This window comes from Heteronotia binoei, chromosome 5 (assembly GCF_032191835.1).
Source record: "Heteronotia binoei isolate CCM8104 ecotype False Entrance Well chromosome 5, APGP_CSIRO_Hbin_v1, whole genome shotgun sequence".
NCBI classification, from domain to species: domain Eukaryota; kingdom Metazoa; phylum Chordata; class Lepidosauria; order Squamata; family Gekkonidae; genus Heteronotia; species Heteronotia binoei.
In genome coordinates this window covers 145056975-145201153 of record NC_083227.1, presented here as the reverse complement: position 1 = coordinate 145201153, position 144179 = coordinate 145056975, and the positions used below count along the sequence as shown (strand labels likewise).

The 144179-nt window shown below is 42.2% G+C and overlaps 2 protein-coding genes across 6 annotated transcripts; one reads left to right on the top strand and one right to left on the bottom strand.

Moving 5' to 3' along the window:
• Positions 1–29675: 29675 nt before the first annotated feature.
• GPR151 (G protein-coupled receptor 151) lies at positions 29676–31103 on the top strand. Its single transcript, XM_060238336.1, has one exon. It carries the CDS (start codon positions 29678–29680, stop codon positions 30911–30913), a length of 1236 nt encoding a protein of 411 aa, XP_060094319.1. The 5' UTR covers positions 29676–29677; the 3' UTR covers positions 30914–31103.
• Positions 31104–35338: 4235 nt separating this feature from the next.
• TCERG1 (transcription elongation regulator 1) lies at positions 35339–102371 on the bottom strand. 5 transcript variants are annotated; one of them, XM_060240554.1, is made up of 22 exons: positions 102182–102319; positions 98871–98962; positions 98175–98400; positions 95361–95513; positions 94953–95202; positions 91397–91639; positions 87291–87353; positions 85630–85830; positions 83515–83654; positions 76151–76239; positions 70832–70992; positions 59959–60025; positions 58481–58616; positions 57348–57437; positions 54114–54232; positions 52261–52411; positions 47521–47685; positions 42258–42440; positions 39668–39847; positions 38059–38142; positions 37790–37890; positions 35339–36518 (listed from the first exon to the last, which is right to left on the bottom strand). In XM_060240554.1, the coding sequence occupies exons 3-22, from the start codon at positions 98397–98399 to the stop codon at positions 36317–36319; spliced, it is 3003 nt and encodes a 1000-aa protein (XP_060096537.1). In that variant the 5' UTR covers position 98400; positions 98871–98962; positions 102182–102319; the 3' UTR covers positions 35339–36316. The 5 variants fall into 5 exon arrangements, with proteins under 5 accessions (XP_060096537.1, XP_060096533.1, XP_060096534.1 ...); XM_060240550.1 differs by lacking the exon at positions 98871–98962 and having other exon boundaries at positions 102182–102371; XM_060240551.1 differs by lacking the exon at positions 98871–98962 and having other exon boundaries at positions 83539–83654; positions 102182–102337.
• Between the last annotated feature and the right edge of the window lie 41808 nt (positions 102372–144179).

The window sequence follows — 144179 nt, the reverse complement described above, 5'->3', positions numbered from 1 at the left end:
GCCAGGAGACTTTGGGGGTGGAGCCAGGAGGCATTAGGGGTGGAGCCAAGATCAAGGCTGTGACAAGCATAAATGAACTCCAAAGGGAGTTCTGGCCATCACATTTAAAGGGACGGCACACCTTTTCAATTCCTTCCTTCCATAGGAAATAATGAAGGATAAGGGCACCTTCTTTTGGGGCTCATAGAATTGGACACCCTGGTCCAATCTTTTTGAAACTTGGGGGGTATTTTGGGGAGAGGCACTAGATGCTGTGCTGAAAATTTGGTGCCTCTACCTGAAAAAACAGGGGCCCCCCCCAGATCCCCAGATACCTGCAGATCAATTCTCCATCATTTTCTATGGGAATAAATCTCCATAGGGAATAACAGAGTTCCCAGCAGACATTTCCCTCCCCTCCCCCCGCTTTCTGACAACCCTGAAGCAGGGGGAGGGCCTCCAAACCGGGGATCCCCTGCCCCCACCTGGGGATTGGCAACCCTACTGGTATGCATGAACACTCCCTTCCCTTCACCTGCTGATTATGTGAACCAAAGCTGAAAAATAGGAATGTTGTCCTGTTCATATAAAATGGTGACCAAACTTACTGAGATAATCATACATAGTGCCATCTCCCTTTATGTACAGTCAGATCACCAAAATCATAACATCTAAGTAAGGTTTATACTAGTGTCACCACAGTGGTACCCGCAGACACTCACTGACCACTTTTATTGCACCCACCAAATATTTTTAGAAAGTGGGCACAACCAGGGGGGTCAGGCAAGGCTTCTGACAGGCCACTGGAGATCTGAGGGGCTGTGCATAGGGTTGCCAATCCCCAGGTGGGACAGGGGATCCCCCGGTTTTGAGGCCCTCCCCCCGCTGCAGGGTCGTCAGAAAGCGGGGGGAGGGGAGGGAAATGTCTGCTGAGAACTCTGTTGTTCCCTATAGAGATTTATTCTCATAGAAAATCATGGAGAATTGATCCGTGGGTATCTGGGGCCCTGGGGAGGCTGTTTTTTGGGGTAGAGGCACCAAATTTTCAGTACAGCATCTAGTGCCTCTCCCCAAAATATTCCCCAAGTTTCAAAAAGATTGGACCAGGGGGTCCAATTCTGTGAGCCCCAAAAGAAGGTGCCCCTATCCCTTATTTCCTATGGAAGGAATTGAAAAGGTGTGCCGTCCCTTTAAATGTGATGGCCAGAACTCCCTTTGGAGTTCAGTTATACTTGTCACAGCCTTGATCTTGGCTCCACCCCAATGTCTCCTGGCTCCACCCCTAAAGTCCCCAGATATTTCTTAAATTGGACTTGGCAACCCTAGCTGTGCAGGTTTTTTTTTAAAAAAAACCCCAACAACATTGCTTTTGGCAGCAGCTGCCACCTCTGCACAAGGATCTTCACTGTGTGACAAGGTAAGCTGCGACAACCATCATGTGACTTGCTCTGCCTCCTGTGACAGCAGCCATTTTGTTTCTGTGGTTGCTATTTTGTTTCAGAATTTCAAAGAGGTTCAAAAAGTTTGGGGACCCCTGGTTAGGCTTTCTTTTCTAAAGGAAAGCATAGTAAGCAAGCGCTGCTAAAAGGAATTCAATTGGTGCTCCAGTTAGGATTGGCAGGTCCCTCCTGGCAACCAGTGGGAGAGAAAGAAAAAGGCCCAGGCCACATTGCAGACGTTGCACAGGAAGTGATGTCACCACACCAGAAATTTTTGGGTGATGTTCTGGTATTTGGGCAAAAAATCTATGGTAAAATTGGCTTCTACCAGAGTTCTACAACTCTGGTGATGTAATTTCTTGTGGGACACTAGTGATGTGGTCTGGGCCTCTCTCTACTGATAAGTCCCCTCTGCCAGCCGGTTGATTGGTGGCTTGGGGGCAGGGCCTGACAGAGAGGGAATCCCTGCCTCTACAAGGGAGTCTGGCAGCCCTAGATCCAGTTTATAGCAGTTTGGCACTAATAGAGTCAAGAAGAGCAGCTGCATTCTCCTCCTCTGTAGGAAGCCATTTAATTTTCCTCAACACAAAATCGGGGTTAGCTTGTGACATAATAGAGCTATTCAGGCCCAGATTTGATCTGCATATTAAGGAAAATTCCAAGTGCATGTTGCAATGTATCTTTTAATACTGGTTTGCCATTAAAGGTATTTTGATTTGATTTGATACCAGTTTGGCTGTTTCATTGGGGGTTTTTTTTCATTTTTTTTAACTTTGCCTCTCTCTGTCCCCCTACCAGGCAGATGATAAACTGATAATGTTATCTTTATGTTATGGAAGCTAAGCATGGTCAGCCCTGGTCAGTATTTGGATGGGAATCCACCAAGGAATACCAGGGTTGCGAGGCAGAAGCAGGCAAATGGCGAACCACCTCTGAACCACTCTTGCCTTGAAAATGCCATTAGATAAGTCAGATGCGGCTTGATAACAAAAAATAAAATGCTGTGAAAAACTTCACCTATTGATAATGGTTGCTGCTAAAGTTGCATAAGCTAGTCAACGTGGTTGGAGAAGGGGTGTCATTTGATAACTTCACTTGTCAAATGGAAGAAGCACACTAAGATGGCGAAAATTAAGGGAGCAACACGCTTCCGGACATATTCCTGCCAGTGTCATCTTTGTTGCACTATGGGCTCTTTTTCACAGCAACAAATGTAGCATCCGCCTCTAGATCTAGTCACTTTTTGTGTATATTACTATGCAATTCTCTTACATTAACTGGTTAATCCACAATAGTATTAGTAATGGTAGGCTTGACCATGTGACCAGAGACATAAAGTGATTCTCTCCCTTGTAGCTAACCATTATTTCCTATGCAGTTTACAGCAGCAACTTGAAACACAAAGGGGCTGTTCAGATGCGCAGTATAATCAGTTGTTGCTGCTGTTTCATACTGGATTAAAAGTGGCTGATCAGACAGCAACATCTGCTTCCTGGTATTACCGTAACTTGTAGTAGCCACCCCCAATCCTTCTCAGAACCGGAGTATTTTGTTACCTGTTCTTTTGCAAAGTTTTTTGAGTCCTCTGGTTTCACCTCGTAGTTTCCCTGTCTGGATAGTTCTCAACCAACTTCTGGATGTCTGAAGGCTGTCCCGGAGCAAAAGGAACCTCAGACATCCGGTTTACAGTCGCCATTTTTTTTTTTTTACTACTTAGCGATATGCACAAAACTGCATAACCAAAAATGTTTTAACCTATGCGCATAAAATTGGAGAAAAAAAGAACTGCATGGTGTTTAGAATTTTAATTCGAATTCGAATTTTAATTAATTGTTACCTACTGTTTAAATTATTGTATAATCTGTTATATTGATTGATGCTGTTAGCCGCCCTGAGCCTGCCTCGGCGGGGAGGGCGGGATATAAATAAAATGTATTATTATTATATTATTATTGTCATGTGGATGGCAGAAGACGGTTTCACTATGGAGTGATTTGAATTGCAGTATGTCAGTCTGATCGATAATATCTGGAACAAAGATATTCGGAACAGAACCAGGTCAGTTTAACATGGACTCAACACGCTGTGTGAACAGGGTCAAAGAGAGTAAATCCCACTGGGACTCAATAGGACTTACTTTTGAGTAGACATTGCAATAGTGGATTGTATGTGCATTATCCAGCATGTGTGAAAGCAGCTGAAGTGGCTGTTGGTTTGAATCCACCCAAACAAAACCTTGAAAGCTTATGTGTGCTCGGTGATAATAATTTCTAGGGGTTAACTAAAATTTTGCTTTAAACTGGAACTTTGCCAACTTCTGATAGGGTGGAGACCCATAGTGAAATTTCCATTTCAGACCCTTGACTAGCTTCAGGGGCAGCTCTGATTTTTTTTTTTAGAGGGGCTGGGGGGGTATTTAACATCATTTGAACAGTCACTGGGGAATGGGAAAAGAGAACACACTTTGATTTTTTGAATTAGGAGATGGATGTTTTCACATAATTTATGCAACACTGGTTTCCAACATTAAGTCGGTGGATTTCACCCCAGGGCATGGGAAATTGAAAGGCACTGATCTATTTGTCTAGCTGTATATCACTGCCTGAGAAGACTGCAGCTACCTAAGTCCCTGATCAGCAATAGAACTCTATGGGTTTTTTAATGAACTAATTGATTTGCCCTTCAACTAGTGCATTTTAAATTGGCACTAGTCCTGGTTAACCAATAGTAATTCTAGGTCACCCCAGGAGAACTGCAGGAGCTGACAGAGCCTGGGATTATTTTATCATAATCAGATTTATGTAGTAAAAAAGGGTGTGGGAACCCCAAACAAACTTAACAATGACGATAAATTACCAGAGAGCATTGTGATTCTTTAAGTCAATGGAGTTTTGGCTGATATTTTTCAGGCCAAAAAAAAAAAAATATATATCTGCTTCAAACCTAAGTAAGAAAATCCTCCTGTAGCTAGTTTTGGCCTTATGTCATTCACATTAAATTAAAATTGGCATTCCAGTGTAGCAAGGATTTATGGGTTATACATAATACAACTTAATAGTTATGAAAAGATAGGTATGAAAAGATAGTGATGAAAAGCCCCATGGAATGACAATATACTGTTAAATGCTTATCAAGCCAAGCCTATGTGTATATACTTAGAAGAAAATTCCACGGAGTCCTTTCCAAGTCTGCCTATGTAGTGCCCAATGAAAACAACAAAGCATCGTACACAAAATACAGAGAAACATTACAACCATGGCCTAAAGATCCTCTGCCTTTTTCTTGCTTTTCAACATCTATTCTGATGAAGAGTTCTGAGAAATTCAAAGGCTTCTACAATGTGTTGTGTTATTTTGGTTGATCTTGATAAACGACAATACATGGCCTCTGTTTTTGGATTTTGCTGTAGACCAGGGGTGGCCAACGATAGCTCTCCAGATGTTTTTTTGCCTACAACTCCCATCAGCCCCAGCCAGCATGGCCAATGGCTGGGGCAGATGGGAGTTGTAGGCAAAAAACATCTGGAGAGCTATCGTTGGCCACCCCTGCTGTAGACCAACATGGTTATCCTTTTTTTTTTTTTTGTCTGCTTTGGAATAACAGAATTTAGTTGATGAAGGGAGGGACACTTCAACTAGAGGACGGAGGATATGTACCAGCTTTTATTTCATTTAAAACATTTCATGCTACCTTTCCACCCAATTTAGATCCCCTAAGGCAGCAAACAATCAAAAACATTAAAACCGGATTTTAAAATGCATACACAGGAAAGTCTTCACCCACTGCTGGAAGCAATAATAGATGGGGGGGATGAATCTCCCTGGGGAGAGAATTCCATGCTTTGGTGCTATTATTACTGGGAAAGCCCTAGCCTCAGATGATGGGTCATCCAAAGCAAGGTATGTGAAGATGACCTGAGTGGTTGGGTAGGTTCATATGGTAGTAGATGGTCCTTGAGGTGTGCTGATACCCTGCCATGTCAATACCAGCACCTTGAATTTCCTTCAAACTATCTCAGGGAAAAAATGGCACGTCAGACTTCTTCCTTCCAACTTTATAGATTTGGCTCTGTGGATACTACTTACACCAAATCTACATTCTGTTTAAATAAACAAATAAACAAAGGAAACCACTTTTCCAAAAGCAAATGATCAGCTGGCTCATCTTTTTTTTTTTGTGATTCAGTGAACTTCATATGTAGGATTGTTTTCATGGGATGGGAAGTTTCTATAAAAGAACCAGCACCTGCATGGTCCATACTGACCTTATCTAGTTGCAGAATATAAATAAACCAAGGTCTGAAAAATGCCGGTCACCTTTTATCATGGGCACTTGGCTCAGATGCCTCTGTACCATGCCTGACAGCAAGGGATACTACCATCTCATCACACTGCTATCTCACCAGTGATTGCAGTTGCATATGTGATACATTTTAAAATGGAAAGGAGATATTTTCTTCCCTTGTTTATAGAGCCCAGCTAAGTCTCTCCTTCTCCTCGCTCCTCTCCTTCAGGCCAGATTAATGAGAATCATCATGGTAGGTCAAACCTGAGACAAAGTGCATGATGGTTTCTTTTAAGTGCAGCAATTTGATTACAGTTATTGCCCTTTGCCTGCCTTCCACTTTCTCTGCCTTTGTAGAAGCTAACAATATTGCATCACTGAAGAGGGAGACTTTTGATCACAGAGCATTGTGTTATTTTGAATAGGTTGAATTTAAGTGGTTTAGCTGCCACAAAAGAATACACAATATCAACCTAGTTATCTCCAAACGCCGTCTGGGCAGAACACCTAGAGGACACTTGATTGGGGTAGCCACAATATGGATTATGCTGTCCCAAGTAAGAGGAAAGTAATTAACACCCAATAAGAACCTAGAGAGTACTATAATTACAAATTTACACCAGAAATTTCTGCTACAAGGGTAAACACCAGTTAATGTCTCCTGGAAAATGGTCATCAATAACTTTCTAAGGAAAGAGACAATCCGTGGGTCAGATGCTAATTAAGGCCAAAGCTTAAATGATCCAAACTCTCTCACTCCTCACATATGAAGTGAAAAATCAGCCAATCTAACAAGAAGCTAGAGTCAAATTTCCCTGTGGAAATCCAAACGCTGGTTTTTATGTCCAATTTCCTTTGTAATTTCAATGACCTCTTAGTACCAGCCTTCTCAGTTTATCATCAAATGGCAAACATTTTACTCGTGGAGTACCAGTATGTCCAATAATGGGAGAAAGGGTGCTCTTGGTGTTCATTCTCTGGTTTTATTTAGCCTTTGACTAAACTTAAGGGTGTGACCACATTTCATGACTTTAGTTCAGTTAGGAAATTTTTCATACTTAAGATGTAAGATCAGTTGTCCTTCCTAACCATCACAACAAGAATTCTGTAGAAATGGTGGCATTAAAAGTGGTGTTGTTTTGTATAATTTGCACACAAATGGAATGTAACATAAACATTGAAAGAAGGAATTTCCTGAAGAAAATAGACAAATCATCTTCCTGACCATGCATAAAAATTAAAAGAAATGGAAAAAACACATATTTGCACACCCCTGAAAAAACTCTGTCTCTGTGAATGCCATCAAAAATGATCATTTCTTTTACTGGGAAGCTCAAAATTTATCTGAGGTGACTTTTTTTTTGCCGTCAAATCACAGCCAACGTATGGTGACTGTGTAGGGTTTTCAAGGCAAGACATTTAGAAGTGCTTTGCCATTGCCTTTATCTGTGTTGCAAGCTTTGACTTTCTTGGTGGTCTTCCATGCCAATATTGACCAGGGCCCACCCTGCTTAGTTTTGGAGATTTTATGATATTGTGTTAGCCTGGGCCATCCAGATCATGGCATATATAAGTGTAGAGGGTTGCAATTATTTAGATGTAAAAGACACATCTAAGAACAGAACAACGCTTCACTAGTCATTCACAAAGTATTGAGAATGTGATCTCCTGCTGTAGTAACCAGATTGCAAACATCATTTGCCCACCAAGGTCGGAATAACGAGTCGGACACAATGTATTGGATTAAAATTGGGCCACTTTATTAACTTACAACATGAACAGCAAGGGAACCCCACCAGCGGCCTGGCCAGGGCTAGGGGTCACCGCGACCGCTCCCCTGCCATTAACGGGCGAGGACCCAGCCCCCCTTCCGGAGCTGAGCTGCTCAGCTCCCTCCAGGCAGGCCCAGCAGGGAGGCCCGCACCAGAGGGCCCAAACCCAGACGCACGTCTCGGCGGAAAGGCACCCTCTAGCCGAGCCTCCTGGACAGTCTGCATTCTCCAACCCGGGTCTCCAAACCCCAAGGCCGATCATGCCAGACCCCAAAATTTCCCCCAAAGTGGGGGTCGCTTCACAGTCCTCCCCTAGCCGCATAGTGTCCTAAACCCCTAAAACCTGCCACTAATAAGGCCAAGTCTCTACTTAGGGCTTAGCACCCACCGGGAGGCCCAAAGCCACCCGCAACCCTTGCTGCAAATCTCTCAGAAAAAGTACGTTACCCTTTTCCGAGAGATGCACCCCATCCCCTCTGTAGAGGTCAGGACATCTCGCTGAAATATCCGGATGGGGTAAATAGTGGCCCAAACCCTTTTCAAGTAATTTTCTAATTTCTTTATTGGCTTTATACCTAGCTCTTTCTAAAGCTGCAGGGTCCACAGCATGACGCCACACTTGGCGGGGCAGCATGGCTGACCAAACTATCGTGGTCTCCGGCCATCGCTCCCTGATGCGCTGGAAGTCATCCCGGGCTTGCCACACCAAGGCCTTACCCTTCAATAACCCCAGATCATTACCTCCCAGGTGAACCATTAATACCTGTGGAGGAGGACCCGCTCTACCCTTGAATAACAACGGCAGCAAGCCTGGCCACTGGAGGCCCCTGCGCCCCTGCCATTCGATAACCGCATGCTGGCTGAGTCCCAGCTGAGAGCCGACCGCAGTTCTCCGTGCTTGAAGAGCAGCCCAAAACACGTGGCTATGGCCGCAGATGAGAACTCGGCACCGGCTCCTCTGGCCAGGAACAGCAGCATCTAAAAAGAGAAAAACCATTAAACACAAACAGAACCAACTCATGCACACCATCCCATGTGCACAATGCCCGCAATGTGCTCAATGCCCGCAAAAGGGGCGTATGTATGCCTTATAGGCTGAAGAACGCCAACGCCCCAACCTCTGAATAGAGGTGGAAGGCAACCCCATAGCAGCCGCTGTCGAGGCCGCCCCAATTCTAAAGGAGTGGGTACCAAACCGCACCCCTGACAACCCTAACTCACCCAACGCCTTGGACATAACCGCCCAAAACTGGTGCTTAGTTAATGGCTTCCCATTCATGTGTATAAACAAAAATCCGTCCTTGGGCCCGCGCACTGCCAAATAAGCAGCCAACGCATTAACTGGACACAACTCGAGCTCTGAACAACTGCCCAGCTCGAGCACGGCACCCCGCTGCAGCTGATCCGTCTTCGAGCGACGGACAGTAATGACTGCCCTAGGCCCCAACAACCTCAGGTCCCTCAGCTGCAAAGCCCTACCAGAAACATCGTTTCTAGATTGAGCTACCAGCTCACTCACTCTAAGCGCCCCAAAAAAGGCTAACAAGGACGCGGCATGAAATAAACATGCCTCGAAAGGCGAGGCACACACCACGCCCCATACCCTCTTTAACCCCCGCAGAATCGACGGAGACACCGGATTCCGCATGTCAACCCTGGGTCCGGCCTCTCTGGCCCACCCCTCCAGCATCTTTCGAATACGAAAGTCTGCAGTATCCTCCTTATAACCCAGTGCCTTACTTGCAAAAGCCAATGCAGACAGGCACCCCCTAATAGATCGCACAGCCAACCCCTTACCTCGTAACGCCACACAGTAATGGAGCAATTCCTCCACCGGAAGGGGCCAAACCCTGCGATACCCTACCTCAGCCCGAAAGTCTTCAAACTGCCGCACGGCCCGCTCGTAAGACTTCCGAGTGCTAGGCGCAATGGCTAGACCTATCGCTCTGCAGGCTTCGGCTCTCCAATCTGCCATAGCTCCTGGGGCATTGGCACCGGCTCTCCGTCTGCCTCCGGGGCCAGCTGACGAAACCTCTCCATCTGTTTACGAGATAGAGCATCAGCCACCCCGTTGTTCACCCCAGGAACATGCCTGGCTAAAAACAATATATTCAGCCGCAAGCAGCGCAGAGTGAAGGCCCTCACCAACCTCATTACCCTCTGCGATTTGGATGAAAGGGAATTAATGACGTGGACTACCGCCATGTTATCACACCAAAAATGGACAGTGTGATTGGCCATATCCTTCCCCCACAGCCAAACCGCAACTAAGATGGGAAAGAACTCGAGGAACGTAAGATCTCGGTTCACTCCTACCTGCGTCCAGGAATCAGGCCACACCTCCGCGCACCAATGTCCGCGGAAATAAACTCCAAAACCTAAAGATCCTGCAGCATCAGACATGACCTGGAGCTCGGCCTCAAGCCTCAAGTCCTCCCTCCAAAAGGAGACTCCGTTAAATGACTCCAAAAATTCCTGCCAAACCCTCAGATCATCCCTCATGCTGCAGGTAACCCTAGTTCTATGCTGGGGCAAGCGCAACCCTGCCATAGCATCACACAGTCTCCTAAGAAAAGCCCTACCAGGAGCAACCACTTTGCAGGCAAAGTTGAGGTGCCCCACCAATTGCTGCAATTCCAGCAAAGTGACCTTCTTCCTAAGAAGAAATGCACTAATCCTAGCCCTCAGCTCCTCCACTTTCTGCAAAGGCACCCTAGACAATTGATTGATCGTGTCAATCTCAATCCCCAGGAAGGTCAACCTCTGAGTTGGTCCTTCCGTCTTCTCCGGCGCTAAGGGAACCCCAAGCTCGGCCGCTAGCTCCGCAAAGCCAGCCAGCAGCTGGCCACACTGCCCTGTCCCTACTGGCCCCACAAACAGCTAGTCGTCCAAATAATGCACGACGGCCTGCAACCCCACTTTCTCCCGCACAGCCCATTCCAAGAACGTGCTGAAACGCTCGAAAGCAGAACATGACACAGAGCAGCCCATCGGCAATGCCCTATACATGTAAAATTGGCTCTCGAATGAAAACCCTAAGAGATCAAAATCATCGGGGTGGACGGGCAAAAGGCGAAACGCCGACTTAATATCGCACTTCGCCAACTCAGCCCCCACCCCGCAGCGCCTCACCACAGCGATGGCCTGGTCGAAGCTGGTATACCTGACAGAGCATAACTGCTCTGGGATCATTCACTGACTGGCCCCTAGGAAAAGACAAATGGTGAATCAAACGAAATTCACCAGGCGCCTTTTTGGGCACCACACCTAAAGGCGAAACCCTCAAGGTAGTCACTGGAGGCTGTAAAAAGGGACCAAGGATCCTTCCCTCAGCCAACTCCTTAGCAATCTTGTCTCTAACAACCTGTTCCAAACCTTGAACAGACTTAAGATTCTTAGACATGAACGGAACTCTAGGCCCCTGAAAAGGGATCCTAAACCCAAACTGGAAACCTTTCAACAGATACAAAGCGTCCGCCCTCCTAGGATACCTAGCCAGCCAACGCTCAAGCTGACCCACCCTTATCGGGCTGGGCCCCTTTCTTGGCTGGAAAAGCTCCTCCTCCCCCGCCAGGCTTCTTTGGATTCCTGCGCCCCCGGGCTTTTGGGCAGCTGTCAAAGGCATGGGATCCACCACACAAGGGGCAGGCGTGTTTAAACTGGCACGCCTTTCTATTACACACCCCCAGGGATCCAAAGTCCCAGCAGAGCAAGCGGGGTTGAACCGCCTGCCCCGCTGTACCGCGGGGGGAGCTTGACGAAGTAGATGAAGATGCCCTACTCACTAAATGACCACTATCTGATCGGTCACCCAGGTTAGGCCTCGCCGGAGACATAACCTGCAGCCACAGCTGCTGGTGAATCCGATCCCACTGGAGGGCCGGATATAGGGCGGCCCTCATTCTGAATTCCTGGTCGTACTGTAACCAGGCTGATCCACTAAATTATGTCCAGATATTGGAACAATGATGCAGCCCGCCACGGCTGCGCCCGGGCAATTACCCCGGCGTAAATGCAGAACCCAGGCAACCAATTAGCCCATGTTCTGTCAACCTTTCGCTTCCGCAGCTTTTCTTTCTCCTTTTCATCTAACTCTTCTTTATCTTTCTTCTCCATTTCGCGGTACAGAAGGGAAAATATATCCACATACTCTCCCTTCAAAATTTTCTCCCTTGTGGAGGGCAGCAAATGGTCCCCGAGAGGCAGAGCAACCTCGCCAAAAGGCAAGGCTGTAAAAGGCACCATCCCGTACTGCGATGGTGTTCCCAACATGGGACCCGACAGGCCCATCTGCCCTGAACCCGGATGCATACAAGGTATGCCCTGGCCCCCTGGCCAAGCCCAGTTCTGTACCAGCCCAGACCCAGAAGGAGTAGGCACACCTAAGCCTGACCCTGCAGTGCCCAGCCCGGCTGCTGAAGCAGGTCCCCATGCCCCCCATGGCCAAACCTGCCCAGGCCCCAGTTGCGAACCATCGCCGGACCTACCTCCAAATCCAGCTGGCACCACCGGCAAACCGATGCCCGACGTCCGCGCCTCCTCCACCGCGCCTGCATCGGGGCCACCGGAACTGGCATCCCTGCCCTGCACGAGTCCACCAGACCTGCCCTCAAGAATGGACAATCTGGTGAGAATGTTGGCCTGCCTTGCTTTCTTAGAATGCCTAACATCGCCCCCCACACTTAAAGAAGGAACACCCGCCGCCTGCTCCAAAGCCTGCAGCCTTCCCAAGATATTAAAATCCACCGCCCCCTCACCCTCCTCATCCGAAGATGATGACGGAGGCGGTGGCCTCCTAGCGAGAGCTTTAGCTGGTCTGGGTGCAGGCTTCTTGCCCTTAGGCTTGCCGGAGCCTTTTCCCCCAGACATCTTGCCCACCTTCTTTAAAAATTGGGACCTAAAATGGCCGCCTTTTCCAAGAACCTGAAATGGCCGCCTAGTCTGCCCGGCAACAGCCCCCAGTTACCAGCACCTCAAAATGGCCGCCCAACTGCCTTTCTTCCCCTCACTCAAGCTACTCCCAAATGGCCGCCCAAACTGCCTGACAACAACCAAAGGCAAAGCAACCCAACGCTGCTCCACCGTAACCTAAGGGTTGCTCCGCTATAGCCAAGGTGCTCTACAGCCACCCAGGGAGATACAGGGGTTGCAGCAAAAGGCCGCCTCGCTGGAAGACCAAAACCACCTTAAGCCCCTCACCTGGCCCACGCTTCCCCCAGGATCAACTCAAGGCCTATTTATTTATTTATTTATTTATTTTATTTCTATATTTTGAGTACCCAAGCTGTAATACTGCAGCTTCGACCCCCTGGGCAACCAAGCTCCTATAGAAAATAGAAGCCTTCCAAAGCCCTAACAGGGGACCCAATCTCACCAGGGGAGGGAAACCACCCCAATCCCCAAGGCTAGGCTACCACCCCAGCAAGACCAGGCTAATCTGGCCAGCTACGCTAGCCCACAGCCCCAGAAGCAACTCAGCCTGATAAGGTCGCCGCCGCCGCGCTTCCCGATGAGCGCCTGCCAAACGCCGAAAACACTCCCGAAAAGGCTCCCGATGAGCCCCGCGCCCCGAAATGGCTCCCGATGAGCCCCGCGCCTCCCCGAACACCTCCAGGAAGGCCGCAGATGCACGCCGACGACGAGAGCCCTCCGATCGCCGAGGGACTGAAGACGGGACTGAAGAAGGGACGGGGAGCCAGCCGTTGACGCGGCTAAACCCCGCCCCCAGCAAAGCGCGCCTAAACGCGGCGCAGTCCCACTCTCCCGCCCTGGAGGGCAAACAGGTCCGAGCAGCCTAGCAGCTACGCTGCAGGCTGCAAGACCACGATTGGCTGTATCACTGACCAACACTAGATCTCCAATATTATTGTGAGACAAATTGTAACTGATGGTTTGAGCTTGTGGCAAACAGGTTTGTGATATAAGTCAGGAGGAACCTGAGTGCTTGCTTACTTGTAAGGATTGTGTGTCATTATTGAAACATATTAAATTATTTTTCAAACACACACAAATGTAAGCCAACCCCTGAACTTTTTATAGGCTCAGGGATGGAACCAGGACAAATTTTCCATCAGTGGAACAGAGACCTTCTGCTTTTCCTCTCTCAGTGTTGTCCCCTGATTTCCACAAAAAATGCTGTTCTTGGGAGATAGGGAACTCTGGGGGCGGTAACATGAGGAATCCATGCAGCAGGGTATAATGCAATCAAGTCCATCATCCAAAGAATCATTTCCTCCAGGGAACTGGTATCTACGGCCTGAAGATTACTTGTAATTCTGGGAGATCTCCAGGCCCTGTCCGGTTAAAGTTCGGGTGTTGGAACACCAGTCAAGAGTGTGCAATAAAATTCAAGAAGTGCCTCTCATCCCACATTATTTAGAGACCAAACATTCTATTGAGAACATGAGGTATATAATTATATGTAGACATCTGAAATATCCAGGAGTAGGCATGGATGTACGGAGGGCTCTTTTACATGAAGAGTCATTCTGGATACATAGATTTAATACATTAGCCCCCAGGCATTTTAACAGTATAGGCTTTTCCTGTTTTCTATAACTGATCCTCAGTTATGTTTTAGGTGTAGTAAAATTAATTCTGAATGGTTTCAAATGGTTTCTACATTGTATCACTTTGTACTGCTGGTTTTGTCTCTTTAACTACTACAACAGGTGCATAAAATTAATGAGGTATCTTGTTACTTAATGTTCCTGTATGGAGTCTGATACTGAGAGTTTTCCTCCACAGAAGATTATCTGTGCTTGATATGACTGTTGAATATATATAAATGGTGAGTGTTTGATACACTACTTATATTGTAAAAAAAATATTGAGTATTATTAGAACATTAAGTGTTAATATATTATATATGTAGGTTTGGAACTTGTAGAATTTTGGACATCTACTAGGGATGCGCATTAAGTTCGACCAAACCAAATAAATCCCCGAATACCCCCTGATTCAGAAGTATTTGGCGCCAAATACTTCCGAATCCAATTCCCTGCCATTATACGGGAGCCATACAGGGCTCCCCCAAATACCTCCGAATCAGTATTCAGAAGTATTTGGAAGTCAATGAAAAAGACAGGAAAGGAGCTTTTGCAGCATCAGGGAAGCTGCTTGCCTCCTTTCCCGCCTTTGGAAGCCTTTTCCTGCCTCTCCCATAGCCTCCCAGGATCAGGGATGGGGAGAGGAGTCCCAGCAGCCAATCCAAAGCATGCATTTGCAAAATGCATTGCAAATGCATGCTTTGCAGAGCTGTTGTATTGCTGATGGCTGGGCTAATCCCAGCCATCAGCAACATTGTTGTTCTTTTGTTTACTTGGGTATCCAAGAAAACACTGTTCTCTGGTCAATCACAGAGCAGTGGTATTTTTTGAAACTGCTCTGTGTAGGGCCAGAGAACCTTTTTAAGGAGTCTGCCTGGCTGGATTCCATTGCTGCTGCTGGACTGCTGTGACTGAGAGAGAGAGACTGTGCTGCGCTGACCCTTGGCTTCAGCTGCTGCTGCTCTGTCTCAGCCTTGCCTGGCCTGCCTGGAGAAGACATCTAAAGGTAAGACTTGGGGTTCTTGTTTTGATTTTAGTTAGGATAACAGTAAAAGGACTTTTAAAAACTCAGAGTCCCTTTACTTATCCAGATTTGGGTGGGTGGTTTATTTGGGGTTAGTGTGCATTCTGTGGAAGGGAAGCTGGCATCCGGGTTAGAGACCCAGAATCAGCATGCTTGGTGTGCTTGGCCAGCTCTCCCCGTGTTGTTTGGGGCAGGGCTGGAGAGCTGGCATCTGGGTTTGCTGCAGCCAGGTCTGCAGAGCAGATCATGAGCAGATTGTGTTTTGTGGGTTTATAGAGTAGATAGATGGATTGAGTGCATTGGGGTCCTATAGAGATCCTCTGATTTGAAGTTAGGTTTGGCTTTGGGAGCCCCAGGAATTGGACCTCCTGGTCCAATTTTCTTTGGCCTTGTGGGTTTTGTGTGGGATAGTGCCCTGAAGCTGCACAGCAGTTTGGGGGGCTCTCCCCAAAACTCCCTGCACCCCAGAGCCACTTTTCCCACGATAATTACAGTGGGAGAAGTGGCTAATTGATTTTTTCTCACAATTGGGAACAGTGTTCCTTTTGCGGTGCTCACAAATAGATGCAGTCTTTTTGAGCCATGTGAGGAAGTCCCCTGAAACTGCCCTGCAGTTTTGGGGGCTCTCCCTCAAACCTCCTTCAGGCCAGAGCCACTTTTCTCACAGTAATTATAGTGGAGGAAGTGGCTAATTGGGCTTTCCCCGGCATTTTGGGAAGTCTACAGACAGGGACCCCCTGGCCCAATCATTTTGGGACTTTGGGATTTTGTAGGGAAGAGTTCCTTGCAGGTTCCCTGCAACTTTGGGGTCTCTCCCTCAACCCCCCTGTCCCCCAGCAGCCTTTGAGTGTACCCGATGTTGCCATTGAGTTCTGTGGCCCATAGGGTATAATGGTGACATAGGGGTACCCTCTTTAGGTTCCCCTGGAATGGGACTCCCTGGCCCAATCTTTTTGGAACTTGGGGGTTTTGTAGAGGACAGTCCCCTGCAGGTTCCCTGCAAATTTGGGGGCTCTCCCTCAAACCCCTTCTCCTCCAGGCAGCTTCCGATATACCCTATGTTGCCATTGAGTTCAATGGCCCATAGGGTATAATGGGGCCCTATATTTGGAAACAGCTGTATAACTCCAGTATCTTTGGCTATTTCCAAATACTTGGAAATATACAGTATTCCGAATATTTTGCCCCCGTATATTTCCGAATCCAAATATTTCCGAATTTATTTTTTTTTGCACATCCCTACTATCTACCCCTCCAAGAGGAAGGTAACTGAAATTAGCTAACCAGCTACCGAGCTACATTGGAGGTGGTTTTGGGATGTCCGGCACAAGATTCTGGATTTGGCACCATTTATTAAAAACTCAAGAGACAGTGCACAAGCACTTTATTGAACCGGATTAGTATTGTATATCATAATTGATTGTATTTATAATCACTTGGACTTAACTTTGAATGGACTGATGTGAATAATATTTAATATTTAACAATTATTGAAATAGAATAAGTATTGTTCTTTAGTAATTTGATCATCGCCTCTAATTGTGTGTTTTGACATTGTGTATTTGGACACTGGCAACTTCAGCAAGAACAGAGATGGCTGCTACCAGAGGCTTCTCTATAGAAGTATGTAGTTAAGTATCAGCACATGGATGATTCAAGCAGGGCTGAACTGACCTAAAGGCCACTGGGAAAAGTTAAGGAAGGGGCTGATAGCTTAGGAAGATATCCCCCCCAGACCACCCTGCCCAAGTGACAGGCAGCCCTTGCCCTGTGTGGGGATGGCAGCTGTCATAGCCACTGTTACAAGTTGGTGTATGGGATGGCAGACAAGGCACCTAGCCCAGCCCTGTGCTAGATGGGAAATGAGGAGAGTGGCCTAGCCTAGCCCCATGACAGACAGGTAATGAGATGCACAGCCCAGCCTTTCTTCGTGTAGAGAAGAAGATGCCCAACTAAGCTGTGTGGTGCTGGTGGACTGGCTCTTTCTCCCTGAGGCTGCAGGTTAGCATGGGGGGGGGGAATCATCTTCCTGGGCTGTTTTTTAATCCTGGTCTGTCCCTGGATTGAATTCCAATTCCAAAGCTATGGATGATTTCATTTAAAGGCCTGCCATTATGGTAAAAACAGCGGTGACAAGTAAGGTTTACTATTTGCTATGGAACCTCAGTCTAGAATTAGATGGCTCCAGGTTTTAGGGCAAACCTAAAGATCTGCAGTGGAAAGAGAAGCCACATTGTACTGCAGGACTCCACTTCTGGTTTTCTGGATCCCAGAGGTCCACCTGGGAGGGCTGGGTCTAAGGAAGCCAATGGTGCAGGGCTTCAGGTGTCTATGTACCAATGCCCAAAGCTTGGGCAATAAGAAGGAAGAGCTTAAGCTTCTAATGCAGATAGATGGATATGATTTAGTAGGCATTACAGAGGGTGGGATGGTTCCCATGACTGGAATGTAGTAGTGGACAGAAATGAATTGTTCAAGAAAAACCAAAAAGGTCAAAGAGAAGGCAGAGTGGTGCTGTATGTGAGGAGAGGGTTTGTTTGTCAGGAAATACTGGAGGAGGAGGGCTACAGCCCAGTGGAAGGTGTCTGGGTGAAGATAAAAGAAGGAAGGACAAACAGTGTTGTGGTTGGAGTCTGCTACAGACCTCTTGACCAGAAAGAGGAGGTGAATACTGCCCTCCTTGAACAGCTTGACAGGGTAGTCACTCTAGGAGGAGAGAATGTACCAACAGCGGCTCTTGATTATTGTTCTATTGCTGGCCGTTGTTTGTTTGTTAAATTGTTGTTTGCCATTAAAGGTTACTTTGACTTGACAGGATATCCAGACAACATGACTTGCTAGTTATGGGTGACTTCAACTTCCCTGATGTGTGCTGCAAAGCATCCACAGTCACATATGTTCCACCTGTCTGATCAACAACTTCCTTCATCAAATGGAGGAAGCTACGAGGGGCTTGGCCATACTCAATTTAATATTGACCAAAGATGTGAGCGAGAGATCCCTAATTTCACTTATATGGATATCGTGATCACCCGTTTGGTTGCCAAGGTGCCTCACATCTGCACACACATCTGCTCCGAAACATGGGTTTTACCTGCCTTTTCTAAGGGACATATGTGGATACTAACAGCCTCAGCTTTACAGTAGCACACTCTATCTCTGGAAGGGTGCTAGCCAGAAGTACAGATGGGCTCCATGCTGCTCTGTGCGTGCACAATCTTGGCCGTTGCAGTGGAAGAAGTCGCAACACTATGAGCTGTTCAGTCAAGTGGTTTCCAGCCTTGTCCATGAAAGATGTGTTGTTAGGCTAACATCATCAACGACCTTTTTCCTGCACTGCCAGGCTCCGTGACAGAGAAGCGAGAGGCTCACGTATCCAACAGCTGTTGCAAACATTTGCATAAGGCAATCACGCTTATCTTAGGCATGGATCCTGCCGGACTGCCCAAGCTTTTGTCAAATGGAACTCTAGACAAAGGATGGTGCCAGCCAGAGAAGTAAGAAGAGGAAGACCAGCTTTACCCAGAGCCAGGGTTATTGTGTAGATCGTGTGTCACCTTAGATATCAAATTTGGTTCTCTGTTGTCACTTTTAGATAAGTTTGTATGACTTGTTTTAATCCCCTCAACCCACACCTCCACCCATGCCTTGCCCAAACTGTCACTCTGGAGCCTCCCCTTTTCCTGAGGTAACACACCACGTTATGCCACATCATGTTCCATCTGACCCCGTGTCATAATCTTCTGCCCTCCTACCCTCTAAGGGCTCAAGGTAGACCTTATAACTTCTGACCCTACATCCCACAAGTGTGCATCTGACAGTACCCCTGCTTTTCTGTTTAGATACACCCCCGATACCTGATCAGGTGAGGGTCCATCCCCCATCTCCCTTTTTCGTCGCCATTGGAGTCTTCCTTGAAGACTATGATAGGTAATTATTACCCTGTTTGTCCATCCCTGTGTTTACCCCTGTGCATTTGCATGCTGTTTTCTTAGGCCTGTATGTACGTTGTATGATTTTGTACCCTTGTATGCTTGCCTTTATTCCATAATAAAACCCCTTATTATTAGACAAATATCTCCTAGTTATTGGGTGACTTCCAAAGGAGACACTTTCTGTATACACAGATTCTGATCTCACTAAAGCCTAACTGCCCACCCTATAATTCCCCAAGCCTACTTTTTGGGCAATTCAGGTAACAAAGAGGCAAGAAATGGTAGATGGGGTGAAGCTGGTGGAGACCTTAGGGGAATTGACCATGTCCTGCTAGAATTTCTTTTGCTGTGGGGACCAAGGAAGTTCATATGTGTATGTTAGATTTCAGTAGGCCACATGTGTATGTTAGATTTCAGTAGGGCAGACTTTAATAAACTCAGAGGCATGATGAGAATCATTCCATGGGCAAGACTATTGGAAGGGAAAGGAACAAGTGAGGGATGGGCTCTCCTAAAATAAAAACTGAAGAAGAGGAGAAGGAGGAAACTGGGTTTTTATCCTGTCTTCCTTGGAATCTCAGAGCAGTTTACAAATTCCTTTGCCTTCCCCTCCCCACAACAGACATCCTGTGAGGTAGATGGGACTGAGAGAGCTCCTGAGAGAACTGCTCTTGAGAGAACAGCTCCGAGAGAACTTGTGACTGACTCAAGGTCACGTCAACAGGTGCATGTGGAGGAGTGGTGAATCAAACCCAATTCTCCCAGATTACAGTCTGCGCTCCTAACCACTACACCAAACTGGTTCTCAGGGGGTTGGACTAAATGGCCTGTATGGCTGCTTCAAACTCTGTGATTCTATAATTCTATGAAACAGCTTACAGAATTTCAGGTTTTTAGTAGCATCGTTTCTTTTCCTTTGTAATTCCGAGGGTTTTGTTTTTTATATGCAATTCCATTTTACATTGTTATGTGAATGTCTGATATTTACAGATTGCAGCCATTCACACAATGAATGTTGATCCTATCTCCACTTTTCTGCATTCACAATAGCATACACATTATTACATTAAACCTTTGAGAATTAAATCACACCTAAAATGGAAATGCATCCCCCCCTTCTTCTTTTCTAATATGCCAGTTATCTAATTACTGAAAACCATCTCTGTTGGCAGGACAAGCATGCCCTCCGTTCGTCAAAGAATCTGTGAAGAAACCCTGCCACCTAGTGGATTTATTTTCTACATAATATGAACATATGAAGCTGCCTTATACTGAATCAGACCTTTGGTCCATCAAAGTCAGTATTGTCTTCTCAGACTGGCAGCGGCTCTCCGGGGTCTCAAGCTGAGGTTTTTCACACCTAATTGCCTGGACCCTTTTTTGGAGAAGCCGGGGATTGAACCTGGGACCTTCTGCTTACCAAGCAGATGCTCTACCACTGAGCCACCGTCCCTAGTAATCAAAGAAGAGCAGCTCTCAGATTTTGCTGCAGCATACTTTTCGTTCATAGTTTCTAAACATGACAAGGATAGTGAATAGCAAAATTCACATGTGTGGAAGTGGAGATGTGAAGACTGCTCCATCAGCTTGCAGCTTTGTCCTTGTATACTAGCAGGGTCATAGCCTGCCCCTCTAGTTCAAAAGAGAACTATCTGGACCACCAGTTCAGCTTTGCCCTGCCTGTGCTTTTTTTTTTTTTTAAACAAAAACAAAAGTCTTGAAAAAGAAGAGTTGGTTTTTATACCCAGCTTTTCTCTACCCTAAAGAGTCTCAAAGGGGCTTACAGTCTCCATCTCTTCCTCTTCCTACAACAGTCACCTTGTGAGGTAGGTGGGGCGGAGATAGGGTTGCCAAGTCCAATTCAAGAAATATCTGGGGACTTTGGGGGTGGAGCCAGGAGACTTTGGAGGTGGAGCCAGGAGACATTAGGGGTGGAGCCAAGATCAAGGCTGTGACAAGCATAATTGAACTCCAAAGGGAGTTTTGGCCATCACATTTAAAGGGACGGCCCACCTTTTCAATTCCTTCCTTCCATAGGAAATAATGAAGGATAGGGGCACCTACTTTTGGGGCTCATAGAATTGGACACCCTGGTCCAATCTTTTTGGAGCTTGGGGGGTATTTTGGGGAGAGGCACTAGATGCTATACTGAAAATTTGGTGCCTCTACCCCAAAAAACAGCCCCCCCAGAGCCCCAGATACCCACAGATCAGTTCTCCATGATTTTCTATGGGAATAAATCTCCATAGGGAATAATGGGGTTCCCAGTAGACATTTCCCTCCCCTCCCCCCCGCTTTCTGACGACCTTGAAGCGGGGGGAGGGTCTCCAAACCGGGGGATCCCCTGCCCTCGCCTGGGGATTGGCAACCCTAGGCGGAGAGAGTTCTGAGAGAACTGTGGTCGGTCCAAGGTCGCCCAGCAGGGTTCATGTGGAGGAGTGGGAATCAAATCCAGTTCTCCAGGTTAGAACTGTTGCTCTTAGCCACTATGCCTCAAGAGAAGTGATGAGTGAACCCTTGACCCATTTCCACTGGTCGAGTCCAATCTGAACAGCCTCACCAAGCCCTGCGCTAAAAAGCTGCCTGAAGTGAAAGTGGTAGTTTCCAAAATGAAAAGGAAACACCATCCTTTCTACATATCTCTTCAACGTAACTCTAGTTCAGCAAATTGGTTGTGTGAATTGTTCCATGCAGCTGGGATCATTTTTTATAGTTAAGTAAAAATACACATTGCCCTGTGGCTACCATCTCTTTTTATCAAAAGCATTAGGTTGTTCTAAGCTTGTAGCAAGCCCAAAACATCCTCATGTCAGTGAGCATCAACACCATAAATGCGAAGATCCCACAAAACAAAAGTACTTGGGCCTGCTCATAATAATTTGGTGGATGAACTTCTCATATGATTTATACCATTATTTGGGCCACATAATGTAGAGTTATGGGTAAATTTAAAAACACCATTGACAACACACTCCTAATAGTTTGAAATTCCAAGAGAAATTTCTCTGTTCATCTAAAGTGCTCAACTATCCCAAATGCTTGCAAGTCCCATAGACCAACATACAAGTCCCTTAGGCCAACGCAAATTAACTTACAAGAGTCTGGATATTCATTCTGCCACAAGACCAAGGCAAGAACTCAAAGGAAAATAAGTTAATAATACGTATGAGAGCTGTAATTTACTTGTTCAAGTATATTTATAACAGACATACATGCAGCATACTATTAAAGAATTAAGCATTTAGTATTAAATGCTTAGAACACATTCCAGAGAACTATGCATCCATGTTACACATGGGAAGCACCAGAGTCTCTAGTTCAAAAGATAATCAGTGAATATATAACATAGAAGACAAAGGAAGGGGGGGCCCCCCTAAAAATTCATGCAGACTAGATCTCCCAAGAAAGTGAGCCATGCCACAGCACAATCATTTAATTGGTAGCTGAGTATACAAAAGCCAGGAAAAACAGTGATCTACTCAAGTAAGTCAGCCAAACTACAGAACAAGTGAACCCACAGCACAGAGAACTCAAAACTTGTGCACCTGTACTCACACAGCCTGTCTCCCTTCTCCTTGATCATCTGACTGCCCCTTCTGTTCTGAAACTTGGCATGTGGTATCGACAAGGTGGGGAGCAGGCTTTGTAATGGGTCAGACCTATGAATCTGTATCCATTGGAGCAATTACCCCCCCTTCCCCAAAGTCCAGTGTGAAGCATTGTGGTTGAGCAGCAGCGCGGTTGTCTGGATCAGGGATCCACAAGCTGTTGCTGGGCTTGGTAGTCAACCATGTTATTTAGGTGCTTTTAAACCTGGTTTTCTCCACCCTCTTCATACACAGAGTAGCTTACAAGGTAAAAGAAAAGAACAATGTACAACAATAACAGCAAAAGACTACCATTACCTAACAACAAAGGTACCTGCCAGCAACAGAATAATCAACAGGGTGCAGACGGAAGCAGAACAGGTGATAACAGTTTTGTCCTCGATGGAGACAGTCTCTCTGCAGGCAGGCAGTCAGCTATCCCACAACAGTATTTCCTGTAACAGTAAGATAATTCCTAGATGAATTGTACTTTGCATTAACTAAATCAGTTATTTAAACTGAAATTTGCTATCTTCAGGTCATGCTATCTTTAGTCCTATTGAAATTAATAAGGATCGGAAATTATTGCACTTTTAAACTCTGCTTAAATTGTTTTGCCTTTTCATTTTTTAAATTTGTTGACAACTATATGAAGTTCAGAAATAGCTGGTGAACAGATTTATTTCACAATTGGGGAAGAAGTTTGGGTCAATTTATGGTTTTGTTACAGGTGGGGTTTTGTCTGTATGGCAAGTGCCATATAGTAGTTGTGTTAGTTTTAAATACAATATATTTCCTGCTGAAAGAGATGGTGCAATGTTAAGTTTAAATCTACTTCCCAAAAAATTTATTTCAAAAGTGAAAAGGGCTGACAAATTTTCCAAGAAAGAGGAATTTTCTGAAATGTGCTACCAGTCAGAGTAGATAGTGCTGGGCTTAGGGTTGCTATTGCCACCTTCAGTGGTGGTACCAGAGGAGGCTAAAGGTTTGGGAAGAGGAGGAAACAAAGCAGGGCTGGGATGCCACATAATCCACCCTCTGAATCTGCCGTTTCCTCCATGGGAACCAGTTTCTCTAGTATGGAGATCAGTCATATTTCCTGGAAAACTCCAAGCCCAACCCTGAGGTTTACACCCTGGATGGACTAGATCAGGGGTCCCTAATGTGGTGCCCACTGACACATTTCTTGGTGTTCATCAAGTGTTTTTAGAAAGTGGGCAGAGTCAGGTGAGGCTTTTGCCTGACAGGGCTTCTAAAATAGGCTGTGGAGATTTTTTAACAAGTTTGCTTCAGCGACAGCTGTCACCACAGCACAAGGATCTTCACTGCATTACTGTGTGTGCTCATTATCGAGAAGGCATCCTGTTAAACAGAACTTTTCCTGAAATGCTGAAGAATTATTATTAGAGTTATGTATAATTTTAGTCCCTGATGTTGTATGGTTGGTTCTGCCTTCTGTGGCAGCCATTTTGTGGTTGCACCCCCCACTCTGTGTCAGAATTACAAAAGTGTCCACAGGCTTGCAAAGGCTGGAGACCCCCGGGGCTAGATACAGTTTGACTGAAATGCAGCTGCATATGTTCAAGGCTCTAATCTTATGCCTAGTGATATGGGATTTAGCCTCCTTAATGCATATGATCAGACTGAACATTGCTGAAACTTACTGACTACCAAATTCAGAAAAGTTTTTTAGCAGGATTTGGTAGCAAATCTGATTACAGTAAAAAAAAAAATAGCTTTGTTCTTGCTAAGTAGAATGAAAGCAGGGACAAATGCAGGGCTTTTAAAAGGGCTAATGCTAGGTATTCTATTACAAAATCAGCAATGTTAAACATAGCAGTTTTTGAGGCACAGAAAAGCCGCTGCTGAAAATGAAAGTAAACAGTTGAGCATAAACTGGGCTTTTTTGAGCAGGAATGCAGTTCCGGGTGGCTTGATACCGGGGTGTGTGGCCTAATATGCAAATGAGGTCCTTCTGAGCTCTTCCTACAAAAAGCCCTATGTGAAACAATGGTGGTCAAGGGTGTGCCCTAATATGCAAATGAGTTCCTGCTGGACTTTTTCTGCAAAGAAAGCCCTGGGCATAAAACAAGTTCTGCAAGAGCCTTATAAACATAATATAGTCCTTTCCTTTAGAAGCTATTAAGCTGTAAGAAACCCTCTTATTCCCTTATGTGGGTAAACATTTAAGAAATATTTGATATATTACTATTATAACTAAAATGTTGATATTCTTGTTTTCCCCTGCAGAATGGGTCCTGGTTTAGAAAGGTATCGAGGAGGGTGATTTCTGGAGAAGCTTTGTGAGGGATGCTTGGCAACCGAATGGAAAGGATTGGTTAATTCTAGGGGAGGAGGGGAGAGAGCTGAAGCATTCTCTGAGGAGGTGATGGACTTCTACTGAAGAAGGCAGTTGTTTCAGAGGGTAAGACAACCTGTGCAGTGGTTGAGATACTGTTTGAAAGACTGGCAGCCAATCTGTTTATGAGACTTTTCTTGCCACTACTGATGCCAACTGTGTTGGAGAAAATGTCCTGTCCCTTAAATAGAGGTGATGAAACTGGTGGTGAAGTAAATCACTGACATTAGTTAAAGCTGCACATGACACTCAAAAAACTTTCACACAGGTTGAGGACTTGCTGACTATGGCAAGTCACCCAATTCCTTCCAAAATAGCTGCATTCTCTATTAGTATTACTTTCATTTTGGCTGAACTCAATTTCAACTTATTCTTCCTCATCCGCTTCAGGGCACTGGGTTCAAGACTCCCAGTTGCTTAGTTAGAGTCATAGAATAATTTATGACATCAGCATGTAAAGCGATCTCACTTGGTGGTTTCTTATAGATGATAAATAACACTGATGGAAATACTGATGTCTGAAGTATCCCGTATGCCCGTTCTCAGGGAAATGACTCAGCATCCCCAGTGGTAATTCCTTGGCAGATGCCAGTTCAAAAAAAACCCCTGAAACCAAAGGAGATTACAATCAAACAGCCCAAGGGATCCAACCCATCAAATCCTGCTCAGAGATTCAACAAAATCAATGTGGAAGTATTATCATTGTGTATTTCTACTCATGAACTATATCACTATTTTTGCAGTCACAATATGATTATGGCACAATTTTTGAGGAAAACTACCTATAGAAAAAGATTAAGTTCCTGAATCGCCACTGGATACCAAACCCAAGAATATGATCTATGTACTCACAAGCTACCTGACACTCATCTCAACGCCAGGATCAATCAACCTTCAATTTTGGCCAAAACATTACGCACAAAAGTGAGCAGTAGCAAGTGCTGCTCAAGTGTTCAAATAAGACATGGATTATACAGTATATGCACAAATGTGTTGCAGTGAGAATAATGTCCCTTACTTTGAAAGTGACTAATTTGCTATACCAGCTGGGTAGCACAGAGTGAATAATAATAACAATCACTTTATTACTTGGGTAGAAAGTGAAAAGTACCCTTCCTTCCTACAGTTATGAGCAAAAGTGCGAACAGCAGACAATGCAGCACTGACAGCCTCATTAAAACAATGGCTCAGATATGTCCATTTCACAGGCATGATCAAAGTAATGTTTTCTACTCATTCCCTCATACCCTCATATTAGTTCTTCACAGAATCAAAACAATGGAGAATGCTAACTACATTAAACATAACAGTAAGAGCAATATAGACCGCCTCCATCTCCATAATTTGTCATCTCTCTAGCAAACCCCACAATGTCAAACTGATAACATAAAAATAACTCCTGCTTACCAAGATGAATTAATCCACATTAGTTATTACTGGTTAGGGGTGGCCCATACACTATGTGGCTCTAGGTGATTGGTAAGAGTGCCAGTGATGGAGCAGCACCAACCACCCTGTCACACATATCCCAGCTGCCTGCCCATGGCATCAGAATCTACCCAGTAGGTAGCCTTCATGCCAGTGGGCTGCCAGTGGGGAGCCTCCTTCCCTCAGCTGAGGGGAGAGGGTGGAGCAGACCCGGTTTTCTTGCTCTTCTCTTACCTGAGGGTGGGGGGAGAAGAGGACTGGCAGCGGCTTCTTGTTGCAGTGGTGATGGAGGGGGTGAGAACATGGCATCATCTAAGCTGCAGTAGTCAAGGACAGGGGGAAGAAGCTGTCCAGCTGCTGAGGGGTCAAGGAGGGAGCTTGCCATCTTACCACCTCCCTGTGGCTTGGTGAGAAGGATGGGAAGACACCACACCCCACTTTGCTCAGCCACCAGGGGACAAGGAGGGTAGGTGCAATTTTCCCACCTCCCCAGCCCTGTTAAAGAGTGATATCCTTCTATGTTGTTAGCATTAGGGATGCTGCAAATTTCATATTAAACATGCTTGACAGTCAGACTTCCCTTGTTCAGCTGTGATTATGAGACCTGAGCTGATCACAAGGTCTGTTTGATTTGGCACTGAATGACTGGAATGGCTGCTGAATAGGTTTGCATAATATTTTTTTAACTATGTACATGTGCAAAAACACTGCCAATCCCAACGGATCAGTAACTATTAAGATTATCATGGCACACATACACAAACACTGAATGGTAAGATGCTTCTTAAGCATAGCAGTTGCTTATAAGTAATTTATATGTATTGTGCGACTCAGTCAACTATTTAAACAATTGCCTACTGAGTGGAAGAAGAAGAAGACGACATTGGATTTATATTCCGACCTCCACTCAAGAGTCTCAGAGCGGCTCACAATCTCCTTTATCTCCCTCCCCCACAACAAACACCCCGTGAGGTGGGTGGGGCTGGAGAGGGCTCTCACAGCAGCAGCTGCCCTTTCAGGGACAACCTCTGCCAGAGCTATGGCTGACCCAAGGCCATGCCAGCAGATGCAAGTGGAGGAGTGGGGAATCAAACCCAGATCTCCCAGATAAGAGTCCGCACAAGAAGGTATTGGATTTATATCCCACCCTCCACTCCAAAGAGTCTCAGAGCGGCTCACAATCTCCTTTATCTTCCTCCCCCACAACAGACACCCTGTGAGGTGAGTGGGGCTGAGAGGGTTCTCACAGCAGCTGCCCTTTCAAAGACAACCTCTGCCAGAGCTATGGCTGACCCAAGGCCATGCCAGCAGGTGCAAGTGGAGGAGTGGGGAATCAAACCCGGTTCTCCCAGGTAAGAGTCCGCACACTTAACCACTACACCAAATAATGCAGCAGTGAACAGAACTGAACTGGGCAGTGTGATAACACACAAGGTGTGAAAAGTCAATTGCACTGTGCTGCACTGTTAGGAAGCAATATGGTGAAGTAATCTGCTGAGCAGTCATGAACCAGTTGACAAATAATCCACTGAAAAAATTGGCTTTCTGGTCACAGCAGTTAAAAATGTGTGCAGAACCAGGGTTGACCATTTAAGCATCCCATCCCTGGTTTGCAGCCTACATCTTCAAGTAATTTAATCATAATATTTAGCATCTGTATTAAGTGTTTTCAGGTGTTCATATATACATTACAATCTAGTAAGGTAGATCAGTATTATGATTCCCATGTGGCAAATGGGAGACTGAAGTTAAGAGATTGCCTAAACCCACCTGAAGCATCTATGGCAGAGGCAAGATTCGAATTAAAGACTTCCTGATTCACAGCTTAAGCTGCTTACCACAATGGCATAGCAGCAGCTTAGCAAGCCATATAATCATTCTCCCACTCAGTGATCATGACCCTCAGGCAAAGCCCCATAAACCTTTCACAATGTTTTTTTGAAATATTATATAATTGCAAACAATGCCCAAACAGTTCCTTTGGAAATCATAGCCATTATCCTTTCCATGCCTGCTCCACCAGTTAAAGAACAGAGTGAATACTATGTTAAATGTATATGCTGAGAGGTAACAAGGCCCAGGGCTCAAACATCTCCAAGAATCCAAAGTGCACATAGTTGGCTTCTAGGTGGCTTAGTTGCACCACACAACTGTGTGGACCAGCGGACCAAAACATATGAGCTGTGGACCAAGAAATCCCCAGTTCAAATCTGATTTCAGTCCTGAATACATTCAGTGCACTGAGGCCAATCATTCTCATACTTCCTTCCCTCTTTTGTGAAATGGAGATAATACTGGTCTACCTTAGTGTACTGCTTCAATGATTGCATATATGTTTATGCAATTCTTTAAACACTAAATATATAAATTCAAAAGAATATTATTGCAAATCACTGGCATAACAATGGTACAATTACACATCACACTATGGTTAACGTTTGGGGCTGCCCAGTCATTAACACCCCTTCCTAAAGAAGACAGTCAGCCTGCTCTAACTCTTGCAAAGATTTTTATTTAAAGCAAAATGGCAACGCACGATGATATCTTGTTAATTGATCCCCCCCAAAAATCTAAGCACCCGTCAGTTGCCCCTCTCGTGTTCCCCATGCTCAAATATTTGACAACCAGCAACAACAAAATAAAATTGAAAACTGAGCAAGATAGATTTAAGTACGGTAGTCCTTGGAGTCAAATGTTGATATAATGCCTTGATCAGGTAGTTCGAACAAAGAAACAATTCTGTCATTCCATTTGCTGGTTGAAAGAGCAATTTTCTGCAAGGCAGAAATACAGCTTGCACCTGTAAGACCTGAGAGTTGCCATTGCAACGTATTTCTGACATGGCTACAGAGTGCTTTGTTCAAATTGAGACTAAAATTAGAGAATGATTCAATCTCCTAGTAAATGTCCACAGCTGACTTCCAAATTACTGTATTTTTTTTAAAACAAACAAACAAACAAACAACCACCCTAGGATCCCGTCACGGTAGTTCTGAGTTTTACATCATTTATGAAAGAATAGTTTTAATTACTTCATGGGGCTGCTACCCTGGTTATTAGACTTGCTAATAAGCAGCAGGCTACATGCTCTCACTAGGGGACTGTCAATCAAAGCAGTAGCAAGTATATAGCAGCGAGAGTCAGGCAGAAGGCACATGTACCGTAGTGAAGCTTTTTGAAGAGGTTTTGTATTGCCTACGGAATGACAGATTCGTCTCAACCACAGAGGAATTAGAAGGGACAGCACAGATAAAAACCGATTAAGTCCCATTGACCGCATCAAGCATAAAAGGCGTAGTGAAGAAAACCTACCTTCAGCATCATGAACAGCTCCATGGCTCAACCAGTCCACTACGCCGGAGGCTACGAACCCCAAGATTCGAAGGAGTGGAAAGTGGTGATTCCAGCCTTTTTAGGAGTGATCTGCCTAGCGGGCTTTGCAGGGAATGCGTGCGTAATTGGGATCCTGCTGTACAACACAAAGAAAGGCAAACCATCCATGATCCACTCCTTGATCCTTAATCTCAGTTTGGCAGATTTGCTCCTTGTCCTTTTTGTTGTGCCCTTCAGGGCAGCTGCTTACTCAAAAGGAGCCTGGTACCTGGGTTGGTTCCTTTGCAAAACCTCCGACTGGTTCCAACATGTTTGTATGACATCTAAGAGCTTGACCATTGCAGTAGTAGCCAAGACATGCTTCATGTATGCCAATAACCCAGCTAAACAGGTAAACATTAAGTGGCACACCATCTGTGCTGTCCTGTTGGCTATTTGGGTGGTGGCCTTGGGAACTCCACTGCCCTTGTGGTTCTTCAGCAACTTCTTAGAGCCGGAGGCAGGCTCTGCTTTATGCATTATGAAGATTCCATCCTATGCTCATGTGTTTATGTCAATCTTTGTCAAGCTCTATCCCCTGCTGGTATTTTGTGCTCCCCTCACCTTTGCTTTCTTTTTTTTCTGGAGAGCTTATGGCAGATGCCAGCGAAGGGGGACCAAGACTCAAAACCTAAGGAATCAGATCCGATCCAGGTGCCTCACTATGATGCTTCTGAGTGTTACTATCACCTCTGCAATGATGTGGCTGCCTGACTGGATATCTTGGCTGTGGCTTTGGCACCTTAATAAGGATGGGCCTGCTCCCCCACAAGGATTCATGGCCACTACCCAAGTCCTGATGTTTGCCATCTCTTCGGCCAACCCTCTAATCTTTGTACTTATGTCAGAAGAATTCAGAGAGGGTTTCAAAGGCTTGTGGAAAAGGCTTACGCTGAAAAAGCCTCTGCCTACCCCAGAATGTCAAGAGGAAAAAGCAGCTGATAATTTGGAGGATCTCCCCAATTCTGCTCCGTCACCAGAATCTGTGGCTTCTAATCAAGAGACAGAACCCCCATCTGTACCTCATACCTCAGACAGCATGGAAATCAAGAAAGAGATGCCTGTTTTACCAGATGTTGAACAATTTTGGCACGACAGAGAAGCAGTCCCCGATGCTCAAGACAATGACCCTATTCCTTGGGAACATGAAGAACAAGAGACAGAAGGTAGTGAACAAAAAAACTGAAGCAGTTAGTTGAAAAGACAAAACAAAAAGTTGTTATAATTTTGTTGCTTATTTGGGCTAATGCTGAACTGGTATCTTGAGGTATGTAAAACATTGTTACATGGACTATATTAGTTTTATCCTTGCATGTGTTCAGTAGGGTTTGGGACTTCAAAATTCATGTTACTGTACAGAGACAGCAGAATTAGTAATTGAACCATTTTGCTCCAAGGTTCTGTAACGTAGCGTACTTAAAATTCATGTTCAGTACTTTCAGGAGGGTGGTTTAAACTAGGAATTTCAGAAAGAAAAAAAAACTAAATTGGCTAAATTAACAAAACAGTTCTGCTTCAGTAAGAGAGCCGAGAGAGAAAACTGCACAATCTAATTACAAAGCAAAAGGGCTTTGAGCTTATTTATGGTTCAAGCAACAGGTTTCGTATGTGTTTGCTTCAAGTGAAAAGTTACTTGTTCTGATCAGACTTTGTTCAATGCAAAAAGGTGCAGAGCAAAATGTAATTTGGTTTTTATTAATGAAAGAGTACATTTTCTTGTTATTATGACAACAGTATTTATTAAATGTACTCAAGGGGACACATTTTCCTGGTAAATGTTCTTGCTGTGCTGTCTTACTGTTGTACATAAATGATAGAAGTCACGTTCATATTTTAGGCATAGAGCTCCAAGCTATGCAAGTAGGTATTTTTTCTGTCCTCGTTTTAAATGCATTATACTCATTTGGACAATTACAGAATAGTCGCAGTAAGATTAGATTGATGCCATTCAGTAGCATAACAACAGTCATTTATATTGTACTCACACAAGGATTTTGCTTAAATACACAACTGTGAAGAGTTTTGTAAAAACGACATCATTTAGACAGTAGGATACCTTGATTTAAGATAGTGTTGTATTTTAATGTGAAGATTGTGAATATGTTTGGCTCCAACAAAGTGCGGGTAGAAGTTCTGCTTGCACAAGGCTTTCTTGCCAAGTTTTTCTCACTGCAAACTAAGCCCTCCCCTGCAAGCCACTAAGCGTTGGGGATACTTCAGAAATGCCAGGAAGCAAAGTGACCCGGGGAAGAGGGAAACTGGCAAAAATCAGGGACTCCTTTGGATCCAAGATAGATCTTCAAAGCTGCCCATTAGGCATACATGAAGTCTATACATCAAGTATAGCCCAGCATCTATAAATTTTCTGGTTTTGTTTCTACATTACAATTCTGGAAAAAGAACAAAATGTTCCTTTTCCAGTGTCAAACAACATACATTGTCCAACAGTTACTAAAACAGCTATTTATATACGGTAAAATTGACTCCAGCACACCAGCTTTTTGAAAGGAGCAGAACTTTTAGCCTTATTCACTTATGTAAATTTAGTAAACTGATTCAGGGTGCAACTATTCATACTGCAAAGACTCCAAATACATACAGCAATCAATTCCTGTTTGGACCATATCATTATTTGCTCCATTATGCTTCTGTTATTGATAGAACTTAACTGACGGAAGCCTCTTTAAGAGCTCTTCTTGGAGATGCTCCCAATACATTATGCCTCATCAGATAACACAGTTGGTTGGCAACATTTTATCAATCTAAGCAGCTGCACTATGTGGTCCAAAAGTGTGTGTGTATAGATAGTAGACAGATGCAAGAAACCACCACAAATACTTGTAGGGCACCTAATTTCCCCTCCCCCACTATTTCCTCTTTACCTGTCTAATAGCCTCTCTTTTCCCACTAGCCAACCTCTTTATCTCCTATCTAGCAGAGTTGCACTGTGCCACTTGCTGGGCCAGGCCTAGTTGCATAGTACTCATTGTGTCATGCTGGGCAGGCTGGGCCCAGCTGCATTGTGGGTAACCTTCAGGGTCTTGCAGGGGCATCTCACTTCCCCTCATATCCTGTTCCCCACACTATTTCCTCTTTCCCTCTTCTTAGCAGCCCCAATATCCTCCAGTGGAGGTTAGGCTGAAAGTTGCCCAGTTACCTGGTGAACTTCCATGGCAAAGTGGGCATATGGTCCTGGGTCTTACAGATCCTAATCTGAAACTCTAACCACTACATGACACAAATTGTGAGGTTGCTGCTGTTGAACAGTAGCAAGCAGCTAGGCCTGGGAAAGTCATACATGTTGTATGGTAGCAAGTCACTTAGTATTTGCTGCTGGCCATGGTGAGTCCTCCCTTAACAGGCCAGAATAGGCCCTGCCCCCTCCCTTTTATTGACACAAACCAAGACTTGAACATTGGCAATACTACAGTAGTTGCCTAGCAACAGCTACTAAGGGCACTTGCGTTTTTTTTAAAACTACAGATGCTGCTTCTGTCAAAATAAGGGTTTTAATTACCCAGTTTACTAAAAAAAGATTTCAGATTTGTTTGCAAACCTAGGGCTTTTCTCAGGTTTGTAGAAAGAACAGTCTTGTCTGGCCATATCCCCAATCTCCAGATTTAAGTTTCCACGGAAGGGGCCACCTTGAGAATTAAGATTTATTGATATGGAGATTGCATACAAATATGGCTAAAGAATGCAGGGGACTAAAACTGTGAATGTATGCTCCAGTACCTTGTTATCATTCCAAGAGATCCTGTGATGTGGCTCTCTGATGGCATGCTTTATTTATGAGCACAAAAATTCCAGGTGGAACTTTTGGATTGCATATTTGTAGTAAAACATGCTAGTTTAAAAACTTTATAAAGGCTTAGGTTTCAGTAAATGCACACATTTGCTTGTGCAAAACACTGAGCCTTTCACCTTGGCTTCTGATTTCATTGTAAATGTATTGGTTTATTATTTGTGATACTCTATGGTTTAGTTTCAACCATTTCCTTTCATTAACGGAGGACTCTAGCACTGGAGAAAGAAGTCCATTCAGCTATATATTATGAGGGCAAGTGCTCTGTTTGATACAACCAGAGTAACAATTGTTAACTCACTTTTCCCTTTTAGAAACAAAGTTGGTAAAATTAAGCCTTTAGGAAAGGTAAGATTCAAGCCGTGAACCTAATGAGTGTTTCAAATTAAAATGCTGATGACCAATGGCAAGAATCTCTGACCCCTGTGGTGATTCATGGGAAACATGCAAACATCCTTTGAGCAACACAGTTCAAAAGAGTTATCTATAAATAGATTTTAAAAGGACAAAATGTTTGTAAACATATTACATGGATACTAAATAGTGAAAATGGTCCTGAATTTTTAAAGAAAATCCCAATTGGATTCATTTATTTTAGCTGATATATATATATGTATGCTTATCATACACTTAAAAATAAGCATCTAAGGCTGAAGTGCGGTTGTTGTGCTTAGACTTTAAAAATGTTTTTATTTGCAACCTGAAACTTCTCAAGAAATATAGAATACCTCCCCACAGGAACTAGCATATCATTCTGTTTGGCCAGATTTGTCCTCCATGTTGCTCTCTTGTTAAGATGAAAGGAGAAAAAAGGAGACACAAATCTACTGTAAAGACTAAAACAACTATTCATGGTGAAGACCTCTGACCAAGTTTTATGTGCTATCTAGGAGAGGTAGCATTATCATTTGGAAAAAGCTAAGCCTCCTCCTCCCCTTCAAATTCAACTTACACCCTCCATTAGCAGCCAACAATCCAGCCCAGCAAATAAAGAGATTAATCACACATATGGAAATACACAAACATTTTAGGATACAACTAATAAAGAAGGAACTGTAACTAGGGGAGTGTACTCAGTATAAACTGAACCAACAACCCACCGTCCCCCCGGAAAAATATCTTATCAGTACTTACTGGGTATTTTTTCAGCTGACCACTGAGAGGGCTGATGATTCAGCTATCTGACAATTGGGGGGGGGGGGGCTGCTGGATAGCCACAGTTACAGGGCATTTAAAGATCTCTTGGTCCATTTAAATGCCTTCAGAGTGTACTCTCAGGTGGTCCCTTTGAACGTCTCCCCCTCCACTGGAAACATTGGAGGATGGAGGCATCTTCTGGGACCCAAAGCATTGGACCTCTTGGTCCAATCTTTTTGAAACTTGGGGAATGGAGTTGAGGAGAGGTACCAGCAGCTGTGCTGCAAACTGTAGTTGTGCCCCTCACACAAAGCCACAGATACCCCCCAAATGATTCTCCATTATAGCCTCTGGGGATTTAGGAATATCAGGAAATATCAATATTTTCCAGGTTCAATATACCCAAACCCAAAAAATATTGGGGGTTTTGTGCGCACCCCTAGCTGTAAGGCAGAACTTGATTGACACTGTGGTCCTGTTGTATAATTAAACTTATATTACATTTTGGCTCAGCTATAATGCTCTAATATCTACAGTACTTCAGACCTGTCACCAATTTACCTCAAACTATTCTAGAACAATATGAATGACTGCATACTGCCAGATATTCAAATAAATATAAACAATATAAACATTCAATTAGAATGTAACAAACCATCACTAAGCATATACAATCCATATATAAAAGGGTTGGTTTATTGGCGTTCAAATACATAAACTGAACAATACCAACATTTCAAAATTAAACTTTAGAAACACAAGTTTAACATTCAAAACAGGGGAATATAGTTTACAAGAAATATCCAGAAGGGAAATCCATAGTCTAATTCCAAGGTGGTAGAGATCACTTTATGGGAAATAAAAGTTTTTTTGTACAACCGTGCTATCTTAGGAAGAAACACACTGGGCTTTTTGTGTGCGTATATTTCCAATTTACAGCAAAAACATTACCAGACTACTGGGCAAAGCAACTTGATTGTGCCTATAAGGGGGGGGATGGGGGATCAAAGCAGGCCTGTGAACAAGATCAAAAGGTGTTTATTCAATTTGGTCTCTGCGAGGTTCATTCTCCTCTCATGCTGGATCTGACGTTAATGCAGTTATTTCTGATTTATATAGGAAAGGCCACATGAGTAAAAAATTAGGCCCTGTATTTTCAGGTTTGCGGAGGGACATAATCTTACTGGGGGCCTTCAGCTGTTAACGGTTTAATCATCAGAGTGCCTGACCTTGGATCTCCCAATAGGACATTTGTAGTACTCTTGTAGTTTTTTTTAACTCCAGACCACAAATATCAATCGTCTCAAGGCTTTCACACATAACACTGCTGAGAAGAATAACTCCAAATGCTACCAACATTCACGTCTTGTACACAGATATCGCATTGTTCTAGGACCTAAAAAAAATCACTGGAAATAGCTGCATGGTTAGAATATTTGTCAGTCATGCGACAAAGAGAAAAAAGCACCAATAATGCAAATCTTCTCTCTGTACAAGAGACTGCTTTATGTTCACAAACGCTGCTTTTCCTCTTCTCCTTGGATGGTTCTGCAGTTAAGTTCATGGTAATGTATATATTAAACCTGACAGATGGCTCATGCAAGCTTCTTGACTTAACAGATACTCTTGCTAAAGTGTACATTATAACTATTTTGTTGTTCGTCTTGTAGGCTCTGAAGCTGTGGGTGGCGGAGGGGGACCTCTGCGATCTAAGTCATCTACATAAGACACAATAAGTTTGCGTCTCTCTTCCGGCACACAGTCAAGTACCAAGTAACGTTTGTCATTCTGTAATATCTTTTCGATATCCTTCAGATGCTGGTCAGATTCTTGAATCAACTTTTTGGATCTGAAATTAAGTGTAGGGGTTACCATCATGCAAACAGTTAGACACTAGATACATTTCAAAGATACAAGTAGGCAATCTGTAGAATTTCACCCACCACCACCACACCATCCTATAGCAGTTCTACCCACCAGGACTAATAAATGGAAGATTAATCCTGACAAGACAGATACGCTATTGACAAATGGAAAGTCTGTCCCAGCATTTAAGGGATCACTCATTCTGGATTGGGCTACATTCCCACTGAAGTAACCAATCTGTAGTTGAGGGTGCTCTTGGATCCAGGCCTACTGCTAGATAATAAGGAGGCAGCTGCGGCCAAGAGTAGCTTTTACCAGAAAAGATCTGGTCACTGTAGTGCATGCCCTGGTTTCATCTAGATTAGATTACTGCAGGGCATGGTATGTGGGGCTACCCTTGAAAAATATTTGGAAACTTCAGTTGATGCAGAATGCTAAAGGCAAGTTGCTGCCCGGAGTGAGTGATAGAGACCATATTGCTCCAGTCCATCTACACTGGCTCCCAATCTGTTTCCAGGCACAATTCAAAGTGCTAGTGTTGACCTTTAAAGCCCTATATTACCTGGACTGCCTTACAAACCTATTTATGGTCATCTTCCAAGGCCCTGCTTTGGATGCCCCTTACCTTCTGATATCAGGCAGGTGACAACCCAGGAGACGGCCTGTATGATCATGGCACCAAAAAACCAAAAACCCAGGGAGACTTGCCATCCCCTTTTGTTTCCATCTTCTGCTTGGCACTGTTTCTCTTGGCATCCCTTCAGCGATCCCTCCTTCCTGCCCTATGTTTTAACTGTTCTAATGTTTTTGAGAGGTGTTTTTAATATATATATTTTTAGACTATTAGCTGCCTTATTTGCCCTGATGAGGGTGGAAAGGCATGGCACAAATTTTGTAAATAAATTGATAACATTCTCTCAACACTAATCAAATTGGCCTGATGAAGAAGTACACAGATATTACTGCAGATATACAGCTTCAGGTTAGGGTAAGCCACAATGGCAGGAATGAGCAAGTGTGAAGGGAGGAAAAAACTTGTGCTACCACTGCCTGTACTGTATTTGTTCTGTATGGAAACTGAAAGCTTCGGTCTCAAAGGCTGCCAGTCTATGTTTACTTGGAAGCAAGTCCTAGCGAAGAAAGCAGCTCCCGATGAATTAAGAGACTCTCTCACACAAGTAAATGTACATAGGACATTAATATAAAAGAGCAGAAAATAGAATTCAAAAGGGTGTACTGCATCTAGATGCATACCTGTATGTTATAAATTTGGTCTCTTTCAAAAGTGTCCGGAAATCTGCTTTGGCTGTAATATATTTGTCTCTTATATATTCTTCAAACTCCCTTTGTTTTTTCTGTATGAAATAAAATGGGAAGTAATCATCAATACAACTGAATGAGATAGATTATTAGATGTGAAACACATACTTCCATAACCTTATAAAGATCAAAGCGAAGAGGATAATATGCCTGGTTTTAAAAACAAATGAAAAACCTAAAATTGCCATCATGGGAATTCTTACCCTGTCACTGGAAGAGAATTTAATGCATCTGGGATCTTCTTTAATAATTTTCTTTACTTCCTTCCATGTTGATGTTAAGGTAATCTTTTAAAACAGACAAACAGAAACATTGCAACTGTGGGTAAGAAACAAGGGAACAGTGCTATCCTGACAAATGTCCAGTTCCTGACAGAGCAAGTTCAAGAGATGGGCCCCAAGAAACAAGGGACAATCTACTACAGCCAAGAGACAAGTAACCACAGCCAACATGAGAGGCTGTTTCAGCAAGGCAAAATTTCCTCTACAGATGTACAGAAGTCTCAATCCAGGAATTGACATGCAAAAGCAGATGACCTACTGCTGCTGAACACATCCAGCCAATACTTTCTGGTTCCACACATTACAGTTGGGTTAGGGCACAACACATGCAACCCCATCATGCTTTTTGTACATTAACTTAGAGAAATGGAGGAGATACTCTCAGTGCTACCTAAGCTCACATATCAGGGCAACAATTATTCATTATTCCATTTGTTTGCATTATTGCCTACATGTTGCTTCACTGTGCAATTCTTTTCAAATTACTTAAGTTGAGAAACTAAGGCATTTTAAAGCAATTATTTATCGTTTTAAAAATATGAAGTATTTAATTCAGCAGAATGTAAACCAGTACACGCCACTGCGGATAAGTAAGCAGTTAACTGTGATCCTGTATGGATAAAGTCAAGTTGACAGAAACTGATTATTTCATTCTTCTTTACTGGCTTGTCTTTTAGCTGTTAGAACTGACACCTAATATATTTTATTTATTTATTTATTACTTCCAATTTATATCCCGCCCTCTCCGCAAAAAGGAAAATGGAACGGAAGCACATATTTACTACTGAAAATAAATGGGACTTGTTTCCAGACCCACGATCTCAATGGCACTCGGTAACTTACAGTTGAGCTGTGCTCCAGGTTTTTAGATATATGTCAAACAAACACCTATTATCTCACAGATCAATTAAAATATTTTGGCCGCTACCATAATCAAAAAGCCAGCTAAATTTTTGTATAGAATTTTGTCTGCAGCTTTTTATTCGTAAAGCTTATTAGTAGTGGCCTGGATCTTACATCGGGGCATAGTGGAAATAGTCCTCTGCTGTGCAGCTTACTTCCCCTTGTGCTAGGCTCACTGAAATCAACACAGGAATTGTGCAAATGGAAGCGCCTAGGCACCAGAGAAACCAAGCTGTGCAGTGAAAGCCTAACTCCACAGCACCTGGAGAGATGTGCATGCTGACCGAAGATACAGGACCCAAACTATTATGCTTAAAAAAGAAAACATAAAGTATCATGTCCCAGTTGCGCAGCTCAGTGGTCCTACCCCATCCCACCTCCATTCCCACAATCCTGGCTTCCCTTGGTTGTAGGGAGGTCTGAAAATAAACAACTCAGGCACGCCAGTATTTCCAGAAACAACTTTCACCATCCAGCGTATGGTCATACGGGGAAAGGGGTCTGGTGATGTCTCAGGATAGGTGAAAAATGAGTGTTGCTCCTAGATCCAAAGAAGTCTTGAAGAACAAATACATGTAATTGAAAACCAGCCGCATATTTAAAGCCTAGGGAAAGACATCCTCCTTACTGACGAAGTTTCATCCAGCAGTTGGCGAAAATGCTCTTTCTTCTTTTTTGTAAGTGCCTCAATATGTTCATTAAATAGTTTTTCCTTCTCTTCTCTTTCCAGAAGGGAGCCAGATTCCCATCGATGATCTTTACGCAGCGTCCTTCTAGTGTCGGACCATGACACATCTGATGATCGCACCTAATACAAAAAAAGGTCTTAAGTCACTTCAAATGTTTGGCTAACTGTTGAAACTCTTACTTCTGAATGTTTTCAAAAACAGGGAGATTCATGAAAACATTACTCTGACATCAGCGGGAGCCTTATAGGATTGCAGTCGATTATATTTTTTTAGAAACTCACTAGATTTTTATGAGAATGTAAGAAGGGCAACAGTCTTCCCCTTTGCTTCTTCACCACTCCCCCATCCCTTTGCATCATATTCTATCCTTTTCTGCTTCCTTTTTTATCTGATTGCTTGTTCTACTAGACTGCTGTGGCTTATCTTCTTATTGAAAAGAGGTGGGTTGTTGTTTTTTTTTTGACAAATCAGGGGAAAGTCATTGGTCTGCAGAAAAATACAAAAAGTTAAAAAAAGGAGGCAGCGGCAGCAGCATTTAACATCCCTAAAACAGTCGAAAAATGAGATCTTATAACCCCAGTAAACCATTGCACCATGAGTGTGGCGAAAGCAGCATTAAGGAAAGAAGTGGCAGCAGGACAGCTGGGGAGAGAGTAAGATGCAGAAATGACGGGAAGGGAAGATGGCTGCTGCTGCTGCTACCAGAGAAGGGAGAAGGAGGGCAAAGGGGGGGGAGGGGTGGCAGCAGTAGGAGCAACAGAGAAGAGAACAAAGAAGTAGGAAGGTAAGGAGAAGAAGGAAGGAGGGTAGCTAGAGGGTAACACATTTTAAATCTGTTTATCACTATTCTCTTGTTACAAAAATCAACAGTACTTAAGTGTATACAGCAGTTTGAATGCTGCAAAATGCTTCATATGTCTCAGTAATCCTAACAAACAACAAAAATAGAGTGTGGTGGATTATTATCCCAATCTCCATATTTAGTGCTGTGGTGGTACCTGAAGTATAGAGAACTCTTGCTGGGTTTAAGAATCTGATTCTGGATTAGTCACTCTACTATACTACCCTACATATACTAGATAGGTATTCATATATATGCTATACAGCCATACTATACAACGATTCAGCATACATCATACAATAATCCATGAAAAGTCGTCAGCATTGGGGATGCTCTTCAGATTCAGTATTTCTGTGGAACTTGAGATCTGAATACGAACTTAGCAAATTTCCCACAATTCCATTTTTTTAAAGCAACAACAACAACAAGCTTCCAAGTATGCTAAACCAGCTTAAAGCATACAGAAAGTGTGTACTGACAGGACAGAAATAAAATAGATTAATGGGAATTGCCTGTATTCTTAAGACAAAGGGGTTCAGCAATCAGTGGAAAGCACTGGCGCTTGCAAATTTTTTCTGCATTCTTCCTCATCTCAGCAGTCCCATCTAACACCAAGAAAGTTCATTTCCGGAGCTGTGAAGCTGCTGTGTGGAAGGGAAGAGACACGAAACTGCTCTTCCTGCTTTTTATGTTAGCAGAGGTGTGGTAATGGAAGAGTGGCTATTAGTCTGTACAAGTCCTGCATCACAAAATCAATTTTCCTAGGGTTGGCAAACGACAATAGGAGGAGAGGAATATACAAAAAATCTGCAGTCTTTGCATCCAGGGATCTCTAGATCCTACCCAGAGGTTTTTGGTTTCCTCATCCTTCTCTTCTAATCTTCCATTTATTGCCCTATTTTTACAAAAATTATGCAATTGTGCAAAAATTATCACAATCAGAATTATGAAGTCATCTATGTTACACAGGTGTGCACTGTTTATATGTAAGATTTCTATGTCATTCCCTCAGCCAAATCTCTGGGAGCAGCAAGCAACAAATAAATTATTATCCAAAAGAAAAGAGTGGAAGAGTTGAAATAGAATCAGACCCACCAAACCAACACAGTTAGTCAGATGCTGGATAAATTATTAGATTTTACTGGACACATGAAAATAAGATGCCAGGAAAATGGCTAAGACATGCCAAAGATGAGGAGACACTAAAGAAAAGACTCTCTCTCTCTGCTAACCACCCTCTGAAAAATAAAGTCACATACCAAAAGGCCTCAAAAGATGTCATCAGCTGTTGGGTGGGCTCACATTGGAGCAGGTAGTCTTTTCTACTGAATGTATTTATTCATTCAGAACATTTATTTCATTCCATAAAAACTCCTCTAGATATGGACAACTACAGTATCTCTACTGTTACTCAATGTTAGCTCTAATCAACAATAAAAATACAACCTCTCTCTGTTTTTGGTGCTTATAGGTACAGATTCCTTGATAAAACAGATATGCAAGAAAACTATTGGGGGGGGGGGGGATTATAGTCTAGTTGCTCCAAGCTTGTTATCATTCACAATTAGATCTTACCTTCCAGCTCTCCAAAATGTCACAAATCACAAGCAATAAGTAATAACTTTATATCTTCCTTAAACATGAAAAGCATGCTTGGCCTTGTTAATCTTAAATCAAAGAATCCTCACCATGTCAGACAGAAGAGCTTTGAAATTCTGGATGGCCTCTTCCCGTTTGTGCTGCTCTCGTTCTCTGTCAATTTCCTTTGTCTGCTCAGAACGAGCTTTCTGAACTTCTCTCTCACGTTCACGCAAGCTTGCTTCAATGCGAGCCTGTCTTTCTAATTCCTTTTCTTTTTCAGAGTCCACATTCTGAAACAGATGCAGAATCACACATTGTATTCTGCTTTATCTGAAACTACACGTTAACAACTTAAATCTGATTAAGCAATTAATGCTACATGTTTAAAATGAAACCCTGTTTGAAAGACTACTGTTACCAACAAAAGAATTTAAGAACTTTTGGCATTGCCTTTGTACACGGCAGGCACAGGAGCTATAAAAATTAACTCTCACCAACTAAAATGATCCTTTGCAGACAGGAGAAGAAATACCTAGAAACCTATAACACCTGAGCTTTGCTTATTTTAAGAGTGGAGTACAAACCACAGCCAGCATCTGAAGAACCATATGACTCCATGACTGTTCATGAGACAGAGAAGCAATCGGGCCCTAGGATGACCAAAGGGTAAAAGGATTATTAAACTATAGGGAAACGGCAGAAAAGCTGAATGGATATTTCTTGCCTCTGTCTTCACTGTGGAAAATGGAAGATGCTTATGCGTTCCAGAACCACTGATTTTGAGAGGGGTGTTGAAAGACTTAAGACAGAATGAGGTAATAAGAGAGGAGGTTTTCTGACTAGTGAACAAATTTAAAACTTACAAATCACCAAACCCAAATGGCATACATCCAAGCGTTCTGAAAGAATTCAAATGTGAACTTGTTGATCTCCTCACAAAAATATGCAATCTAACATTAAAATGTCTCTCCATTCCTGAGGACTCGAAGGTAGCTAAGGTAAGCATCCATCTTTAAAAAAAGGTTTCAGAGGAGATCTAGAAAATTACAAGCTAGTCAGTCTAACATCTGAATACTCTCCAGGCCCCCAAGTAAGGGTCAGTCACCCTAGGTCGACATGACTTCCAAGTGTAGAAACACCAAAATATACAAAAACCCCAAATTAACAGGAAACAGAGTATAAATGGGCGGTTTTCACGGCAGAGGGTGGTACTGGGTCTGATGCTTTTTAACTTGTTCATTAATAATTTGGAGCTGGGAGTAAGCAGTTAAGTGGCTAAGTTTGTGGATAACACTAAGTTGTTCAGGGTGGTGAGAACCAGGGAGGACTGTGAGGTGCTCCAGAGGGATCTGTTGAGGCTTGGTGAATGGGTGTCAATGTAGCAAATGAAGTTCAATGTGGGCAAAAGGGAAGTAATGCACATTTGAGCCAAAACTCCTAACTACAAATACATGTTGATGGGGTCTGAACTGACAGAGACTGACCAAGAGAGAGATCTTGGAGTTGTGGTAGGTAACTCACTGAAAACGTCAACCCAGTGTGCAATGGCAATAAAAAAGACAAATGCTATGCTAGGGATTAGGAAGGGGACTGAAAACAAACCAACCAGTATTATAATGCCCCTGTATAAACTGATGATGTGACTTAATTTGGAATACTGTGTACAGTTTTGGTCACTGCACCTCAAAAAAAAAGATATAGCAGAAAACTGCAGAAAAAGGCAACTGAAATGATTAAGGGGATGGAACATTTTCCCTATGAAGAAAGGTAAAGAGGCTAGGTCTCTTTAGCATGGAGAGGGCTGGCATGATAAGGGGTTTACAAAATCATTCATAGAATAGAGAACGTAGATAAAGAAGTATTTTTCTTTTCTCACAATACAAGAACTGGTGGGTACGCAATTGAAATGAATGAGCAGTAGGTTTAGAACAGATAGGAGAAAGTACTTGCAAGAGGCAAGGAGAAGTGATTTTTTTTTCTTTGCCTCCCTCCACCTCATAGCCTCTCTCAACCTATATGACTCCCTGTTGATCCCATGGCCTAGGAGAATGACATGTGGAATTCACTGCCACAGGAAGTGGTGGCAGCTACAGATTGCTTTAAGAGGGGATTAGACAAACGTATAGAGGAGAGGTCCATCAGTGGCTATTAGCCATAAGGTATTGATGGAACACTATGTCTGGAGCAGTGATGAGTATTCTTGGTGCAGGGGGGGCAACAGTGGGTTTCTGAAGTCTGGCACCCCAGGTGGACCTCCTGATGGCACCTGGGTTTTGGCTACTGCGTTACACTGAGTGTTGGACTGTATAGGCCACTGGCCTGATCCAACGTAGCTTCTTTTATGCTCTTATGACTTGTTCTGCATGCTCAAGCTTGCTTTGGGTTTGAGTTTCTCAAACAGCAGCTTTTCATGTCATATGGCAACCTGACTTTCAAAAGCAGTTGGAAATATGTCTTTGGGAAGGAATGCTGCTTAACGATTTTTTAAAAAAGAAATCACAATGGATATATTCTAGTCCTGGGATGCTCTTTGCACTCTGGGCTTAGGAACTGCATTAATCTTTTCCATCACTGAACAGAAAACATGAAATCTTGTAGTTTATGCAGCCTTTAGGATTAGTAAACTCTGCAATGTTCTAGAAATTCATCTGCTTCTAATAAAAAAAGATCCTCAAAGAAGATATACGCAAGTAGAGTCTCCTTCCACCTCCCTCTCCCCCACTTTGCAACCAGCAGCTCCATCTGTCCCCCCCTCCCCAGCCCATTCCACAAAGCTTCCTCCACTTCCTGCTACTCTGCCTCTCTGTCTGCTGCTTTTGCTGCTGCAGTGCACTGTGTCCTGCTCAGCTCTCAAAGCTATGGCTGCCACTGATGGTGCTTCAGCAGCTCAGCCATGGCAAAAGAGAGAGAGGGAAAGCAGGCTACCCCCCAGAAAGCCTCCTGGAAGTCAGGGAGCCCTGCCTGGAAGTCAGGGGGCAGTGCCCCTACAGGCTACAAGCCTGGGCTTCAGAAACATTTGGTAAGGAACCCTGTCACTAACATTTTGGAACTCTAAGTATATAGTTGGTTGCATTCAGCACAAGATCTTCCAAGCTTCCCCCAGCTTTTGCAGCTGTTTGAAAACTAGCACATAAAGGCGGACAGCAGTAGTCTGAGATAAAGCAGATTGAAATTTCGGTGAAAATTCTTTGGGTTTGATTCTGTGCAAAGATCCCTGATCCTCCTAGCTTTCCCTTCTCCCCAAACCCAGCAGCCATTTCTAACTCCAGGAAAGTTTACTCCCAGGGTCACAGAACCAACACTGAGGAACGGCTACATGGATCAGGAGACTGCAGTGGAAGAGGGGACATGAAATCACTGTCTTCTACAAGCAGAACGACACTCATGCAAGAGGCAAGAAGAGATTTTTTTTTTTTGCCTCCCTCCACCTCATAGCCTCTCTCAACCTATATGACTTCCTGTTGATCCCATGACCTAGGAGAATGAACTTTCCCAGAAACTGAAATGACTGCCTGGGTGAGGGGAAATCAGTGCCTTCTCCTGACAGGTTACAGGATTCAACCAAATGTCTAAGGGATCATCCTTGGCCACATGGTTGTTAATGTTCTCAGATAACTGAAAAACATTGGAGGGCCATGATCTCCTTTTGTAGAAGTCATGCTGATTCTTCCTGAAGGTCTTGGAACCTGGTAACTTCTTCGTTTATTTCTCACTTAACTCTTAAAACTTCATCCCTTGTCAGCACAATTTGATTGAACTCCTCAGACATTATCAATGTAGATTTGCCTGGGTCTGTGTTGTGCTTCTCACATGGATTAAACTTCCTTTGACTAACCCATTCTTTTTTTCTGAACGATTCTTTTCAAATTAGTGTGTCCATGCTTGGCTTTTGGGGTTACTTTCCATCCATTTAATATATGATTAACTATCACTATGGATACTATTCCCAACTTGTTTAATAATGCCTACATTTTGTAGCAAGCCTTAAGCACCTGCAGACAAATTCAGGGTTACATCTCCCTTAGTTAGTTAAATCACTGACTGTTCCGATGCATAGTTATTAATAGTATTTGGAAATTTTGTCCATCACACCCTGACAAAACAGTCATCTAGTTCATGAGGCAGTTGAAATCACCCATTATAACACCACCTGCTCCTCTGGTTTTCTCCCTAATTTTTTCTCCATCTCAAGATCACCCATAGACTTTTGATTAGGTGGGCAACAGTATATTCACAGTATTAACTTACTTTTCACAACTGGTAGTGCTAAACAGTAATTCTGTGGGAAAGTGTATTGCTCTTCAGCGTTCTCCCTTTCTGAACTCTATGCTCTCTATTCTGACATACACAGAAGCACCACTGCTGCTCTGTTCCACCAGGTTTTGATAATGACCCTGCTGTTATTTAAGAAAAAGCACCTCCTTGTCTTGGTATGGAGACCTATGACAGTTGCAGCATCCTTCCCTTCCAAGTATCCTTGGCACACACATTTCCCTCATGACCCTCCAGTCTTCTTTAAGCAACAGCTGTTTTCTTCCATATACACATTATCAAGACCTAGCCTTTCCTGTTTAAATGGACTGAGATATTTACTTAAGAGATGAGCTACTCCAAACTAGATTGGATGTAAAAACCCTACTTGCACAGATTTATCTAGTGCCCCATAAGCCTTAACGTTTACATTTGGACTGTTACAGTGAACTCAGTATAGAGCTACCCTTGAAGACTATTTACATGTCCATATTAGAATAACTTTTCTGACTGTCCATTGTTTTCTAGAAGCCATTCAAAAGTGCCTTTTTCTTCGAAGGCCCAAACAGTATGGGATCTGGCCTGTGAGCTGTCCTGTATGCTTAGATCACCTAATGAGCCCATTCTAAATACCATGTCATTAGAAATGAGGGTTTGTTTTTTTTTAGCAGAAACACCTAGCCCTTAGAACTCCCTCTGGGCTGGGTAATTTGCTACCTTTTCTTGTCCCTAAATTTATCTGTTCTAAGACATTTGAAGGATGAAGATTTTTATCTGCTGGACTGCTATGATTAACGTTTTAACTTGTTTTAACATTGGCAGAACTATTCATTGCTTCCATTCTCGGAGTGTAAGTGAGGTTTACTGCACAGATATTCCCTTTGCTTTCAGAACCCAAAGCAGCCCATACCTCTCTCTTAATAAAATACCAACACAACAAGGATGCCAACTTGGGAATATATACAATATGAAAGTAAAAAAACCACATAATTAATAAAGAAACATAATAAACATTCCTTTTCTAGGAAGTTCTTCTAAGTCTGGTGTTACTTGTTCCAACGGTGAAATATGCAAAAACCCAAAGCAATTACAATACACATACAATTGCAATACACATACTTTGGCTATTTTTTCAATATACTGCTTAAAAAGATCCTCCCTTTGTGAAGAGCTATCCACAGCTTTGTAGCGTGGGTCAGTCTCCACTTTGTCCTTCACTTTGCTCCAGCGAGACTGACTGTCCAAGTGGTGATTAGACAACAGTTCAAAGAAGTCCATCTTGATCTATATTTTAAAGAGAAGACAAAGGGGGGAAAAGGGAACAAATGAAGAGAGACCAATTGCTTTAAAATTTATTTTAAAACGCAGAAGCAGACTTACCGTGATGGTAAAAACAGTTTTTGCTATACTCAAAATTAAGTTTTTCCAGAAAACTACTAGATTTTAGAATCTCTATCCCATGTAATTTTGGATGAAACTTTTATGAAAATATTATGATAGAACATATTATGCAAAAGTTATTTAAAATGCACACTGACTAGTTCTTTAAATCACTGTGCAGTCTTAACTAAGTGAGCATCACAGTTTTAGGCCTTCATCCAAAGAGGATTTTTACACATCCATACGAGAATTTCTCAACAGGTAGGGTTTCTTTGAACAACTGTACTATTCTATTCTGTACTTTTAAAATCTAGTTAAAAAGTGATACATCTAGTTCACACTTGAAATGGGTCTCACAAATGCCATACAGAACACCTGGACTGCACTCACAGGGCCAGTCCACCCACCCGTTTGTCAGAATGGGCTCTTTGTATACATGCAAGATTTGTGCAAGCCTCCCTCTTTTGAAGAACTGCATCTGTGTATTTGGGGTGGGGGGGGGAGAGACAGCATTGCTCACATTCTTCCACTGCTTGTACTGAAAGCCTGTGTGAATCAGTGTACAAACTGGCCCACAGCTCTATCAGACATGTGTAAACTGAATTCATGGATTCCACTTATTATACAAACCACTCTTTCAAAGGAGCGGGGCTTGGTGAATTGTCCCCTTAGAGTGGACTTGAAACACCAATTTACAGAACTTCTGAATTAAGGTATATATATTATCAACATTTATGAACATTCCAAGAGCACCATGGGTAGCGGCTACTACCGGACATCAGCAAGAATGCCACATTTAATTTAATATTGAGAAGCTGTACAAATGTGTTTACCCAACTGAACTTAAAACTAAAATAAGGTATAAGAAATAATGTTTTGCATTTTTTTTTCAAAAGGCAGAAAACGTATGAATTCTACACTGAAATGTTTTATACAACCCTTTTCCCTCTCCTCCCATATGAATATGTGCAAAATACAGGCTTCTTTCCCTCAGCACCTGCAAATATTTTTTCTACTATGCATATGCTGGAAGCTGAAGTATAAAGCTATTTGCGAAAATCAATTCCTCATGTGTTTTCAGCCACACAACTGCAAAAGCATTTTTTAAAAGGCTGTGATGGTGAGGCTAAAATTTCTGCAATCGCATGTAGAATTGCTTCACATGAACGGCTTACCACACAACACTGTGATCATGCACACGCTAGGCCTTTGACTTATGGAAACAAGTCTCTCACTAAGCCTAGTCAACATCTTGATAAATGGCCAAGGCTTTGCCCACAGAGCTATGCTTTTAGCCTTCAAACTCTTCAAGAAGAGACGAGCACTGGTTACAGCTAATTTAACTTCAGTAATTATTATTCACTTGCAAGCTTGTTAAAACACACCCTACAAAATCAGGCAGAGTAGTGTCACTGGAAACTCTGATATGTAATACAATATTGGAAAGCAATTTCTAGTGACTTAAGTGAGCTGCTTGACAGAGATGTGCTGCCTTAGCTGCAATACCATGATCCATGATAGTAGTTAGGTACAGTATGCTAATAATCTGTAATTTCCCTCAATCATGTTTTTGGCTCTTGACAAAGTATTCAGATAGGCAAGAGTGACTTTAACTTTGATAATCTGAAGGCAATAAAAATTAGGTAACAGCCTCTCACTGTTACATACAGCAATTCTGTTAATCAATAATGGTGGCACGATTTACCACACTAGTGTTTAGGAATATGCATAGCAGCCTTGAACTTATTTTTAAAGAATATGTTATTTCAAAGTTATATTTAACATAACATGCAAGTAGTATCAAAATATGAAGCTTTCTAAGCCATACATTTGAAATTATGTTTAAACAGGAGAAGCCATGATCTCAGGTGTTTCCACAACAACCTTTAAAGTAAGGGTAAAAGACACACCAAATGGATTAAATGCTTTTCTACTTTAATTTCAGACTGTTTACTAAGCTTATTAATCAGTCTTCCACTCAAGATACTGCTGAAGTTCATTTGGAACACTACAGCCATGAAGCAGATCTACTAACAATGGTACCTGATATCCACACAGCATGTCATCCTGTCTCTATAGAAACTAGCAGTTGTCATTCTCATTCTAGCTTGAAAGCCAGCATGAACTCACTACCCAGTGTTGCTGCCAAAAGATTTAGCTAAAGACAACCCTTCCACTGTCCTGTTCAGGAAATGAAGAAAATCTAGGCAGCTAACTAATATTGTATTACTATTCTAATAATGAATGTTTAGAATTTCTAGCAGCAATAAGCAATGAATGGCAAGCATGACCTTTCAAAGCAAAGAACAAAGACAGTTTAAAAAAACTGTGAACTTTAAATGACTTAAGTAGTTCCTTATAACTACAGTCTTTAGAAAAGAGCAAAAATACTCACTCCACAACACTCGGGGGAAAACAAAAATTGAAGTACTGAAAATTGTGTGGAGACCTTATCGCCCTGGCCTGACCATCACTCAACTACCAATGGCTCACAACAGACACTGGGTAATGTCTGAAAATGCCATCTGAAAACACCTTCCTGCCTTCCCCTAAGTGTGTGGCTGTGTGACAGAAGACTAGTATTAATGGTGCAACCTTACATCTTTCTCTTCAGCTCCAAAGTGTGATTATATTTCTAGTCCTAAAAGATCTTAACTTCTGTAATTTTGTGAAATGAATGCACCATAGAGATGGAAAATACCAACATAACAGTGCCAAGTTTCAAGCCCTTACTTTAAAGGTTTGTGGGAATAAGACATAATTCTTAATTCAAACTTCTTTTCTGGAAAACCAGCTGAGAAAGCTTTGCTTAACTTGGTAACCACTTTTTAAACTTTTAGATTTTCACATAGAAACACAGCAAAAGCAAATATGGCTGAAAATACTTCGTGTAATTAGGAGGATTCCCCCCCTAGGGTTTTTTTGGGGTTTTTTTTTTTTTTTGCAGTTTACACATTCTGGGCACAACTCTCATCACTTCACAAGGAAAAAAACTGAAAAAATGTAAAGTACCGGAACTGCGGGAGGCTAAAGTCACCACACAGAGATACCAATTCTTTCCTCACTAGGGAATCCCATAATAGTTTGCGTGTCAGTGATTGACAGCTGTCAGACTGAACTGATTGACAGGCCGCACAGCACAAAACTGTAAAATCTATCCACTTGTTACAAAACAGAATACATAAAATGGTTACAAGAGGCTTTGGGAAAAAAGAAATAATTAGTTTGAAATACAAAGAAATACAATTTTTAATACAATTTTTTAATATAACTCATGCAAACTTAAAAATAATTTACTTCTTAATTATTCTCTTTGATTATAGTTTAGATGCAACACCAGCACCTGAAACATGACAACAGATCGAAAATGCAGTTTACGTACATGTTCCCGGTTACAAGAAAGTCATATTCTTTAAGGCTGAGTACCTCATCTACAATAAGGGAATAGTAGTACTGACATAACTAACAGGGCTGTTACAGGGTTATAACAGGAGAATGAAAGCAAAACCCTCTGATCACTCAAAGAATGTTATATAAATGCTAAGCAATATTAAAAAACCCCATGAACTGTGAAGAATCAAGAAAAGATATTTAAACAGTATAAGCAAAATATTTGAGAATATTTTATTTTTGTAAATACTAACAGGCTCACATTTAGGTTGTGAAGATTTCCTGTTCCTATATGGCAGAGGAATTTCACACAAAATAATAACACATGCCTCTATCTACATCCTGCACTTACTGAGAGGAACTTACATTAGTTCTACTTCAAAATCTATGAAAGGCAACAAAAATACCAAAAATGATTAGGTTTCAGATAGAAAATGTCTTTCATTGACACAGCATAGTAGGACACTGAAGCAGCTCTATATTCTGATGCTAACACTGCTGAAGACTCTTCACAGCACCACCTTCCCCAGTACTGAGCACTTGGTCTCTTGTACTGATAATGCAGACAAATGACATTTGGGATTCATTAATCTTTAATAGTCGACCTTTAATTCTGATCAGCAATCATACTAAAATACATTTATTGGTAAGATTAAAACACACACATTCACATCCACACACACACATCCTACTGAGGTGTTAGCATTTAGAGGCAAAGCAACTGTTTGAAATTTGCTCAGAAAGACTTCTAATATCTTACTGGCACCACTGAGAGAGCAGGAATATAATGATCTGACTGGAGTTTTCCAGCCAGACAAGGCACTTCCTTTTAAACTCAAACCTAGAGGTTAATTTAGCAAAAAAAGGATATTATGTGAAAAACAATATACATAATACTTCCTAGTATAATATACACACTCCAAGTTTCAATTTTCTTTCTACTAGCATAAAAAGTGGGGAACGCTTCAGGAAAAATTGAGGGTTGGTAAAAATAACTAGGAGGGGAACCTGGGAAGACTAGCAACAACCTTCTCCCACCCCTCTCATACATACTACTTTCACACACACGGAATAAAAAATAAATCTTACCTTCTCTCCTCGGGTCTTCGAATCTTCTTTTTCCTTCTTTCTTGCTGCTGTGATAAATTCATTAAACAACGCCTCTCGATCTTTCATTTTTTCAATTGCTTTGAACCTCGAGTCTTTAGCATGCTTGGCTGCAAATTCACTAAAAGTAGCTCTGTAACAAAATTGCAAGTTTACTGATTTGGCAGAGCTTTCTTAGCTGAAACATCATTCAGCAGCACAATGGCACAATGTTTTTCTTCTGTTGAAGCATATGTCCTAAATATCAACACACCTGTATTCTTATAACAAAGTCCGGTGTTCCAGAAGCAAAGTCTTATACTTTTTATTTTTAAAAAAAATCTTATATAACTTCTTTCACTTTAAAAACTTTTTATTTTAAAAAAAAGTATATGCGTCTAGTGAAATTCTTCCACCAGAGTACAATCTTTCAGTACTTCAGGCCTGCCCCGTTCCTTCATTGTTATGCAATGCAAAGTTATCACTCAGCATTCAGCTATGCCTGAAATGAAACTAACAACAGAAAAAATCCAGATTCTTTCAATACTGTATGCAGCACTTTCCACCCTTTCTTCCTGTAGCATTTATCGTTACAGTATTCTCACCTCCAGGGCCAGATTCCAAATCTCAGATGTGCAGTAGATATCGTACTGCCACTTACCTCGGGGGGGAAAAAAACACTACTGTGCTTTTTCCAAAATCTGATGCTAATCTGGCCCCAAGATTACGTGAGACATTATAATCCTATGAATGTTTTCATCACAGCATGGAAATAATTAGACTTGGAAAATCCCGCCTACTGTTGCTGTAGGGTAAATTAAAACAAAAGAAGAATTTGGTAGCTTATTCAATTGACTGGAAGTGAATATAAACCTATACTAAAGAAAGTGAGCTGCAAAAGCAAGAGGCCGGACACAAATTCTTGAGCATATAAAATACAAGGAGCGCAAACAGCCTCAGGGCATCAGTTCCTCGGATAAAACCAGTAAAATTAGAAGATGAAGAACAACAACAAAACATTCAGGTCCCTTCAAATCATCATTTCCTCTTACTTGCTGCTCACATCAACAAAAAAATAAATACAATAGAAATAATTATTTCTGTGTCCTTTGGGGTACAAAGGACAGCCAGAAATTATTTTAACACTAAACCAGTAAAAGAGTTTGATGAAAAACTATTTTTAAGATCACTATTGTATCTACTCCAAAGTTTATTCTACCCCCACTGACCAAGTTACCCAGTTGGATAGCTATTTGCAGGTACAGGTAAATTCAAGTATAATAGCAGAGCACTACTCTTCTCATACATTTCACTTTATTTTGCTGGAACAATTACACTTAGTTAAAACAAATGAACTATTAATATAAAACAACTCCTATCTGGTTTAGCATCATGTTAATTACATAGTAGGAACCTGTTGTATATCATATGGTTAACCTGTGAAAACTCAGCTGGTAATTACCATACAAGGATGCAAATCTGTAACTAAATAGGGATAATCCAGATGGGGCTTTCCCCATTGCTGGCTGTAGAATGGCTTGCACTTCTGGACTCCTGAGTTTTATAGCTGGGGCCTGTATAGACAGGTACTTAGCAAAAATGGAACCATTTAATATACTCAGTACTGGCTATAAAATATCACAAAAACTCTGGAATTCCAGCCATCCTGAAGCAGCTACTCTTAGAATTTGATCTAACAGCAGTAAACTTGCAGAGTTGTGGACTTCAAGCAAATGAAACCTTTAAAAGCAACAGAACCAAGGAACACCAGAATGCAGCTGAGGAAAACACACACTAAAACTGTATCATCTGGAAAAGGTGCTTCACCACAAAAAGGGGGAGAGGGGAATCCTTACCTGGGATTAATCTTTGCTTCTTCCATCATTTTCTTGAAATCTTCCTTAGCCTGCATTATTTTGTTTTTCTTTTCTTTACGTTCTTCTTCTGCTCTAGTTTTCACATACTGATCAAATACCTAAAGAAGTACCAAAGAGCATGTTGAATGAAATACCTACATGGAATGCCATCATCAGAAGACACAAAGAGGGCAAAGCAAAACTTTCCCCCCCCCCCTGCAGTGCTGTTTTTTAACCCATATGGACACAAAGGCATTACTTCACTACAGATTGTAAAATATTCCTATTTCATATTTTACATATACTCTTAACGGGATGATACTACAAAATAGAAGTTTTACAACACATTTAGGATTATTTGCTATTTATTTTTGCAATATAATACATCTTTATACATATCTCAAGGGAGATATGCAGCTCATTCCAACAGGAGTCAAGAGCAGAAGTCACTGTTCATATGCAGTTGTTTGTACAAGAGGAGTCTTCACCTATATAGGGTTAAGAACACTTTATACAACATGGCAGATATGCAAATGATCCTTGCATTCAACTATAGACGGTACTATTAAAAGATTTTCTAAACTTGGAAACAACTATTATGAAGGTCCAAGATATATAAACAGAGTGTACTTCTAAAGATCATTTCAAATGCTGATTATTCCCTTCCACAAACTCACTGATTTTCATCTTTGTGAGGAAAAGACTGCACAGAATAAGAATGATATAAACTTACTCCGTATGTATCACTTACATTTAGTTCTAATATGAAAACCATTGTAAAGGTTATTTATGAATACAGTTCCCCAAGTATACAGAAATGCATGATTTTTCCTTGTTGTTGCCTCCCTTCCAAAGGGATTAATCTGTCTACATTTGCAGACTCTAAGGCAGGGGTGAAAAATGTCCGACCCGTGAGCCAATACTGGCCCATGGAGGCTCTCAATCTGGCCCGCAAGAGACCCCTTGCACTCCCCCCATCAGAGAGAGGGAACAGGTGGCAGAGCCTTATGCTGCTCTGCACAGCAGTGAGGACTGGAAGGACTGACGTCCAGAAAGCAACTGCCCAGCCATAGTCCTGCCTTGCTCTTTGAGCAGCCGGCAGAAAAACTTTTCACTCTGCTTCCTCTCCCTGCCCCACGTCTCTCTCTCTCTCTGAGAAGCTAAGCTTTGAGTCCACTGGCACCTAAATTAGATGGCACTGCTTCCTCTTCCCGTCTCCTCCCCCGCCACCCCAGTATCTTTCTTCAAGATAAGAGCCGGCTCTGCTTCCTCCTCCCCTCTCCCCCCTCCGCCTCTTTCCTTTCCCAGCATCTCTGTCTGTGTGTGAAGCTGTTTTGAGTCCACTGGCACACCTAAATACAGCACTTTCTTCAAGAAAAGAGCCGGTTCTGGTTCCTCCTCCCCACCTCCCCTCCACAGCGTCTCTGTGTGTGTAAAGCTGATTTTCAAGTCCACCAGCATGGCACCTAAAGACCAACAACGTTTCTTTCAAGGTAAGGGTTTTCCTGTGCCTTGTTCTTCTCTTTTGTTATGCTGCAGTTCTGGGTACAACCTGGGTCCACCTCCCCCTCCCCCTATTCAGTGTCTCTCTGTGTGTGAAACAAGCCATAGAAGTGGGTTAGGCTGAGAGTAGGAGTCAAGTTGCACCTTTAAGACTGAGAGTGTCTGTCCAGACCAACTTCACCCAGCACATTTCCTTTTATATACTGGGTATTTTGAACCTAAGCTTCCCAAATAATAGGCTGACCACTATACATTGCTGTCTCTCTGTTACTGCACTGCCTTGTAGGAGTTGTAGTTATTTTTCTGGGAAAGACTCTAGTTTTGTAGACAAACACTCCAGTTTAGTTTTTTAGATTCCCCACTCTAGGCAGCATGGGGACATAAGCAATGAAATATTGCAAGAGTGTTAAGTGTTTTCAGCAAGTTTGTATTTAAAATAATAAAGCACAGTTTGAGGGGGGGGGGAGATATTTGTGAATTTCCTGCATTGTGCAGGGCATTGGACTAGACAACCCTGGAGGTCCCTTCCAACTCTATCATTCTGTAATTCTATAATATATTTAATTCTGTTTGTGTCTTTTATAAATTTTATATCTTTGCTACTTGGCATTACATTGTATGACACCCATGGTCCGTCCCAACAAGGTCTCATTTATGTCAGATCCGGCCTTCATAACAAATGAGTTTGACACCCTTGCTCTAAGGAAACTAACCTTTCAACCATGTGCATATGTTTGCAGATTCCTGCATCTTATCCATAGGTCACTGGATAAAAAGAGCAAGAAACTGACTTCTCCATTGAGACCCTTTGGGAACTTGAGCTGCACAGCTTGCCATCTGCTAAGATTGCTAAAACAGCCAAAATGGCACCAAAACTCTCATGGGATTGGGGAGATAAATTATACAAAGGTGTTGGGAAAGATGTGAGGAGAATAAGAAGATTCATCTAATATGGTGAATGAGGGCGAAAGAAGGACTAGAATTAAAGGAAGGGGAAAGGCAGAGCAAAAGAGGAAGAAAAGGGTAAAAGAAATGAAACATTTAAAGAGGGAGCTGAAGGGAAGCAGAAATCTAATGCAAATGGGAAAGGATTATTTTTAAATGTGCTTCTCAACAACTCCGTATTCACACCCTGTACAGCAGTTTTCATATAGAGCTAAAATTAAGGGGTATATGGGGAGTAAGTTTATTTCATTTAGAATCAAAATCTTATTTTCTTAAACTAATTCCTTTGGAATGGAAGTATCAACAAAGAAAAATCATGCATTTCTGTACACCTGTGTAAGTACTATTCTCTCTGGCCTTCACAATTGCCCCTGCTGCACTAATATTGCTATCTGCGGAGGGACCACAGCAGCATTATTAACTGCAGTTATGTTAATTTTCACAGTATTTGGATTACTGCAAAATATTCACGGTATCACTATTTTGGGATAAGGACAGTTGTTTCTGCCAACATATAAATCTGTACCTACTTCTACATGTGAGTGTGAAACTTTCAATTCTCCCTAAAAACAAGTGATCTTCTCTCTTGAGCACTTCAGGGAATCCTCCCCATCCTTTCTTATTGTAAGCCTTTAATTGCTGAAATTTCCAGGTATCAGAATTCACATTTTCCCAAGAATTCCTTAAAATGTAACTTTCATCAAACCACTTTGTCTAATGTAAATATTAAGTTTTACTTATAAGGATTATAAATACAAATATAATTACCACCCGGTGGAAAAATACCTGTTTTCTTTCTTTAGGATTAAGAAGCAAGTACCGGGGATCGAAAACTATCTTGTGTAGCTCCTTCTCCCAAGTGGAAAAAGCAGAAACCTTAAAAAAAAAAAAAGGAACAAAAAAGTGTTGCTTTTCCTGGCAATTAAACTCACCCAAAGCCATGCAAGTTGTGCAGTTTTGCTTAAAATCTACAGGACATCTGTTAAAAAGGACCCATAACCGAAACCCTTACAGCAGTTTCATCACTAATAGATGATGAGCTGCAGGAGGTCAGCATGGTAAATTTCCACACTAATTGGTTCAGAAAACGTCTACATAATTACACAGAACTAACACACACCTAATTACTCATTAAAATAACCACTACTGTGTGACATTTAAAAACTGCTACATCAAAAGACAGCTTTGAAGTTCTGCATTATGATTCCCTATGGCTAGTTTTCTGAACTTTTTTTTTTCTCACTCGTGAACTAGAGAGTTCCACACACATATAGAGTTCTGGGTACTACTCAATAGAACGTCACAAGAGATTATGGTAGAGAACTGCAATGTTTTTTCATCATTAGTCAAGAAGTCTACCATCCCCTACATGGGCAAGAGATTTCTGAACTCAAATTTGAACTCACTTGCAGTTCTTAATTACTCTCCCCACACTTTCAAGAATGGACCTAGCAGCTGCCTAGGAAATGCATTGTCCTGATATACATCAGGTAAAGTGAAGAGAAGACTAGGGTTAAGCATGAACCACATTATTGTGACAAACAAAACGAACTGGTTCGTGACATTTAAACCCATGCTTTCTGCTCCCAACCATTTTGGCAGCAAGCTGAAAACAGTGGGTAAAATGGCTCAGAGGAGCTCTTCAGTTCGTGAATGTCACTTTGCCAACCCCAAACTGGCAAAAATTCATAATGACCTTTAGTTTATGAGCTGGTTCACGCTCATCCCTAGAGAAGACCATTATTAACTTTATTTTACATTTAAAAGCACATAATTTAGCAAATACGCTTTCTATTATTCGGTTGTAAGAGTTCAGTGTCTCTGTAAATAAAACACGACTTTTGTTCCAGCCCTATTTAACAGTCACCACCAAAGGAAAAAAAACAATGTTCAATGTTCTTATAGGAATATTTCCTGACCCCTCTCTCTAGGAGCATGTCCTTGAACTGTTTCATTCGAGCCTCCAGAGGAACTATGGCCCTTTCTCGAGCAGCCTTAATTTCTGCTTCCATGGCAGCCTCCTTCTCTGAATCAATATCTTTGTTATCTTCTTTCCTATAAAAATAAATACATACAGCATTCCATAATCAACACTACAATTAAGAAATCACATTTGCCTCATTCAAGGGATACACATTCCGGTTGGATTCAGATCATCAGTTTTTCTGTTCACTGTGCAAACAGCAGTAGAACCAGACCATCTAGGCCCAAACATCCAGCAAGACAAACATTTCTATGTTTTTGTAGGCTGCAAATGAATGACCCAGCTCCAAAGAAATGTAATTTATCTTGTGATTACAAAAGTCATTACACTGTGGGGAAAAAATTCTTCATACTCACCTGGACATTTCTAAGGCCCACTTCAAACTTAAAAATTTAACTTTGCTTTAGGATTTGGGGATAAACCACAGAATCACGCACATCCTCTATTCCCATAAGCAAATTCACCTCAATTCCACCACTATTATAATCTAAGAGAGACACACTATCAAACCCCATTCCTGATCAGGATTAAGAGGGTCATCTTTTCATCCCAAAAGATGAAGATCTGCAATAGCCCAGCTTTCAGCCTCCCTACTCAGCAAGATCTACTATTATTGTGATGATACCAGTAGTGGGAAACTCTTAGCTACTCTACCTACCACAGTTCATTATTCTGTAGTGAATGATGCTTTCCACCTCTCTCTCATGAACACCTAACATTCCAGACAAATTATGGAGCCCAAGAATGCCCCCCATCTGCATGGACAACAGTTGACAAGCTGCAGGCCAAAGAAACTTAGTTCTGTTCCATGGTACCTGCAGAATGTCTACTGAGAAGATCTTCTGCTATAATAACATAGTTATTGTGTTGGTGCTGTGTTTGTGTTATGGACAGAATTTGGCTTGGATCGTACTTTGATTCCATTCCTAGAATGCAATCTTTTGCCTGTGCTCATGTTCACATATTGAGGTCAGATAGGGACCTCACTGTCTTACCTCAAACTTTGTGTCTCTACATCTTTTTTCTATTCTACTACCCAAAAGGAGCAGCATCACATTCAATGTCATTTTAAGATGACCTGCCTTTGTTAGCTGCTACTAGAATGTATTTTGCTCACAGAAATAGGTTGAAAGGCTTACTATTAACTTGACACAAGAATTATGGAATTAAGCTAACACGATTCTATTTAAAAGCTATTGTATATGGACTTCTTCTCCGTAATTTTTTAAAAATAATTTTAAAAATAATCTTTCTATTTTTTTTGTTTGAACAAAAGATGGATTCTTCTCCTTGAGTTTCACTCTGCTTTGACATTTACATTTCCCCAAAACATCAGTAACAGGTAACTATCAGTTACACTAGAACATGGAATCTCATATAAACGAATGTCATCTACTAATTTTGGGTACTTACTTTCGTTTCTTTGCTTTAATAGGTTCATCATCATTGGTTTCTTCTAGCATTTCATGTTCTTCTTTTACTGAAAGAGAGATTTATATTAATGAACTTGTAAGATCATTCAATCAAACTTCATCATTTATTCCTGCTTGTTGCCCACATAGTTCTGAAGAACATACCTCATGTTATTTTTGAAGGCAGAGAGGTATCCTATGGAGATACATCAGCATCTCAAGATCAAAGGAAGCATAGTATTTAATCAATCAATAATACATGTCTGCAATTAATATTTAGATAAAAGAAAACATCAAATCTAGAACAGTTTCCAGAACCTATGAAACACAATTATTTCTATTGTATGATGGATCCTAACACAAAGAGAGGATTCTACCCACACCAACCTTCCCAAGAGTCAGACTAAAAGTCACAAGGTCTGCTCACTGCCAAGACTAACAGGATACTCTAGACTAACAGGATATTCTATTCTCTCTGAGAAGTAAAACTAAACCACTCTGCCACACTACCAAGCAGAGCTACCCTTCACTCCATCTGCTCTTTTTCTGAGCGAGACCTGAGCTCTCCCTGTTCTCTCCCTGTGGCAGAACTCAATGGAACTCCTGCTGCGTTTCTCTCCAACATTCCATCCTGCTTCTCAAAGATGACTGGATACTGGAGCAAAACTCCCATAGGCTCAAATTAGTGGCTCTTTTCCCCTTCAGGGTCAGGGAAGCCTTTTGTCCATTACACAGATCTTGAGGGCTGAGTCAGTCAATCTTCAGGCTATAGATACTTTGATGGTGCTGGGTTCAAAGAAAGGAGAGGTGACCTGCCCAATGGAGAAGTTGAGCTGCCTCTCATTGTAGGGACTATGAGAAGAAGTATATGGGCCCTGGACATTCAGTGCTGGAAGCTGAGATCACTTTCAGCTCTATCCAACTAATGATACGGCCAGATTCTGAGTTCCTCCACTTCCCCTGAATGGCTTGTTGATGGCAGTGGACTCCCCATCTAGGGAGACTGGCATCTGTGGTGATCTTCACTCTGGATGGCTCTGGAAAGGATATGCCTGTTAATAAGGGGGCCTCTCTGACCCACCAACAGAACCACATACAGAAGAAGGGACTGCGATGCAGTCCTGATGAGGAAGTGGGAACCACTGCAGTGGAGATAGGCCCATGGCACTGTGTCTAGGCAGGACATCATGAGGCCTAGTACTTGGTCCAGGAACATCAGATCCATTGTTGTTACCTGCATATACAGGACAATAATTTCCTGAAGGCTGAGGTGGCATTCTGGCAAGAAGGAAATGAGGGAGAGGAGTGGTGCTGATGGCTGTACCCAGATACAATATGGATTGTGGTGAAGATATGCCACTCCTGGAGAGCCTGTAGTGTCGTCTGTATGTCCCTGAGGCTCTGAAGTCTGGAAAATGATCTGATTAGGGGTAGACATGTACTCTCTGAGTCCTAAAATGAACATCCAAGATAATCCTCAGCTTTGTGAAGACCTGAGGGAGCCAAATGGGGAGGGCTCTGTATGGAAAGTTCTGGAAAGTGGTGAAAGCAGTATGCAAGCCTCAGGAACCTCCTCAGTGATGGATGGATGGTGACATAAAGGTAAGCCTCCTTGAAATGTATGGAAATCAGTAAGTCCTCCACATTAGAGAGCCTCCACAATAGAATGGAGGGTCTACAAGCAGAAATGGTTCTTCTGCATGTGCATGTTGAGGTGTTGTGAATACAGAATTGCTCTCCGGTTACCCTTTTTTATTGGGTTGACAAGTAAGATAGTGGTCTGGACAAAAATATTTTGAATGAATTAATGAACTATATTTTGTAAGATTCATAAAAAGCAACAAGGTTCATGGCTGTGGACAGCTAGCTATCCATCCTCAAAAGGAGAGATGGTCCAACCCATTGTCTTCTGGATGGCCATATGATCTCTCTTAAGAATCACAGGATTGGTTAAGTAACTATTAGCCCTTCTCTAAAGACATGTAATAATTGAGAATGATGGCTTGGCTGTCCTCAAGGCATAAATGTCTAGAAGTGGGTTCTGGATTGATGGAAGGTGAGGAAAGAATGAATCAATTCCTAATGAGGGATAGTGGAAATCTACTAAATATCCTTGATAGTCTGATAAACCCATTTGTCCTAGGTGGGGCTGAACCAGGTTCATTAAAAACCTGGATCCACCCTCTAACTATGGCATCAGGCACTGAATGGCTTCTTCCTGGGTTTGCTGGTAGATGAGTCCAAAGAGGGGATGTTGGATTTGGAGCAGAACTAGAATCTATTCCAGGATGGTTTCTGGAATCTGGAGTCCATGGAATCTCTGATGGAAGGAGCCTCTGGAAAACTGAAAGGAAAGGCATCTATTGGGCTTATTGTGCCCCTTAGAGGAAGAACACATAGCCGCCTTCTCTTTCTTCTGAGGAAGGGAGCTCAAACACTGAAAATATTGTTGCCCTTCAAGGTACTACTGTGCTCAAATCTATTTTTTCCTTTCTCTCCACTAGGATCTCATCTAATCACCACCATCAAAGAGCTTTTCTCCTTGACAGGTACAACAGAGGTTAGTTTTGGATAGGTGATTCACCTTCCAGTTAGAGACAGCAGCAGATCACAACATTGGCAGCTAGCAAATCCCTAAAAAACCATATAGTATCCAGAAGCTGTCTTGATCTTTAGTAGATTCTGCTTGAGCCTGCAAGGGTCAGGAATGGGATTCAGTAAAAGCTCCTATGCCTGGAGAAGAGATGCTCTGGAGAAAACCAAAGAGGCAGAGTTAGCCTCTTTAGTTGAAGTACAGCAGCTTCATAGGACTTTTTGAGTGAGAACTCATTCTTCCTAGCACTAACATCCTTAAGGGTGTTGTCTCCATCCTCAGAAAGGATAGCACCAGAGATAAGATCAGCCACTTATGTGTCTACTAGGAGTGCCTTAACAGTAGCCATTTGCAGCAGTGCATTGTTCCTTGATGCTCACCTGACATGTTCATCAAAAGGGTTTTGATCATTTACTAGCCTTCTGTAGCCCGAGTTCAATCCACAAAATATTGGCAGATACCTCCAGCATAAGTTAACTTGTACCTTTGAATTTTCTTTCCATCTATTTGTTGAGCAGTGCTTCAGTGATCTAGCAGAGATCCTTCAGATACTAAACCTGACTGGACTAGCTACTGGAGATCGGTACAAGCCAAAATCTTGGCCTCGTTCAAAGCCCTCAAACATTTACCAAATTTTTGTCCACTTTGGCTGTTTGAGCCATTTAAACCTAACAGCTGAGCAGTGCAGGACTGGATTAGGTTTAAATGGCTGTGAGCCATTTCACTGGTTAGTTTTGCTTGCCCCAGCTTCAAAGTGGGGGAAAGCAAAACAGACAGGTTGTGGCTTGGCAGCAGGGAGAAGCAAAACCGACCAGAGAAATGGCTCGCAGCTGTTAAACCCAGTCATGGTGCCCCCCATCACTTCAAAGTGGGGGAAAGCAAAGTGGATGTGTTAAATAGCTACTAGCCATTTAATTCTTCCTGGATGATCCCCCCTTTCTCTAGGATACAGCAAGCTGTGGCCAGCAGAAAGGAGGATCCAAACTGGCCAGATCAGTTGAGGGCAGTTTGGGCCTGGTTCAAGGGCCGCCTTGTACCCCAAGCTAGAATTTTTAGGTTCGTACCCATCCCTACTGGCTATATTTAATCTGGATACAGTTTAAAAAAAAAAACTGGTGGCACTTAGTATATGTTCATGCAACTTAAGTATTTACAGGGCAACTATTAATTTGGCTGCTTTGTTTTAAGTGGAGCTGGAAACTATTTTTTTCCAACATACTTCATCAATTATCAACAGATGGCAGTTTCATGATCTTGCAAGCATATTGCACACTGAAAATGGTGTATCTTGATACCTTTGGGTTTCTCAAAACAAGACCCATATATAGTTGCTGAAGGAGTTTAGTATAACTATTTATTCTCTTTATACTCTTTACATTTTACTATAAAAATGTATGTACTTTTAAAGAAACAATACCACATTTTAGAGACCACCAAAGAAGACTAATCCATTGACACGTTTCGTCTACAAAATTTTTATCTGTATATTTTCTTACTTTGGCCTATATAATATTTTATGTTTTCCACATATACATATTCCGCGTATTTATTAAAGCTGAACTGTTCTCCTAGGATCATATAATTTTTGTAGTATATTTTATCTGTTCTTCAAACTTGATTTACAACAGTATTTAACCCCAGATAGATTAACAGCATTAAAAATCAAAATGAAGTTGCTAATAGGATGGGCCTAAGTCTAAGACAAAGATGACAAAAGACGACTCCCCATTATCCCCTTCTCCTGCCAGCTGCTTGTTCTGAAAATCCTCTCTGAGGACTGGAAGAACCTTGCAAATTAATACACAATGGTATAAAGAACTGCAGCAACAAAGGGGAAATCAGGTACATACGTTTCTTTTCCCCTCTTCCATTGGCAGTCTGTGACAATGAAGGAACAAGGAAACAATTTCACTGGCTTTCCCACTCAACGTTGCACCACCCCCAAATATGATACATTTTGTTTGAAAAGCTCTTCAGATCCTCAAGAGAAGATTTGGGGGACAACAGCAGGTATTCAGGAAAGATGGAGAAAAGATCCACTCGACCTACTCCTTCGAGTCTTTCTGCTGGATCCAGGCATGCAGACTGCAACTCAGCATTAGTTTTCTGTCTGGACTTTGGGTATACCAATCAAGCAACACATAAAGGAACCAGATTTTCCAGGAGAAAAGGCACAGTATTTAGCTGAACTCAATGACATCCTGAAATGGCTATTTACACACAAGGGTTAGCTAACAGTTACCTATCTGAACCATTAAAATCATGCATTGCTGTGTTCCAACTTATTTGGTAAGAATGTATATTTGGAAAGGGAGAAGGAAGTGATAAATGGTATTGACTCTCAAAAAAAAATGACGACCTTGAATCTCAAAGGGAATATCTGAAAAGGTCTTACATAAAAAGGAAAAGAAAATACGCTTCTTGAGGTGAAAGGACTTCAGAAGCTCCCACCCAGAAGTATTCAGAAACCATCCACATATGCCTTCCAATATGGAACCCAAGATTCCAAATGGAACCAGAAAGATTTGGGACAAGGTGGTTATATTTACATCAGCCAAAGACCTTGCCAGACCTTGTTCAACACTGCGACTGACTCAGGCAAGTTAGTCTGGAAGCTGGGGAACAGCCTTGCAACGATTGCCTGGGCCGCAGCTAAGGTAACGAAAACGTAGCAAATTGAGAGACACTTGGAGAGAAGTAAAACACCAGAGAGTTGAGCTTTAGGACTGGAACAGTACAGTTCAGTATGATCTGGCCTCCTCTCCCCCCCTCTCTAAATGCTATTGATGGTCACTCCCCTAAACTTGGGCCATCCATTATCCCTTTATTGCTCTACGCCGACGATGCAGCTGTACTGTCACGTTCGCAGAAGGGCCTCAAGTGCCTGTTACTCGCTTTTACTTCATACAACGAGACAAATTTCCTGTCTATAAACTATGTAGAATCCAAAATTTTAGTATTTTCAAAGTCCTGGAAACCACAAAGCTGGTGCCTCAAGGGAAATAATATTGAACAGGTGAAATCTTTCAAATACTTGGGAGTCTTTTTTCCAATATAATCATAACTGGACAGTGCAACGCAAGCAAGCAGTCATCTCAGCAAGGTGTAGTTTGTCTGCAGTGGTTAGCTTTTTTTACAACAGCAGCAACCAATTTGTCCCAGCTGCCATTCATGTTTTTAATGCTAAAACAGTTTCTCAGTTGTTATACGGGATCCTCTTTTGGGTTTGTGCTCTCAATTTCCAACTTGAGCAAATTCAGGCAGCATTTTTACGCCATATTTTAGGGGTCCCCAACTGTGTCAGCTATGCTGCAATGTGCCTAGAGACTGGAATCCATCTGATTGAGACCAGGGCATGGCTACTAACTATAAAGTTTTGGCTACACCTACACTTTAGGGCAGACCCTGCTAGTTATATCCATATGATGCTAGCGGATTCCTTCGTTTCCACTTGGTATAGTCAGATCCAGAAGAAAATACATTCCATAGGTGTACCCCTGGACAACCTCTGTATGCTAAGTGAAATGCAGGCATTCAGAATCCTGAAACAGAGGATCTTAGATATTGAGAAACAGTCCCTTTGTTCTTCTGGACATAAAACTTGGGCTGCCTGCTGCGTACTTCACCACAGTTACGCCACTCTTTTATGTTAGCAAGATTCAATGTTCTACCCTCAGCGGTATTGTCTGAGAGGTTTGCCAATATCCCTTATCAGGATAGAGTCTGCCCATGTAATGGAAGGCACATTGAAACAGTTGCCCATGTCTTACTTTATTGTGATTTTTATGGGGAAGCGAGGGACTACAAAATCAAACCTATTCTGTCTAATATTTATGGATTACCTGAAGCAAAGTTAGTTTTTTTTCTACTATCTGCCCTATGTTCCCATATCACAAGCTTGGTTGCAAAGTACCTTTTGGCTGCCATAACAATCAGGAAGCAAAAGACTAGCTCCCCTTCTTGATGCTTGACTGGTTTTTATAGCTGAAACTCCATGTAAATTTGCTATGCTGTACTTTTTATTTTTATGCCAATAAAGGTATTTGGATTTGGAGTTCAGTATGGGAACTGTGGAGATCAGTCTGAGAACTGAGAAGTTCAGCCAGAGAACTGAAGCTTATCAGTTGTGGAAGCAACTGGACAAGGAGATGAGAATAACCAGTGGGGCTGAGTTCCTTGTGGAGACAGAGCTGGGCTGAGCTTCTGTCTGAAGGAGAGATTGAAGTCAGAAGGGGGCAAAACCAGGGACCTTCAGTGAGGGAAACTCTCTGTGGGAGTTCTGCCAGCACATCTAGGCAGACTCCTTGTATAAACTGAGATCACTCAACCACTCTGGAGGGAGGACTAAATTCTGGTGGCAAGAAGGGAATCCCAGGACTCAGACAAGGAATCTAGCTGGGGCTAAGACACACAGGAGTGAGGGGCTGGTATTAGCTCTCAGAGGTGTGAGTCCTGGAAGCTAGTGTGTATGTCTGTGTGGTAGAATTAATCTGGCACCAGTCAGGAGTTCTCAGTGTGTGTGAAAAAGAGTGACTGTCAGTTTATTATTTTTATGATTTATGAAGTCCAAGCTTGAGGCTATTCCATCTGCTAGTGTTCCTAATGCCAAGAAGGCACTGCCTGCCTGTCCAAAGTTTTGAACAATTTTAAAGCCTGCCCATTTGGGAATTTAGAAATCTTCTGCCTGTTTATATTTGTTCAATCTACCAATCTCTGTGTTTAGAGATTATTTTGGCCAACCCTCTGCCTGCCAACTGAATTGTTTTTATTAATCAACCTAATTAGTATTATTTAATCCCTCTACCTTGCCTTGTGATCCAATAAATATTTGTTTTGTGGTTTTGACTTTTAAGCTGTCTGTTGCCTATTTTTCTTTAGTTCTGACAGGATTTCTGCGAGTGTGTCTGAGGTACTGAGGGAAGATGACTTGAAAAAAATTTATAGTGGTCACCCTCCCAAGTTGACCCTGACCGGCCCCTCACAAATGTTTAACCAAGATACGGCAAAACTGATCTTCAGGCAATCTTCTATTCCTGCAGAGCTATCAAAGGTACTGAGGGTCACCAGATATATGAAATGCTTCATACCAAACTTGTAAAGGAGAACAGTGTGCCCTTCCAAAAACCACCTGTTCTTTCATTTAGACTGAAGTCAGGGCCAAAGTGATAGTAGTCCTACTCAAGAAGTGTAAGACAAAAAAGCATGGTTCATCTTTTCCAGAAACTTGCTTTCCATCAGTGGCCAAATACTTTGAAAAAGTCCAAGGAGGACCATGAAGGCTATGGCCCTATGCTTGTTGTCTGTCCCCTAAAACTCAGCATTGTCAACACTGTTGACAAGTGTTGAAAAACCATGAATTTGCCTAATCTTCTCTTTAAAAAAAATCAAATCTAGTAACCAACATCCCTTACAGAAATAATTTTTATACTGTAAATATCCTTCCACAGTGGCATAGCTAACTTAGTTTATTATTTCTTTATTCTGTCAGAGAGGGATCAAGTTTAGAGTCAGGCCCTCCAGATTGTATTGCTTCTGGCAGTAGCCTCCCGTATGTGCTATGAAAATGCTAAATATCAACAGTCAAATATCAATAGTTCATTGTCTTTTAACCATCTGAACCCAAAACTCTCGCTTGGTACTGTATCATGAATGCTAATGAATTTCTGATCTTGCACTTTCAGTAATGAGTATCCTAAAAAGTAGTCCTAGCAATGCTATAGCAATTTAGGGTAGTAGAGCAGATCATGGAATTGTCCTTTTTCCCACTTTACTAACCTTTACAGTTCACAATCTTGTAAGAGTCAAAATCAAGACTAAAGAAACATGATGGATTTGTAGAATTCAAACACTTAATATTTAAAAAGTTCTCCAGAGTGTTCCAAGTGCTAACATAGGACAACCCAGTAAGCCTCACCAATATCTTGCCTGACAGATCCATCTTGTTATTCTTATTACATACCTAATGCAAATGAAAGCATGAGCTGAAAGATAATGATTTATCTTCGACTGTTGAATGAATTAACGGCAGTGATTTGGATTGGGACTATTAGTATCTGTTTCCAGGCAAAATTCAGAATTCTTACCTATAAAGCCCTAATTTGCTTGGGGTCAGTGTAGTTGTGGGACCACCACTTTCAATACTGTCTGGCCTAACAGTTAAAATATTCTTCAAAAACTGCTCTTTGCATCCTTACCTGGAGAGGGGTAAGGCAGATAAGACAAGGTTTTTAGGTGGTGGTACCTCCCCTGAGGGCTGACATTGACTGGCTCTCTAAAAGAAAGCGAAGTATTTATTTTTAACCACACTTTTAACTAAGTAGTCTATTAAAGGCCTGGTCTACTAACAGCATTTTAGAATGCTGTATTTGCTTTATCTCTGGCTCTTGTTAATCCCAGCACATAAACAGTAAAACTGAGTGGGGCTGGTCATTCTCTGTAATTTTCTAAGCAATTTCTACCTACAAGATATCAACACTTAGAAACTACAAAACTATGACACCAGACACCAGATGTGGGCCGAGACAAGACCCCATGGTGCTTTCTTCTGCTGTGCCAAATAGGTTGTGTACTCAAACTTATTTCCCAGGCTACTATGATAAGATATAAAACCTGAAACTATGCACATAAAAAATAAATGAGCATTAGGGGTGTGAAGGGAATAAAATCATTTTCCCTCCCCCCGATTGGGTTTATTGGACCTAGAAAACATGGGCATTTGCTGATATTCCTGACTCCCAAAATTGGTATGGTGTTGAGATTTGGGTAAATATTTGGGAAATCATAATTTATTCAGCTGCATTATACCATATGGCAGGAGTCCCCAACCCCCGGGCCACAGAGTGGTACTGATCCATGGCCTGTTTGCAACTGGGCTGCAAGGCAGAGCCGCCGCACCACCCCTTTTGCCTACCTGGGACTCAGGATGAAAGAGGTAGCATAGCCTCATTCCAAGGCTGCCTCCCTTTGCAGGAGGTCACACTGCCTCTTTCATCCGCCTGGGTTCCGGGTAGCAGGAAGGGCCAGCGCTGCTGTAACCTTCACCTGCCCTTCATTTATAGACCCCCCACCAATCAGCCTGTGGTGGCCAAAACCACAGAGCCCCCCCCCCCCCCCACACACACACTTGTCTGTAGAAAAACTGTCTTCCACAAAACCGGCCCCTGGTGCCAAAAAGGTTGGGAGCCACTGGTGTAATGGAGAATCAATTTACGGGTATTCAGAGCTCTTTGGGGAGGCTGTTTTCTGAGACAGAGGCACCAGATTTGCAGCATTACAGATTTACAGCCTCACTCTTACACAGTTAATACATAACTGTGAGAGGTGCACTACCGGCTACACTCTGGAGTAACTTAACCCAGAAGCCGTAACACAGACATGCCCCAGCCATCACACTGCAGACCTCTGGTGCAAGCTTCCTTCTCTCGTGTGTGTGTCTGGGAGGGAACAGAGCTTTGTCACCCACTCTCAAGCTCTAAACCAATTTTAACATGAATCTTCCATAGGAAAAAGTTAAGCTAGCTATCAGATATTTTATTTGGTGCTCTTAGTGGCTGCACAAAACAACATATGGAGCCTTGGCTGCTACTGAAATAACTACAAGGCTATCTGAACACACTCCAATAGTTTACATATAAACTAAAGAGTAGTTAAACCAATGCCCTCCTGTGGGGAGGTCATCTGCTCATATGCCCTAGTCACAAAAGATGCTGAACAAAGATCTAGAAGCCTAGTGCTGAGGACATCCCAGTGTGTGGTTGCCAATGTAGTGTAATAGTTAAGAATGTAGAACTGGGGAGATCAAGGTTCAAATCTCTGCTCATTAGGAACTCCAGGTGTTCCACTCCAGTCAACATGCGCCCATAAAGCAAGAAGACCTCTAATACCTAGGTTTACCCACCACCTTCAATTCCACAAAAACATAATCAAGAATCCAACATAATCAGCTCCTATGACTACAAAGAGGAGACTGGCCTAGTCCACAAAAGTCCAAGTTCAATTCTGTTATCCAGTCTTCACCGTCTATCTTCAAGGAGTCTGCCTCCTAGTGGACAGGGAAGAGAACACCAATGGGAAAAAAAAACATGTCTGGCCTACCATGAAGAGCAAAACCATGTAGTTAAATTCAGTAGAATCTGAGCTGCTACAACTATAACATCTGTTATCACTAACACTATGCCCCTTGCTTCAAAATGAACATCAAATTGGAACCTATGAGAAAACACACTAAACTGACACATTACAATACTGAAGGGGAAATCAATATAACAGATTTTGTTCTTACTTGTTTTTTTCCCGTCATCCATTCCTTTTTTATGAGGAGGCTCTTGAATAATTTTGTCCACATCTGCTCTTCCTATTAGGTCATCTGGTCGGTCCCACATAGATAGACGAGTGGTAGGGTTATAAAAGAAAACCCGCTCATCACCAGTCCATACCACACACCTATGGAAAAACCATAAATCTGTTTACCTATGTTCTATCAGTGTTTGCTTAAAAGACAAAGTCATGAGGAGACAATTTTATACATACCTATAGTCATAAGTCAAGAGTATTTTCCTGTTAATCTCCTATATCAGGGTTTCCCAAACTTCCCCCCCTCCCGTGGCCTGGTTATTTTTACACTTCTCTTTCGTGGCCCACTAAAATTTGGGGTGGAGCCAGGAGACTTTAGGGGTGGAGCCGGGAGACAGAAAATGATGTACAAACAAGCCTAAAACTCTTGCAATGTATTTTTTAGGAAAAGTAGGACATGGTGAAATTTTGCAATGCAATTTTAAAAATAAAAAATCAAGAAGAAGCACAAGGATCACACAGCAGAAAACTAAAAATATAAAATGTTCTCATCCTGGGAAAACATGAAATAGCAGGGCATTTCAAGCTTCCCCCCCCCCCCCGGTCTACTCAGATTAGCAATGGCAAGGAAGGAAGGAAGGAAGGAAGGAAGGAAGGAAGGAAGGAAGGAAGGAAGGAAGGAAGGAAGGAAGGAAGGAAGGAAGGAAGGAAGGAAGGAAGGAAGGAAGGAAGGAAGGAAGGAAATGCCAGCGGCATGCCTCAGCGCTGAATTATCTCAGCTCCATTTTCCTCACCGAGGAGGTGGTCAGCGGGGGGGGGGGGGATTTGGGGGCTTTACAAAGCCGGAAATTTACCAGCAGTGGGGAAGAGAGGGAGGAGGAGGCAGGGCACTACGGCGCAGTGGGGAGGTGCGGGGGACGATCGCTCGATCCGTGGGAAATCAACGCTGAGCTCATTCCCCACTGGTCCAAGCCAGCCGCATGTCAAACAAACCGCGGCCGAAAAGGGCGCATGGCTCCTCCCTCCTCGGCACTTCCTGGATGGGAAGGAAGTGCCGAGGAGGGAAGAGCCATGCGCCTTTTTCGGCCATGGTCTGTTCAACCTGCGGTCGGCTTGGCCCAGCGCGAAATGAGCTCAGCGCTGATTTCCCATGGATCGGGCGATTAGTCGGGGGGGAGGGCTTTGGACAGCATGAAACTGACCAGCCTGGGGTGGGAGAAGGAGGAGCGCGACCCGGGGGAGGGAGGTGTGATGCGGGGGAAGGCGGGGGAGGGGCGGCCAGGGGACTGGAGGCCCCATGGCCCAGCATTGAGGGCTCCGCAGCCCAGTGCCAGGTCGCGACCCTGCCTTTGGGAAACGCCATCCTATATCATGTGCACTTAAACTCCATTTAAATAAGTAGTATCATCCAACTCTGTGTTGGACTGATGCCCCTATGTTTTAGGAACAGAAAGCAGTCCTTTGGATTGTGGCCACTGCCTTTAGGTCCATCACTGCAGGTACACAAGCTAAGCAGAACAACTTCATTTAGGGAATAATTTTAGTCTATAAACCTATAAAAGAATTATCAAGCTGGGTCAAAATCAAGTCCAATGCAGGTGAAAGTACAAGGAAAAAAGAACATAAATTCGAAGGAGGAACTAGGAAAAGCTTCCTTTTGCAGGCATGTTTCTGAAAACATGGGCTCGCTGCAGTATAGATGATCATAAAAAGGTGCATACTGTTCATGATGAAAGTCCTAGTCCTGTTCCTTTAGATCACCTGATTAATTCCTTTGAAGTCTGCTGTAGTCTTGCTAAATTAATCTCTCTGCCATTATTTCATACCTTACTCTTTAATAGGTCTGTGGGAAATCAGCAATATGACTGCACAAGTCAATTCATTACATATATTAGTTCAGGATTGGGAGAAATGAACTTTCCAGTAGGCAACTCACCTGCCTACCATTTCCTAGTGAAATTAGTGGACCAGACTCAAGAGAGCTCACAATTCATCCTTTTTGAATCAGTGAATAGAATGGGAACAGATCTCAATAGAGGCTGCCTCTGAATTCCTCTACTGGCTTTTCCAGCACAATTTTTTCAATACTTAAAAAAAAACATTTAAGACTTCTGAACTGAAACTGACCTTCTGATAAAGAAGGGCAATTCCTTTGTAGGTGCTAGTGAGATATTTGCCACAGCTAATTCCTCAATTCTTACTATTAGTTTCCTGAGAAATTTCCTGCTCAAAAATAAGTAGGAGAGACAGCTTAGCTAACAATTAAACTAGATAAAGTTACTGTCTTTGTGGCCAACTCTCATCCTGACTAAAGGCAATGTTGCAAAAACTATGCAGAGTAGACAGAACTGTGGTATCAACTTACATGATGCAACTTGTTGCTCAGTCACTGAAATGAAGATACTAAATTCAGATCAGAATCCAGTTACACTTTTTGGCACACTAAGTTAATATGCCAGCAAGTGTTCCCTCTAATTTTCTCCCCGTACTGAGCAGAGGAGTTCACATCCTGAGCAGAATATAACTGCTGAAATCTTAAAATGGGCAATGGGAAATCTTAAAATGGGCATGACCCTGTGCTGCTCCGGACTGCTGTGTAGGGCTTCCTGTATCAATGATCAGCCTCTCACCCACATAGCTTAGAGGGAACTCTGATGCCAGCTACAGACACACCTTGAAAACTGTGATTTTGGCCAGTGACCCATGATCTCATTGCAGTATTTTAACTTGAATGCAATGTGCTTTATGTGGGACTACTTACAAAAACTGTTTTTAACTGATCATGGGGGGGGGGGGGGGCTGCAGAAACCGAACATATGCCTGGAGGCAGTTTTGGAGCGAATACAGGCTAATAAACGGAAGCTCAATTCTGTCAAAACATAAGTCAGTAAGAAAAAGGTATACTCTGGATTTAAAAGGTCAGCTGTTCCGGATGGGGTTGCACTCCCTTTGAAAGAAACGTGTGGGGGTATCCTTGGACCCACACCTACTGCTGGATAAGTAGGTGACAGCCTACTATGACTGCCAGTGGCCAGAGGTGCCTGTGGCCAGGAGTGCCTTTCACCAGCTTCAACTGGTTAGCCAGCTGTGGCCTTTCCTGGACAGAAAAGATCCGACTGCCATGGTGAGTGCCCTGTTTACATCTAGATTAGATTACTGTAATATACTCTACATAGGGCTGCTCTTGAGAAATGTTTGGAAATTTCACCTGGAGCAGAACAGTGCCACTAGAATGCTGACTAGTATGGGTCGTAGGGACCACATCCATTCAGCCTTGGCTCATCTACACAGGCTCACCATTTGTTTCCAAGCAAAGACCAAAGCGCTGGTGTTTACATTTGAAGCCCTATATTGGTTTGGGACTCCATTATAAATTTACTTGACCACTACAGTCATCTTTTGAGATCCTGCTTCAGGGTACCTTCACCTCCTGAGATTAGGTGGGTGACAACCTGGAAAAGCGCGGTGGGGAGGTGCGGGGGAGCGCGGTGGGGAGGTGCGGGGGAGCCTTTATGGTTATTCACCCTAGGGAGAATCATCAGTCCTCTTCTGCTGCCATCTTTCATCAGCAGGTGAGAAAAGTTTGTTTTGTTTGGCATTCCCTCAGTGATTCCTCATTTCTGACCAGTGTTTAAATTGTGGTATTTTATGTAAGTATTTTAAACTCTGGCTTTAATAGTTTTAAAAGGTGTTTACTTTATGTTTTGATCTATTCGATGTCTTGGTAGCCCTTGCAAATGCGGAAAGGTGGGATATAACTTTTGCAAAACAAATAAACAGCTGTTTACCCATCTCTTAACTGGTGCCTTTATTATCTTGCACTGTAACCTGCCTTCTTCACATTCATGCCTTGCGCTGTTGAGGCTTTGGTGATATTATTGGCTGTTGACTGTAAACTGAAAAGGTTTCATTGATATTTAGGGTAGTGTTAGCAAAATATCTGATTGATATATTATTTTAAATTTGTATTTCGAATGTTACTTTTTATTGCGAGTAGCTCTGTAGAGAAATGGCATATAAGTAACCTAAATAAACCGGGGTCTTCTAAGAGGAGGCATTAATTAAAATAAGAGATAACGCAACGCAAGTTTCGTGAACCAGCCAAGGCAACTCTGGCAGTTGCTTCAAGTGGCAGGCAGGCTTAGCTCCTCTGACCCTTTCAAGTGATAGGAACACAACTGAAAATGAAGTGAGATGACAAGCTGCTTTGCCTCTATGAGTGCTTACTTATGACAGTTCAGGATTTGGGGGAGAGGAGAGTTCTAGATCATCTCACTTGGTCACTCTGAAGACCACTAACTCCCGTCAGTGGGAGAAGACCTCTACTACTGGTCCTCAGTGAAGAGGAGTATGAAGTGGCAGGTGTCGTTAGCAATATTTAGTACGGCAAGCACTTTTTCCCACAATGGCATGATGGCTCCAATTTTCATCTTTATATTCTTTTTATTATATCAGTATATCTAATTTTGAATCTGGCTCCCAATTGAGGATTCAAAAATCTTTATGACAGGACCAAGGACAGATAAAGAAAATGTTTCTGCAAACCTGGAGAAACCCCTAAGTTTGCAGAGTATCCCCAATTTTTTTTTTAAATTTGGGAATACAAAATCCAGCCCCCTCAAAAAATGGATAATGCCATCTGAGTTCACACTAAATCTCAGGATAATCATGGTTGGTACTGAGGGGGTTGTCTAGCAACTCCAGCAAGATTGGAGGCTTTTGGCCTTGAAAGACACCAAAAGCAGTTAGTGGGAAGGCAGAAGAAAGCAAAATCTACAAGCAGGGACAGGTAAAATTCAAAGGGGAAGAAAACCCTTTCTCTCACCTGCTACCCCTCCTCTATGGCTTTCTGTTCCCTCTCCCTGCAGTTCTTGGCTCCTCTTTCCTGCCCCCACTACTTTTGCTTCACCTACTCTTGCTTGTTTTTACTCTCTCTCACCCACCACTTTCACTTTCTCAGTATTCTACAGCTATGAATACAGTAGGCAAAGGATGTAATGTTCATTAATTAACTAAACTTTTCTACTTAACTCCCCGAGACAACATATTCCCAAGAATAACCAAAAGGTTGCTTTCCCTTTATTGTTATGATACATGCTACACTAACTTGCTGCCACAAATATTATTAACATACCTATTTGTAGGAGTATTAAATCAAAACTTACTGTTAAAATAGTGGTATGCAGTAAGAAAACGTTTAAGATATTATGCATACGAGATACAATTTCACCGATCCCATTGGTAACATTAATTGAAAGTATTATTTCTAATGCACTATTTTATCAGTTTGAAAAAGATGGCTACATACCAAGGAGTACCAGGAATAGGAGTTGTAGCTACTGGTTTTGCTTTCTGAGCTGCCTTTTCTTCTTCTGTCATTTCTTCCTCTTTCGGCTCCTGGAAGGAAGCATAATGCTGTACAAATCAGTTCTGCTCTATAACCAGATCCTGCACTTATTGAAAAGTAGCACAATAACAGAATAAAATAAGATTTTTGCAACATAAAAAAAAATTAAAAGAATGACCTTTTAGAAGTCAAATTCAGAAAACCACTTATATACACCACAGTATGACACTGGGAGAAGGTACCGATATGGAAGGAGATGGGGATATGGTTATGCTTGGTCTCCTTCCAATCTTCATCCCATCTCAAGACACATTGGTTCAATGGCTACGAATATTGACCCCTCTTCAACACTGATGCTGTGCAATGCCAGGTCCGTTCATTAACAAGACTATAACACTGCAAAACTATAGTGCAGTGCAAAATGTGGGCCTAGCTTGTGTGACCAAGACCTGGGAGAGGGAGGGCTCAGTCTTGAACAAAGGGGCAAGGGTGGCGATACTTATTTGGGAGGGTTTCTCCTTCAGGCCACTCCCCATCCCAAAGATTGCGGGACTGATTAACTTGGCCTGGTATGGGATACTGAGGAGAACTTGGCTACATATTTACTATATTAAAAACTCAATTAAGTAACATCTATAGTCAATTCAGAATTTCTAATGACCCCTTTTTTCTTTTAGAGTACTTTAAGGTAAAAAAAAAAACAGCTACAGGAGAGCATACAAGGGAAAAATTAGAGTATTTTCACAACCAATGGAATCAACTATATCAAGCCACTATATTAAACAATTCTAAGAAGTTCTGGGCTATAATCTCAGGGTCTATACATGAGGGGTCTCTCCTTATGTCTGCGATTTCATCGTGTGCATTGCTTCAATATTTCTCTGTTTTGTTCCAGCTAAACCAAAATTGCATCATTAAGCCATTTGATCTTTCTGATAAGGACTTACCAGCCTGGCCACCTGTGACCCCAGATGAAGTAATAGAATTAATTAAGCAACTGAAAACTGGGAAAACTCCCAGTCCTGATTTGATTCCTCCAGGGCTTCTGAAGTTAGATCCAGAATGGTGATCTGTCCCCCTCGCCTCCCTTTTTACCATGATCAATCAAACAGGCCTTATTCCCGATGCTTGGTGGAATGCAATTGTCCCGATTCGTAAGAAAGGTGACTATACAATTCCCTCCAACTACAGGCCAATCAGCCTTCTTTTCATCATAGGCAAACTATATGCCAAGCATCTATTAATCAAATTAACTTCTTGGATGTCTCAGCAAAGAGTCTTAAGGCTCTGCACAAATAAGCAAGGGTAAATCTACAGAAGATCACTGCATCACTCCAGCGCACCTGGCTAATAAATATACTACTCCTAGGAATGCCAAACTCTACGCAGCTTTCTTGGACCTCAAGGGGGCATTCAATTCAGTAAACAGAGCGACTATGGATTAAACTGCATCAACTGGGCAATGATAAGAGACTTCTCAAATTAATCATAATGCTACATTCCTCCACCGCTTGTCAAATCAAAATCTCGGCTTCCAGGGAATTTACACCTAAAATTCCCTTCAATACAGGAGTTAAACAAGGATGCATACTTGCTCCTTTTCTATTTAATTTATTCCTCAATGATTTGGCTCCCATACTAACAGAGGTAGACTGTCATTCCCCCAAACTGGGCTCCCTGCGTGTACCCATTTTGCTATATGAGGATGACACAATACTCCTTTCTTGTATGAGGGTTGGGCTCAGATGACTGTTGAACAGATGCCTCAGCTTTTTTTCAAGAAAACAAACTGCATCTGAACTATGAAAAATCTAAAATGCTATTTTTTTACTAAATCTTGTAAAACCCACAAATGGCTATTCAATGGGAAAAAAATAGAACAGGTTAGGCATTTTAATTACCTAGGTCTCCACTTTAGCTACAACATGGCTTGGTCATATCACTGCAAATCTAAGATTAACTTAGCAGCCATTAGCGCATCAGTCATTTCTCGGTTTTCCTTTAATAGAGGCAACCAGTTTGTCCCAGCGGCTTTAAAAATCTATAAAGCCAAAGTAATCCTGCAGTTATTGTATGGTATTCCAGCATGGATTACTGCCTTTGAGTCCAATATTGAAAGAGTTCAGTCCAAATTTGTTAGGAAAATCATGGGTTAACCACGCTGTGTCCCAAATGCCACTCTTTTTCTAGAAACAGGCCTCAAAATGTTAGAAACAAGAGCATGGCTTATATCTATCAAATACTGGCTACGTGTACACTATTCCACTGACTGTGGGAGCTATTTACACTAAACGCTGTCTGAATCCTCCTTGTCTAAATGGATTGCTTGCATAGAGAAGAAAATATCCAACTTGGGTTTATCTATGGATTCTCTCTACATGCTCCCTCTTACAAACGCATATTATCTAATTAAATGTAGAATTTTAGATATAAAATTGCAAAAACTAATCAGTGCTGTGAATACACCTTGCTCCCCTTTGAATTTTGGAATTTCCTCAATTATTGGTCATCTGCCTTCTTATCTATCAACTCTCCATATTCCACAATTGCGTAGACTAGGGCATCTACTTTTGCCAGATGTAATACAATCCCATCAGCAGTTACCTATGGTAGATATAACAAAATTCCACTCTCATTAAGACTTTGTACATGCAACTTAAAACAAGTTGACTCGTCTCATATTCTTCTTTACTGCTCCCAATATGATACTATACGCCTTAGGTTTCTAGACCCAATTCTGCTCAATATGACAAATCGCTCAGATGCTGCAAAGGTATGCCAACTTCTGAATGACTTGTCATCTGAAGTAACTGAAAAGGTTGCTTGCATCTGGTAATCAAGGATCGATTGTCCAATCTATAGCTGTATATGACTGGTTTATTTTGTTACTTCTGTATCTCTTTTTTACCTTATTTATAATCTGATATATGCCAATAAAGGCTTTTGTTTGTTTGTTATTTAGTGTACTGACCGCCGAGCACACCAACAGACAGAAGACAGTGCCTGCTGCAGGAAGTAGCTAGCTGGATCTTGGGAGTTCTCAAGACTGGTAGTTCTTAGGGACTTCAATGTCCACGCTGATGCCTCCTTGCAGGCATCGGACCTGGTGTCCTCCATAGCAACACTAGGGCTCTCCCAGATCATGTCAGGTCCTACACATTAAGCAGGCCACATCCTGGATCTGATCTTTGGCATGGGGATGGAGATGGATCTGATTACCAAGGAGGAAGTCCCATGGTCAGATCACATGGTTCTGAAGGCCTGGTTGACTGCCCCTACCCCCCGCCCCCATCGAGGCAGTGAGCTAATTTATGCTCACTCACCCAAATGGGTTCCAGAATACTCTGTTGGACCCAATGCCCTCTGGTAACTCCTTAGATGCACTAATAGAGGACTGGAATCCCACATCTCTGAAGCTATCAATTAAGTTGCTCCCCTGTGTCCTCTTCGCCCCCATTCAAAGTCATTCCCCTGGTATTCTGTGGAACTTAAGGTAATGAAGTGGAAGCATAGACAACTAGAGCAAGTTTGGTGGCATGCTTGTGAAGTTGCAAGAGCATCTTATAGGACATTTATTAAATCCTACGAAGTGGTGGTGGGCTGTGAAAACAGAATTCTACCCAGCCTCCGGTGCATCTGCTAGCTCTCGCTCAGCACAACTGATTAGGGTGATTCAATCTTTAACATCTCTCACTGAGAGAACACAAAACATTAGTAATTCAACTATTAGTGGTGAGGCATGATCCTGGAATCTGTTAGGCCTGCCAAATGCCTCTTAGATCTGTGTCCCTCATGGCTGGTGATAGCCAGTGATGAGGGAATGCAGGGTCCCCTGGTAGACATTATCTACTCATCCCTGGATTCAGGGACCTACCCAGAGGGTCTGAAACAGGCTGTAGTAATACCACTCTTGAAAAAACCATCTCTGGATACTTTAGATCCTTCCAATTACTGCACAGTTTCAAATTTGTTGTTTCTGGGTAAGGTAACAGAGCTGTACTCGAGCAGCTCTGGAGTTTCATGGATGATACAATGACACTTGACCTGTTCCAGTCATTTCCACCCTAGCTATGAGATGCTATTGGTCACCCTCATGGACAATTTCCACAGTCAACTGGTCAGTGCTGCTGTTGCATCTTATAGCAGCATTCAACATGAACAGTCATGATCTTTTGATCCACTGCCTTGCTGACATAGGAGTTTGTGGGGTAGTCTTGCAGCGGCTTACCTCATTTCTCCATGGTTGGGGACAGAGGGTAGCACTAGAGGGGAGGGTGTCAACTAGGCATCCCTTAATATGCAGGGACCCCCAGAAGACAATCCTCCTTCCGATGCTGTTTAACATCTATATGTGCCCCCTTATCCAGTTTTGGGCTGGGGTGTTACCAATACACTGATGGCACTCAGCTGTATCTGTTGATGGGTGGCCACCCAGATATTGCCCCACAAAATCTGGCTAAGGGGCTGGGGTGGGATGGTTCAAGAAGAATCAGCTGAAACTGAATCCAACCAAAATGGAGGTTCTGTGGCTGGGTTGGTGGATGGTTTCAGGACTTGGGTGCCAACTTCCCACTCTTGACTTCAATATCAGATCAAGCCTTCAGGAGTTTGGGCATGGTCTTGGATACCTCCTTATCCATGGAGGCCCAAATCATGAACACTGCCAAGCTGGCATTTTACCAGTTGCACCAGGTGAGGCAATTGGCCCCCTTCCTGTCTCTCCCTGACCTGGCCACAGTAATCCTTGCAATGGTCACCTCCAGACTGGATTACTATAACTCACTTTATGCTGGCCTATGCTTGAGACTGATCAAGAAACCCCAACTGGTCCAGAATCTGGCAGTGCAGGTCCTGAGGGCAATGCCATGGACAGCACATATTCAACCTGTGCTGTGCCAGCTGCACTGGCTTCCTATGGAGTACCAAGTCAGGTTCAAAGTTTGGAACTGACATTTATGGCCTTAATCAGCCTGGGACCCATGTATCTTTGGGACTGCCTCCTCTGGTGTGTCCCTTGAAGAGTCTTACACTTTGCTGAGAACAACCTACTGAGGATCCCGGCAGGCCAAACTGCCACTCAAGAGCCACATGTGGCTCTTTCGCACATATTGTGTGGCTCTTGAAGCCCCCCCACTTCCCTTGGCCAGCTTGCAGAAGGTGTCTCTTTAAATCACTTCTCCAAGCCAAGCCAGTCAGTGGCTTGGAGAATGCATTTAATGTTGCTTTCTTTCCACCTCTCCTTCCCCCCACCTGCCTGCCTTCCATCTCTCAAACACCTGACATCTAGTCTATGTGGCTCTTATGTTAAGCAAGTTTGGCCACCCCTGCCCTTGCCCAAAAGATGTCTGGCTGTCCTTGACCACCTTTTAAGCCCTGACTCCCACCCAGTGGAACTCTGACAAATAACATCCATGCCCTGCAGGACCTGGTGCAGTTCTGCAGGGTTTGCAAGGCAGAGATGTTCTGCCAGGCGTCTGGTTTAGGGCACCAATGGGTATCATCCTATCTGGTACTCTCTTCCCCTCCCCCATCCTGTCCCCCCTCCATCTATTTGTGAGACAGTAATGCAACTGTAAACTGATTTCAGCACCATCTGAAAAAAATGAAACTATTTTATTTGGATTTTAAATTGTATAGATTTTCTGTTGTTAACTGCCCCGAGCTCTGCAAACTCAGAGAAGAGCAGTTTATAAATCAAAATATTAGACAGATAGATGATAAATATGAGAGGGGGGGGGAGAGGAGAGAGAGAGATTAGGTTTGCATTTCCAACACACTTCTGCACTTCTGTTTCTCTGAAAGAGGGAACCAATATGTTCCAGCTGTGCTAAAAGTCTTTAATTTGAAAATTGGCCTTCAATTACTCTATGGAGCCTCTATCTGGATTGATCCAATAAATAAAGCAGTCAAACAAGTACACTCAGGCTTTCCATGGAAGATTTTGGATGTTCCATATTGTGTACTGTATGCGACCTTATATGCCTGGAATGTGGCCAAAATTTTATGACCAGAAGGCAGTGATATATGACCTTTAAATTTTGGCTTCGATTGCACTATAGATCTGAGCTCTTTAGCTACTGTGCCCAATTCTTGAAAGAATTTAATATTTTCCTGTGGCTGGTCAATACTGAAAACAAACTAAGAACACTGGGAACACAACTGATGCTGTGGCAAAGTTTTTGCAAGCTGCTCTTCTAATACGCAGTAATGTATTGTAATTTAAATTTATATTAGATTGACTTTTGACTTATTTTTGTACAGATTTTAGACCCTTTTAGAATGTCCTTTTGTCCTGATTCATGTTTCCATGTTTTATCTATTTGAATGCATGTGTGTACATCTATTTTTTCTCTTATTTCTCCTTTAATGCCAATAAAGGTTACTGAACTAATAGATGATAAACAATTTCATTAACCAAGGTGTTTACTTCAACTAATATTTAATAAATGAACATTAATATCCAAGAAAAAATAAGGTTTGTGTTAAAACCTCGGTAACATTAAATTTGTCAAATTAGACACCATACTATTTTCTATACTGTCACTTTATGGCAGAAACAGTACTCTTATCAGTTTTGTGCTACTGGCTCATATCTAGCTCTGCTATCACTTTGACTTTTTATGTAAAAGTACTGAACCTTATCTGACAAGTTTTCAGCAATAAAGACATAGAATACATGGTAAAGACATTAATCTCTCCCCACCACACACAAATTAGACTGCTTCCAACCAGCCCCAAAACAGGAGAATAGATTTAATATTAGTTTATTTGCCTTGTTAATCAGTTACCAAGCAATATTCTACTACTTGCTGTCCAGAGAGCACAAAGAAATTGCCCACATTCCTCTCCATCACTGCAGCTTCCTTCAAACCCCACCCCTCCTCCTTCCATTACTCCTAGGATTGCAGGATCAATATAGAGAATCAGCAAGCTAAAGTAAGAGGAGGCAAACAAGGGGGTGAAGCTGCCCCTTCTCCTCAACAAGCTGTGTGTGCAGGACAGGAGGGAGTGATTCCAGTTCCTTCTCCCCCCTTCACTCTAGCTGTACCCACACAGCTTCTCCTCCTTGCAGATCCTGTGACCCCTCCGCTTCCTAGGAATGATCCATTCATAAAAAACTGCAGCTTTGGAGAGGAATGTAGGAGAGCTACTCTTTATGCATAATACAGCAAACTGCCTAATATACTTTGGGCCCCAGTCTGACAACCGCTTTGCATATATGACAGAAGATAAACAACATGCATACAAGTTCTGTTTTATTTCAAGATGTTTTAAGTTTAAACTTTTCTTGATAACTATTTCCATCCATTCAACACTAACTTTACCTGCAGTAGTATTATGTCTTTTACCTCCTTTATAAGTTCTTTGATAGGTTCTACTTTAGGTTCTTCTTCTTCTGTCTCCATAGGCAAAGGATCTTCAGCAGGTTCCTTAATGCTTTCTTTCATCTTCTCTTCTACTTTTTCTACAAAAAGATATATATTTTATTTTACCATCTGGTTTTTTGTACACAAAATAGTAATTTATCAACAGAATTTTTTAAAAATATAAAGTACATTTTAATTCTACTGTTTCCATTTTTGTCAGTGTCAACTCTAGCCATATATTTATAAGAATCTTCAAGTAAGCAATATCAGTGAGTTTCCTGGCAGGTAATGACCTAAGCTCGCATATATGGCATACCACTGAATTCTACCTAAACCTAGTCAAGGAACTGAAGTAGTAGTTTGTAAGAGAGAGTTACAGATACACAGATGTAAAGGTTTCACAAGTCAGTATAAATGAAAACCAACTTGAGATGAACCATTTCATGAGGAACTCCTCTCTGCCATTTTGAAAAGCATAAGCTCATGGTAAACCTAACCTACCTCAGAAGATTATCAGAAAGATAAACAAGCAGTAGGCGGAAACAGGAAAGAGCAGGTTACCTTAAAAAGGTAACAAAGTAGTAAGATGGCAATACTTTGGATGTGAGAAGAGAAGTCAAACCCAAATTACGCAGTAGTTGCTTGCCTGAGAAAGAAGATAAAAATAACAGAAGTGTTGGAAGGGGAGATGGCTGGGTGGAAAGGAGTTCCAGCTTTATATTTTGTTTGAAATGTTGGCAGAATAGTCAAAAAGAAATGCTGGTCAGTGGGAAATATGAGATTGAACAATGACTGAAAAGTCAGAAAAGAAAAACAGTAACAAGTGTGATAGCATACAAATGGAAGTTTAGGCCAGGAGCAAACAAACAGGAGGCAATGCCAGAGCTAAGAATCTCAAACAGGAATTTATAAAGAAAGGGTACCAAAGTGGATGAAATGATCAGTGATGACCCAGGCAGAGGAAAGATTAAGAAGAATAAGTACAGAGAAGAGTATCTTTACTTTTCACCACAGAAAGTATAGTTCCATTTAAAAAAACAGCACCACACTAGGGCAGATTATTATTTGTCTTCCTCTAAATACACTTAAAGTTCCATACATAAGAATTCAGTTCCACTTCGTGAAAAGTAATAACTCTATGGTTAGCCATATTAGTCTGCTAAAACAAAATAAAACAGGATTCAACTAAAGCCTTCAAGCCTAAAAAATTTATTCCAGCACAAGCTTTTATAAACCATTCTTTAAATGCATAGAGTAAACTAAGGAGCTTCAGTTAGAATAAATTTTGATTAGATTTTAGTGTGCTGCTTGACCTCTGATGGAAAAATGTATCTGTTTTACATTGGGCTTTTGTTACACAATGTGTGACTCTTGCTATCAATCCATACCTGTAGGGATGAAACGGCCAAGTAAGTAATTAAACCAGTAGAAGTTGCCAGTAATTTTATATGGAAACACATAAGCAAGATCATTCTCATACTACATATAGTAAAAAAATCAAATTAGTATCAATAAACTTTAATAACTGCAGACAAGAACATCACTTCTTTAGGAATAAAACAGCTGCTAAATATTTATACAACATATGAACATATGAACATATGAACATATGAAGCTGCCTTATACTGAATCAGACCTTTGGTCCATCAAAGTCAGTATTGCCTTCTCAGACTGGCAGCGGCTCTCCAGGGTCTCAAGCTGAGGTTTTCACACCTATTTGCCTGGACCCTTTTTTTTTGGAGATGCCAGGGATTGAACCTGGGACCTTCTGCTTCCCAAGCAGATGCTCTACCACTGAACCACCGTCCCGACAGGAAATGCTGTCTACAGCTGTAGTCCTTTGCCACTGATAGTATGCAGGCCTTAGTATCAGTTCCTTGATCAGTATACATTTCACACATAAGCTACCTAGTGCATTGAAAAAAGTATATCATATTGTGAAACCTGGAAGATACAATGTTGAAAATATGTCTTGCCTATACTTTCAATAGAATTTTTCACTTCAATGAATTTTACAAGTTTGAAAACCTCATCATAATTAGTTTTATCCAAGCTCCCAAACCGAAACCATACCTTTTTCCTTCAGCTCTTGAGGCTTCTCCCACGTTGATTCTAGTGTCCTATTGTTATAATAATAAGTCTTCCCATCTGCTGTTTTGTACTCTGTCCATTCAGAGACTGCTGTTGCTCCAGCCAATGTAGCAGGTGAAGCGGCAATAGCAACCTGAGGATGGATCATAGGTACAATAGGAGGAGCCATTCCTGGCAAGACACCTACATAAAAGGAGTAATAAAAAGGCAAAAACCGATAAAGTATCATTTTGTGTCAGAAGAAACAAACTGAAATCAGCATATATAATGATTTATAAATAAAAATGAAGGTGTTAATACCAAAGACTAATGTGTTGTTTCTAACCTAAACACCGCCCCCACCCCCATGTTAATCAACCATATTTCTTCCATGTTATCTAAATCACTAGTGCTCATGATCAACTGCACATCCAACTTAGGAACAGCACAAATAATGTGCATTCAAAATGTATAAAAGTGATATTCCTTATTTCCAATCACATATACTGTATGTAATAATGACCACTAAAGATGGGATGAATTTTTTTAGAAAACCAGCAAAACTAGCTTGAGTTCTACAGAATCATCACCCCATTCAAAAAATTTCTCCAGTATAACCAGAATGTTACTATTTATCAACATTAACTGGACCAACAGGGCAGCCCCCATACATATAAGCACGGCTTCCCCAGTGCCATGAAAAGAGAATCCAGTGCACTTACTGAGATCAATCTACCATTTTCAGCAGGGAAAACCAAACCACAAGTGGGAATTTGGATTCTAGTCTTAATTAGAACTGGAAAATGAGCATTATTTTTAAGGCGCCCTGTGACTTCGGGACTTTTCTAAACTTGGTTTTAAAGTCTTGTAAAGTCTCGTTGATTTTCAATGAACTCCTCACTACTAAGGATAAAATATATTTTATTTCTTTAACCTAAACTTCAGTATGCTGGGCATGTGGCTTATATATATATAAAAGTCATCTTATATTAGTGGCTAAGGCTGGAACCAATGATTCTGACAAATCCATCAGAGGAAAACTCCTCAAAGGGAATTATCAGATCCAACCCAGAATAATTCCTTAAGATAAAGTGCAAGGAATAAACTTATTTCTCCTGAACTAGATTGTTCACTGAAATACTTTTATCTAAACATTGTTATATCAAATTTGGTCTTTGGATTCAGGTTAACTAAGTCAGACATATTTAGCACAGCCCAACTCTACACTTGCACTCCGCTGAAAAGCTAAGGTGTTGACAACAGTTTATGAAGATATATGGATTTTAAAACAACCTTACTATGTATGCTTAAACATAGACACACATATACACATACTACAAGCACACTAACATGCAAACAGTCTGATCGCTGTACAGGTGTCAGGAGAGAAAAACCAAACACTGTGCCTTAAACACACAAATATATATATATATGGAGATGGAAGAGATTCACATGGATAAAATCTGAACTTGGCAAAGGTTTTGTATTAGGCTAACACTTTCAATTGATTGGGGGTTGCTTGCTGGCTACATGGAAAGCTGTATTATAGTGTATTTTGAAAACAGAGATCCAGTTATTGGGAAAGCAAATAAAAGGTAAACAACAACATTCACTACCATGCCAACTTACAGACAAAACAAACTAAGATGGTTTTAAAAAATTACCGGTCTTGGTGGTAGCGACTGTCTTTACATACGGGCAGCTGACTATTTGCATCATTGCTACACCTGTAAAATGGATAAGCAAGCATGTTGGAAAGCTGCCACTGCATGTCAGCTACCACTGGGAATCTGAGCAATGAGCAATATCAATTTTCTGCTACAAATTTAGCTTGCCATTTTTCAATGGCAAAGAGAAAGTAAGCAGGAAAGCCTAAAGTCATTTTTGCTCTAACTTTTTAACAAAATGATGTCAGATAAATTATAAACTCCTGCAATAATCTCTGCAAGGACAACACAGTCCTTTTTCCTTTTTTAAAAAACCCCCTATAAACCAGGGATTTAATTTCAACAAAGATCAATTTTCTAGACTCCAAAGTTACAAAATGATCACACTTATTTTTGCACTCTCAAAGTTGGAACCTCTACACTCCTTTCCACTATCACTTGTGCGCCTGGCATATTACCCCAATGCAAGAGACTCTTCTGCTGATTGCATCAGTGGAATGTATCCTGCAAGACAGGAATATACTGACCACTAGCAATAAAGAACGTATAGGATCCAACACAATTTTCAGCCCTGAGTCAAGCATTTCTGAAAAACAGCAACAGCCCAATCCTATACATCTTTAATTAGAAATAAGACTCACTGTGTTCAATGTGGCTTATTCTCCAGTATGTGTGTACAGGAATGCAACTTCAAAAATGTATTAATTTGGACAAAGAAAGAATGGCAGAGTTAACACTACAAATTATTCTAGGAGGCACAGGAGAATTGGTTTGGAGGATGAGGGGAGAGACAAAGCTGAGAGATAAGAATTAAAGTGGGACAAGTTTAAGGCATGGAAAAGAAACAAAAAAGCTGAACAGATGGCTCATTAGCAGCCTGAATTTGCTCTTCCTTATATCTCTTTTCTCACGTCTCCCATTCCTACTTCTATCCAAGGGCCAAATTTTACGTCCTATGAGACTATCAGGACCCTGTAAATGTTACAAAATTATGGCAGAGCTGCTCACAAGAAAGTTTGTCCAATGCAGCTAAGGCAATGTTAAAATAGAAAATATCTTTTTTTTACGGATTTGGAAGATATCAGAATGGATTCTGACGGAATTCCATGGGTCACATATAGTAAGATCATTTAAACATTATTCCACCTCCCATAAGGCTAAGAGTAACAATTAAGGGGAACCAGTAAATTTATTTCTGAGAAGAATGGCATTCTAATTTAAATATATATATATATATGTGCACTGAAAAGTATAATGAAGCAACCCACAAGACCAAAATGGGATTGGTGGGAAGAGAGATTCTGTACAAGAACTTATTGTATAAGAAGCAATTTCACAAGAGACACAAAGCTTCAAAGCACCTTCAAATACTGGGCAGGAGGGAAAATGAGTAAAGCCTAACAGACTGTTTTTTAGAACATTTTCAGTCCCATAACTTGGGATAGGGAAAACAAAAATAAATCAAGTTAATAAAGCAAAATTATTATTTAAAAGTGTCCAATACAAAAACATTTAAAATCTACTAAGATGTTTTTGTATTGTATCGGTTGTCTTAAAAGTGTCTCTTCTAAACTGATTCTCAAGTTTTATTCATGCCTGAAGCAAAATGCACAGCTGCTGTTGCACCGGTAAGTTTTTATGCTGCAAACTTGTAATGAATACAGACGTTACCGGTGCCAACTATGCTTTGAATATGGCTGAAAGTTAAGGTCAAACTATTACTTTAAAAAGATCCATGATGAAGAGGATTAAACTTGGGCAAGATTTCAACACAGCAGGTCTTCAAAATAAAACAGTAATTTTCTTTGCCAGACCTCATTTTGAAATGCACAGCTAGCCTTTAACATATGAACTAAGGAAGCAGCCTGTTTTCAAGGCCTGAATTTAACAAGTATCTAAAAGTTCTTCTCCAATAACCTGCAACACAGTAGCCTTGTTTAACCATTGGAATGTAGAGATCTGCATGGTTTCAGCTGTGCATCAGATGTATCTGCTGAAAATTTGTGTTTTAGTCAATGGAGTTACAAAATTCCCCCACATCCAACAACCAGAGAAATGTGGAGTGCTTCTGAAACAACTGAGCTACAGAGTCTGTGAGCAGGGCTTCCTGTTCATGAATATTTCACATCTCATTAGCAGCATTCCATTAACTACAGTTTTAAACAAATATTTCTGTCAATCTAATTTTTCTCAATAAACTGATGCTGTGACTTAGGGGCTCAAACATATTGCACTCTTGTATTAAGATTTTTTTTTCCCTGTTAGGGTAACAGGGTTAAAAAAGACATATAGCCAGGGCTCTACTATGATGGCCTGCACAGCTCAAAGATCACATGATTTAAAGGTTAAGAAAGAAGAAATTCTGAGGCTTTGTCCCCATCGTTTAGGCATGAATGCTGTCTTTAAATGCTACAGTATTTTCCAGTGCTAGATTGCTTAAACAGTATGAGCAGTCATTCATGTTGCACTGACTGGAACCAACAAAAGTCATTCTATAGATTCCAGAGATTCCACCACAAAGTAAGGCAACTTATTCAGGAGCATTAATAGCATAATGGGAAATATCTTATGAGCTGGAAGAACAACTACTATAAATTTCTTTGCATGAGTTCCTGAGAATGAGACAGCAATTGGATATAACTTGCCTAAAAAGGTTTTTTTTTAGACCACTAAAATGACTAAAACCCTGGCAATGGCAGTCCCAAGTGCTCAAACGGTATTGTTCTTCCTCTTGAACTTATGAGAAGGGCTTGAAAACAATGACATCTGTAAGCAGATCACAAGTTTTACCTTCTTATAATTTCCAGAAACTCCCCTCCATCAAGCTCATTTCTGCAACTGTGTCAGCTTGACATTTACGCAGTTTTTAAGAATGAAATATGCTTACTGCAAGAATTTAACTGATGATATTTCACATAGCATCATTTGTGTTGCCTAAGGTTTTAAACAAATATTCCTGTCAATCTAAATTTTGCTGTTACTTAGTGGTTTAAACATACTTCACTGTTGTATTAAGATTTTTTTCCCCTGTTAGGGTAATAGGGTTAAAAAGACATATAGCCAGGGCTCCACTATGACGGCCTACAGTGCTCAAAGATTACATGATGTAAAGGATATTTGTAATCCATGTTTTCTGAATTTGTGCTACATTAATACAGAAGCACCTGCCTTTTAAAAAAGATGTGTTTCCTGCAACTGCAGATTAACAGTCTCTTTGCAATGGCCTTTACACTGAACCTGTGAGGCTGCAATTCAGAGTCCCATGCACAAATGGAAAACATGCATAAGGATGTAAATGCATGTCACCAATCTTCATACCGCACAATATCGCATCTGATCTGAAGAGTCCCCAGTTTTCATTTATAGCCTTTCAAGGAGTGCAAGAGTCTACAACAGAAAGGAATACTAGAAGGGAACCGCAAGTGTGGACTACCACATGCAGCCTTTGCTTTTGTATAATAGCTGTATTTACTTCAGCCCTAACTTTAAACTTCCTTATTGCTGCCTAGTGGAAAAAGAACACTTAGCAACACCACTACTAAGCGGTCCTGTCCTCTACATTCCATCAGTTTAATGTCAAGAACACAGACCTATATAAAATCTAAATTTGAAGAATGGTGTTAGTGGCTACATTAGAACTTTTAGCTAAACAACCAATGCTATTAATAATTAGCTAACTTGAAAGTTAATTCACCCCAGAAGCTGTTCACTGCTTTTGTTTACTACAAAACAAGAGTCTCGTTTGATGAAAAACAACCACTGCTTTTCATATAAAAAAAAGAATATCATACTGCCAGAGACAAGGGGAATTTCTTCCAACTATTCACTGCAAAGTTAATAAAGTACGATGCCTAAAATATAAATTATATTCTGTTCATACTGAGAATAATGTTTTACACGATCAGTGTGGCTTGGCTTCTCCAATATTTACTTTCTTGGAAACTTTTACTTTAAAGAGCCTGTCTTTTGATTTCAAATTATCTGAAGAATATACTTTGAATGAAAAGGATTCAGGAAAATTTCATACACAATGGACACGTGAGTGCAAACAAATTGACAACATGGACATGTGGCTGACAAAACAGTTATAGTTGTCAATTTACCTGGAAGCGGAATAGGCATGCCAGGAAGGGGAACTCGAAATGGAGGTACCATTACTGGTGGAAAAGCAGGAATTGCTGCTGTTGGCTGAGGTACTGCATGAGGAACTGCAGGAGGTAATGTCTGTGGGACTGGCTGTGGTACAGTTTGCACAGGTGTAGCAGAAGGAGCAGAAGTTGAAACACTGACAGAAGGTGTAGCGATTGAAACAGCTGAGCTGGGGGTCTGGTCTTGTGCTGTAGGTGCTGATGGAGAAAACAAACATCCAAAACCATGTATTATACAGTTTGACTTGTTTACTTAAGAGCTCTTACCAACATTTCATCACTTCTGAAGAAGTGAGCAGTGATTCACAACAGCTCATACCCTGCCACAAATTTTCTAAGTCTTTAAGGTGGTACGTGACTCTTACTCTTTTCTACTGCTACAGAAAAAACAACATAGCTATCCATCTTGATCTATCAACATTTTATTGTAAATTCATGCAAAAGGATTTATGAATATCTATAGTTTTCAAAGAGGGTATTCTGGAACTTGCACATTATTAAATTGCAGCAGAAATAGCATCATGTTTTATAAGGATTCTCAAGGTGCTCAGGAAACACAGCCTCCTTCAAAGTACTTCTACTATACAGGCCAGACTACTAAAGTAATCTCTGCAGTTGTGAACATCTACTCTATACAAAACACATAATACATTTTTAAAAACAGATGAGACTACGATTTTCTTTAAAGGATAATTATAATTTTTTTCCTTCGGCTCCATCTCCTGCACACAAAAAAACCCTTTAGAAACATCCAGATTAGAGCTTTCAATCAATTCACCGAACATCAAATTTATATAGTTGATCTTCTCAAAAAGAAAAAGCACCAAAAAACTATGCTATCCCTCAATTTATGGAGGGCACATGCCATGTGTATCACAAACAAAAGAAAAAACAGAATACACCACAAAAGCTGCTCAGGATTTGTCCAGCAACAAGATACAGTAGGCATATTCTAGAGTCCTATAGCACCTCCCAGTGGTGCCAAAGATTAATATTAAAACTAGGCAACGTTAGTGAAGACGGCCTTTAAGATGCTGCAGTAATCCTTATGAAAGTGAGACAAGTTATTAAAATTTTGACTGCAATTTTGTAGTCACTCCGAAAAAGCTTATTTGGCAAAAGAATAACCTACAGTAATTGTTTAAGGAACATTACTTAGGTCACTAAAACACTCAGGAAGTACTTACTTATTATGCAGATTTTTACTCTTGAAAATCAATGTTATAATTTTATAAAATGCCATATGCAAGGTTCTCATGAGTTATAACTAAAAGCAATATTACACAAGGGTAACAAAACCTGCTTAATTTCTATAATTTTCTACTATAGAAAAACACAAACATTTTGAAGAGGGGTGGATCTTATTCTGATTTTAGGAAAAGTGAAGCACAGTGATACTGTGCACTGCTAAAGATAGTATATTTTAAAGCTATTGTCCTCTTGAGACTAACCATGTCCTCCTAGGATAATTTTTAATTGTAAAAATGCAAAACATGAAACTTTTTGAAAAAAATCTAGCCTCAAAAAAGTCAAATTCACTAGTGTAATCAATAATTTAGGTCAACAAATTTTACTTTGGGCCACAATTAAAACAAACCACATGATAAAGTAAAGACAAGATATCTTTATACAGAACATGAATGTTTCAAAAAGGAGATGTTATAAATTTATTTCCTCATATGATCTGAATCCTAAAGTTTTGTCTAATCTTGTTGGGATTTAAAAACAGATTATGCTACACAAAAAGAACTATACTTCAGATGAAAAATAAGCCTGTATAAATACATGACTGCAGCTGCAACACAATTCAGCCTTTTATGTTGTACTAAAAGGTAAAGGTAGTCTCCTGTGCAAACACCAGTTGTTTCCGACTCTGAAGTGACGTCGCAACAGAAGTAAATGACAACTTGTAAGCCTTAACATTTTAAGACCTCATTCACTCATCTGCCCGTATGCTGTTTAATTATTGCAAATTGCCATGCTCAACACAACACAAATATTAGGAATACATAATCATATGGTAGCTAATGTATTCCTTAACATCCAAGACTTTTACTTTCAAAAAATTAGAATGCTGCAAAACCATCAAGTTCAAAACGACAAGGAAAAGTGGAAATATATTCCAAAAGGATCAAAACATTTTTTAAATGTATGCAAAAAGAAGGGGATTTAAGAACCATCCTCCATTTATTTTGCAAACCCAACTTAGGGAATTTATTTTGAAAACCCTAAGCTTAGGGCTTAGGGAATAAAACCATTCACTTGCTCTGGCTGCCCTGATCATGGCACCAATCAACCAATAAAAATAACCACTTAAGAATCCTCCTCCACAAATAAGAAACTCTGCCAATCAAAATACAGCAACACAGAATTCACAAAACTCTCTTTACAGGTTTCCTTCATTATAAATGTATAGAGAAGGCAAGCCCTTTTCATCAACAGAAAGGCCTTTCCCTTCCATCATAAAAGGAATAAAGGAAAGCCTTCTCTTGAACTTCTGAAACCATTCAATAAATGTAACAAGCAATCCTTTCCTTCTTCTCTATAAAAGTAAGATTAGATTATATAGGGCCGTTGACAAAACTGCAAACAAGCCTGCATCTTGATGTCTTACTGTTGGCATTAGCAGTCGTAACGCTACCACCTTATACAGTGAATTTTCAGGAAAATTTGAATGCACACAGTTGTCACCACAGATCTATAGGGTCCCCATTCCCCTGTATTATTAGAAAATCATTATGTATTAAATGTGCAAGTGTGAAGTATTCCTCTTCCTTTCATATAAGCATTTTATCTGCAAAAACAGTTTCATCTGCCAAAACAGGTTAATATTTATAGCCAGGGTATGTTTATGATCTCACGTGACAGCACTCATATAAGCACTCTTGGAATGAATAGAGACGTTACCATGCTCATGTGAAAGAACCAAATGTGTAAACTGCTCTCTCTTCATGGGTGGCCTTCACAAAAACTGGGGTGTGTGTTCCTGAGATATTTCCAATGGATATAGCTATGGGGTAACAACAGCACAGATCTGTGAAACTAAGAGCCAATTTACATATGTTAAACAGTCCCTTTTCCTTTCCGACTGATCTTAGCCAAAGAAGGATATGTCTGAAGAAGGAAAAAAACTGTCAGCTGGAACAGAGAAAGGCAGCAACATGGTACACTGCAGACCTTCTTCTATGCAGGGCTGGCGCGTAGGAGTAGGCCAGGTAGGGGGCCATCTAGGGCACCACCTGGCCTACAGGGGCGCCACCTTCCCCCGTTTTTGGCTTCCTGGGTCTGCACAGACCTGGGAAGCAGAGAGTGGGGCAATGGTGTATTGGTGTGTGCTCTTATCCAAGCCCATTTTAAAACTTGCATGGAGAAGAGCATGCCTTGCCTCGTCTCTCTCACCTTTCCAGGTCTGCAGGAGCGGGCCTAGGGCACCAGGAACTCTGGCATTGGCACTGCTTCTATGAATAAACAAAAATTTACACCCCCCCCCCAACCCTACCAGTTTACTCACTGGAAACTGTTTGTGAAACAGATGTTGCAGTAGTAGTAGATGACGTTGTTGAAGGCTGACTACTTGATGATATGGAAGGAGATACTGCTGATGCAGGACTACTAGTAGTTGGTGTGGAGGCACCCACAGCTTGGGCCTGAGCTTGGGCCTGAGCAGCCAGCATCGGTGTCAGCTCTGACTGCTGAATAACTTTTACTCCATCTGGTTTGGTCCATGCTGATTCACGTGTTCTTGCATTGTAGTAATAAACCTGAAGAAAAACAGTCAATTTTGGGGGGTAAATAACCTGTTTCTCCCATTCATCTTTGAAATTCAAAGTTTAAAAATTTCTTTAGAATATACTGATTTGGTTTTTGAATATTATGGAAAGCAACTTCATGGTACCATCTTAACTGATAAAATTACTACCTTTCCATCTGGAGTTTTGTTTTCTACCCATATCTCTTCAGTAGGGGGCATTGTTGGTGTTCCAGGAGCAGTAACTGGTGGCATCCCTGGAGGAAACATCATACCAGGAGGTGGTGGCATATTACCCATAGGAGGAGGCATGAAAGGTGGTCTCTATAAATAAACACAAGGGGAAAAAAATTACAGGATATGTTCCAAGGTTGGATTCAACAATTCCATGTAGAGGCCATAAGTAACAACATGGGATGCTAGGTGAAAGCGCGGGGGTGGGGGTGGAACAGCCATAAGTGGAAATACACTCAAGGAAAAAAATAAACACACATAAATGAAAAAATTGCAGGATATGTTCCAAAGTTGAATTCAGTGATTCCACATACAGACCCCTCAGTAACAACATGGGATGCTAGATAAAGTGGGGAGGGGGGGACTGCAGCCATGAAAGGAAATTGACTAAAATCTCCCTTCTGCACCCCACAGAAGTGCAGAATGTTCTATTAATAAAGCAAATGCTCTTACAATACTACAGGGGATGAGGATGGGGAGATTTCAGCCAATTTTCTCCTTCTGATTGCAACTTCCACCCCCAATCTTGCACTGTTCCAACACCCTCAATGTCTGTTTGCATTTAACAAGTAATTGAATGAAGTCTGCAACACATCTTATGCTCCACTGGAGACTTTAAAAACTGCTATTCCACCATGTTCATTCTTCTCTTCCTTGTATTTTTGCACTGAGTATAAAGGCACATGATCTGGGAAATTTGAATACTGTATTATATTTTGCTTGCATCTAATCAAAGTTATTATATGACCTGTACTTAGAAATGTGGAAGCCCAAAAACCCAGTGCCCTTCCACTCAAGGATCCCCCCCCGCCCGCCAATATTTCTGGTGGAAAAACTGGAAAATTTTGGAAAGCATTGAAAAAGCTTCCTGTGAAGCATTTTCTCTGAGTGAGGAAAACTGTCGCGTCTTCCCAAATGACATCATGAAGAAATCTGAGGACTTCCTCAACTTTTCCAAAGAAAAATTGGGGGAGCACAGAACCCCCTCTAATGCTATCATCTTTTTAATGCCAAATAAAGTCTGTCCTATTTGCCTAAGCTTCTTTTAGCTATTATTTTATTGCTTCAGACACAAATGCCTTGGTAACATCTACACTGCATTATTGCTTTTACTGAAGGTCAATAAATGTCAGCTAGTAAAAAATGTGGCTGCAAGCAGTCTAAATTAATATACATGTGAAATCATTCTACTTGGAAACTGCAATTATGAAATTTCTTTCATAAAAGGGAAGATATCTGAGACAATTCATAAATTCTTTACCATTCTTTTTAGACTCAGGTTTGACTCATCAATCTGCTGTTAGCCCACTGAGTGACCTTGAATCAGCTACAGTTCTCAGCCTAGCCTATCTCATAGGGTCAAGTGTTAAATAGATGTCCAAGGCAAACTGCAGGTAATTGGTTAGACTGACTAAAATTTGCTATGTGATCTTGGGCCAATAACTCACTCTCAGCCTAATCTAACTCACATTGTTGTCAGGATAAAACAGAGGAGGAGAATGGAGTAAGCTGCTTTTCCATTAAGAAGAAAGGTGGGGCATAAAATGAAGTAAATAAATAATGTTGAAGACTGGGGATGGCAGATTAAAAATGACTGGTGGTTGGGTAGGAAGGAGGGAGAAAGGAGGGGAGATACCAGAAGAGAAAGAGTTTCTTATAATACCATGCATAGTGCCTAAAATCTGGCAATAATTATTGAATATACCATGCTATCTTCACAAGAAAACTAGAACTCCTGTACTAACCAATTGCTCTCTAGCTAGTGGCTGATTTTCAGTGAAAGCACATAATTTGGATAATTATGCTGCTTTTTACTAAACAGTATGTTACAAAATAGCATGGCCTCAGATAGGAAGTGAAAAATTAGTCTGTCTGAAAAACAGCCTCATATAGGCCCTACAGCAGGGAAATTTCATTACAATTCAAACATGGAAAAACAGCAGTGGAATTCACAACCTGGTTGTACATCTGAAGAGGGAAATGCTCTGCACGATAATATTGCTGAGCTGGATTCACAGACGACTGATATTCCTTAGTCACACTCAGTATACTTCCCATCCCTAACACAGTGACAGGTGCAGCTGTGTGGAAAGAAAAGCTAATAGGTATGTGAAATGAAAGACAAAGAAAAAATCTATAAAGGTAGTGGAAGAAAGGGGGCAAATAAGGCTATAACCATTAAGACAGCGCTGAAGGAAAGGAAAGCACAAGAGGCCACAGCTGAAGGGCTGGGAATAGAGGAAAGATGGTGACAATAAAGAAAGCTTCACCCAGGATCTACACAGGAAAGTAGTTCTTGTGAAAAGGAAACCCAAAGAGCTGGACTGCTAGAGAAACTACAATTTGGGAAGCTGAATGGAAAGGCAACTCAAGCCTAGATGAAGAAAGCAGGACAGAGGAACCAGATATAGAGGAGGAAACAGAGATGAGCAAATGAATAGTCAAATGGAAAGAAGACTTGAGAGAAGATACACATTGTTGTCTGAAACAGAGCAAAACGGCACATGTGCTATGTAAACTGGCAGGCCAAAACAGTTAGGCAGAGTGTGTCAGTCAAGAATTAGGATAGTTCAAGGTCATTTGATAGAACAGGCAGCAGGCAAAAAAGCCAGAGACTTAATATTACCAGACTACTACAAACCTTTGCACAGAAAAGATCTGCATTGCTAACAGCAAACCAGAGACCATACTTCACATACAACAACAAAATCTTTCACCCTTATGAAATATGCATCACAAAAACAATTTTACCTGTAAATGCGGCGGTCCCATAGGTGGAGGAATTCCTCCAGGGGGTGGCATTGGAGGCATATTTGGATCAAATGGAGGTCGCCCAAACGGAGGCCGAGGAGGTGGTGGTGGACCTCGCATCATACCAAAAGGTGGAGGCGGGCGCATAAGAGGTGGTGGGCCTCTCATGACAGTATTTGGTGGGGGAGCTGGACCACGAAATCTCAATGCTTGCTGCTGAGCCATTCTGTGGACAATATCAAAACAAAGCAGTTCTGTCTTCAAGCCTGATCACTCAAAAGGTGATGTTATAAGTGAACCAAAACATTGTACCAAACATTCTCATAAACAATCTTGGGGCTCCAAACTTTATCCTCACAATTTAAATGCGTTAGAAAACATTATCTAGACTGGGGCAACTTAGAACGGAAAGGAACTGCGAAAGTTTCCCTCCCACAGGCCTAGTTATCAAAGCACCTCAGACATGAGGTACAAAACCCATACCTCTTCTATATATACCCTAGGCTTCTTGTACTGGTTGCTAGTGATTAATTCCATGGCACCCAATGGTTACATTGCATAATGTGAATGGGCATCCACCACACACTTGGATGGAAACATCTACATCCTTTTCACTTGTAACCTACAGCAGCCCCACGGTACCACCCAGCCCCCTATGATGAAGCTTAGTAAATGTATATATAGAAAAAAGTTCACCTTTGTAACCAACAAACGCTCTTCTGATGCTCTCAGGAAAACAATTTTGCCCACCATTTAGTGCCAGTGCAATACCAATGTTGGCATGATGACTCAAAATTGAAAAAAACAAAGGTTATAAGGTGGTGAACAACAGACACATAATTCAACACTCATTATTCAGACACCTTCCAATTTAAGTTGCATAGTATCAAGATGTTTAGAAATTCTCTTGCTGTATATAAACCATAAATTTGTGATGTGATGCCTTAAATGACCACTGCTATCACCTGAGTAATACTTTTACCAGTGCGTTACTACTTTTGATGAAGTTATTTGCATATATAAAATGCAAGTGTATTTTATCAATTATGTAAGATATACAATTTAGCCTTTTCTAGCTGCAGCTAGTATATAGCCTTTCTTTAAAATGATTTTTTGTAACTGACATAATAAGCATGCATTTTGTTCTTAGGCATTAGTATTCAAGAACCAAACTAGAGAATAACTAGTGATTCTCTATATTAACCTACTTTACAAAAAATATTCCTCTGCCAGTTCTGGAAATGCTCGCTATGAAACTGGTAGTAATAATATATAACTTTTGATTTTTTTAAACATAAAAGAGCCATAAAAATATCTATGTATGCTATCTGTGGATTCACTACAAAACATTTTCATGTCGTAGTGTTAAAAAAAACCCCTATAAAATTAGTAGCCTATTTACAAGTACAAACATTGTAATAAACGGTTAGCTAGTCTATTGCAACCGATATCTATTTTTGTAGTTGCTAAGTCATGGAAATTTAACAGAACTACACTTTCTGGAGGAGTCAACAAGCAATCAATTCCTCCATACCTGTAAGGAACTATATTATTTGCAGCCTGGCTAGTAAGTATTAGCTGTAGAATCCAATTCTCATTTGCTACATTCAAATACATATTAAGTTTATGAAATTAACATCACCAATAATAAACTCTGGGATAACCTGATCATCTGAATCCATCCCAATGAAGACAAAAGACAGATCTAAAAGAACGTATTTCTACTTATATTAACTAGGCATTCAAAAAGCTTCCTTCCTAGCTGAGGAGGGGGGAAAAGATCTGTACCCTGACAGAATTTTCATATTTCAGCCTTCTTTCTCCACATTCACCACTCATTGTGGAAGTTAGGTATGATTACCACCAGTCCACCTCTGCAGCAGGCTTGGTCAAGAGGAAATCTGGCACTATTTTATGTTGAGAACGCAAGTCATCTTTCTCTAGACTTCCAAAATCCTAGCTTCTAGCATCACTGCAGCAATTAAATTCTCAGAGACGCCTGTTCAGTCTGCCACGGTTTCTTGATCATGTTGGGAGTTTCAAAGAAACACTGCCTTTTACATACAATAATGAGCAAGTGTTCAGAGTCTGCTATAACACCTAGTGATCATTAACACCTACATGGAATAAGCTCCTCGTGCCACTTCAATTACCTACAGGCTGTTACGGTATGTCTTAAACAACATGGTGATCTAGAAGAATTACTTCAGACTAAGACCACTGAAATCAACAGGCTTAGAAAGCAGTAAATCTGCATAAGATTACACTGCCAGAATGTAAGATAAGATGCAAAACATCTTGTTTTTCATTCATCTGTTATGACCTAGCACATACTATATATATTGCATTCCAACCAGCATGAACATGTATAAAGTTATTTTAATAACTAACTCTCATTCCTCTTACAATCGCATTATACTTCCATATAGGAAAAGTGTAAAATGTGCATGTAAGATGATCACAAACAACTATTCAGCTTTGTAGTCAATATATATAATCCGTCTGTACAAAGAGAAAAAATCAAGCATCTTCGAATATGTGGTCTTCTCTACATGGATGTGTCTATTTATGTTGGGAAAATTTAACCAGAGAAGTATTCCACAGAACTATCCGGCAAAAAAATATGTTGCACAGGCAAGGTAAACTTACTGGCTGATCATCTCTCAACTTTTTGATGGATTTGGGAATACTCTGATTTTTTTTAATTAAATAAACAACAAATGCGTCACTGCTTACATTCATGTGAAAACGCCTCAGGCCTTTTGGCCCAGTGTTTTTTTGCTTCGACTAGCAACCTTTTCCAAAGATCTCAGCTGAGTTTCCCATCACCTTTTGGGTGGAGAGAGATGACTTTGAACCTGCCCCCTTACACATGCACTGTATATGTTTTATCATTGAGTCAGCGCTTCATGATGGCAGACGAACAGAGAACTATTACTCCAACTATAGCTCAGAACTGGCGCCACTGCACCCAACTGATAAATCTGGTTTAAGAGAGGAAACGTATGTTACTCAGAAGTATCCCCCCCCCCCCCCACTATTCAATAGGGCTTAGCTTCAGCTAAACGCGACTAAATAAATAGCAAGCCTTTATTGGCATAAAACAGATTTAGCAGTAAAATAGTAATATAAATAATATAAAATCCTAGATTATAAAGTACATAGGGAGCTAAAATAAGTAAAATATATATGAGTCGAGTTTAGCCAAATTAAATAATTAAAACAAATAAAATGTGGTCATTGCAGGACCATTCTCTGTCGTATTTCCATGGCCTGTTGGAGAAATCTAGCCACCCTTAAAGTTACCTCAGCGCAAGTGTCATTTAAAAGTTTGTGGACTTTGCCTGAATCAGCACAGCCCAACATATCTGCTAAGATAGCTTTCAAGTATATACAACGAATATCTTCATAAAGAGGACAGTTCAGTAGCACATGGGAAATAGTTTCAATACACTTGGAATTACAAGGCGCGACTAGAACTGCAGCCTCAGCCCCGCCGCAAACAGGGAGCGTTAAAGAGTGAAAACGGGCAACTGAAGTTGACACGGAGCAAAGGACATTTTTTTTATCCAGACCCGATAGCAAAATGTTAGCAGAGCGAAAGTAGATCAGAACCTTCAGTTTCAGTAGCTCCGGACCTAAAAGTTTTGTGGAAGAACTATTCAAAAGAAGGGAGAAGGGAGGGGGGGGGGTGGACTACCCCTCCAGTGCGTTGCCCAATTCCACGTGAGAAACCTAAATGGGAATTAAACGGTGGGGACAAGTAACGGAGAATCTCACCCAGGCAACAACAAAAAAATGACGCCTGAAGCGAATGTGCGTGGGGGAGGGGAGGAGCGGAGCGGAGCCCGAACGGTCGCTTCCGCCTCGAGGCTGGCCTCAAGGTAAATGCGGCCGTGCTCCCCGCGCGCGCTCTCTCTCTCTCGCTCTCACAAAGGCCTCGTGCTCGAGCGATCGACGCATGAGCGCCGCCAGCCGCGAGCGCGGAGAGGAATATTTCGTCTTACCTGATCTCATTATTGTAACGCTCCGCTGCACCCGCGTCCCCTTCGCCGCCACCAACTCCGGCGCCGCCACTAGCGCCACTGCCACCTCCTCCTCGTTCCGCCATCACCAGCCGACTCTGCCGCCTCGCACACCCACCCTCGCCAAGCCTCGCTGCGTTTCACTGGCTGATGGCCACGTCAATCAGGCCGCGGCGCAGATTGAGACGAACCCTTATTGGCAGCCTTCGCCGCCGATTTTGAATGAGGGATAGAAAGCGAGCGCTGATTGGGTGGTTTTGCTCATGAGCCGTGACGTAGCCCTTTCGCATGCGCCCTTAGAGGCGAACAACGGGAGCACGGCACGTGACCAGTAACCCGGAACTGACATAATTTCTTTTTTTTTTTTTTAAGGCTGTTCCGTTTCCTTTCCCAACCAGTAGGAATCGAGAACGTACTTGAATGGGGGTGGTGATTTAATATTTCATTCCCCCCCCCCCCGCGTGGTCTCATTTTATAGACTAATCAACCCAGAAAAATTTCCAAAATGAAGGGCGGTTAACCGAATCTGGGCTGCTAAGGCAGCACTTTCTGAGTCGCGTTGATACCAGGCTACGAAGCGTGTTGGAAAATACGGCTGAGCTACGCTAGTCAAAGAAGCAGAATTGGAGAAACTGCACTAATAGAGTTTGGATTGCGGAAATTTGAAAGCAAGCAAAAAGCTTGATACAGAGCTGAAACTAAGAATAAGCATGACACGTTAAACAGTGCAGGCATCACCTAGTAGGGGCATACTTACAGCAACCGAACAGGGCTATAGTCGGGTCATTTTGTAGAAAAAGAGATGCCGGAGCGCATTAGCACAACTCATTTGAATAACTCATTTGCATATGCACACATCCCTGACACCACCTGAAGGTGTACAAAAGTATATCAGCTCAGCATCTACTTTAAAAAGCTTGAATTATAATTGTTATAATAAAACTTTACTCCTATAATACTTTTTAAATTAATTTTTCCTATGTGGCCACAGTGCCATGAGGAAGAGTTCCATCTGTCTGCTTTGTACGTTTTGGTTATTTTCCCATTTTTTTTTGTGGGCGAAAATATTAGAAACTGTCAAATCTCAAGAGTTCAGCAAAATTCTCACAGGGGGTTTGAACAATGCATCCCAAAAGTAAGTATTTGGGTGGGGTATAAGAAAGAAAGCGCAATAAAATCTAGAGGTTCCAGAGCTCTGCTCCTGTGAGCTCCTGCTCAAAATTAGGCCTGACTGTAGTACAGTTTACAGTCATTACCCCTTTACCAAACCATCTTTCAGAACAACTCTCCTAAAGTACAGCCCTCTTACCTGTGTAAAAAAGCCCTCCTGAACCAGTCAGTTTTTATTAGTTTGCACATAGCCAAGGGAATGGGAGCCTTTCTGACCTCATCAGGCAGCCCATTTCATAAGATGGGGCCACAATCAAGAATGCTAGGGTTCCCAACCTCCCACTGGGGGCGGGGTTTTCACTGATCTCAGGGCCTACAACCTGCCAGCACAGGATTGGCTGGCAGGGGAGCCCCACCCCTGAAGAACTCCAACAGCACCCAACATGCCTGGTGCGATTATGTCACCCAGAAGTGATGTCATTTCCCTGCCAGCAACCAGGTAGGACCTGGCAACCAAGGTTGCCAATCCCCAGTTGGGGGCAGGGGGTCCCCCAGTTTGGAGGCCCTCCCCTTGCTTCAGGGCCATCAGAAAGCGGGGGGGGGGGAGGAAATGTCTTCTGGCCACACTATTAATCCCTATGGAGACTGATTCCCATTGGGTATAATGGAGAATTCATCTGCGGGTCTCTGGGGGGCTGTTTTATGAGGTAGAGGCAACAAATTTGCAGGATACCATCCAGTGCCTCTCCTCAAAACACAGTCCCAAGTTTCAAAAAGACTGGACCACAGGGTCCAATTCTATGAGCCCCAAAAGAAGGTGCCTCTATCCTTCATTATTTCCAATGTAGGGGAGGCATTTAAAAGGTGTGCAGTCCCATTAAATGTGATGGCCACAACTCCCTTTGGAGTTCAATTATGCTTGTCACAACCTTGCTTCTGGTTCCACCCCCAATGTCTCCTGGCTCCATCCGCAAAGTATCCAGATATTCCTTACATTGGACTTGGCAACCCTAAAGAATACATATGTATGGCCAGTTGTTAATTTTGCCCATCTGCACGGTGGCACCTGCAGAAGGCCCTGCTCAGATGAGTTAAGTTGCTATGGTGGAGTTTCGGCATACATCAAGAGTTTTGTATCATCACTTCTGTCTTGTCTGGATTCAGTTTAGACTGATTTGTGAAAGGGAATTTCCCCCTATAGTTCATAAACACTTTTCCTAACCGCAGTTTCCCGAAATAATATGGTGTCCCCAGGACCCAATGAATGAGACCCAGTACTTTTTCATAAACAGATAAGCTTTATTGTACTCCAGTTTTTCTCCCAGGACAGCGTACTTATGCTATTCATAGGAAAGCAAAAACAGATAGCAGATTCACATTATTCTCATCAGTTAGAGCCCTGATACATCATGATATGGCTAGATAAATTCTTATACAGTTATGCTGTTAGAATCTAGTTACTACAATTAAAATACTTTCCAGTTTCAGTAGCTAGACTTCTGTTTCTCAATTAATAAACCTCTTCTTACATTCTTGTACCTCTTAATGTCTAAGTTTGCTAAGAATCTAAATTCCCAATTTTCCTCTTCTCTCTCTATGTTCCATCAGCCTATATCCTTGGTAGAGATCTCTAACCAATCTCTCAGCTCACCTCCCCAGAATAACCATTGGCATTCTAGGGGGGCAGCAGCTCTATGGGAACTATGGGAAGCTTTTATAGCTTTCTAGCCTGAGAATCTATTTCTTATCTCTAATAAAAACTCTTTCCCAGGTCCATCTAGCACCAGCTCGACTTGCAGATGGTCCTGGCTTATGTCCATCTATCTTCAGATCTGCAGATCTCAGGCTAAACTCAGATAAGTTCCTGTGAGAACCTCTCCTGCTAACAAACTTCTTCACAGCAAAATTCATATCTCTCTCTCTAAAATTATCCTAAAGTGAACTCTTTCTAGTTGACCTAAATTCTCTCTACCAGCACTTAAATCTAGAAGTTTCTAGGCCTAAGTAAATTCAAATGCTTTAAACAGTGTAAAAAGACATAGGTTGATGATATAAGGGAACCAATTTTTAATTTTTTCCGCAACAGTTCGCTTTCAGCCATTTGACCACAGCAGTCAGCCAACTCAAGACCTCTACCGCATCGCCAGGGGATTTTGAAAGACACAGAGCTGAGTATCATCCATGTACTGATGACATCCAGTTCCAAAGATATTATACCCTTTTCCTAAAGGCTTTACACAGAGGTAGAATAACATGGAATTCCCACCCCTACTCTCTACACATGCACAGGATTGCAGTTTTAGTTTAAAGAAAGAAGATATTGGATTTATATCCCGCCCTTCACTCTGAAGCTCAGGGTCTCAGAGCAGCTCACAATCTCCTTTATCTTCCTCCCCCACAACAGACACCCTGTGAGGTAGATGGGGCTGAGAGAAGCTCTCCCAGAAGCTGCCTTTTCAAAGACAGCTCTGTGATAGCTATGGCTGACCCAAGGCCATTCCAGCAGCTGAAAGTGGAGGAGTGGGGAATCAAACCCAGTTCTCCCAGATAAGAATCCACGCACTTAACCTCTACACCAAACTGGCCCTCCTTTCTCACATCAGACTTTCTAGTTAATACAATTCAGACTATCCCTGAAGTTTCCAAGAACAGCTGTGCTGGTTCATAGTAGAACAACTAGATTCAAGCCCAGGAGTACCTTAGAGACCAACATGATTTGGGGGATGGGGTGCAAGCTTTCCAGCATTAGAGCTCCCTCGATTAAATAAAAGGAACTTTGCCTCTCAAAAATCTTGTTCTCTAAGGTGCTGCTGGACTCAGATTTAGTCATATAAATCAGTGGACTCCTTTAATCAAAATTTATTAACTAACATCATGTAGTTATGATGTTCATAACTACAGCCTTCATCCCCCAGAAGGACACTGAAGTGGTTTGACACACTCTCCCCTTCTCTTTTATCCTCACAACGAACCTATGAGGCGGGTTAACTCAGAGTATATTACTGGTCCAAGGTTTCCCAGCAAGCTGCCAGGGCAGAGTGGGCATATGAATCAGGATCTCCCAGATCTGTTTTGGACACCCTAACCATCAGCTCCTACTAAACACACTATATTTTAATGTATTCTTTTTTCCTAATGGCAAACTAGAATGATGTTTATAATGTATGTTACATATTCAAAAGCAAATTAGGTGGACAGGAACACCTCTGGGAAAGGCATGTTCTCAGTTTAACCCAGACCTGCAAGCAACAGAGCAATGAACAGCCTCCATTTATTGCCTTATGACACTCTCACCATCATTCTCCCATTCTGACATGTTACTGTTTTCTTGGTTTCCTAAGCAAATGCTATCCAGACCAAATGTTCTTTCAGTTTGTTAATTTCACTATGAGTTGTGTTTTTTCTAAACTAAAACCTCAGTATTCAGGTTAAATTGCCGTGTTGGCACTTTGTGATAAATAAGTGGGTTTTGCGTTGCCGTTTGGGCACTCAGTCTCTAAAAGCTTCACCATCACTGTCCTAGGAGTTCAGGGTGGTATCTTCAGTCTTTATTAAAAACTGTCTTTGACCAGCACCCCAGATTCTCTACAATGTGCTGGTTATTACCTTTAAAGCCCTACATGGTCAAGGACCTGTCTACCTTAGGGACCATCTCTCCCCACATGTTCCCCAGAGGGTACTTAGATCAGGAACTCAAAATTTGCTATCGATTCCCAGGCTGAGGGAGGCAAGACTCAAAACAACATGAGAAGGAATCTTCTCAAGCACTGCCTCTTATTGGTGGAACCAACTCTTCTGGATGTTAGAGCCTTGTGGAACCTTGCCCAGTTCTGCAAGGCCTGCAAGACTATGCTATTTCAGCTAGCATTCATCTGGAATGCTGGACCTGAACTAATGTTTTAAGACCACTGAATGCCATCTTTAAATTGTATGGAAATTAACACTTGAATTGTTTTTAACATAATTTTTTTTGTTGTTTCATTATGAATTGTGAGCTGCCCTGAGCCTGCTTTGGTGGGGAGGGCGGGATATAAATTGAATAAATCTAAACCTAAAGGGCAGGGTATAAATCCAATCATCATCATCATCTTCTCCTCCTCCTCCTTGAAAGTCCCATGTATACTGCCCAGTGATTGGTTGAGGAGATCAGACAGTTACGGCCTGCACTTTTTTATATATGTGGTTAATGAGAAGAGCTGAAAAGTTTAGGGTTTTCTCCTTTTTCTGTCGTGGAGCTTGGGTACGAACAGGCAAAAACTATGAAGCAAAAGGTGACTGGCAGACAGATCTAGAGTTCAACCCTTCTAAGTCGATTAAAGTAGAGAGTGTAACTACACTTAGGACTGCATCACTGAACACCTCTGTGTAACTCTTATTTTCAGTCTTTTATTTAGCCACTAGGAGATCCCCTTTAACAACTTTCCTGTATCAGCATTTTGTATGACTATAGCAGTGCAAATCTAGAAATACATGATCTTAGTACATCTGCCTGTAGCTTGAACGGTGGAATGTTTTGAAGATGGAACTGAAAGAACATTAAGCAAAACATCACTTGTTCTTCACAATTAGGTTTTTCCAGAGGATATCTCATAGAATTCTGGGCTGATTTAATAACCTCTGATTAGTTCAGCCTCATAATCTGCCATTCAGGTGCTGCTTGGGAACAGTAGCAGTCACACCCAGTTGATAATGTTCTTGTATAGTAAATAATATACTGAGTTGTATTTTTTAATCTACTGTTAAATCCTTTAAATGAAGGACAAAGCTGGATGTGCAGCACACGTGGCTCAGTTTCTGCCTTCTTTTCATAGAGGAAGAACCAAATCTGCAATCACATTTGGAATAAACACAGGGCAGCACTAAGATATGGGCCTGAATAGCTTCAGGTTTTTTCTCTATCTGAGTCTTATATTCAGTTCCTCTGGTCATAGGCAGAGCATACAAGGACTAATGTCTGCCGATACTCTGAACCCAAGAGGTTTTTGTGGACCTATACTGGAACCCAGTTACCTTTTTCCATCCCACAGAAACTTGTGCCACATTCTTCTTTGAAAAACAATTGTCTGTAGATCTTCAGTGAGGTGCCCATTGATGTAGTAATGCCTACAGTTTCCTGGTTCCTGCTACAGTCTTGGGAATAAAATCCAAAGGATCTTGAATGGATCAGGAAAAATAGTATTGGATGACACCTTACTAGAGCTGATTGACTAGCAAAGCATTGAACTCACTGCCTGCAGGTAACAACTGTGGCTTGGGCAAAACATAGACTTAGATTTCTGTACTTGGAAATGTCTCCCTGTGGCCTTTGTTTGAAAACTGAAACCAAATAGCATTTCTTCCTCAGGCAAAGAGCAGTTCCCAGCTTGCCTATGCCTCCTTGGTACAGGAAATACTTTTAAAAAGTTGACGAGGCATTTTCAGGAGGTGCCCATTTTGAAACAGTTGTCTCTGTCATAGGAGGATGCTTGTAGCTGTCATGGAACCTGCCAACATGTGAGAGAATTTCCCAGTAGTGACTGGTTCTGTCCTGTGGGGGTGCCATTTTATGGTGGTGTCCCACTGCACTACCTCAAAATTTCAGAAATGCCTGCAGGCTCAACAAAAACAGAAACCTTTGATTTAACACAAGGCTAGCTGGTTAGTTAATGGATTTAAGAGGAAGATTTACTAATCAGTATATCAGGAAGTTCTGTCTCAGAACAATATGTCCTCTCAAGTTTGATATACTTTGAAAGGTTTTTTATGGTTAAAGCTGCTGAAGGCACAGTCTTGGAAGCAAATCTAGTCACTTTGCATTTACAGTGTTGGACTCCTCCAACAAATAAATTCCCTCAGTTCCTTCAGTGCTCTATGTTCTGAGATCCACTTACTTTACTGTATAGATGCCAAACTTCTGCATTATTCTTGTAAATTCCTTCTTGTCTTCAGGGCTATAAATGCAGGCATGACAGAGATGGAAGCTTTGACCTTTTTTATAGGCACAGACAGTCATATGAACATTGTAACCTTTTAACCCCCCATTTCCATTCTTGAGACAATCCCTCTGAACTTGAAAAAAAGATGTGTCCATTAATAGGAACAATACAATAAAATTGGTCAGAATGTCCAAAATCTCTGCATTACATCCCCCCAAACTATGTTCAAATCCTCTAACAAAAGAGAGGCAGCAAAGGGTTATTACTGAAATGCTGGTTATTACTGTTGGAGGATATTCAGCAGAGTTCACAAAGTGCAGTGGAAATAATGTATCACAGACATTGTGTGTGTTACTTCTAATAAAAAGTTTACTAAAAGAATTAGGGAAGGGTTACATGAGAAGAGAAACAATAACAGTGTAACTCGTCTTTCTACTTCTAGCCCCATCTTGTTTCTTCTTCGTCTCTGACCCTAAGAATAAAGGAAAAGAAGCGATCCCCCCAAAACTTCACCACTCATGTATGTGCAGAAGAGCATGTACTTTCTACCAACATACTGATTAGCCAATAGTCAATCTTAAGGTCACCTCATTAAGAATAATACATCCCCCTTCTTGGCAGAAAGATTCTTCTCTGCACCTAATTGGTTCTAAGCTAACTAGTTAACATTAGCATACATGTAATTCAGCTTAACTCTTTCATGACTGAAGGCATGACACTTGCAAAACCCAACAGACCTCCAAGGAAGTCCAGGGCTTCTGCACAGAGGCAGGCAATGGCAAATCAGCTGTGAATGTGTCTTGAAAAACCCTACAGGGTTGCCATAAGTCAGCTGTGACTTGACAGTGGTTTCTACCACCATTGGTAGGCATAGAAGACTGCAGATTTATACCCCGCCCTTCTCTTTGAATCAGAGACTCAGAACAGTTTACAATCTCATATATCTTCTCCCCCCACAACAGACACCCTGTGAGGTGGATGGGGCTGAGAGGGCTCTCACAGCAGCTGCCCTTTCAAGGACAACTCCTGCGATAGCTATGGCTAACCCATAGGCCATTCCAGCAGGTGCAGGTAGAGGAGTGGGGACTCAAACCTGGTTCTCCCAGATAATAGTCATTAGGTCTGCAATTATGGCTGAGAACAGACAGGCAATCTGGGGTGGCAGGAAAGTGGCCCAAGTCGGGACGGCTCAAAAAGAGCATCCCGGAGCCTCCCCACGCTCACCCGCATGCTGCTTGCATCCTGTCCAGGAGGCAGCTGGGTGCCGCCGCACAGGAAGGTGACGCGGAAGCCGAATTCCTTTGTTTTCCCTGGGGAGGGGGGGCAAGCACGGGTGTTCATGAGTGCACTAGCGCTCTGATTGGTCTCAATAAAAAAAAATGGCAGAGCTTGGGGCGGCTTGACAGCTCCAGACTGCCAAGTCGCCTTGCGTGCGCCCTTGCCCGTTCAGACGGCAATCCGGAGACTGACGGCTGGCTCAAACATTTGCTACCACTTTGAAAGTGGTAGCTTTTTGAGCTAGGTGGAGCAGCTGGAAGGACAGGGTAGGTGCAGGATGGGGACGCCCGGCAGATGTTTGCGTGTTGAGGGATTTTGGGGGCCGACTTCAGAGGCGTCTCTGAGTCAGCCCAAAGTGCCGGTCTGTAATCAGCCAAAAAGTAGTTTTTTAAATTTACTGGCTCTATTGTTCATCATTCATGGCTGCTAAAAAAATTATTAATGACAACAGTGTCTGATGGTGCTGGGGGGTGGGGGCAGCATGTCCAGATGTTCTGTATACTTTTCAGCTTATTCAGTCTGAGGCTGTGGACAGGATGTTGACCCTTGTATGACCCTTGCTTCTAACTTCAAAGACCAACTGGTCCATAGTGATACTTCTGTACAGGGCTTTTTTTGAGCAGGAACTCACAGGAACACAGTTCTGGCTGGCTTGGTGTTAGGGGGTGTGGCCTAATATGTAAATGAATTCCTGCTGGGCTTTTGTACAAAAAAGCCCCATGTGGAACAATGGTGACATCAGAGGGTGTGGCCTAATATACAAATGAGTTCCTGCTGGGCTTTTTCTCCCCCCCCCTGCTTCTTTAATAAACAATAAGCAACAACATTTACAGGGACAAATTCACCCTTGGGTCATTTTAAATGTGGAAATTGTTCATCCTGTAAATTTAGGCTCCCTATGGGCTGAATGAGAGACTGGACTATCTATACGTATCTGGTCAAGTTGGCTAAGCATTTTTGAGAGCATCAGTCCCCAGAGGGTTACAGGGTTTCCAGGTACAATTCAAGATGCTAGTGTTGATCTTCAAAGCCCTGTATTGCTTGGGACTCCGATGCAAATCTACCCAACCACTATGGCCATCTTCTGAGGCCCTCCTGCTGGTACCCTGCTTCATGTGCCCCTGGCTTCTGAGATTAGGCAAGCGGCAACACAGGAGAGGGCCTTCATGGTTGTATCCCCAAACTGTGGAACTTTGTCCCCAGGGACACTTGCTTAACCACTTTTATCGTTCTATCCCCTTTTTCTTTTCTGTCAGCAGGTGAATTTTTTTTTTGTCTGGCATTACCTCAGTGGTCCCACCTTCCTATGTTAATGGGTTTTTTTTCATGTTTCATGTGTTCAACACGAAGTATTAAACATGTCTTTGTATGTGTATTTTAGCTTTGGTTTTAACTGTTTTAACGATGTGTTTATTTGCTTTTAATGGTTTTTAAGATATGTTTTATAATGCTTACTTGACATGTTAAGCTGCCTTGGTGGCTGTTATGGGGGCCGAAAAGCAGGTATAAATTTTATAAATTATAAAATAAATAATAAAATTCGGTATAATCATTCAATATAAAATAAATTTAGCGCACTGCAAATAGTTGTGTGCTATTTTCTTAATAAAGATTTTCCTTGTATTATTTAGGATGGTTGCATGTCTGACTGTTTCTGCCTCTAGGCAGGCAAAGGTAGACCTTACAATCCATAAGCTGTACTGATAACATCTTAAGATGATGAAAGAGAAAAAACAGATTCAGAAAAAAAAAATCGGAGAAGTTTAACAAGGGAAGGGAAAGCAAAGGGGCAGTAAAAAGTGTCACATACAATCAGTTGAACTATGTTTTGTGTTAACTGAGTAAAAATTAAAGAACCTTTTTAATTGTGCACCTGTAAAACCAATGAAATGTTTAATATCAGTATCTGATACTGAAGTGTGTGCTCTTTTGATGTTCCTAATGAATGAACTCTTTTAAGCTTATACTGAGGGCTGATAATTGAACTCTAGCTCCTGGGCAAAAGTTATCAGTAATGTGGGTATGTAAAGTGGCCATTGACATCAAATATTCATAGAGTCACAGATGGGAATCCACAAAGAGATAGCACAGAAGCAGCATATTCCTAACCATTCTGTGGTGAGCGTGTCAAAGCATCAAGAGCAACTGCTGATTTGTTGCTACAGCTACACAGATTTGTGTAGGCTGGCCTTTTAGAAGAGTATAAGAAAGGGGTTTTTTTTGCCAGCTGGTGTTTCCAGCTGAAGTAGACCAAGATATGCCAACAAGTTAAGGGGTTGTCAGGCCCTTGATCTGTGCCAGACTGTGATCCTCTTAGCTTGTATGTGTCTTCTGCTTTTAACCCAGGGGTATGTGGGTAGGGGGATCTGGCTGCACAAATAGACTGAAACACTGAAATCAGAGACAGTGTGACACCAAACTACCTGTAGTGGACATCTCCCTTTCAAGTTGTGCCATTTCTGGAATTGTGATCGGATCAGAACACAGGGCTGCCTTTGAACAGTGTTGGGAAAATTTAGGTAGTTTAGAATCCGACAGGAAGTCTTTCAACAAATGTACATGGCAAGCCACACAACACTGCACAGACTAGCACTAGCTACCAGTTCATGCTTGCAGCCAATTCCAAATGATGACTTTAACATTTAAAGCCATTAATAGTTGACCATAGATATATGAAGAATGCCGCCTTCCATATTCTACTGCCTTTCCCCCGTGTGAGATCTTCAGGATAGGACCTATTTTGACTATTTTTGCTGTTTCAAGCTAGGGTTGCCAGGTCTGTGTTGAAAAATACCTGGAGACTTTGGGGGTGGAGTTTGGAGAGGCGAGGTTTGGGGAGGGGCCTCAGCAGGATACAATGCCACAGAGTCCATCCTTCAAAGCAGCCATTTTCTCCAGGGGAGCTGATCTCTGCCAGCTGGAGATCAATTGTAAAAGTGGGAGATCTCTAGGCCCCACCTGGAGACTGGGAATCCACGAGGGCACTGAGTAATAAATTACATTTACGGCAGTTTTGGGAGCTATTGGGATATTATAGTATTTCATCCCACATTACGCTACACAGATGGCTATCCTTACAGATAAACTAAAAAAGAGCGAATCCAATTAAGTTATCTGGTCAGACAAGGCCTATGAAGCCTTCTACTTCCTTAGACAAGTACTTTCTGGAGTCACAGCTTTGAGGAAGTCATACTTTGATTGTCCCTTTCTGCTGCAAGTTGACACCTCAGACTCAGGGTTGGGGGCCACGCTAGCTCAGAAAAGGGAAGGGACAGAATACCCAGTTTTCTTTCTCAGCTGTAAACGAAGCCCCACAGAAAAACATCACTCAACAACAGAGCTTGAAGTGTTGACCATCAAGTGGGTGGTGGGTACCTTACACAACTACCTAACAAACAACCCATTCACATTAATATCAGACCATGCCCCGCTGCAATGGATGTTTCACATGAAATACCATAATGGCAGGGTTTTATGTTGGTACCTTTCTTTATTACCCTGTAGGTTCCAGATCCACCAACATTCCTGGAAGGCCAATCAGAACACAGATTTCCTCTCCCATCTCTTCAAAGATCCGGCAACCCCCATGGAATCACCAAGAGGGGAAGAGCATCCAGCTCCTGTAACTTGGGTTCTGGACTTCATTCCAATTCCTCAGCCTTCAGAGTGCCATTCAAGACTGGGGTCTACCAGTGAAGTGCCAAGCATTGGAGCAAACCAGCATCCATTAGAGAATCACGCTTCCTATCACTTCGCTACAGAGGAAGGGGGACCAATAGAGCTGCATGGGGAAGGCATGCTCATCATCGAGAGGACTGAAGGCCAGGTCAGACAAGGTAGAAAGGTTCCTGAAGGAACCAGTCATAACCGGTTCCAACCGGCTCAATCAGAATTTTCCTAGTGCAGGTGAGATGAGCAGGAGTTATGAGGGGAGTTACACAGCCTGCCCCTTATAAACTCTCAAGAGAAAGGACTCTCATTGGGTCAGGGAAGAGTATCTGGAAGCAGGGGAAAATAAAAGGGGGAAAGCTGAGGTAAGCATGATGATCAGCTCAGGGGAAACAAGGGGAACAGACAGGATAGAGAGAAAGCCTAGTCCAGAGATTTCTTCTGAGACTTCAGAGAAGGGACGGTGGTAAAACCATGTAAGCCACCTTCCTGGAGCTGACTAAATTCAGTAAAGAGTTACTCACCTACTTTCTCACCCTGGAGGTCTTCTCCCCTGATGAAGATGGCAGAGAGCCTGACACCTGTGTGAGGGAAGTGTCACTATCCAGCTTGGGTTGTAGCCTTGTAGGTCATTAATAATATGTTGAACTGGCTTGAGTTGTGAACTGTGGGTGACCACCAGTTGTAAGTTTTTGTTGTAATTTTCTTTGGACTTGTCTTGTAGTAGCTGTCCATGAGTATAATTCTGGCTTTCCCAGTCATCTTTCTCACCATACCAGGAGGATATTGAAGTTGTAAAAATGCCTGTTGCAGATCTTTCAAGTGAGTATCTCTGTCTGAAGGGTTGGAGCAGATGTTTCATGGATCAGCCAGGACTCAGTTCAGACTCCTCAGGAAAAGAGGGCTTCGTAGGAGAAGAAGAGATAGATCAACGGAAGCCAGCAAGCAGGAAGATGAACTGCAGGCTGGTCAAGATTCGCAGCAAACAGCTGGTTAAGAACCACTAACAATTTATAGCCGTGAGTCAACCGGTGAAACTGAGCTGATTGTTCACAACTCTCCAGTGTCACCCACACCCTTCGAGCACAATAGACAGAGGCTATGAGAAGAACTACAAGAGAGACAACAGAGTGCTTGCCTCCTGACTCAACACTAGCTGCTTGAATAGTAGCAGAAGTACTCCTGAGCAACTGGCTGCAAATTTGACCCTAGGCTTCCCAACCCCCCCGCTCTGGCGGGGGACTTCTGGGTTCGCAGCCTAATCTCCCGCCCCCCAGAAATCGGGAAGCGGGGGTGGGGGGTGGAGGGGGGGGAGAACATACCTGCAGGCTTCATATTGTTGAGATCCTGAGCCGTTTGTAAAATGTGTGGCCCCTTTAAGGCTGGGCAGGAAGCAGGAAGAGCTTCGGAGAACAGCCCCTCCCTTTTTTTTCTTTCATTTTCACAGCAAGTAGAGTTCTCCAATCTGGTAAGTATTTGTGTGTGTGAGAGGGAGGGGGTAGGGGATTCCCTGGTTTGGAGGCCCTCCCCCCCTTTAGAAAGCGTGGGGGGGGGAGGGAAATGTCTACTGGGCACTCTATTATTCCCTATGGAGAACGATTCCCATAGGGAATAATAGGGAATTGATCTGTGGGTATTGGGGGCTCTGGGGGAGCTATTTTTTGAGGTAGAGGCACCACATTTTTAGTATAACATCTAGTGCCTCTCCCCAAAATACCCCCCAAGTTTCAAGAAGATTGGACCAGGGGGTCCAATTCTATGAGCCCCAAAAGATGGTGCCCCTATCCTTCATTATTTCCTATGGAAGGAAAGAATTGAAAAGGTGTGCCGTCCCTTTAAATGTGATGGCCAGAACTCCTTTGGAGTTCAATTATGCTTGTCACATCCTTGTTCCTGGCTCCACCCCCAATGTCTCCTGGCTCCACCCCCAAAGTCCCCAGATTTTTCTTTAATTGGACTTGGCAACCCTATTTGACCCTTAGGCATAAGCCTATAAAAACCAGCCAAGGGAGACTGTTAGGCATGGAAGCAACATCACTCTACCACTGAGTCCGTGTCCACTGATTTGGAGCTTGCTTTGCTCATGTAATTTCCAGATTGGCTCTTGACCTTGACTCTTGGCTCTTAATATTTGAAGTGAGGTGTCTATCCCATATCAATTTTGTCAGCTGGCATGACCCTTGGACCTCTTGACTATGCTCTTAGACAGCTCCTCTATAATGACCCTTTGGCTTCTGACTTTTGGACTGAATTCCTGACTCTGCTCCTCTAACAACACTCTGGTAATGACTTGTTGATATGCAGACTGAACTCTTGACTTTGCTAACTAAGGCTTAGACCCTTGTCTAGTGTGAGCAATGCTTGTCCTCCTGCACCTGCCCTGCATCAAGATGTGACTATAGCTTAGGACTTGCCTATATACAATGGATAGTTTGATGTGGTTGGGTTGGTAGCTGGAGGCATGTAGATATGCTTGCCAGTTTGCTGGTTTTCAGTATAATGTGGTAATTACGTATGTGTCCCTCATGTACCTGTACTGTGGTGTCCAAGAACCTGTACTGTGGTGTCTTGTGCAGAGTAATTCATATTTAGATTGATGATGGGGTGGAAGTTGTGGAAAGCCTGCTGAAGTCTCTTGAGGGCTTCTTTGCCAAGGGTCCAGACAATAAAAATGTCATCAATTAATCTCAAGTAAAGGGAAGGTACCAGTGAGTAGGAGTTCAGAAAATTCTATTCTAGATCCACCATAAAAATGTTGGCATACTGTGGAGCCATGCAGGTGCCCATGGCTGTGCCATTGATTTGGAGGTATAAATTCTCACCAAATTTGAAGTAGTAATGGGTGAGAACAAACATGCAGGGTTCAGTGGCAAGATCTGTTGTGATGTTGTCAGGGATGTTATTTCCAGAAGACAGTGCTACTTGGAATGGCAAAATACATCTGCAATTTGGATAGATGTTGAATTACAGATCTGCCTGTGACAATTCATAACAATAATAGGCAGATCACTACTTATATGATTTCCCAGCATGCAAACAGCAGCGCAACAGGGCCACTTGAGATTAAGAAAATGCCTTGAAGTGGAAACCTTAAACTCTGTTCTCTTCTTATGCTACAATCCTAATATGGATTGGGCACATTCCCAAAAAAAACTGCTGGAAGACAGGGGACCCCTAGGGACAGCATTTGGGACTGCAGTGGGAGTGGGGAGGTGTGAAAGTCAAACTCTGCAGCAGAAACTCGTTCTACCCATGGAAATGCACAGGTCGATCCATGCCAGATTCTGTTTGATTTACGCGTTGTCACTGAAAAAGCTCTTACAATATTATAGCTTCTTGCTGTGTGTGGGTGTTTGTTTTTGCAAAGTCTTAAACTGACAGGAACCACAGTGAAACACCAAATTACTAGCGGATTTCTTCTGCCAGTGTCCTTGGCACCTTCAGTATATGTGAAATAAAAGAAAAATTGAAATTATGAAATTACATAACCATGCCATTATCTATGTGTGTGCTGGAAATCTCATCTTCTCTGTGCCAAATTTCAGTTTGAGGAGGAAAAACTGCTTTGTCTAGAAAAGTTACATATAAAAGTCCTTACAGCAATAGCATATGTCATCACTCTGACCACAACCCAATCAACACAACATCCTGCAAGTGCCTAAAGACAGATGGCACCATCTTCAAGGCTCTTCATGGTGAGTCTGAAGCAGTGCATTGACACAGAACAATTCTCCGACTGAGAGCTAGCCCTTTCCTCCTGAGCTGTTCAGCAGTTTTGTTTTAAATGTGAGCAATGCCAGAGTTGGTGCTACTTCAAAGGCAAAAATATGATCAGAATCAGTAGAATTTCTGACTTTCCTACAGTGCCATTCTGTATAATGGAGCCCACATGTGCTGATATTTTCAGATCATGCACACAGAAGAAATATAAGAGGTGTTAGTTTAATGCATTCCAACCTTATATCTGCAAAGACATGCTGGAAACGTCTTCTTGACAAATTGATATAGGATAGACACCGCACTTCAAATATTAATGAACATGCAACAGGGAGCAAAGAAAAGCTACAACCAGGAGACAGACTCTTCCAGACTGTAAAATATATATATATAAAACCTGGCAGGGTAAGATGAATTCCAAAACCAAAATCTGTTCCAGCTGCAGAGGACCTTTGCACAAAACACATTACAAAAGGTCTCGTAATTACTGTGGAAAGCTGTGCCCACTGTATCAAAAATGTGCAGGTTTCACTGATTATAGCAATTTGTATAGCAAAACCAAATAGCAGAACAATTCTTCACCTGAGGCACATAGTAGAAAATGGGTTTAAAATGTAGTAGTAGTAGTACTTTATTCACGGTCATCCGACCAGCTTAATACAAACAAAAACAAAATCATAAAAACAAACCCATCACCTCTTACACAAAATTCCTGACGCCAACTATTCCTGACGCCAACTATTGGGTTTAAAATGTCTCGGTATGTACAATGAGTATCAAGACAGTAAAATATATTACTCCTTACATCAATACAAAGCCAAGAGTATCTTGTTTATCTTGGGTATCTGTGAACCCTCACTGCAAGAGAGCTCCCAAGCAGAACCTTATTTATTTATTCATATTTTAAACAAGGCTGCTTACAATATAAATGAAATTACTATTTAAAAAACACAATAAAAACAAAAAAGCAGGTATAAAAGAGTCACAATTTAGATTTAAAAACTAATTATAAAAACTGATTATTTGCTGCCAGTAAATAAAAATTAAATCAGTTAAATGCAATCCTAAACAAAACTGCCTGCTGAAGATTGATGGCGAAGGGGCCAGGTGACCTCCCTGGGGAGATTCCATAACTGTGGGGCTGCCCCACAGTTGAGCTTTTTTGATCGATGGGGCAGTCAGGATGGCCTCTCCCTGTGATCTTAATTCCTGGTCAGGAACATATGGGAGAAGACAGTCTTGGCTTGGTACATGTGATGGTGGTTGTCTCTTAGCAAAGCTTCCAATCTTCCTCTCACCTCTTGCCAATAAAACAAACATTAAAACAACCAAAACTGCAAGTAGAGCATGGGAAAGATGAGTGGCTCCAAACAGAAACACAATGTAAGTGTCATCAAAACATTAAGGGACTACTTTGGGACTGATTCTCCTCAGACGTCTTCACAGGAATGCACAAAATGGAGCCTAAAATGGCCACCATCTAGAAAGCATCCTCATAAGCCAAAAGGCTTTAACAAAACAAGACCTCTTTGATTCATTAAAACTGTTTTTAAAAAAGAGATCTTGGATGATCTGCATATAATACTGAAACCAATGGACGGACAGATAGAGAGAACAATAGGCCGAAGAATGAAAGAATAATGGGAAACAGTAGTATGGACAGTGGAGTCTGCAATGGAGACCTCCTGACACACAATGAAGAAATACAAAATTTACAAAGTCATGAATCCTGGGTACAAGAGAAAATCCTCTCTCTGGAAAATAAAGTGCAGAACAAAATTTAAAATTCCATGGGCCTCCCGAATATTGTGAGGGGGGAACTCAACACACACAGTTCATTGCTTCATGGCTAGCTTCAGAATTAGAATTAGAGGAGGGAATATTACCAACAGTTCTTAAAGCATTTTGAGTGGGTCTCCTGTCTTCCATACAGATGTAAGCAAAATTACTGAGGTCTACTCTTTTGATGGGGGAATTAGCAAAAAGTAGACCAGAGGTAGAGCTTAGGAAAAATCTTTTACCAATTTACGGAGGTGCAGTTTCAGAAAGAAGACTCCAAAATAAATATATTTTTCAAATGTTTACTATAAAAATATATAGGAAATACAATCGCATATGAGCAATCAAACAAATACAGATAAGAACTAGAAAAAACAGAGATGATAGATAGGGATTTTTAGAAATTATTGCAAGGGGTGATACTACCTGGTCCATGGATCCTTGAAGAAGCAGATATGAATGTGGGAAGTGGCCCAAACAGAGTTTGGGGGTGCAAGTCTGTGATAGATTAAGACTGGCCATGTGCTGTCTTTGAAATAGTCAAATTTGTGCCCTCGGGAGATGATGTCAGGTGGTCTGTGACATGTAGGTCAGATGACCTATGATGCCATATGACACTTCTTACACGCCTCCTTGGCATCACCGAAAGGAGCAGGCTCCCCAGGAGTTTGGCAAGATTAGTGATGGGTTTATCTAAGGTAAACTACCTTAAACAAAGGAAAAAATTGGTCAATTTAGATCCACATTGTAATCTACTGTAACACCAAAAATAGCACAATGGGGATGGTCTGCATGATGGGATTAAATCCTCAGCAACAGTTGCTTCCTTGGGCTTCTTTCTTTATGCCCAGTGATCTTCTCAATGACTGACAGGAACAATGATTTGTTATGTGCAGGTGTGTCAGCAAGCTCTTTTGTTTGACTGTGACACACTTGACTCTGCCTTGACACACTCAGCGTATGTGCTGTTCTCGTTTTTACCTTCATGTCTGCTGTAAAGGAACAAGATGGATGCAGGATCCCTCCATTTTGGCTTCTGGCTAAGGCTGCATTTAGAGGATGTCTTCAATGGACAGGAGTGCAGCGGTGTTCTGCATGGCTTGGCAGCTTCTTAGGGAAGCCTGATCTGGAATCCTTCTATGCAGGGGGAAGCACATCCACAGCAATGGCAGGGACATGCAGGAAGTTTCCCTTGGCTGGAGTGATTGCTGCTTGGCCCCACACAGAGTAACATGTCCATATGGAAGCTGGCACAAATGCCAGATGTTTAAGATCAAGCAGGATCCACTGCCTATAGACAGTAGGCAAGTGGGTATTTGTTATTAATGTCCATATTGGGCTAGTTCTTATACCCAATGTTTTCTGCTTATCACTGAATGTTCATAGAAGCAGTTTGCCTGTGTTCACACAATATAAGTTCATACTGAAAGTTCATAACAATAAGAGTCCTGTATCTCTGACACTAGGCCAGAGTAAACTCAGTCCATAAATGGTGAAAAAAGGGGGTCCAGGGAGTCGGGCACCAGGGCCAGGGTGAACATAGTCCATTAAAGATGAAAGAAGGGGCTCATGCTTAGAGGTATCTTAGAGATATCATGGCAGAATTTTGGGATACCAGAGTTAGACAACAAATCCTTAAATAAGCCCACAGTAAAGGAGGATTGAAGTTTCAGGACTCTATACTATTAGTGTTCCCAGACTTACCAGTAAACACCCTGCAAATCAGACACAAAACCAATCACACAAATACTCAGCAAAGCAGAGATAAAGTATAGATGGTTTTCTAACAGCAACCTCTATGTAAGATATCAAGGCACAACAATACAAGCAAGTGATCTGCACACAGGACAAGATCTCCTAGCAAGACTGAATCTGGAACCCATGCAAGAACTGATCAGACAGTCACAAAAAAGGAGGATAGACTCATCCATTTCGCCTAGGAAACTGAGAAGAATACCGGTCCCAAGAATGCACTAAATATATCCAGAAGGAACTGTAAAAGGAAGATTGGTTGTTTAGCTAATTAAAAGTTATGGTTTGCTAATTAATTATATAGTTTTGTCGGCAAGGGGGGAGGGAGGGAGGAATTCTTAGCTAATAGTCCCCCAGGGTTAGGAAGACCAAAAATGTCGGGGCTTTTAAAGCCTCTTATGAGTTGGACTCATGTCCTCATGGTCTTTATATTATTGGTAGACATAGTATGGCTAGTAAGGGTTGGAAGCAGGAGGGTTGAAAGGGGGTAGTGTATAAGTATAAATTACAACTTAATAGTTCAAATAATTTTGTTAGTTCATGGTATGTAAGAGATTGGATTGGGGATGAATTTAGGGTGGGAAGGGAGATCAAACAATGTTGGTTAAAATGAATTTAATTCATTTAAACAGAGTGTTAAAGAGTGCATACTATTACTATGCCTTTTTAGACTGTTCTATTAGTAAAAATGAATTGGTTAGGAATACAGTGATTGATATAAGTATAAAGCGCATAAGTTATCAATTTAGAAGGGTTGGAGGGAGGGGGCTGGGAAGGGGGAAGGGTTACCAGATGTCCTCTTTTTAGAGGACATGTCCTTTTGTGTGTGTGTCCATCCTCTTTTGGGTTTTTGATGAAAATGTCCTTTTTTGGGTTGGAAAATGAAATTTCCCCCTGCGAGTACTGTAGATCCCTTGTCTGTTCCCTTATAAAGTGTGCAAATGTGCATAAAATGCATGTACAACGCATTCCTGAGCCTGCTTTCATGGGGAGGGCGGGTTATGAATGGAATAAAATAAATCAATAAACACAAAGAAATAATAAACATAAATAAACATTAAATAAATACATAAACATGATACCACTGATGCATTGGTATTGGGAAAGTATGGGAATCAACGGAGTATATATAATGGCTACTAACTTGACTGAAAATGTACACATTAAATAGTAGAGGTCTTAACAACTGTATCAAAGTTAAAAGAATTCTCACATTTTTGAAAAAGAGCAAGGCTGATGTAATTTTTTTTTTACAGGAGACATGCTGGAAGAACAAATATGGTAAGATCTTTAACAGCAACTGGATATCCCACTACTTCCTGGCAGCAGGCACGTCAAAATTATGTGGTGTGGCAATCTTAATATCCAGGCCAATCAAATTTAAAGGCAAATCAACTTGTTCAGACCCTGAAGGCAACATATTTTTGAACAGGATACTTAATGAAAAACCAACTACTTTAGTTACCATTTATGCACCAAATAATAGACTTGGGGAGTGACAAAACAGCTATTTCATCAACAGGAGAAGTGGCTATGTCAGCGATCCTTTCACAACCTGGACTGTCTGGCATGGGGCAAAGTCTTTGCTCTCAAGCCTGCAAGTGAGAACTGTCTGATGGTCCTGCACCCGATGAGCAAGCCAGCATGCTGTTAGGAGCATTCAGACAAACATAGCTTATTTGTTAGTGCTTGTGCCTTGGTTCCTGCCTAGTGTAAACTTTTTGCAATTTGAGTAGTTTACTACAAATGTTCCTATCTTTTGGTATCTGCAGTTACTTACTGAGAGCTTGCCAAAAACATCAGAGGAGAACCTGAGAGGCTAAAGGTCTCTGGTAACAGCTTTAGTACCCTCAGGGCTCCTGGCTGGCCCAGGTGGCTGTGGTTCAGTGCCCGAGAACAGGAGCAGGGCTCTCCAGGACCATATGTAGAAGGTCTAGATCCCTTGAGGTTCCTGGCTGGCCCAGGTGGTTCAGTGCTTGGGAGCATGAGTAGGGTTCTCCAGGACAATACAGGAGCTTTGAGGGCTGACCATGTGTTTATTAAGTTCCAGATTAGCAAGTTTACATTTTTATAACCTATTGTCAAGAAACTGGTTTTCGTTATGAGAATTTTTGCCTAAATGTTAGCCTTCTTGTTTTTGAGAGTGATTAACTCAGGTTTGTAAAAGTCATTACCACCATGTCAGCATGTCACTAGGACTATTGCCTATGCTTGTCAAGATAATTAACTGATAGCAGCTGTGAACTATCATTTAAAGTGCTTGATAGCTCATCTACATTAGTTGACAACTAGCAATCCAGGGATCCACCCTAGTTCCAGCTCCCTAAGTGGTCAAACAGCTTTTTGATTGGTTAGGCAGTTAATGGGTTGACAGCATAGCTAGCATAAGAATAGCCACAGAGAAGGCTTAGTTAAGCTCAAGGACTGATGAATGAAGAAACACCAAGAATGGCTACCTTCTTCAACTTCCACCATGCTACTGGAGATTCTGCTCATCTGGAAACGTGCTGAGATGTCAGAGCTAGATGCCTGATAGAAACAGCAGTGAGTAAATTGAGCCATCCAGGGTTTTCTTGTATTGTTTGCATTCCTTGCTGAACTGAACACCTTTTTACCCTATTTGAATATTGTTTGTCTTTTTCTCTTTTGTAAATAACATTTTATTTGTTTTTATACAAATTGGAGTGAGTTTATTGGCCAAAAATAGTGCCAAGCTACCAGAAAGAAACTATCCTCCCTTTCCCATTTTGCTCAGCCTGATATTCTTCACAATCTAAGGTAGTTTCTAGTTTCCACCTTGCTTAGGACATTGTCCTTCCAGTTTTTTCGCCATCCTTTACTCAGAGGCTGAAAAAGTGCTATATTCATTAGATGTGAAGAGGTTTTTCTTGCTTCACTGAACAAAAGGCTTCCAGCAGCCCCTGTGCTTTTTTGTGTGCTATTCTATTAGCTCAATGGAGAGGCAAATCTCAGCACAGACCATTTCTAGAGGGGAAAGCCTTGGCTATTTGGTTGGTGTGTGAGTAGGCCAGTCTACCGTGTCTTCTGGAGCTTCAGGTGCATTCTACATGGGTGCAGGCAGCATCAGCATTCTGGAGAGGCACTACCTTGGAGGACATCTGCTGAGCAGTGACATAGTCATCATTGGACACCTTTGTCAAGCACTTTTCAGTGGACGTCACTATGGGAAGGGATTCAGCAATTGGCAGAGCTGTGCTGTACTCCTTGTTCCACTGATACTCACCCCAACTCCAAGCTGAGAATCTCTGTAGTCTCCCAGTGTGAGACTTCACAGAATACTGAATATGAGAACAGTGTTACTTTTCTGTAACTGTTGTCCATCAAGGTGTCTTCTGTGCAGGCACACATTCTGTCCTTCCTACCCCACTGTGAATTCATAGGATACCTTCATGACATTCGTGGTGGCTCAGGAGAACTGGGAGAAATGGGGGGGTTCCTCCCTGCAGAGAACATGACTGTTAGGTGGGAAGATGGCCTCTAATAAGCTCTGCAGGAGATTAGCTGTAAGTGAGCTTCTGGTGGCTGGCCTGCACAAGCATAGTTCTAGTGTGGGGCTGCAGAGGAGACACACCAATGAACAACAGTTCTTATCACTATTCTGTTTGGCAACAGAATGTACTTAATGGTAATATAGTAGCAAGCCTTTGGTAATATTATAAGCAGAAGGGGTGGAGTTAACAAAGTAGTAAAAGTATGCTCTGCCCATTACTCTTTACATGCATGGTAATGGAGCATTAGTCTGTTAAGTATTGTATCATACTAATCATTATTATTGTATCATTGAAATGTCTAATAAGCCTTTGTAATAAAACATTAGATTTATAGCAAATGTCATACCCAGTTTTTCTACCCAATGAGGACCCAAGGCTGCTTTATTCTTCTGTCTTCCATTTATCCTCACAACAACCTATGAGGTAGGTCTGGCTGACACTGTGGCCATTTTCCCACTTACCTTACCCCGGAGCGACGTCCCTCTTCACCGCGCTGCGTCTGCGCGGATTTCGCACAAACTGCTGCGCAGCACCAGGAAGAGCCGCGTAGTCCTGGGGCTTTTGCGTCGCAAATGTAAACCACCAAAAAGCAGGTTTACATTTGCGACGCAAAAGCCACGGGACTACGCGGCTCTTCCTGGTGCTGCGCAGCAGTTTGTGCGAAATCCGCGCAGACTCAGCGCAGTGAAGAGGGACGTCGCTCCGGGGTAAGGTAAGTGGGAAAACGGCCTCTGTCACCCTGGAACCTTCCATGACAGATTGGGGATCTAAGTATTAGAGACTCATGACAGGTTGCTTAAAAGTGCTCTTATTAAATGTTGCCTGTTGCAAAGGTGTCCTGATCTGGGTGTTCCAATTCCCTTCATTTTTGGCACTGCAACTTCCACCATATTTCTGGAGTTGGTGGTCAGTTTCTAAATATGCAGCATTATTGTTTTATGAATTATGCCTACCACAGAGACACTTAGGTTCCATTGCAAATAGCATGGTGTGCCTGTGATTTGTCTCACCTGGACCAGAATTTTCCGATGCCTTTCGATTTTGCCCTGGAACTCCTACAAACATCCTGCAGCTGGTGATCATTTTTTTAGTCTCTTAGCTTTATTCTCTGATGAGTTATGCCTGCCAGCATGGTGTAGTTAGTCGTTAAGTGTCAGACTAGGATCTGGGGAAAGCCAGGTTCAAATCCCCACTCTGCCATGGAAGCTTGCTGGGTGACATTTGGCCAGTCATACATTCTCAGTCACACACTCTTTCTGAGTTGTTGTGAGAATAAAATGAAGGAGAGAAGAATTATGTAAGCTATTTTGGGCCCTGATTTAGGGTTGCCAATCTCCAGGTAGTGCCTGGAGCTTGCCTGCTATTACAGTTCTTCTCCAGATGACCAAAATAATTTCCCTTAAAGAAAATGGCTGTTTTGGAGGGTGGATTCTATGGCATTACATCCTACTGAGGTTCCTCCGCTCTCCAAATTCCAATCCCTCCCCCACCCAGGGTCCATCCCAGAATCTCCAGGTATTTCTCAAACCAGAGCTGGCAACTCTATCTCCATTGAGGAGAAAGGTGGGAAATAAATAACAGATGGACAAACAGGCTGATTATTTTATTGCTATAGATTCATGGTAACAGCAAGCCAAGTGATTTGTTTTGTTATGGTATTTGGTTTGGGTTTGAGTCATATGAGGCCCATGGTTGCTCTCTGCAGCCCTGGTCACAGTTATGAGGGACCTAGAAAAATGTCATGCAACATTGCGGGGGGGGGGGGGGGGTTGGTGTAGTCAGGTGACATCAATGTTCTTTGCACTTTCTATAACGACATTTCTATTGATTCAAGAAGCTGTGTCAGTGTGCGAGGAAAGTGTTGTCCAGCTCCGCAGTGGCTGGCTGTGCCCCAGCATTCCTTGGTTCAGCTTTTCAGGGTCTTAAAAGGCTGCCATGAGAAGGGAGAGATAAGAAATACTTACAGCCCCAGCTACCTTCTACACACACTTCATAGAATCCAACTGGGGAGAGCAGGTTAAGCATGCTTCTTCCCCCCTCCCATCCATTTCCCCCTCAAAAGTAGCCTTCCCATTTAGGAGCAGAGAAATGCAAGCCAGTGTCTTCTGACACAGCAGTTCTCTGGCAACTAGAAAACTCCCATTTGGATTGTAACGTATTCACAGGCTAACCACACTGCCAGCGTTACCTGTCTTGCTTGCCAGAATGCACCACATGCTGGACAGCCACTTTTCCAAATGAGTAGTGGGACTTTTTTGTCCTTTCATGCCCTCAAAATATAGGATTGACAATTTACCTGCTATGGTGGGCAATCTCCTACTACCACCTCCTGGCCTGTGCTGCTGTTCAGTTAGCGGTGGTGGTGGAAAAATGGGGAGATGTCATCAATGTGTCAGTGGCACTTTCAGCTAAAGTCTATAGAGATCAGTGAAATCTCTTCTGAGTTTAAGCTGAAAATTAAGTCAACATGTCAATGTCTTCGCGCCCCCTCATACCCTGTCCTCCTCCCATGTCTCCTGGGGGTTTCAGATGAGACCCTTATTGGCTATACTTACAAAGTAAGTTCAAGAAAAATACATGATCAACAAGATGCATCTCAGAGAGCAGCTGATTCTACAGATATACAGTTCAAAATACTCTGATCCATGTGTTCTAGCTGGTGCTTTGAAGTGATTTCAGATTGCAGCATCTCTGAGATTTCTCCCTGAAAATGTGAATTCCAGGTGCCTTCTAGGAAAGTGGATAGGTCTCTGTTTTCACATTAGCTGGACTTGTGTGATAGTGGTACACCCTTAGTGCTTATAGATTCTCTGGACTACTTGTGTGAACCCTCAGCATCTCCAAACTAGGGATGTGCAAAAAAAAAAAAATCGGTAGTATACCGATTCGGAAGTATACCGGGGGGGGGGGGGGGATACGGAATCCCGTATATTTCTGAATTCCGTACTCGGAATAGCCGCATATACGGTAGATGCACGGCTATTTCCAAATATACGGCCCCATTATACCCTATGGGCCATTGAAATCAATGGCAAATAGGGTATATTTGAAGCTGCCTGGAGGGGAGGGGGTTTGAGGGAGAGCCCCCAAATCTGCAGGGGACCTGCAGGGGACTCTCCCCTACAAACCCCCCAAGTCCCAAAAAGATTGGTCCAGGGGGTCCAATTTCTGAGGCACCCAAAGCCAAACCTAACTTCACACCAGAGAATCTCTATAGGACCCAAATGCACTATATACATCTATATCTACTCTATGAACCCTGCCACACAAAACACAATCTGCTCAAGGTCTGCTTTGCAGACCTGGCTGCAGCAAACCCAGATGCCAGCTCTCCAGCCCTGCCCCAAAGAACGTGGGGAGAGCTGGCCAAGCACAACAAGCATGCTGGCTCTGGGTCTCCCTGCCACAGAACACGCAATCTACAAATGCCAGCTCTCCAGCCCTGCCCCAAAGAACGCAGGGAGAGCTAGCCAAGCACAACAAGCCTGCTGGTTCTGTGTCTCTCACCCAGGTGCCAGCTTCCCCCCCCCCCAAAAAAAAAAACAGAACCAGGAAAAGGGACAACAGGAGAAGGCCAAGAAACTCATCTGTTAAAAAAGTGGCCTTTTCACCAATAAGAAACCTCAGGCCAAATCAGTCAACAACACCCCCCCCCCCCCCAAACCAGAACCAGGAAAAGGGGGGCAACAGGACAGGAGGATGCAAAACCTGCAGCAATAGAGAATAGATCCGAACAGAAGGCCAACACAAACTCAATTGTTAAAAAGTGGCCTTCTAAACAATGAAAATTAGGCCAAACAGCACCCCCCCCCCCCAAGAACCAGAACCAGAAGAGAAAAGGAACAACAGCAGAACAACACAGCAACAACAAATCAAACACAGAATCCTTTTAAAATGGTAAAAAACTTAACTTTTAGCAAAACAGGAACTTTACCAACCCCTCCCCCCCCAAAAAACCCCTTCACCCTAACCCCAAGAAATCCAAGCCACCCAAATCAGGAAAAGTAAAAGGACACTGCATTTTTAAAAGTCCTCTCACTAAAGTAAGATATGGGCAAATTGGCAACCCCACCCCACCCCAGGCCCCCTCCCCCAGCAGAACCCCCTAACCCCAAAAAAGCTACCCACTATCCAAATCTGGATAAGTAAAGGGACTCTGAGTCTTAAAAAGTCCTTTACCAACTAAAATAAAAACAAGAACCCCAAGACTGCCTTACCTTAGACGTCTTCTCTACTCCAGGCAAGTCTGGTAAGGCTGAGAGAGAGCAGCAGCAGCTGAGGCCAAGGGCCAGCACAGCACAATCTCTCTCTCACACCAACACACACCAACAGAGCAGCAGTGGAGGAGTCCAGCCAGGCAGACTCCTTAAAAAGGTTCTCTGGCCCTACAGAGAGCAGTTTCAAAAAATAGCACTGCTCTGTGATTGGCCAGACAACAGTGCTTACTTGGATACCCAAGTAAGCAAAAGATCAAAGAACAACAATGTAGCTGATGGCTGAGGGATTAGCCCAGCCATCAGCTACACAAAAACCCTTCAAAGCATGCATTTGCAATGCATTTTGCAAATGCATGCTTTGGATTGGCTGCTGGAGCTCCTCTTCCCCCTCCCCCCCCGATCCCAGGGAGGCTATGGGAGAGGCGGGAAAAGGCTTCCAAAGGTGGGAAAGGAGGCAAGCAGCTCTCCTGAGGCTGCAGAAGCCCCTTTCCCGCCTTCTCCATTGACTTCAGTATACTTCCGAATATATATACGGAAGTATACGGGGAGCCATACTTGGCTTCCACATAAAGGGCCCCAATTGGATTTGGCTGTATGCGATTCTGTATACAGCCGAATCAGGGGTGATTCGGGGGTTGATTCGATTTGGCCGAACCCAATGCACACCCCTACTCCAAACCACAGATTGATTAATGCTGTTCTACCACAAGTTATTGGGGAAGGCAATGGCAAATCACCCCATAAAAAGTCTGCCGTAAAAATATTGTGATTCGACATCACCCCAGAGTCGGAAATGACTGGTGCTTGCACAGGAGATTACCTTTACCTTTTTTACCACAAGTTGTGCTGTCACGTTCTCAGGGTGCAGGCAGGCAGGAGTCCAAAGCCAGTCCAAGGTCAAAGTCCAGGAAGTCAAGCAGGAGCCAAGTCACCAATTCAGAATCAAACTGGAATCAGAAGTCAATGTCCAAAAGCCAAAAGGTCAGGGTGCCAAGGAAATCAAGCAGGTCAGAATCAGGAAGGAACGTGGATGCAAGCCAGAGAATAAACTTGTTGCTTCCACAAGGTTACCAGGTCCTGGGTGGGAGCTATATGGGAGTCTCAATCAGCCTGCTCCCTGGGTGGCAGTGACTCTGCTAGAACTCAGGGCTGAGAGATCTGAAGCATCAGCGTGCCTCATGTCTTCCCTCTGAAAGCTCTTTCCAGAGTCTGCTTCGAACTCTTGAGATGGGAGGAGGAGAGCTTGGAGGAGATTGATTGTCAACAGCTGACACTGGTGCCTGGAGAGTGATTGATGGGCCAGCTGCTGTTTGTTCAGCTGAGGAACTGGCTGGCAACTCTTCCAGGTCTGTTAACCCTTCCAGCTCTTCCTTGTCAGGGCTCATGACATGTGCACAGAATGTATAGTTCTGTTACTAGAAACAAGGAAAAGGGGACTTATGGCTGTGGCACAGCAATGTCAGGGGTGGACTGGCAGGTGCTGTGGGCCACTGGTTGCAGTGGAGACATCCCCAGGGGGAGGCTGGACCCTTTAACCATCAGTAGCTCCACCAGGCCTTCAGATGGTTGGAAAAGGGTGAGAACTTACTGCCTTGGCTCAGATGTCTCATTGTGGGTGGACTGTAGTGCAACCACAAACCATGGCAGTCAGGCCCTTTAACTTGGCCTACCTTATAGAGAAAAAGCAGGCTGCGGGGGGCGGGGGGGGGCGGTGGCTAATGTGGCTAACTGGAACATGAATCTAGGAATGGATGATCAACTCTCTTCCTCTGTCAAACAGTAAATGCAAGGAACAAATAGAAGGACAGTTGAAGACACAGAAATGCAACTCACATATCTCTAGAACACCAGATTCACCCCCCCACACACACACCTCTGAATCATACTCACTGTGAATTTTTTCTCCAAAGTCTAGAAGGGAGGGAGGGATTATAATGAAATTAATGTCTTTCTACATACTGTGCAACATCTCACACACTTCTTTCTAAACCATACAACTAGCTTTGAGAGCCAGTTTGGTGTAGTGGTTAAGTGTGCGGACTCTTATCTGGGAGAACCAGGTTTGATTCCCCACTCCTCCACTTGCACCTGCTGGAATGGCCTTGGGTCAGCCATAGCTCTGGCAGAGGTTGTCCTTGAAAGGGCAGCTGCTGTGAGAGCCCTCTCCAGCCCCACCCACCTCACAGGGTGTCTGTTGTGGGGGAGGAAGGTAAAGGAGATTGTGAGCCGCTCTGAGACTCTTCGGAGTGGAGGGCGGGATATAAATCCAATATCTTCTTCTTCTAACCCATACAACTTTCTCTCACCCTACTTTTCCCACCAGGAAAGATCTGTCTTTCTTAAATAATCAGAATTACTGAGGAAGCTTTTGATGGGACCATAATAAAACATCTCTCAGTTTCTTTCACTTTGATATTATGGTTTGCTCTCTTTCATTTTTATTCATGTATTTTGCTTAAAACCACTGGCACTACAAGAGAGTTGACAGTTCAGAGAGTGATTGTCAGTCGTCTCTGCTGAATGAACAATCGACTCTCTGCGCCTCTTCTGTTCAAAGAGGTCCCTCAGGTTCCAGAAGCCAGTTCTTTATCAGCTGCCACGTATACAGCAGGTGACATACTGCTGCCAGTGGTGGATGGATAAAAGTCTCTGGAGAGGATGAGATTCAGAAGCAGCCTCCTAGGATCAGCGGAAAGGAAACACTGGGCTACAATGTTGGCTGGTTTTGCCCCTTGCACTGAGATGAGGAGTATCTGTCTCCTGATCTGCATAGAAAAAGTTAAGGGGGAAATTATACACAGCCTCCCCGTCTCTAATTCAGAACTCCCTGCACAATCTCAACACTGCTAATGGCAGGAGATTAAAAACAATTTTTGGATGTGATAGTTCTGCTTCAGTCTTTTATTCCCTTATCTCACAGGTTCGGAATTAAATAATTAAAATGATCGACATCTGCAGGGCCTTTTATGGCAGTAGCGTATTCCTCTCCCATTCTGATGCATTTGTTGCTTGCTTAATATTTCTCCTCCCCTCCATCACACACATTGCTTTGCTGTGTGAATAAAATACAAGTGATGCTTTGTCACTTCCAGTTTTGTTAGGATATTGTCCTTCTTTCGGGCTCCAAATCCTTACCTCTGAACAGCAAGTCCTCTGAGGCTTCCATCTTATATTTACTTATTTATTTTATTGGATTTATATCCAGCTCTTCCAAGAGGCTCAGGACAGGTTACAACAAGGCTTAGACAATTAAAACAGATAAAAATACACAAACAATTTCAGTTCATGATATAAACAGCATAATCCCAATTTAAAAATTCTTAACAGGCATAACCAATCGGGTCCAGAGACCCATCAGATCCTAAAGATTGAATGGCGGAGGGGGAGGCCTGAATGAAAAGCAGCTGTTGCCACGTTAGCTGAAGGCTTGGCAGAAGAGCTCTGTTTTGCAGGCCTTACGGAGCTGCAACAGATCACACAGGGCCATGATCTCCAAGGAAAGCTTATTCCATCTCATCCTTAGTTCTCTTTCTCGTTCTCTCTCTTTCTTTTGCAGGTCATTGCTTGGAGCATTTCCTCATCTGTAAAATGCAGATAGCAAAAACTCCCCCCCCCCTTTGTAAATGGAAAGCCATCTGTGAATGAGAAGCATTAGCAGTATTGAACTGTTGTTATTTCCTGTCAGACCATACAGAGAGGTTTTGACTCTCATCCTTTCCCAGTGCATATACAGCTGTATTTATTACCACAACAATTTGCTTAGTTTGCTGTTGTTTAAAAAACGTGTAATGCTTCCAGTCGTAAGTCTTCAACGGCACCAAATGCACAAGATCCAAAGAGCCGCATGATTTGTGAATACAACTCACTACCTAAATTCTGCCATTACCTGGTGAAGTTCCATACTAAGAAACAAGAAATGGTAGGTTTTGTATGATCTGTTTGAGTTTTAGGTTATAAACGATTTTATATATTCAGATTTAAAGGATTTTACATTAATTTGAACTGATTCTGGATTTTAAAATTGGTTAAATTATATTTTAGTTACCCCCGACCTGTATAGGTGCGGAAAAGTTTTAATGTATTTTATTGTATTTTAGGAGGGGTTTTACATGATGTGTTATAATTTTTATATTGGTCTATGACCGTAATAAAAAGTTCATTCATTCAACTCACTATCGGGGGTTCTGTGATCCAGATCAGTGATATTTCCCAGCACACTTCAAGAGGTTCACAGATGCGAACATCTTGTCATTCCCAACCTCCAACCCCCACCCCAATTTCAGGTTGGAGTTTGATGTTGAATTAAAAATTTTGCCCTGGGCTGTCTGCAGGGCCTCTTGACTACAGCAGTGGCAGCATCTGCCATGGGAGACCCACAGGTCCTATTTCGGACTGTGGCAACCTTCAGCTGGCAGCTGAACACAAGAAGGGGAGAGCGAAGAGGTGAGCGGCTAAGGAAACGTAGAGCAGGCATCTGCTTTTCTGGCTCTGCCATCCCTATTTGTTTATATCCAAAATAAAACAATATTTTCAAGGTATATTTTGGGCAGGCAGTGGTGGGGGCTGCGATCACCACAAGCAGGTTAAGCTGGCATAGTGGACAGGGATATAGAAAGGAAAGCATAATACTCATTTTATATATGCAGACCTGACAGTTAGTCTGGTGGTTAGATTTTCCTGAACGTATGCAGTCAAATTAAGACGACATACTTATGGTATAAAAGATGTTAGTTTTTTCAAGGTGCCTCAGACTGTTTGTTTTGTATACACTTGTACTATTTTCCCCAATGTGTAACCAGGGAAATTTTCAAGCAAAGACTGAATATTTTGAATGTTGCATTTTCACTAGGAAAAGTGGGGTGGAATTATCTATGGACTATTTCTCCCCCTCCCCCACTGGCACAATTTCCTGAAGTTTATTGGGTCGCTCTCATTTTGCAAAGCAAATTGCCCTTTGCGCCGTCTTTAACAATGTTGATGCGATAATGGATATTCCCAGTGGAGCTCATGACAGAATGCTCGGCAAATACTCACTGTGAATTTGGTGAGGGTGGGGAGACAAAGAATGGATTTAACTTGTATATTTGGAATGGATCCCATTGCTTTTTGGTTTGGTTCTAAATTATTTTCTGCTTAATATATCGTGTTTACCTTAAGCAGTCATTATTTTAAAGCAAAATCTAGGCATGCAATTTCTTTCGTTCTTTTTCTTTCTTTTAATTGTAACAGCCAATGGCCATATACAATACAATAAGCTATCACTATTCTATGATATCTAGAAGTCTCATTTTTCTTTAGCATGACACAAGCACTTGTTTACCCAATCAAATGTGAGGGTAGTTGAAGTCTTCTGGTATCATAACATTATCTGTTCTAGTCACCTCCCATATTTCCTTCTCCATCTCAAGATCAGCCTCAAGGGTTTGATCAGGTGAATGACGGTATACCCCACTTTTAAGTAACGCTCAGGACTCAGTATTTCAACCAATTTTGTTTCTGTTAGGAAGTTCATTTACTCAATGCTTTGAAACTTATTTGATTCTATGCCCGCTTTGATGTACAATGCAACACATCTCCCAACCCAGCCCAAGCCTCCCTGTCTTGCCTACAGAGCTTATACCCAGGGGATGACTGTACCCCATAAATTTCCTCCATTCCACCATGTTTCTAAGATGCCTTCTATAGCTAAATTGTCATTGGGCACCAAGCAATTCCGTTGACCTGGAGACTTCTAGCATTGACATATAGACACCTATAGCATGTTTCCCTCTCCAGCACCCCTCACCTCCCTCAGCTCCTTTGTTGCCACACATTGCTCCACTCCCTGGGGTGGATCACTTCAGATATTTCCTGGTTGGGAGTGAGAAATCCTATCACTTTGCCTTCTTTGCAAGCTATTGCAATACGAGCCAGCCACAATGATCTTTTGCAACACCATGGCATCATCAGATGATTATTTTGTGTTAACTTTTTGATTATATCAGCTACTTGGAGCAGACCAATGGGAAGTTGGAATATAAATTCAAAAAGCAAGCCTGGTATTTTCCAGTCCACACTATTCCACTCTGCACTATTTAGCCACCAGTGATTAGGCTGCATCTCTCTTGATGAAAGTAGTAATTTCCTATGGCTTCCTTTACACTCAGAAGCTCCTTAAAATCACAGATGCCTTGTCTTGCACCAGCCTCCCAGTACCACAATAACATTTCACCAAAACCACAGCTGGAGGGAGGAGGGGCACAGTTTAACTTTTATCCCCAAATCCCATCCGAGTTTTGGAAAACTTCCACCCGCTTGGAAAAAAGCAGTCACCAAACTGATGTTAATAGAAAAAGACCATTAAAAAGCTTTATGAGATTCTGTTCTCCTCGTTCGGGTCCCTCTTTCCTTTCGTTGCTGCTGGCATTCTATGAATTATTGATGCGCCTAGGTGCTCCCGCTCTCCCGTTTCCTCTTCTGCGCAGCTCCTTCTGCCTCCTTCACATCCTTCCTCTGAGCAAAGAATCGCACAGTGTCATCATAGAACCCAGATCAGTTTAATTAGCGCTTGTCAGAGCTGCCATGTCAGGATGGCTTCTACTCACTGATGTGGGTGGCGCATGCGGCTTGAAATGCTTCGTAGCAGAAGTTCCTTAGGTTGGTGGGTGACTCCTGTCCTTGACCAATATGATGGAAGCAGCCCTCCAACAGAGCCTTTGGACAAGTCTAAATACAAGTAAAAGACAACAGAGCTGGAGGTTTATACGACAGGGTAGAAAAAAGTTTTATAAAGAAGGAGCAATATTATTTTATGTATTGATTTGAAATGTTGCTGCTCTGTACTCTTCAAAACAGTGCCTGATTTGTTTTGCAACATTGAAAGGCAATACTATCTAAAGTGTGTTAAACCGTAATAAAAACAGCAACTACAAGAGAGCAGAAACCCTAAAATCCCCGATCTGCCATGGAAGCTTGCTGGGTGACTTTAGGTCAGTCACACACTCTCAGCCTAACCTACCTCATAGGGCTGTTGTGAGGAGAAAATGAGAGGAGAACAATGTAAGCCACTGGGGAGACAGGCCAAGCATAAAGTAAATAGATTAATATAAGATGGCAACTGATTTTGAAGGCTTCCTTTAAGAAGCTCAGTGAGCCTGTATGTGGTTTAAGGTTGCCAACTCTGGGTTGCGAAATTCCCAGAGATAGTGTGGGACCTGGGGATCCCCTAGAATTACAGCTTATCTCCAAACTGTAGAAATTGGTTCCCCTGGAGAAAGTGGATCTTTGGAGAGTGTACTCTTATGACACTGCACCTCACTGGGGTCCCTTTCCTCCCCAGGATCAATCCCTAAATCTCCAGGAGTTTCCCAACCGGGATCTGACAATCCTACCTCCCCATCCCCCACTGATATCTGGGGGGAGCTGGCAACCGTACCTGGAGATTTCAGGGGAGAGCCTGGAGATAGTGGGGTTTGGGAGCGGAAGAACATCAGTGGGGTATAGTACCATAGACTCCACTCTCCAGAACATTCATCCCGCCCCCCCCCCCCCCACAGAAATGATCTCTGTAGTATGGAGATCAGTTGTTATTCCAGGAGTTCTTCAGGCCCCACTTGGGACATGGTAACTCTATGGGGCTGGGATCTGAAAGCCTCCAGGTTTGAATACTCATTCTGCTATGGAACTTGCTGGGAGGCCTTGAGCCACTCACGCACTCTTGGCCTTCCCTACCTTACAGGATGGTTGTGAGGATAAAATGGAGGAGATGAAAATAATGTAACCTGCTGTGGGTTTCAACTGGGGGAAAAGGCACGATGCAAATGAAGGAAATTAATAATCAAGCATACAAACATCAATGAAGGCACAAAAAGCAATACAATCACTAAAAGACCAGCAATGATACAGAGGTAACAAAAAATAAAAAGGGTAGAAATGAAATAAAAACCGGACAGAAGTTTAGATAAAACCACTAATTTATTTATTTCATTTATTTCGAGCTTTTTTTAAAAAAGTGTCTAGCCTCTTTTGTTGCAGAAAAGGGCATATCTCTACAACAAAAGGGGCTAGACACTTTTTAAAAAAACAAAATGAAAGCTGAGGATTCGGAGAACCTGACTTTTTGCAGCTATTTTAGGAACAAAGGATAATTTCAATCTATTAAAATAAGATTTTCCCTCAAGCATTATTATTCTCTTATTATTCCCTGAGAGTGCTTCTATGTGGACTAACCCAGGTGTGGGGGGGGGGAGGTTCATTTAAATTGTTTTTATGTTATCTCTGTTCTATTTGCATGGGCTTTAACCCATGGAAGAGCTAAGAAGTTAAGCATTTATTTTTCTCTGCAGTAACACTGGGTCAAAAAACTGAAATAGATTTCTCCAGACTGTCATTTTTGGTTTGGCAAAGTCCTAGATATTTGGAGGTGGTGTCTGTGGAAAGTGGAGCGTCGGGAGGAAAGGGAGCTCTATAGGGATGTGACATCCTACAGTCCCCCCCTCCAAAGCTGACAGTTCCTCCAGGAACTCTGCAGTCTGGAGAACATTTGTGTTTCTGGGAGAACTTCAGGCCCCACCTTGAGGTTGGCCACACTAAAACTGGGCTGGAAAACTGGGCTGAAGCCAATAAAATGAATTTTAACAGGAATAAATGTAAAGTTAGGCGTTTAGGTAGGAAAAATCTAATGCATGGTTATAGGATGAGGGGAACTTAGCAGCAGTATATGTGAAAAGGATCTAGAGGTCTTAGTGGACCATACGCTGAACATGAGTCAACAGTGTGATGCAATGGCTAAAAAGGCAAATGTAATTTTGGGCTGTATTAACAGAAGTATAGTGTCCAGATCACGTGAAGTAATGGTATCGCTTTTCTCCGTTCTGGTAAAACCTCATCTGGAGTATTGTGTTCAGTTTTGGGCACCACATTTTAAAAAGGATTTAGACAAGCTGGAATGAGTCCAGAGAAGGGTGACGAAGATGGTGATGGAGCTGGAGACCAAGTCCTATGAAAAAAGGTTGAAGGAGTTGGGCATGTTTAGCCTGGAGAGGAGGTGGCTGAGAGGTGATATGATCACGATCTTCAAGTACTTGAAGGGCTGTCATATAGAGAATTGTGTGGAATTTTTTTTCTGTGGCCCTGGAAGGTAGGACCAGAACCAATGGGTTGAAATTAAATTAAAAGTTTCTGGCTCAAAATTAGGAAGAATTTCCTGACAGCTAGAGCAGTGGAACAGGCTTCCTTGGGAGGTGGTGGGCTCTCCTTCCTTGGAGGTTTTTAAACAGAGGCTAGATGGCCATCTGACAGCAATGAAGATCCTGTGAATTTAGGGGGAGGCAGGCCTTGAATTCAGTAGGAACTCACAAGAGCACAGCTCCTGAACCTTTCTGACAGCTCCCCTCCTTCTCCCCACCTACCTACCTTGTCCATTGAATAGTAGGTGCAGCTGCATAACAATCCCTGGATTAGGAGAGCAGGCAGCCAGGCAGCCAACAGGAGTTTTGCTACACCACCAGCAGCCCTGATTAACCCTTGGAGAAGCCTGCACTACCCTTTCTTCACTTCTTATGTGATTTAGGGTGGCTTGCTGGCCTTTTGACTGGGGGGGGGGCAGCCAAAGAGAGCCCCAGATGAGTGAGGTCTGCTTGGGCTGGCTGGATCTCTAGCCAGCCCAAGCAGGCCTCGCCTGCCTGGGGCTCTCCTTTCTTGCGTTGGGTTGCCTTTGGCTGGTGGGGGGGGTGGCATATGCTAATGAGTTATGCTAATAAGTTCCACCACCTATTTTTCCACAAAATGACCCCTGGAGGCAGGGCTGGATCTGGGGAGGGCAGAGGGGGGTGCTTGCCCCGGGCGCCGAAAGAGGGGGGGGCACCAAATTGGATATGGAACCCATTGCATTCTTTGGGACCATAAGATAGAATGGCCCATAAGGGGGCATCATTTTTTAATTTTGCCCCCTCTCAAAAAACATGTAGATCCGGTCCTGCCTGGAGGGAGGTATTTGTGGATTTCCTGCATTGTGAAGGGGATTGGGCTAGATGACCCTGGGGGTCCTTTCCAACTCTTTGATTCTATGAAAAACAAGCTGGAGCAAGAGCATCATTTTTACTGACAACCCCCATATTCAAACCCTTCAAGGAAGAAGATGACAGACTCCACAAGAGCTATGAATATTCCTGACCTTCTCAATATACATTCTCAAACTGGCTGGACAGCCTTCCCATAGTAAGGAAGAAGGGTGAGGTCTAGCTGAGGATATATGAACTCCTTTAGGAGTGGGATTTTTAACTCATCCTCCTATGCCGGTTTAATCAGTCTTCTGACTGCTTTGGATTTGTCCATTTTATTTTTTTAAAAATCATAGTTTCTTGCATTTATAAATGTGCATTCTGTTATGGTGTTCTTAGTGGCACAGGGCTTCTTCAGAGGTTTAAAGGGTTTCTTCAGAGGCTATAAAATGTGGACTGCTTGCCAACAAGAAAAGAAATTATCTGTCTCTTGGGTTAATTCTAAATTAAACACTTTTTTAAAATGTATATTATTTACCCTAGAGAGCAGCAGGCTGTGCTCTTTCTTTTCCACCACCAACATGTATTAGGCAATTCTGTTTTTTAAAAGCAGAGGCACGTAACCAATTCCTCAAGAGAATTCATAGGGGTAGGGTTGTCAGTCTCCAGATAGAACTTGGAATTCTGCTGGAATTACACCTTACTTACAGACCACATAGATCAGTTCCCTTGAGGAAAAGACAGCTTCAGACTGCACACTCTGTGGTATATCACAGAATCTAAGAGAAACTGAAGTCCCAGAGTGACATTGCATCTCCACTGTACTTACTCCTCTTCCCAAACTCTACCTTTCCCAAGCCTCCAGGAATTCCCCAAACTAAAGTTGGCAGAGGAGGAGGGGGGGCAGGGTTCGCCTTTTTTTAACGTTTAGTGTTTATTAACTAATCCAATAAGAATGATTTACACCTGGGCAGCATGGATTCAAATAATAATGAGACAAATCTTTACTTGAACCTTAGGTATGCCAACATTGCAGAAATGGCAATGATCCAAAATGGAAGATGGTGATAATCAAAATGGATAGCAATCAAGCCCCCAGACTTTTTCCACTCTACACATGTATCTCAGACCTCTTTTGTGTCAAGTCCATGAAAGCAAGATGAAGTTGTGACTGTGAGCAGAATATGGCTGCTACCTTTGGCTCCTGATTTTGAGGTCTAAACCAGGGAAACCCTGTGGCAGACACTATATGTCAGCTGGATGGCACTTTGTCCATCATACTTTTCTGTGAGTGGCAATGGGGTAGAACAGAGGCAGAGAGAAGGAAGGAATTTCCTGTGCCATAAATCCTTTCCAATCATCGCCTCCCACTGTTCTGTCCCTTTACTCCCACATGCCTGGGTTCGATATCCAGGGCTGGCCCTGCCACTTGGCAAACTGGGCAATTGCCTACGGCGCCGGCCTTCTGGGGGTGCTGAATTGGGGTTAGTCTTGCCTAGCATGCCAGACAGGCTAGGGCTGGCCCTGTCTATATCCTTCTTTCCTTCCTTTTTGGTGTACTGGTTGTGCATGGACTCTTATCTGGGAAAACTGGGTTTGATTCCCCACTCCTCCACTTGCACCTGTTGGAATGGCTTTGGGTCAGACATAGCTCTGGCAGAGGTTGTCCTTGAAAGGGCAGCTGCTGTGAGAGCCCTCTCCAGCCCCACCCACTTCACAGGGTGTCTGTTGTCGGGGAGGAAGATAAAGGAGTGTGAGTTGCTCTGAGACTCTGAGATTCGGACTGGAAGGCAGGATATAAAGCCAATGTCTTCTTCCTTCCTTCCTTCCTTCCTTCCTTCCTTCCTTCCTTCCTTCCTTCCTTCCTTCCTTCCTTCCTTCCTTCCTTCCTTCCTTCCTTCCTTCCCTCCCTCCCTCCCTCCCTCCCTCCCTCCCTCCCATAACTGACTTATTGTTTGTGACTTGTAGAGTTTTCAGGGCAAGAGACATTCAGAGGTGGTTTTCATTGCCTGCCCCTGTGTAGGAACTAGCAATGTAGGCCTCCAGATGATGCCTAGGAATCTCCGGAATCTTCTGCAGCAATGATGCCCACATTGACCTCCTTTAGGAGTAGAATTTTTAACTCATCTTCCTATGCTGGTTTAATTAGCCTTCTGACTGCTTTGGATCTGTGAGAGAACCTTCTGTGGCAAAAGATCTGCTCTTACCAGCATGTCATTCACATTTTCATTTCATTTCATTGATTGATTGATTGGATTTCTATCCTGCCCTCCCCACCGAAGCAGTCTCAGGACAGCTAACTTACAATAAAAACATTTACATTAAACACATTAAAGTTTAAAATAATTTGGTGCTAATTTCAATACAGATTTAATACAAATTTAAGATGGTGTTCAATGATCTTCTAAAGGTGGTGCAGAGCATCCCGGAATATCAGAAACTATATTCCAATGTTTTAAAATATTTTTAACAGCTAAGGAGGAGCCTAGGAGAATATTGCAAAGAGCAAGAAATTCTTCTGCCATTATTCAGTTGTTGTTTTTCTGATCCTTCAACAAGTCCTCTCTCTCGCTCTCTTAAAGTAGTCCTACGACTAGCCTGCCCCACTATCTTATCTAGATAACCCCATTCCAAAAGTTGTTCTGTTAAATTTCTGCCTGCTCAAGAGTAAACTCCATCAAAGGTACTCTTTCTCTTTATGCGCAAGAATTTTCTATAGGGTAAATTGTTACAAAAGTGGGGAGGATGGAATGAAGAATAATGTAAAAAAATACTTTTGGCCACGGGTTTCCTCTGATTTTTAATGCCTAAAGTGTTTTGATAAGTTCTGAAGACTGCTGTGTCTAAGAATACAATAGTATCCCGACCACTCTTATGGGAGAATTTAATATTCGTATGGCACAAATTCACCCATGCTACCAGATCTTCTATCTTATCTGCCCTTTGCACCACCATAAATATATCATCCACAAATCTAACATAAAAATGAATATCTACCCCAAAAGGGTTAATTTGAACATTACAATAATTTTTAGATTCTAGTTTGGCCATAAAGAGGTAAGCAATAGATGGAGCAAAGAAGCTGCCCGTCGCTACTCCTTTCTTTTGCAGGAATTTTTTTTGCCCATATCTGAATTCCCCCACCTCAATAATTTGGTCAACTAGGTCCATCAGGAGGGCAGTAGTACACTGGGCACTTCTGTAAATAAAATGGCTAGTTTGCTCTTGTGCAAGATTGTTATTTGAATTAGAATGCATATTTTTGTTTGCTCTTTGCCTTTGTTCTGGTTACTGCAGAAGTGGAAGTCATCACAAAGCATGTTAAAATATAATTTCTGCTCATCCTGTTTTTACTGTATTGGCACAGAGATTAAAGATTAAAGATTAAAGATATTGGATTTATATCCCGCCCTCCACTCCGAAGAGTCTCAGAGCGGCTCACAATCTCCTTTACCTTCCTCCCCCACAACAGACACCCTGTGAGGTGGGTGGGGCTGGAGAGGGCTCTCACAGCAGCTGCCCTTTCAAGGACAACCTCTGCCAGAGCTATGGCTGACCCAAGGCCATGCTAGCAGGTGCAAGTGGAGGAGTGGGGAATCAAACCCGGTTCTCCCAGATAAGAGTCCGCACACTTAACCACTACACCAAACCGGCTCTCCTCTGTGCGAATATTAACTATAATGGATAATACAGGTTTAATCTAGTGACTGCTAACAAACACTGGCAAGGGATGCTGCTCAGTACTCTAGCTTCCTCCACATCTTTGAATTGTGACTTTTATGGACGGAGCTATATTTGTATTTTACAACAGCTTGCAAGACATTTGTTTATCATCACCAAGTGGAGCTGTAGGAACTAGGTTTCCTGGATATATATGTGTGAAGTGCCAGAACATCGGACCCAATTTATAGCAACCACAACAAGGGGCTTTCAAGGTAAGTGAGAAGTGGAGGTGGTTTGCCATGGCCAGGGGTCATTTTGTAGAAAAATAGGTGGTGGAGCTCATCCAGGGATTGTTATGCTGCACCTACTATTCAATGGACAAGGAGGTGGAACTCTCAGAAGGAGGAGGTGGAACTCAGAAAGGTTCAGGTGCTGCGCTCCTGTGAACTCCCACTGAATTTGAGGCCTGGCCATGGCCTTCCTCTGCCAAGTCTTCCTTGGTAGTCTTCCTTCCAAGTAACGACCCAGCTTAACTTCTAAGATCTGGTGAGATCCATCTATACCATGCCACCTTCCATCCTAGTTTCCTGGACACGGAAGGCTTCTCTAGATGATTCCCTTAATGAAATATCAAACTAGCCCCAGTCCAACGCCAATCCTCTAGGCATAGACTATGCCTTGCTATGTAACTCAGGTTTTCTGGACTCTTGTTGGAACCTTATCAAATTCTGGCGAAGCTGTGTTCATATTTAAAGAACCACCAATCTCATCAGATCCTAGTTACTTCTAGAATTTCTTACTATTAGAATGTAACAATGCCAGTTCACAGGAACCCTGGGAGATCACAGTAAGGGTTCCCCTAGTCCAGCAACTGCCATTTCAACTGTCAAGATTCATGAAACTTTCAGAATACCTTTCCAATTCATGTATTTCTCTTTCAAATACTCTTATTATAGTTACATTTACTCACACCTTGTTACATGCTCAATCTTGAAAAAAACTTCTGTGTGTTGGAAAAGAAACATGGAAATTGCCTCTGGCAAGCACCCTTCCCAAGGCACTAGAGATTCTGTACTGAGCCAGCTTATATCCCAGTTCCATATGTATGCTCATCACAATTTTGCATTCTCTTTCGCAGACTGTTTGCATTTCTGATGTGTCAGAAGGAAGATTTTTAAAACTCCAGAAGAAAGCACTGAAGAAGACCTGCTGACCAAAATGAAATGTGAAGCCTTGGAGCACAGGAAAATCACAAGAAGGTTATTTTCCTGCATGTCTCTTACCTGGGTATTTACCTGGCTTCCCTGTTAACTAGGGACTGTAGTTCTGTGGTGCTGCTTAACAAGCCCCTGCCTGTTTCATTTTTCTCCTTTGTCTCTTTTAACTTC

What these genes read in the sequence shown, in the direction of transcription:
- TCERG1 (XM_060240550.1), bottom strand. Translation starts at nt 102,285, where the DNA reads ATGGCGGAACGAGGAGGAGGTGGCAGTGGCGCTAGTGGCGGCGCCGGA. An exon ending in TCAAGAGCTGAAGGAAAAAG is followed by an intron (nt 83,655 to 85,629) that starts GTATGGTTTCGG and finishes ATCTTTTTGTAG; the next exon opens with AAAAAGTAGAAGAGAAGATG. An exon ending in AATTCTCTTCCAGTGACAGG is followed by an intron (nt 37,891 to 38,058) that starts GTAAGAATTCCC and finishes TATTTCATACAG; the next exon opens with AAAAAACAAAGGGAGTTTGA.
- GPR151 (XM_060238336.1), top strand. Translation starts at nt 29,678, where the DNA reads ATGAACAGCTCCATGGCTCAACCAGTCCACTACGCCGGAGGCTACGAA.